The sequence below is a fragment of the Salarias fasciatus genome, chromosome 14 (genome assembly GCF_902148845.1).
Source record: "Salarias fasciatus chromosome 14, fSalaFa1.1, whole genome shotgun sequence".
Classification (NCBI taxonomy): domain Eukaryota; kingdom Metazoa; phylum Chordata; class Actinopteri; order Blenniiformes; family Blenniidae; genus Salarias; species Salarias fasciatus.
Window position 1 is genome coordinate 35,747,741 of NC_043758.1, and position 140,567 is coordinate 35,888,307.

A 140,567-nucleotide genomic window follows, 5' to 3' on the forward strand; every position below is an offset into this window, starting at 1 on the left:
ATTGTGATGCAGCTGCAAACAGAGACTGTAAGCTGGAGGAAGCTCTGGGATCTGATATCTGAGATTGTGCAGCTGGAGCGCGTTGCTTTGGCGTGCCGTGTTTTAGTGAAATCGGGCCTGGAGGACAAACAGTGGGCAAACATGGCTGTTTGCTGGAAGCGTCATGTAAATTCTGGGTTCATGCATAAAAAGTTCACTCTCAAGTCTTTCAAAGCTGGAAGAACGCAACAACGAGCAGGAGTTTTCAAACCCTTCTGCGCACACAGGTATGCAAATACTGACAGTTAAAGTCTAAAACGTGAGTGCAGCTGAAAGGTGGAACAGAAAAATTGTCAATATATTCCATGGTAAATGAAGAAAATCTGTATGCGATCTGTAAAAATATCAGTTTCAACATGAGAATTCAAGTTTATTAACTGGTTAAATGATGATTTCAAAATAAACTGTCATGGTGTATTTTGTGTATTTCACTAAAAGATAACACCCATAACTAAGCAAAAACTTTATATTTTGAACATTTGCCACATAGTGTTACTTTTAAACAAAATTTACGATAAGCCTCCATATTTTGGAGTGTAAACTGCTTCAAAAGAGTGGAAGAAATCCAAAAATGGTTTCAGTTATTTGAAAAATAAAATCATTGCTTTCAAACATAAATTCAAGGCTTTTTCCCACACTGACTTGAGTGTATCAGCTGCTTCAAAAGGAAAATCCGGGATGTGGCTTCAGCCATTCATCTTAGTAAAATAACACATATCAAGGGAGAGTGTGTGGTAACTTGGTAAAATGAGTGTTACCAAACAAAAGGAAGTCAAGGTTTGGCACACACCGAGTAAATAAAATAGCAGCTAATTCAGAATATGGTCTGAGTTTTATTCATGGTCTCAGTAAATAAATGTATGATGAGTTGAAACTCTAAATGATATGCAGCCTTGTTTGGGTTTGCACTCTGGGATTTTCTGAGGAAGGAGTTCACTGTAACTTTAAGACGCTGACATCTCAAAAAGCTTCACACACACACACACACACACACAGACTGTCTCGCATTTATGGTGCAGAACACAAAAAGCCCAGGATGTCGAGAGGAATACTGCAGGAAATTGAACTTGAAAACTTGAAAATAAAATGGAAATGTGTCATATGCAGATGACTAAGCGGCAGCTGGGAGGTGACAGCAAGGCGGCAAACAGCATATTAGACATCTCAACTCTTTCTAAAGTGATCTCACGTTATCGCCACGCCGCCGTGATGCATGTATCCGGAGGAATGAAGGGACCCGGGTGGTTGTAGTCGGGCTCATTGTGTCTGTCGCGTTTTGGCGCCCGGTGGCCGGCCGTGAGTTTGGCCGAGCACGCCGTGTTTCTGCCAAACCGGCTCCGCTCCGTGGCGATTGGCTGTCTGTGCTAGAATGTATGCTAGTTTGTTGGCTCCACTTGTGTGGAAAACACTGAATCAAATGCACCATGTAGACCAGCTACGATGGCCACCGGTTAACAGGGAAGCCAGTTCATCCGTAACACCGGCGCGTCACGATCACCGATCCCTGTGATGTTCAGACAGGATGCGGCCTCTGTTATTTACACACTATGGTTTTATTTCAGATGTTTATTTCTGGTGCTGCGACTGAGTCTTGTTGACCATTGTCAGATTCTGTCACAGCTGTGCTCTTGGATTTTCAATAAAGCCACAGCAGTATTCCATAACTCCAGCTAGTTTTATGTCTTCCCTCAGGGGAGCAGGATATTTGTTGCATAGTGAATGTAGTGTTTTTAGCTGTCCATATTCAGGGAATTATGATAAATGTTGCCATTATTATGAACTATCAGTACTGGCCGATAGTAAAGACTGTGGTTTCAGTATCGGATATGAAAAACAGGTATTGAGCCTCCCTGGTTTTATGCTGAGACATTTTTTATTTCAAGCAGTTCTAAACCAGCGTACAATTCACCATACTGTCCACATTTTTATTCATAACAACATTTTCTGCTGCTGCTGCTGCCACAAGCCTCAAAACACCAGTGTTACTGGGTTCATTACTGCAGACAGCTGTTGCTCTCGACATGAGTTATATAAATAAAAGCACGGATGATCTTCACTCTGCATCAGCATATCTGTGTGTTCAATTATTAAGACTTGCTATAAGTTTCAGAGAATTTCCACATTTTCAGCTTAATTCAGAGCTAATAAGCACAGCGCCAGATCACAAGATAAACTGGGTTTTAAAACTTTGTCAGAGCCGGCTCTGAAGCGCCCGCTGCTGATTTCCATTCCTCTGTTTCTCACGTCTGGAGCGAACCGCCATCCCGACTCCTCGGAACGGCTTTACAAGCTCATACTTCTTATTTCACAAGACAGATTGATTTGTCTGCGGCGTTGCCTTGAAACTGGAGGTCATGTACGTCTGCGCTCGTCTGTGCGCCAGTCAGGATTTAACATAATTTGAGTCAGCGCGTGTCGAGCTGGCTGCTAAAGTCACACTCTCCTCATGCTGCACCCACACAGACCTGAGCAATCACATCTGCTGACTTTTATAAATTCTTATGTATATAAAATACGGGATTTTCTTCTTTACTCTCTGACCAGTTTCAGCCTTGTCGGTCTCGATGTGAATGTTTACTTCAAAGTTTTCTCAGCCTTTTGCTTGGAAACTCGTTCATGTGAATTTGAGACACCCTGGTGGTGATGCTCAGTATTTTTTATGAGGCCATAAAAACTGTAAAACAGTGTCTCAATTTGCTGAATTTAGTGTGATTTATCCCAAACTGCTTACCGGCAGACAGCCACACGGAGCACTGAGCGGAGTTAAAGACAGGGGAGGAGAAACGGCCGAACCAGGATGGTATTATATCTCTGAGCCAGAAAGATTCATTACATTCTACTGTTATCACAGAGAGACTGCAGTGTGATTGATTTCAAGCGATTAAACTTAATTCAGTGAATATGAACTATCAAAATGTGAACATGATAGCTGCTAATATATGCACAATAAAATTGAGATTTCCTGTGCTAGAATCAACAGAAGTTTGACTGAAATCACGCTAGAATTGAGGTAAACAGTGTTTAAATAAGACTTCATCCGATCCAGAACTGATTCCAGTTTCTAAGTAGAGGCAGGGCAAGTCCTGAGGGAGGAAACACGAAAGTCACATGAGCTTGGCGAAAAAATGCTAATTTTACACAGAAAGGTCCCGACCAGACTGCAGATCTTCTCACTGCTGAGTGTCAACCACCGCTGCTTCACACACTCGCACACACAGAGCTGTTCATCAACTCTAAAATAAGCCACACACACTTTAAAATGAAACATTCACTTCTGTTTGTTAGCTGCTTTGTTGACCAAATAAATAAATCCAACAGACTGCAGCTTAGGATATTCAGGTAATACAAACGCCACCCAGAAATGTGATTTTCTGTCTTCATCTAAAAATAGCAGACGTGCTGCAGCCTTTGATGAAACCTGTGCTGTTGGTGCACAGAGAGACTTTTGTTTCCAGACTTCAGCCTTGAAGGCAGCACCTCCTCCCAGGCAGTACAGAGCTCCAGATCCTCACACGCTGCAGAAGCAGGAACCGTATTTTGGGTTTTAACGGAAGCAGCTGTGGCCGGCCGTGTTACAGCTGGTACACTGACAGCTGTGCATCAGTTCAAGCATAGCAGTTTGTGTTTAGAGAGAGATTGTCTGTTAAGTAATTATTGTTTACAGTATTTACATTTGAGATGAAATCTTAAATCTGAATTTGAGATCTTTTTAATGACATTGTGCTTTGTGCGTATCCTCTCTTGTCAGGATGAAGAAGTGGTATTAGGTATTCATAAAGCGCTCTCGCTTCAACGACTTACATAATATGGAAATTAGCCTCAATGTAAACATGTTTACCCTGTTTGCTTATCATAAATGTTCCCATTCGTTTACCTCTCATTATCTCTTACACTCTGTGAACTCCAGACAGGATGGTGTGTACGATTCAGACCTGTCCACCTCCGCCTGCAGCCCACCTCCTCACCACAGCTCCACCCACTCCTTCCTTTATCGGTTCAGCTCCATATGTCTCCCTCCATACAGAGAAATTAGTGAGTTTTCACTGCAGAAATGGAAAGAGGAGCATGGGCGCTCGGCTCCAGCAGCATTATCTGATCAGTGCATCCTGCCATATTGTGATCCTGGAAGAAGTTTCACTTTGCATGCAAGAAAGTGACTTATGTTGATGAAAGATATTAGGAAAATAACAACATCCATAAGTAAAACAAAAGATCCACTGGTTTTATTGATATTTAAAGATCTTTACTCTGACTTCGACACAGAAAGCTCCTTTTGTTTATACACTCGCAGGCTGTTTCCTTGTGACAATAACACCGGATCATAAAATCCATAAAGTAAACCAACGCTGGGTTCTGTTCGGTCTCATCGCCATAATTTCAGGCTCTGATGGAGGCACTCAGCACCAGGCTGATGAATTACTGGAGAACTTTAATTCAATAAACAAATATTGTCCTTTTAAAAGGTGCAGTAATTCCCTGGAAGAGTTTTTGTATTTGACTCCAACTGCAAAGCTCAAAGAAACGACAACACAGAGTTTGCTGGGGACGTTTTTTCAGCTGTGGATTGGAACCAAACCGCCGCTGCAGAGGGTATTGACTGGAAGGTGCTGTTTCCCAGAACGGCCCCGGAATGGAGTGCAGTGCCAATGTTTATGCTAATGAAGCAGCACTGTGCAGGAGTGCTGCAAAATTATGTGATTTTAATAGTGTTTGGACAACAATAGAGGTCACGCCACTGAGGAATAAGCTGCACAAACAATATCCATCCATTGTTGCTTCCTATCTTTTCATGGGTTTTGTTTACGGGGAGGAAAATAAGGGGCGCTGCCAGACTTTCCCTCTTTGTGGACTAAACTTCACTTCAAACCCTCCAAAGTGGCTGATGAGAACTTTATCTTAAAGGACACTCACATTTAAGTTGTTTCACTGAGATTGGAGCTGTGCTGTTATTTTAAAGAAGCCTTGAGTCTCTTTAACTTGTTTACCCATGATTGGATTGGATCGCTGCTGTTGTTTGCTTCTTCTTCTTCTTTCTTTCTTTTTTTTTAAAAGATGACTTGCACCCTTTTTTAAATTCTGGGCGCACGTCAACTTTTGTTATTCTGTCAACAGTGTGAGTTCAACAGAAAGAATCACTTTAGCAAACTTGGTGTGTTTGAGTTTGAGCTTTCGCCAGTTGGGCTTCCCATGGTTGAACGGGGCCGGGTTTAACCCTCCGAAACGGCCCGGCCGGCGCTCACGCCTGAGGGCGGCCGCCGAAGAGCTGGGTGAGCGAGGTGACGTGGTGAGGGGGTAACACGTGCGGTGGTGAAGGCAGAGAGGTGTGAAGATAATAGCCCCAGTGGGGAGATATGCAAGGCAGGGGCGCTTCACGAGGCTTGGTCAGCCTGCTGTGAAGGAGTCCTGCAATGCACACAAAAATATAACGCTCTTGTTGAGTTATTCACTGTTTTCACTCCAGGAGATTCAGGAACTATTTCAATCATTACAGTTTTTTGGGTATTTTTCTATGTCTTTCCTTTCTTATCTTCTCAAACGTGATTTTTTTTTTATGAGTATTGATAAAACATTCATGATTTAAAACAGTAAATTTCACATTGGTGAGGTACCTTATTTTCCCATAATTGTTTTTTTGGTAACACTTTACTTGAAGCCCCCCTGCATAACACATTATAAGTACATTCATAAAGTATTATAATGCCATTATAACATGTGTAGCTATAGTTATAAACATTCATAGATGATCACAATGCCAGGACCAAACCCTAACCCTAACCCTAACCCTAACCTTAATCCTATGCTGTATACTGCTGTATAGTGAGTTATAAAGCATTGTGATCATGTATTAGTGTTTATAACTACTTATAATGTGTTATAAAGAGGGGCTTCAAGTAAAGTGTTACCGTTTTTTTTTTCTGTACCAAAGTCTCTTCGCATTGTTCAGAAACATTGCTTGAAGTGTTGACATTATTTTGCTCATTGGTGTGAGGATGTGGGTGGCTTCCTCCCTGTGGTGGACCGCTGGGATCAGCTCCACAGCACCGAACTGGAATAAGAGAAGTGAAGACAACGGATGAATGGATGAGAAGATATTTCGTTTTCTCCACCTGTTAGATTAAAACAATAAAAACCGTGAGAAATAACTGTATTCCCAGTTGACTGGAGCATTCGGTGCTGCTGCGACAGCCTTTTGGTGTCACTCTGTTGCGGACTTGGTCTTGTTCAGCAGGCTGCTGCTCTTTCTCCGCCTCTCGCTGTTGGCAGGAGGAAGTGTGTGTTTTCTCCGGGTTGCCCACCAGTCTCAACAGCCAGACTCCGGTCACTCCATCAGTGTCTGGCTTCCTCCGTCTCCTGTCGCTCGTGGCAGGGAGATAATGTGCCACTTGGAAATGTCGTTGTTGTGCTAAACAACGCAGCAGACTGGCAGGTCTCCACTGATAAATGTATGTTTTTTTTAGTCTTGCTATTTTTTTCTAATTTGATTGTGGCAGATTGATTTAGAGTTTCCTCTAGCGTTTGTCCTGTTGACGACACTGTGCCTCGTGTCCAGCTGGCTGGTATATATATATATTTTCTTTCTTTTTGGGAACGAGGAGGAGAAGAAAAGAAAAAGTCATTCTCTGTTATGAAACTCAACGTGACCTTAGAAGTTCAGGTCTGGACTTTGTTATTGCCGTCGCCCCGGTTGATTTTCTTTCTCTTTGAAAACTTCAGAAGAGAGAGACCTTTTGACAGAAGGACACTGGAACACCTGGCTCGCATAGAGGAAACACAAAAGCACTCAGGAAAGGACAAAAATCTTCCCATCAGACGTTACACTGTCTCTTCTGTTTGCTATTAAAACAGTATTAAATCAGGGATCACATCCATCTGGCCTCGTCTCAGACCGGACCGGAAAAATGTTGTTATTCAATAACGACGACATTTTCCTCATTTATTAGATTGTCAAAAAAATACAAGTATAGTTATATCAGAAAATGTTCACTTAATATGTCATCAAAAAACAAAAAGACGTGAGCGCAGTCTGAAATACAGTGGAAAATTCTTCACATTAATACTGACAAAAACCACGCTGCTCCCTCGGTTGGACAATGTTTGCAGCTCATCATATGTTAGTGGCGACCCAGAAGTCTCTGATGTGAGCTGCAATCCAGAAATTTACCTGTGAACAAGGTCATTCATGCACCAGGCATCAAACCCGCTTTGGTGAGCCAGAAGAGAGCAGCTGACACCTTCATACTAACGCCGTATCTCTACCTATACCCGTTACCATGTGCATGGCTGTCGTCTGATGTGTTCTGGATGGTTCTGTTGAGACCATGCTACTAAAACAGTGTAAAGAAACATGAGAAACAACGAGTTTCTGTTTTAGAGGGATCAGCATATCCTCTGTGTAAATGTGACATGATGAGAAGTTGTTCTGCAGCCGGATGGACGCCCCCGGGTGATGTTTTGGTCTGTTTGCTGCTTGCTTGAAAACCCTGATTTGATTTACATGAAGCCATGTCGAGCGGGTGCATGTTAGTTTGCTTAATTGATGGTTGTAACTTCCTGATCGGTGTGTGTGGCTGTCCATCGCTGCGTTACCTCGATGGTGACTCTGCCTTTTCTCATTCGTGAGCTGGAATAGACTCCAGTTCAGCAGCAGGTGATGAATGAGTGAACGTAGGCACCTCTATACAGCTGTAACCCTCTGACACCTCAGGCAAGGTTTTTCCAACGAGACTTGAGTGGTTTCACTATTTCTCATGTTTTCTGGTCAAAAGGCGTTTTTGCAAGTCTTTACAGTGCATAAATGTATCCGCTGCTGCCTGTCACGGCAGAAGGGGAATTGCATTTGTGTAGCTTCAGGTCTTATTGGGTGGAAAAGAGCAAACCGATACTGGATTAAAAACAGGAAATTAACAAAGATTAAGCTGCTAGTTTTCTTTCTTATTGGTAAAAAAAGTTGAAATTGGCTGTTTCTTCACTTTCCCCATATGGCTATACAGTGTCAGCACGCCTCTCCCTCCTTCCTCTTCTTCTGTCTTTGAAATACCAAACCCACAGTTTCTTGGGTAAACAAGCCCTTCTCTGGTTCTCTGGTTCTCTCTGTCCTTGGCTGTACTTCTCGTTATCGGTCTTCCAGGGGAGATGTGAGCTGAAGTGACTGGAGGGAGTCATGTTTCATCACCCGGCCAGATGAACCCAGATGGATCCCGACATCCTGCTTTGCAGCTGCTCATCTAAATACGGTTGTTTAGGCGTGCTGCAATAGTCAGTGGACGAATTTCTTTTTGGTCATACGTCGTGAGGAGTTCAGGGGACCAAGTCATTACATCCAAGGAAAATTAGTCTCAGGCCATCACTGTAGAGGGAAAAAAAAAATAAACCACTTATCTGTGGAACGTCTGCAGCGAGGCACTTGGCTTTATGGGGAGAGGGAGGATTGGGAGCACTCACTAGTGAGTGGTAGCTGCATGCAGACAAGCAGCTGAGAGGGAGGGGGAAGCACTCACGGCGCTGAGTAGTTTGTGTGGTTTGCCTCCAGAGGGTTCAGGTTTACAATGGAGAGGAGGAAAGCTAAATAGAAACTTCAAATGGCAGAGTTGTGGCACAAGCGGCGGCTCTCGTGACACGATAAAACACCAGAGTGTCTTGTGAAGCGACTGAGTGATTCTGTTTTTTACTTCTTTTTTTTTTTTTCCTTATTATCCTCAGATTCAACTTCAGAGACATCTGGACAAAGTAGTGAGAGCGGGAAATTCATTATTGGACTCTTTGATTTTCAGGTTTTGGTGGGATACTTTCATGTGAATCTCTGGTTTGGTGTGTTTTTTTTTTTTTTTTTCCAGTTACTTACTGAAATCCCATAAGCTGCTATAGTATCTCTAACAGCCAGACCAGCGTTTCTTCAATCACAACCGGACGGTGACGGCGTTTTATCCTGTTCTGTAATTTTAGGAAAACAACAACCGAATCGCTTGAACAGCGTGGGAAACACGGCACGAGTAAATAGCTTCAGACAGGGTGTGAAGAGGAAATACAACCATTTACAGGAACCCACAGGCTCACGTTCATGAAGCGCCACTGTTTCGGGTTTAAAGTGAAGGGTCTTCACAGTGGTATCCTGGACAAGCAAAGGTGCAGCTGTTTGATAGAATAAAATAAAATATAGATAAGTTGTCATCCAAATCTATGTGAAAATAAAGACAGACTGAGTGAAGACAAAAAAAAAAAAAAAAGACCAAGTTAAAATCCCATCTGGAGCAAAACAGGACTAATTTTGATTTTAATCTGTAAAAATGAACTCACTGTAGTTGTGTTGAAGTCTCATTAATTTAAAAAAATTACAATAAATGCAGAGCATGGAAGGCGTTTGAGACCTTGGGTGTGAGAAGCCCGGCAGAGGCCCAGTACATTAATGAATTGGCATTACACGAGGATCAATGGCGAGGCTCTCAGGGTCTGAAAAAACACTCCTAATGAAAAAGGATTACTCTCTTAAGATCAAGGTCTTACACTTCATGACTCCGCACCTGCTCCTTTTTTGTCTGCTGCTTTGTATTCTGTTGTGTTTTCAGTCCCCGCGTTGCTTTCTGGAGAAAACACACGCACTAATTTTCAATCTGACAAGGTTTCCCTGTCCACTCTGAGAAGCCTGCTCAGAAACCCGCACGTTTCACACCGGCTGCAGTTTTCTAAGGTGAACAGCGACATTTAGTTTTCTTTGAAGGTGAACACTTTATTAGAGGACGATTAAGTCCCTGAAGGAGTTTCCCACCAAAAACATATTCTTGTGCATGAGATCTCAACACTTTCACTTCATCCAGTATCTGCAGTCGGCTGGCTCAGCAAAGCAATGCAAACAAAAAATAAACTCTTACTTGTGCTGATTATGCAAAATTCATTCTCTACATTCCAAAGACCCATTGTTTTATTGTGCTGTATGAGGAGAGAAGACAGAACTCGACTCAGTCCAGAACATTCACATTATAGCAGCTCAAAGTTCAATAAATGAAGAACAGGGATATTAAAATATACAAGATTTTACACAGAATGATTTTGCATTTTTATGCAGTTCTATCAAGGAAGTCATATTCAAGATTCAAGAGTTTTTTGTCACATACACAGTAAAAAACACACAGGCTTAATGCCATGCAGTGAAATTCTTTGATTGCATGCTTCCCGGCAGCATAAAAGAGAAGCAACAACAACTTATAAATAGAGCAATTTATAGTAGAATACAGTCAAAGCTTTTGATATCCACTAATTAAAAGGTCGAAATTGTAGCTTTACTTCCAGTGTGTCCACTGGGTGCGCCCCTGCCCGTGAGGTGTGTGTTTTGCCCTGCTTTGAGGCGGTGTTTCAGCTCTGACACCCGCCCAGCGACTCCCCTTCATCTCCCGGTCATTCTACTGTCTCGTGAACTAATGAGCCACAACGCTTCGCCGTTCCCTCACATGCTTTTCTGCTTGATTTCACATTTCTCCCTTCCTCTTTGAAGCTATTAGTTGAGACTGTTGAAACGCTCAGCGAGTGTGTGTGTGTGTGTGTGTGAGCGTAGATGAGTGTGTGTGCCACAAACTCTCACCTGCTATGAATAATTGATCTGTTGAATCTAGGGCGCGTGAGGTTTGTATGCAAGGAGGCAGCTGCTGCAGCGGGAAGGCACCTTCCAGTTTGTTTTAAAGGAAACGTGTGAGTGGGCAGCGGAGGGCGGAGACCAGTCGGCTGGAAAACGCCGCCTCTCCGCCTCGCTGTGGGTACGGCTCTATACTGACCTGATGGTTCCAGGCAGAGCCGCGCCTCGTCTGAATCTTTAATCCCAGGAAGCTTTTAGGGACGTGTACCATAGCAGGAACGTGGTGTATGGGTGTGTGTACAACGCTAGCGATTGTCATGTCAACAATATGCAATTTTAATGATGAGATTCACACAGTTAGTTCAATGAAACAGTGATTTGTGTAAAACCATCTGAGGGGAAAAGAGGATTAGACGGTGCAGGGAGGTTGTTCCGCACAACATTCATATTTGAAGATCAGCATTTACGTCCCGAAACACGGTTTTCTAAGATTACCCAAGAAATCTTTTAAAAATGTGTCACATTGTGAGTTTATTTCCAGACCACAAGGACCAACAAACCAGATAACAGCAGCGGGAAAGTCCGTCTCTCTGACTTTCAAATGTGAAGAACTGAAACCTAAGAATTAAATGAACTGAAATGAAATACCTGGAAAAATAAACAGCTCGGCACAACGTAATGTTCAAACACACATACTGCAGTTGATCTGGCTTTAACTGCACAGCTAGAGGTCCATAAAGTTACTCTCACAGGAAATGAGGAAATAAATCTTTAGAAAGATAATCAAGAAATGTTAAGGTGTCTGATGCTATCAGCATGTCACAAAAGTTTGATTGAAAATATATGAAAGAGGAAATGTGTTTTTAAAATGATCTTTTTTTTTTTTTACTTCACTTTTCAAAAATCTCTTTGGATTGAGAGTATTTTGTGCAGAAACACCTGCGGCTCCGTCCGTCAGTTTACTGTGTGAACGTGTGAATAGGTGGAAAACAGCTGTAATCTTCCAGGCCTGCTGTATTTACGGGGGGACAAAAAGGAGCAGCACCATGTCAGGTGCTTTTTAAAGTGTTTCTACGGTTTGCAGCAATTAATAAAATCAATCATCTTCACCCTGTCAGGAGAACACGTCTCTTCTGTGGACCGTCCATAGCGAACTGACCGCTGTGGTCAAGGTTCGGACTCGGAGTGCCACTCATTTACATCTTCAAACACATTTTCCAATGAACTCGGACTGTGTTTCCTCTGTCCTCCAGCTTCCATGTGGCTTTTGTTAGCCGACCTGTAATTGGCTGCAAGCAGTCTGTCACCTTGAGGAAGCAGGCCTTGCTTCTGTCTGCTGAAACTCACCTGGTTAGACGTGCAGTGTGTGTTTTCCCTGTGAGAAGAAGCTTGGGGTGTAGCGAACTGTTCGTGCGAGGGAGAACATGAGGAGGATAATTGCACTGCATTCGCTCATGAAGCAGGGCTCGCAGCGCAACGTGAGGCCCTATGCACAGCGTGCGCCCTGCATGTATGGAAAGACGGGACCGCTCGGAATTAACAAGCCCTCAGTAACACAATTTGGCTTTTATTTGTTGATGGAAGCAGCAGGGTAGTAATTCAGTGGCTAAAACAAACAGAACGTTTGTCCAGGTAATAGCGTGAAATTATTCATGTTAGCACACGGACATTGTTAAGTCATGCAGGAAGGAGCGGAGGGGCCATCCGGCGGGGGATTATAGTGTTTCAGCTGACAGGTATGAGGAATGAAGGGCACTGAGATAAAAACGCAGAGCAGAGTGAGACAAATTGCAGGGTACATAAGCATACCATTAGACTGATTAGACTGATATAAATAATAGCACATTATATTTTTATGTTGGTGCATGAATCCCAAAAGGAAAAAAAAAAAATCATTTTTACTTTTGGCTGCCGCTCTGCTCCGGCCATCCAGCCCTGCTTTTCTAAACACTGTTAATTTATTAACTCCGTGGGGAAATTTCGATATTTTTGCTTGGCCCCCTCCACTGAAACATCAAAGCGCAGGGTCAGTTAAAGATCAGCAGCCTTGGAGCTATAACGATTCAGTGCCTTCCTCGGTTTCTTCATCAGGCAGACGCTCGCAGGGCTGGTAAGGAGTTCCTCCGGTTCATGGAGTAACTGCAGTACCAGCCCCGTAGACATCTTATTCCCCTGTGCACAGTTACTCTTCCAGCAACCTCCCAAAATATATTCCTCCTTCTCCTCCTCCCGTCTTCCCCCAACTCCTCGATTAAGTCAGAACATTAACTTATTGTCTGAGGCATTTCTTTGTCATTTGCCGCTTTTCTGTCCCATCTGCTCGCTGTCACACGGCATCGCCCGGTTCAGCCGTCACTCTCGCGGAGACGCGCCATGATTGGTTGTGCTGTCCTCTGTCATTGACGGGCATCCACATGATTGAACAGGACGCGGCGAATGGAGCAGCCAGGCAGGCTGACAGCGATCCATTCAGCTTCTCACAGCCGTATAATCTGCGAAAATTGGGCAAAAGAGATTCTAACTCCGGGATCAAGTGTTAGTATGAGTGACCGAGGTCTTTGGAGACATTGTCCAGGGGTTCATGTTCCTCTTCAGTTAAACATTTGCTTGCATGAGGTGTTTAAATCTGCTCTGGTTCCTCTTTGGATCAAAATGTCAGTAATATTTCATAGAAATCTGTCTGAATGTACATGGGTCATTAATATTAGCCTACAAGTAAAAAAAAAAATCTGAACCACGAGGTGCCTTGGGATTTTAAGAGACGTTGAGTTGATCCTCGGCAGGGTCGACTCAAAGCTGCCGATTCATCCCAGCGGCAGGTTTTGTTTCTCAACATGTTTGCACAAGGACAATCTAGACACAGATATCCTCAATTTGAGGCTCAAGGAGGCTCTGTTAAAGTAGTGTGTGTCCCTCTGTGGCCCCGGTTGAACTTCTCTGTGGCCTGCTGGGTAATTTCCAAAAACTGGAGAAACGGGGAAGAAGTAAAACTGACTTACTGTATATCAGTTATGTAAGTATCTCCAATCATCGTTAAACAGTCTGCTGCAAAGCTTTTATGGATCCTACCATGATAAATGTTGCCATCTCCAGTCTGCATATTAAACTCTGGGTTCGGTTTCCCAGCAGAGAAATCATGAACTTTTCTTTTGTAAAGAGACAAAAACTCCAATGAAGTTGCTGTTAAACAAATGTCCTGGTTGGTGGATTGAGTCATATACACACTTGAAGGTTGCCTGGGAGTTCCTGGAGGCAGTGCTGCTGCTGAATGACTTCTACTCTTGCCATTGAGAACAAATTGCTCTGTAGCAAAACGGAAAAAAAGAGTAAAGGCAAAAGAAAAAAACGGTGATTCACGAGGACTTCTGTTACAGGAATGTTTAACTACAGAGAAAGAACCTGCCTCGCGCTGCAGAGACGTGTCAGGCGCATTTCACCAAAACTGACTCCAAATATCAGTTCAGGCTGTGAAACTTATTGCAAGGATCCCTGTCCTCAGACGGAGTCGGAGCTCTTCAACACCTCTGAGAGCTGCAAAGCATCACTTTGAAAGATAATTATTAGCCACTTCAGCAACGGGAGCTGCATTAGAAATGCTCGGTATCACTGTAACAGAACTACAGTATGGGAACTATGTATGGACGCACTTTGGATGATTCATGTGGGTTTGGCAGAGCCATTAGTTTAGTTTGGCCGCTGCAGTGTAATACCGCCACCGGCTGTGCAGTATATTTCTTGAACCATTGGGCTTTGTGCTGGCTTGATGAATGTGTGCAGTGCGTCGGCTGATGGTGTTGCTCCTAGCAGAGGTGATTTGGCAGGGATGCGTGTGTACATTCGTGCATAGATTGAATCTGTATGATGAGTGTTCACAGTGTCATTTTTCACACGCGCTAAATGACGTCCGTCAGCGGGAAGCTCTGAGGGTTTGAAAACTCAAAACGCCATCGGGTCCAGATGTGCCTCTGATGCAGGAGGAATTAGCGCTGAAGTCTGTTAATTAAAACGTTGGTATTAAACATCTGCTCAGCTCAGTCATCCACCTCCCTGTCAGTCTCCTCAGTATCTTCAAGTTCCATCGCTGAAATAAATTAGCTCTATTCACTTTAAGACTCCACAAATCCCCTTCACTTTCTTTCTTTGGTGCGCGCTCCATATGGTGCCTCTAGTTTGTATTGGAGTTACTTCCAGGCCCCTCTGAATCCCCAACCTGAGAAACACTGCTGTCATTCGCGTCATCTCGGCCGACGTTACGTTTCATCTCCCCCCTCCTGCGTCTGTGTGTTCAGCAGCAGTTTTCTCGCCGAGGCTCTTTAGCAGCGGCCCTGCAGCGTCACGTGAAAACGACCTCCGTCATTGTTTCAAATGTAAACTCATTATTCTGCCATCTGGCTGATCTCATATTTTCCCCTAACCTCCAGTCCAGTCAAAGCAGCTTTGAACAGATCTGATTGTGATTCCTCGGTCTGCCATAACAGCACTCAAACGGTCATCGATATCTATGATACAGGAACGCCTCTTACATAACGCAGCACGCGGTTTGGCCTCCTGCTGTGAGGCTGAGCTCCACATCTTCACTTTTACTGCTCTTCTGCTCTGACAGAACCAGCCTGAAACAAGAGTTATCTTATACTTCATCTGCTTTTAGTAGATTACTGAGATGAGTTTCCTGTTAATTCTATTAAACCTCATTTTCGCCTTCTTAGCACAGTTTATGTTTTATAGTTTGGGCCTAACTTTCTTTGTTTCTGCGGCACACCGGCTGTCCGAGGTATCAAATAATCTTTCTGTGGAGAAGTGTTATGAGGTGATTCAAAGTGGGAGCTGACTGATCTCTCTCATAAAAGCTGCATCAATCACCAGAGACCAGTTACAATACTACTCCGGTACAGAGAGAAGCACAGAGAAACTGTTCAGTTTGCTGCACCAGAAGAATATCACAGATATGCAAAATGTTTCTGAAAGATTTCTCTCCCGCTGCATTTCTAAAAGATCATAGCGTTGGCATTGCCCTCACCCAGTTCTTCTTATATATTCTCTAGAAGAATAGTCAGGCAACCTTATGAGGCAATATTGCCTGCGGAGCTGCCGGGGAGCAGCAAATGATCCAAAATCTACACCATTCTGCAAGTGTGGGGGGAAAAAAAACTTCAAGAAATAGTCTCAAGCAAATGTCTTCAGGCAGATGCTGTTGGTCACAGCAGCTGGCAGGGTGTTCATGTGCGAGTGTGTGGATAAGGCAGGAGAAATGGCAGTAATCAGTACTTTGAACAAGTGAACGGAGATATTCTTTGAAAAAGCTAATGAGAGGCGGCTCCAGTGATATGATTGTTTTTTTCTGCAATAGCTGGTTTTTCTTCAGCGTTTAAGAGCAAAATAGTTGCACTTGTGACTCTGTTCCTGCCTCAGGAGTGACAGTGAAAATGCAATCACTGACCCCTGAGGGAAAACGTCAGCAGCTCGCGCTCTTCTCACGTCGTCATTCAGCTTGAGATGAAATCAGGGTCGATTGTAATGTAATAAATTAAAACTGATTTCATGTAAACCTCATCCTTTTCAGCAGTGTGTCAGTAACTCCTGCCCGTGTGTGTGAGTGTGGCAGTGTGTAATTATCCATCCCTTCATGTGTGCCCTGTGACGGGCTGGCGTCCGGCGGTGTGTGTGTGTGTGTGTGTGTGTGTGTGTGTGTGTGTGTGTGTGTGTGTGTGTGTGTGTGTGTGTGTGTGTGTGTGTGTGTGTGCGTGTGCTCCACAACGATCAATCCCAGCACTCTGAAGCTGCACCCTGTCGCAGTTATAGAAGAAGAACGGCTGTATGTACATTGAATATACCCCCATTCATCGCGGGCCACACACACACACGCACACACACACACACTATAATAGAAACATTCGGAGATTTGTGTAGCAGTCAGTCTTGATCAGATTATTTCATCATTTTGCTGCCGTGAGACTTTTGCGTTCCTTCAGTTGAGGATATTAATAATGAACTGACAAAGACGTAGATGACCAGCTTGTGCAATGAGCGCTTGTTGTGTGATATGTATCCTTTTAAAAACACCTTGAAAAATACAAGCAAACATATTAACTGGAGTCCATACTGTGAGTTGTATGAACGCTGCACGAATCCTGTCATCGTCAGTCCTGAGCAGCTCATCTTAATGCACACATGGAAACAGGTTCAGGGAGGAAACACATAACAGAAGTACCTGAAACGTGCACCATGCTTCTACTTTGAATTTGAGCCGATGAGTTGTTGGGTGTCAGTGTAGTGCTTTACAGTTGGTGGTCCAGTGGTCAGTGCTCTCTCTTCACCGCAGTAGAGTCTAGGTTCAAATCCGGCCTCTGGCTCTTGTGCATGAGCGTCTGCCTCCCAGGTGGTCTGGCTTCTTCATGTGCTCAAAATAAATGTTTGTTGGGTCATTAGAGGTGTATGTGTCATGTTTCTGTGTAAAGTTACCACACGCTCTTGCTACCCACATCATTATTATTATTATTATATTCTCCTGTTGCATGTTCTTAATGTACCAGAGTAAATCATGGCACAATGTAAAGAAATTCAGTTTACTCACAGCATGTTGCACGAACGGCACTGAAACTTCATTTAGCAATACAGTGAATGCACGCTGAATAAAATCAGAGATGTATATTTGTGACTTCCAGTAAAATATACACATTAGTAATGTGGCACGAATCCATAATATGTCCTGAGATTATCAAGAGTAAAAAATATAGTGACCCGCAGCGCCGCAGGGAAATAACACTCCATTAATTTTGTTAGCCAACTTTAAAGCCGTGCTGCTCAGAAAAATGATCGCATTTAATCAATAATCTAATATACCGCTCTGCCACAGCGCTCACGAGCGTGATTGCAAACACCTTTAGAGTGACGAGCCAGTGGAGACATTATTTAGACGCAGCCAATCGGCGGAGTGAAAACACCAGGGTGCTTATCGGAGTCTGCGGAGAGACACAGGAAATTGAGTTTGTCCAGTCTAATGATGGGCAGAGTCAGGCGGCTTCACAGACGTATCGTTTCTCTCCTATTAGCAGAGATGTGTTATTCATGAGGGCAAATCTAGTGTGAACTATGTTTCATTGATATTCTACACTGTCGCTTCTCTTTGTCTGTCAGGGGACCCGTGCCATTCTCTTTTATTCGTCTATTTATCTATTTTCTTTTCAACGCCCCCCGAAAGAAAGAAAGAAGGAAGTAAGCGATGAAAGGGTCACGGGGTCAAACGTCATCCTCCAGCTGAAGAGCTGTCAATACCCCCGGTCATCACTAACCAGCAGCAGGAAACGGGAACATTTGTGATGACAGTGTTAATACGCAGTCCAGATTCCTCCCAGAAATAACATCGCCTTTTTCTCTCCAAAAACACATTATCTGCCTCTTCTTTATTCTGCCAAATTCCAATAGTCACCATTGGCATGTATACGCTCCGTCGTGTCCAAAGCTATTTCTATAATGCGTTTTGAGCTGAATGGCTTATTGTGTGCGTACACAAAGCAGTTATGACACACATTAATTTTTTTGCATTTCCATTTGAGGGCAGCGTTCTCACATAATGCTTGTTTTCTTCCTGCGAGCTGCATGCCTCCTCTGTCTCCTCTGTAAGCAAGACTCATTCAGCTTTTTTATGCCTGTCACACAGACGTGTTCTGCTGAACCTGACGAATGCTTGAAAAGCCGAGCGTCTCATGTGCTCCCACATAAAGCGCCGCATGTATGAGGACGGCGTTAATGCCATCTCGCATTGTTTGATTCCGCGTGTGCGTTCATGTTCGGATCTGCCTTTAATGTTGAGCGCTGCAGGTATGTGAGGAGCTGGGCTCAGTGAGTTGGCAGGTATTAAAGTGTGTGATGAGCCAGCTGCATAAAAGAGCACACATGCCCCGGGTTTGTCTGAGTAAGTGTTGTTTGGTGGTCCACCGATTCTCAGCGTGTCTGAAAAGGAGTGTGTATGAGGTACTTTTATCCTCTGAGAAGCACCGGTATCATCTAAAATGCACATTTAGGATTAAGTTAGTTTACTTTGCCGGGAGGGATCCAAAAGAGAAAGGCATCACGCCTATCATAACATCAAGATTTATCTCCTGGTTTGTTTTTTTCTGCTCCTTCAGGTGCACTTTTGGGACAAATTGGAGAAAACAGTTATTTTAGGAGGACAGATTTAGCAGGATGAAGAATGTATTACTTGTTCCTGACAGGCTGAGGAGAGGAGGCGCATCCTCACGTGTCCAATATGATTAGCAAATCACTGTTTCAAATCGTCTAACTTATCGAGGCGTCATCTACGTTCTCATTTGTTCGCTTTTCCTGTGTATCACGCTTATCACTTTCCCCTGCTCAAATTATTTCCCTGTCAGAAATCTCCCCGCTAATTCTATTGAAGACATGCTTGGAGTGAGGTGTTAATGGAAATACTTTAAAGCCTGAAAAAAATAATCAGTGGAGTGAGGAGATCATTTTCTCTTGGATGAATTCCAGAAAAGACAAGTGATTGAAATATGTACCATCTAATCTCAGAGCAAATGCAAAAAAGCAGAAAGGCGTTTTACAACTCCTTCATATTGCAAGTTATTCTATGAAATGTTTCTTCTGTGAGGGTCAAAAGGATAATGAAATGTGAACCAGTACCAAATTAAATGATTGGAAGCTGCATCTCAAGTAGCCGGCGGACGCTACTTAATGCAAATTTTCCTGAAACAGCGGCTGGAAAATTTTCTGTGTCTTGTTTTATTTGCCTGATAAATAAAGCAAACCCTCAGTTCCCTCGAGTAATGCAGAACATTTTCGCCTATTTGCTCAGTCAGAGGGTGCCACGCTTGATACATCTTCATGGAAATGGCAAGTGAGGAGAAGGATTGAGATAAAAAGGAAAAAGGAAGCACACCTGTGGAGCCACGAAACGGTTTTTACATTTGGTCCTGATCGTGTGACAACCCTGGATACAGCCTCTAATTTACCGCAGGAAGCCCATTCTGATGCAGGTCCTGACTGTAAAATGAAGCATAAATAAAGATAAGGCCCATTGTAGTCTCCCGCTCGACATATCCGCCCGCATACCAACACACATGAACAAACGCTCGTATTCAACTTTTCGACGGTGTTCAACCGTGAAGAATCACCTCATTTAGCGGCACATTTCTACTTTAGGAGGATGCATGTTTTTCCCATTGTTGCCCAGTGGCAGAGCTTAACAAATAGGATTAGATCCGTGCCCGAGAGAGCACACTCCTGTTCAGGTGACACGCGGCGCCACGCTCCAGCTCCGCAGCGAGACACAGAGAATTACTGTTAAAGGTCACTGGAGTCAGACGCTGAATGTCACAGCTTAGCCACACTTTGGCAAGAAAATACATTCAGATAAATAGGCCTATCTCTTGGTGGAAGAGCAATTCTGCTCCTGAATTTCCAGCATAAAAGACCAAGGATTACAGGGTGAGTTAAAAGGCAACAGAGGCGTATCGATTAGAGGCAGTGAATCAGGCCTCCTCGATGCTGTGAATAATAAATTGAGTGGAAGACAGCCAGAGGTTGTCAGATGGAACTTTCATGATTGGCTGAGAGTTGAGCTGATTTTAGATGAGACTGTGGATAAGTCACATCTCCCATCTGAAGGATCTGGGGAATCATGTCAGCGATCAGACAGCGCCTCAGAGCAGCTCACTACAAGTTTTAAATAAGCATTCCACGCCCCATTTAACAACACAAAACGGGCTGATCACAGCCCACACTCCCTGCCAGGAAGCGCCAGTGGACTCGGAGAGAGGATTGGACTCTTAATAGCACGTCTCCCCGAAGGTGCCAGAATATTGGAAAGGGTAATTTCTGAAAAGGCCGCATATGTGTCAGATCTGACAAGAGCGCTGCGACGGGGATTCAGTCAGCTTCGCGGGGACATGTTGTGACTCAGCGGAGCAGGTGTGATTGTTTGCTCTCTGCTAAGAGAGTCTTCGCTGTGGGCTCGGCTCACTCGGTGGATCCTGGTCGTAATCCGTTAGCGAGAAGGTCCATATGTGGAGCGCGCCCCGCATCGTGATGAGAAGTAATCACGGGGACAATGTTTCTGCCTCCTGAAGGCAAAATAGAACGGAGTTGAGCCCGGGCTGCCAGCTCGGAGCCGCGGAGCATCAGACTTCAACATTTGACTGCTGCCACGCCGCACATGCCTCTCGTCACACTAAGCTACAGTCTGAGGCTCGATGCTTCCTGTACACAGGAGATTTTATTCATGGATGTTCAAAAAAAGCATGTTTTTTATCAGAATGAATTAGTTTTACTGTGTGCTTAGAACTTACCATGAAACAAGGCGTGTATGAAAATGCAATCATTTGAGCTGTGGAGAAAACTGAGGAGCCCGGTAATCAGCGGACGTGTCATGCAGACATGTTTGTCTTGATGAGTTTGTATCTGAGATATATACGTTCAGCGTTCACACTTAATGACAATGAATATTCAAACATGTGAAAACTCTCAGGTAGTTAATAACACCGTGAGCAGGACACTGATACATTTGAACAAGCGATGTTATTTATTTCTGTTCATTTCAATTTGCTTCAATGTTCTTGAGAGTTTCTATTGAATGAGGATGTTTCTAAAATTAAGCTGAAAATGACACCTGTTGTCACGCAGTATGATGTAACGGTTCACCTGATCCTTTCTTCAGAGCATGGTTATCCCTGTGCCCTTGCCTGGACATTCAGTCCTCACTGAAGGAAGAAATCAGCGTTTGACAGACTATCGTAAAGGCCTCATGTTCCAAAGGTTGATGTTTGTAGTAAGACTGAAATATCTGGTCCATTAATGAGCTGATTGCCAGTAAATTTTCCAGAGAAATTGAAGAGCTCCAGAGGATAATTTTGTAATGACTGCAGTCAGTGATCACTTGACTTATTCCCTTGGTATTTATTTATTTATTTTCAGCACAAGGTCATTCTGCGCTGTAGAATCAGAATTTCTTCATTATCATTATACAGTAAAGCACAGTGGAATTTAAAGTAGAAGATCTCGCAACAGTGCAACAAGAAAAGTGCAAGTGCATGACTGTTAAGCATGGCCTCTGGGGTCGGGGGGGTGGGGGGGTGGGGGGGGGGGGGGGGGTGGGGGGGGGGGGGTTGATAAGGTCAAAAAAGTATCAAGAATGTTCCGCTGGGTAATTACACTTTTGTACAAAGAATTTAGTGCTCAACAGCAAATTCCGACACATTCATCGTGTTAAAAAATTACATGGTACATGGCTTATATGAGATGTGGATGACTCACAAGAATTTTTTTAAATCTCTAAAAAAATCTGATTTCCACAGCGGTGAATCATTCATGTGTGTCTACATTTAGCCCTTTTTACACAGAAGGACAAACTCTGGATATCAAATGATAATGTATTGCATAAACTCCTTGTGACGCTGCTCTTCGATGTGCCTGTGCTTCCTGCAGGCTGTGGACTGGAGTTCCTGCTGGTCCTCTGCGGGCTGGAGCTGTCCTGGTCCTGCCCCCGTCACTGTATCTGCTACACCGCTCCCACCACCGTCTCCTGCCAAGCCCACAACTTCCTGTCCGTCCCCGAAGGCATTCCCCCTGACAGCGAACGCATCTTCTTACAGAACAATAAGATCCATCGCTTGCTCCGAGGCCACTTCAGCACCAACACCGTCACTCTCTGGATCTACTCCAACAACATCACCTACATCGAGCCCTCCACCTTCCAGGGCTTCTCGCTGCTGGAAGAGCTCGATCTGGGGGACAACCGCCACCTGCGCTCCTTGGCTGAAGACACTTTTCACGGGCTGAGTCGGCTCAACGCGCTTCACCTGTACCGCTGCGGACTCAGCTCACTTCCCAACAACATCTTCCAAGGCCTCCGAAATCTGCAGTACCTCTATTTGCAGGTACGTGCTCATTATGCTCGGCCTCTTTGGGAATATTGTGATTTGTTAGACAAAAAGTATGTTTGAATTTTAAAAACCCTGGTATTATCATCAATCCTGGTACACACAAAATTTGCACACTTCCAAATGCAGCCTTAACAAACTCAAGCACAGTGTCTGCAGCGTTGGCCTAAAACATCCAAACTGCTGTTTGTTGTAATCTGTTACACTTTTGCATGTTTCATACTTTTGCGTCACTGTGAAAGTGCTAAACACTCTTGATGAGCGTTTCTATATTCTCTATTATTTGAGTTGTTGTCTCTAGATTCCCTGGTTGTGTGAACAAGTGTGTACTGTTGGCTGTTTCTCTTTCATTTTCAATCTGTCCACGTTGTACCCGGACTGGGATCAGCTCCAGGCAGAGCGACCATTAGCCTGATTAAGTGGTACAGAAGATGAATGGATAGCTGTTTTGACCTCTTTATTATAATTGTCAGGTTTCAGCTGATAAAAAAGCTACACAGTGTCTACTTTGACCACTGGAAATTGGATCTCCTGACATCCGAGAGACCAACAGCTCAGCCGCTACTGGAAGAATGAGCACATCGACCACAGCACAGCCTTTGTGTAAATGTGAGAAGTTGAAGTTTTTAGATTTGTGAACTGATCAAAATGACAGCTGAGGTTGAGTACTTTACATATAAATCTCGGCGGTCCAGGTTGAAGCGGTTTCTGCCCGTGGAGAGACGGTGGATCGGAAGGGAAGAGCAAGGCCAGAGAGAAAATTTATGGAAGTAGCGAAGGAGGACATGGAGATGTCTGGTGTAACAGTAGGGGAGGCCGGGCTGACCCCTGAAGGGAGCAGCCCAGAGACAACGATTTATTTGCCTATTTTATTACAGGCCACACAACCTAGATCTAAAATCTATTGCAGGGTTGTGGATGTTTATTTGGTCTGACTTTGGGGCCTCACCTAAAACAATTAATCCTGCTAGGAATGCCCCATTGCCATTGCACGTGTCGGTTCACGGTAATATAAAATCTGAAGAAACAATTGCATTATAAAGTAACTATTCTTTTCTATTTTATCCTCACATTTTTCCCTTAATTTGAGCTGGACCTCAGATATCACACAGCGTAGGCAGAAAACCCCATGAAGAAAAACCTTGCATGTTGCTGCTGTTGCTGATTGTAACTGCATATTGCCTGTGTCTTCTCAGGATAACCATCTGAAGTTCCTGCAGGATGACACATTTATGGATCTCCACAACCTGAGCCACCTGTTCCTTCATGGAAACCGCCTGTGGAGCCTAAACCAGAACACCTTCCGGGGTCTTCGGGCCTTGGACCGTTTGCTTCTGCACCAGAACCAGATCGAGTGGGTTGACCAGTTGGCCTTCCACGACCTGAAACGTCTCACCACGCTCTACCTGTTCAACAACTCCCTGATAGAGCTGTCCGGACAGTGTCTGGACACGCTGCCGGCCCTGGAGTACCTCCGACTCAACGACAACCCCTGGTCATGTGACTGTAAGGCTCTGTCGCTGTGGGAGTGGCTGAAACGCTTCCGAGGTTCCACATCCTCGGTGGGCTGCCAGGCGCCGGCTGATCTGGCGGGGAAAGACCTCAAGGAGCTACGCAAAGAGGATTTCCCGAACTGTTCGCCAACTCCAAACTCTGAGTCCAGAGCCCAGACTAATAATTTATCCGGGACCGTGAACCCGTCGATGAACCGCGGCGTGGCGGTGGGCTCCGGCGGACAGACCCACATAGTGCACCCCTCGAGGCCCGGCCGCTCTCGGAACTGCACGAAGCCTCGCAACAGGATGAGCAAGGGAAAGGGTGACAATGAGGTTCACCACTCGAAGGAGGTCATGGCCGACAAGGAGGATTCCTCCCCAGATTTCACAGACGGGGGGAAACACGACCACACGTCTCCAGACGGCACGGTCACACGGAGAAAGCACAAGTGCCCCCGGACCACTGTTCGCCCCCCGAGCGGGGTTCAGCAAGCCAACAACAGGGCAACCTTATCCCATTCCCTACCGTACGTCCACGCCCTCTTTGTGGCCTTGATAGCGGGAAACACTGACTACATTCTCCGCTGACCTTCAGTGGGTTTAACAAATGCTAATCTCACACGAAAACAGTCATCAGACCCTCTCTTGCTCCTGCACTACAAGGCCTGTGTGTCTTTTTATGTGTGTGTGTGGGTGTGATTATATGTGTAAATGTTGTGTAGGGAGTTCACTGTTCAAACCCAAACAGGTGTCAAAGGATCAAAGATCAACAAGACCAGGACTCGCAGCACAAACACCAGAGGGACTCAGAACGGTAAAAGGTGAATGCAGACCAAGCTTGCACTGCCAATGCCTGTATGATTTCATTACCGAACATCTCCGTGTCTTATATACATATATATGTTTTTCAGCCTTTGTTTCTCACTCAAACGGAGCTCAGATAACCAAAATTAGGAGGAAAACAGAGCAGAAAAGTAGAAGATGACAGTACAAGTTGGTGACAATTAAGCTGTTTTTCTCTAAGCAAGATCTTCAAGTGCTCCGAAGAGCTTTAATTTAGAGCAGTTTATAAATTGTTATCAGGATGGCATGAATGGGAGAGTCGATGGGTCTGTGGAGCCTCCAGTGTAAGTCTTATCTTGCTCTCATTCATCCTGCCAAATGTACTTTTCTCCTGCATTCTCTGCGAAAAACAGCGAGAAACAATTGAGTGTGTTTCTCCTAAACAAAGGGACAACACTGTAAGCGCGGCAATAAATTGTCACTCAGTATCAGACACAGGGATTTGCCATTCGTACTACGGAGTGAAAATCTACAGCCACAGATGTTATGAGGCCATACAAAGAACGAGCAGTGAGATTACACACTGCTGCGTGAAGCTGGGACAGAATACGTCACCTGCTCCCGACATGATTATTTCCTTCTGCAGATCCTGTATCTTCTGCCTAACGCTATGTCGACACAACTCATTCCGACATCCTCATTTACACCACTTTGCTCCTTCTGTGCAACTGAAGCTGCTAATTGTTCAAGACGATGAGGACGGCCATCCGCTTTTTTCGTTGCTTGGGAAACGATGTTTGTCTCTGGGAGATCAAGCTGTGAATATCGAGGCGTTTGTCTATATCTTGTGTCAGATGTTGTTTATTTGATTTTTTTTTTTTTTGTAAGACACAAAAACGGACCTTCAATTGGATCCTTGCTGCAGGACCAACAGGAGCCTTAGAGGTCAAGGGTCAGATGGAGTTTTTCTCAGTTTCCCGGTGAGGTTGCTTTGAACTGATCCTTCCTCTGCGAGGACACCCCTTCCTCACCGACGCTGTGAGGAGCACCGTTTTTTTTTTTTTCTTCATCACGTAAAACTTCAGAGACACGAGAAGAAGACCCTAGAAAAAAAACTCTGCGTGTTCCGTAAGTGACTCTTGTGATCAAAACACTATTAAAAGACAACTTTGAATGGAGCATGGCGAAACAAGCATTACGCCTCCTTATTAACTGGTGCGATTGTCCACGGACGCGAGGACGTGGGACCGAGACGATCGCCTGTGCAGTGATAAGGGGAATGCAGACGACGGCGGGACGACTCGCTGTACTCCCGGAGCTTCTGCGCCTCCGATCAGTGTGCTGGTGAGACAGTGTTCGTATCAATGATGTGACCGTACCGGTAATGGTGGAAACCAGAGGACTTCAGTGCTGATATTAATCATTAACTGTATCCATATGAGAAGAAAAAAAAAAAAAAAAAAACAACGTTGATGATAACAGGGTTTTCAGCTCCTCGTGTCCAGAGGAGCGCTCCAACTTTAATTTCTCGGTGACTTGTTTATTCATGTATTTTTCATGCTATATTTTTAGAACGTTTGATTTGTTACTGCACAATTTCTCACCTCCTTCCTTCTCGGTCTGCTGTATACCAATCCATCATGTTTCTTTTGTTTGCCATGATCAAATCGTTCAGTAAGTTATCATCAAAGATATCAGTACAGAAATGTTTATAAAGATAATAAAATCTATATCTTCTTATGTCTAACATTTCTGTCTGTGTCTGTTTATTACAGCATTTAGGCCTGTGGGAGGTGAAAATCCTACTTGATCTGCTTTTTCTTGTCTTTTCTTTTCCTTTTTTTGGGGGATTCGTTTGTGCCAGAAATTGATTCTGTCAGCAAATTGAGCTTTTTTCCTCACCTTGTTTACTCCTCTCTCTTTACTGTACTTTGCAGAATGTCTCCGCTGATCAAATCCTGCCAGACAAACTAAAGCTGCCATGTACAAACAGATCCTATTTTTGTACACATAAGGGATTCACGCGCAGTATGGAGGGTAAATATCAAGCCGTTTCGGCTGTGGCCTGGAACACCTGTGTAATCCAATGAGGGGAGAAAAAAAGTTCCTGCAGTGAGAGAAAACGTAGTTCTGACCTGCAGGCTGTGGAGAGAACACCACCATTCACTAAATCATTTAAAAGCACTGAGGATATTAATGAAAGTGTCAAATGGAATCTGTAGATATTCCAGGCTATTATTATTATTAATGGACCTTTGGAATATAAATCCCATTTCCTCTCTAAATTCGTCTCTCTGTGATAGAAATTGATCCACAAGTAAGTGTTCAATTTAATTTTTTTTTATAATTCTGTTAAATGATAAATGAGCACAGTAGAATTGGTTGTATGCATGGAGGAGAGTGCTGTGTAATTATGTTTAAATTGATAGCAGGTCTGGCATCTGGTGTTTGAAGCTCCTCTGCTCACCCGGAGCATCAGGAATTACCCCGCTCCCGGTTCATTCACACACAGGAAGACTGTGAAGTGAAACACAGTGAGCCTGATTCTCCAGTCGCCGCCCGGCAGTCCAGCGAAACGGCAGTTTTTGGCCATTTAGACAATTCATGATCTACTAAAAACTGAACAATTGAGCGATGGATTCAAACAGCGGTGGGGCAGATTTCATCACACTTGATTTTAACACATTAATGCTTCAGCTGGATCCACCCCCCACCCACCCCTCCGATGGTAATGTAGAGCGTCAGCGGGCTTCTCAGCGTCTCACTGCGATCAGACAGACAGCGTGGATCGAGTGTTTTCTGGACTGTGAGTCAGTTTCGTGCATAACAATCGAGTGCAAAATCAGCAGAGGGTGATTTTCTCTCTCCATGCTGGTGCTTGAAGGACTTGAATGAGATGCTAAATGATAAACAGGGAATCAGACGAGGCATTCCTGCATTCATTTGTAACTGTTTGCTGGAGCTGATGGAGTGTGGATTTTCAAATGAGCTTGTTCACATGGCCACAAACATCAATCAGAGCGGCTCTCAGAAGACGAGTCTCTCATCTGCTGAGGCACCTGAATGGAAAAAAGAAAAAGTTTTAGCTGTTTTTTTATGTGCAGTTTACCTTAAAGTGGAAGTTACTTTTAATAATGTAATAACGTTTCTCTGAAACATAAACCAACACAAGACCAATTCCATCTGAAAGCCAGAATATCTGCTGCTGGCAGGGAGTTTTTTTTTTCCATATTATAAAGAATATTTCACCCCACATGGTCTGAAAAGGTCCAGGAGACCGACTGTTGGAGTTTGGCTGGTCCGATGTGGGATTCCAGCTGCTCCACATCCTGCGTCTTTTTCAACTTTTCTTTTTGTGACTCACCCAGTTTTCCCAACAGGTGAAAGGTGAACGCTGCAGCGAGGCGGACTGAGCCGGAGGAGTCGAGTCCAGACTTTAAAACTTCCACTGGAACAGACGTCGTCTGAATGAGACCAATGATCAGAGACGCAGGCTTTTCAGTTTTCACTGAGGACAAGCCAGCTTCTCTTTAGTCTGGGAACTGATGTCTGTGGTTTCCAACAACATATTTCAAACACAATGGTTTTGTTTTCCTTTTAATGCTTTTCATTTTTATTTTTTCGAGACAAACACAGACGGAGTTGACGGAATGAGCAGAAGGAACAGATGGGGAATCTGCAATCAAATCAAATCAATGACGGAGTGGATAAAAGGGAGTCGTATTCATGTCATTTAGACCAGCATGTGATGAAGACATGTCCTAGAAAACCATAAAAAGGAAGTCGATCTCTCCACAGAACATATAACAGAACTGATCTTTTTCAAACATTAGAATTTCTTCTTTGTGTCACACAGCTCTCAGCTGCTTTTGGACATTTCAGTAAACTGTTCACAGACACTGTGACCCTGAATATTGCAAACAGTCAGTATTGAACTTTGACCTTCCCCTTTGCTCATACATTTCTCCTGATTCTGGGAATCTCGTTGTGGTTTTCTGAAATGCAGATGGAGGGATTGCTCACAATGTCAGTTTCACGCTGAAAAGAATTTTCATTGTTGCACCAAAGTGTGTACCATACAGGACTTTTAGGAGATTGGTGCATGGCGATAAGCTCGTCTTTCCCTTTGAGGGACTCCAACTCTCTACGACCCTGTTTTGTGAAAATTTGTTCTTCAACTACTTCCAGTTTGTAAAATGTGGAATGGAGACTGTAAATGAATTTGTCTTATATAATAACTTTTCCATTGTTTTAAATCACTTCCCGCTTCATGTTCATCCATTCACACACACACACAAACAGAAACAGCTGTCATGTGATGTGCTCAATACGTCCTGAAGGACACTTCAACACGTGGAGACGGGAATCAAACCGGAAACATTCCCAAATGAGAGACAACACACTTCGCCAACCGAGCCACAGGCGACGACAACAAACGTTCAGAACAAACACTCAGGTCTGGAGGGAGACAAAAATAAATCCTCACAGATGCAAATCCTTCTAATCAAAAGTAGATATATAGAATAATAACAGAATCTAGATATTCCTGATGTAAAACCCAAATCGAGCGAATGGAGCGCCACTCGGTCAGCTCTCCGCCGACTGGGTGGTTGGTTCAGTTGGAGACTTTTGACAGCCGGAGAGAGATGAAGGACGACAGCAGAGACAACAGGGACTGTTGTCCCTCCCCGGCCGCAGGCCCCCTCGTTATCACAGTTCATTAAGGCTCCGTCTGTAACGGACACCAGGAGACGAGGAGAACCGAGAGAACTGGGAGAACCGGGAGAACCGAGAGAACCGAGAGAACCGGGAGAACCGAGAGAACCGAGAGAACCGGGAGAACCGAGAGAACTGAGAGAACCGAGAGAACCGAGAGAACCGAGAGAACCGGGAGAACCGGGAGAACCGGGAGAACTGAGAGAACCGGGAGAACCGAGAGAACCGGGAGAACCGAGAGAACCGGGAGAACTGAGAGAACCGAGAGAACCGGGAGAACCAGGAGAACCGAGAGAACCGGGAGAACCGAGAGAACCGGGAGAACCGGGAGAACCGGGAGAACCAACATGTGAAGGAGTTTCAGACCATCCAGCAGCTTCCGGTTGCTGAAAGAACAATTTCTCTTTGCAAATATCAACTTTTTATAACTTTGTCGAAAATGTGGTCAATTCAACCTTAATTAATCATTCTCAAGCTATTTCCTTTATTTTTTGTCTCTCAGGTCTGAATGTTAGTTGCTTGTATTGATTACTTGATGAACACTGAGTGGTATTTAAAACAGTCACCATTATTTTTTTATTCATGTCAGATCTTGAGATTTCAATGCTGCTACATTTGTGATCATAAGCCTGATATCATATGCAATCAGTTCTATTATTTCACTGAATTGCTTCATTCCGATCATTCAAATAATTTTTTTTTGCTTTTATTTTTTCTAGTTGTTTCTCCTAACAAGCTGCATTGTGGTGAAGTGGTTCGCACTCAACACGAATAAACAAGTGTGTTTTCTGTTCTTTCATGTTGTCTTTGTGCGTTCCTGCGCTTTCTGGGCTCCTTGTCCCGTCTCTCAAGGTTCACATCCTGAGTGTTTGAAGCGGTCGCTCTGATTTCTGATACCTTCTTTCTGAGATGGTTGCTCTTGAATCTTGACTTTACAACTGAATTAATTAAAGCTGCCATGTTTTATTTTTATTTTTTGTGGTTTTGCAGAAGCTCCCCCAAAATGTGCCAAAAAATTTGACTTCCTTAAAAAAACTGACCTTGTAATATTTTACTGCGATTACAGGCGATGAGTTCTACAACAAAGAGCTTCAAATATCTCAGTTCTCTTCCCGACTGTCATTAAATTCACCTAAGCTTCAAGCTACAGAAAAATCACTGTGGCTCCAAAACCACACAGGAAATGTGGCAAGCTCCCAACCATTCCGACTGATTTCAAACTGAGGGTGTTTTCAACAGACGAACCATTTCAGAAGTGTAACTTTTACAAAAGAAAAACAGCCGTCATACACAAGGGTACAAGTATCACAAAGGAAACATGTTTCGGATCGTATGTTAGCGGTTCAGTCCCTCATCCAGCTCTGACCTATACAATCTAAAAACAGGTGTGGGAACCTGCCATGTCAGCTGACTCTGCCGGTCTGAGCAGGTGAGTGATCTGGGCCTCACAGGTAGCCTAACGGCGTGATCAGTACTCACCCGGCCCACGGCTGCTGCTGTGTCCACACTGAGTCCTGATCGCTCATGTTTGTACTCCGAATGTGAGAATAAAAGACTGCAAACTGCCGCATTCATGATTGGAAATTGCAGGATTGTCTCTTCATAAAAGAAACTGATTATTTTTCTTCCAAACCGGCGCCGACGCAGCATGGTCGTTGTTGTGGAAATGAACTCGGCGTTCACGGTGAACTCGTTAGGAAGGAAGCGCGCAGCCTCCTTCAGTCAAGAAGTTTTACATAAACTCAGACAAAATACCTCAGCATGACACATGTAATGTGTGCTTTCTTTCTGAAAGCGCCTAATAAACCTGCTTCATTACGCCGTACACACAACGTCTGAAAACAACTGCTGCAGAGAGTCTGGGCTGCGCGCTGCATGCGTCTGCATCCTGACGCTTCTTGTCAGAGTTTTACACAGAATTGTTTGATTCTGCTCAACTTTGAAGTGATTTAGAGTCTGACGCGCACACGCTCTCCTCTGAGCTGACCCACTTCTTTGGAAAGCACATCAAAGGCGGGGACGTAATGGTAATTGTCTCATTGCGGAGGAACTCTAGCAGTCAGGACCCGATTGGGCTGGAAGATGCTCGGCACAAAAACAGGTAGCCCGCTGACATGCCTCGTTTGAAGCCGCGGCCAGAACGCCGCCGCGTAATTAGGAGATGGGATGAGAGAATGGATGCGTTTTAAAATGTGGAATGTGGAGTCATTAAGGAAATGAGAGGAGCTCAGGAAGAGGCAGCAGGAGGCTCCAGCGCTCAGAGAGGATCACGAGGAAGGGACACAACAGAAACTTTTAAAAACCAGGTGGAAACTGCAAGGCATGAATAGAAAAAGTATATCCTGTTTGACAACATTCTATGAATATACTATACATGTGGGTTTAAACATGCGAGCTAGAAATCCCTGAGCCCGGCGGCTCCGCACACCCTGAGCCCGGCTCAGCAGCAGTGTGTGAGATCTCACATCATTTATTCATGCCGCAGAGATGCAGCTTGTTGATTCATCCTGAGGCGTCGCAGCATTGTGGATGCAACATCTGGAGAAAACACGGCGGTGTGCGGCGCTCAGGTCGATCCCTGCAACATCACACACAGCACACAGCAGCAGCCCGAGCCCTCCAAACCCCCACCCACCCACCAAAAAAAAAAAAAAAAAAAATGCAGCTTTGGCCTATCTGTGCCCATTTCTTGGCTTTTAATTGACTCACTGTCACTGCTGTGTGGCTTTAATTAAAACCATGCAATTAGAAAATTGAAAAAGAGATGAGGAAAAGGGGGCGAGCCGGGGAGAGAGACGGCACACTCGGGGACGTGATAATTAAGAGCCGAAACGCCACCAAAACGCCAAAACACCAGCACCCAGCGAGAGTCGCTGCTCTCTCTCTCTCTCTCTCTCTCTCTCCTCCGAGTCCCTCTCTCCCTGCTCAATCACAAAGCTAATATCACCTCTTTCTCAGTAAAAACCCTTTCTTATTCTAGCGCTTTTATTTTGTCTATTTATTTAGCTGAAAATCCCCCTGAGCGGCGGTGCACTCCACTTCTCCACACAGGCAGCCTGCATACTAAAGCGTTTGGACCGGAGCAGCCCGAGGCCACACCACCACCTGCATGGATTAGAGCCTCGCTAATCCTCGCTTGTTTGACCTCAAGTCAGATGAAATATGCAGAAAAAATTGCCGAAAGTCAGCGTGCCATGTTTCTCCATAACAAAACATCTGGGTTAAATGATTTCTGTGAGTGGGTGGAGGGATCCTGTTAGTGGGGCGTTGCTTTTCATGAATCATGTTTTTCTTTCGCTGATTTTCGGTGGCGAATTCTGATATGTTTCTGCGCTCTCCGGCGCCCGTGGCTTAAACTGATTTACAGGAAGACTTGAGCTTTTGGAAGGAGTTTAATAGAAAATTCTGCTTCACACAAGACTCTGTTATCGTGTTTATTGGGTGTGATCACTCCCTCTGAGGACAGGGAGACGGGAAGCGGCAGCACAGCAGCACTCCTTCAACCACAAATCAGACACCCCAGCACTGATGAAGTCTGGATGAATGTAAGATTTCATAATAATTACCCAGAAAATCTTTTAAAAGCCTCTTAAATAAATCTCACTGTTTGTGTTCAAAATAAAACTTTTATCTGTGCTGAAATGAAAAACAAACCAAAGGTTATTTCCCCCGGGGTTTGTTTCTTTCAAATTAAAGAAATTAAACTAAACTCGTGCTTGCGTAGATTATGTCTTTGTGTCAGTGCCTCTTGGCAATAAATCTTTAAACCTGCATTTGTGGGAAGAGCAGTAAACATGCGAGTCGCTTCCATGAAAAATGAGAAAATCTTATTTGCCAGTTCCAAACAGCTTTTTCTTTGCTGTTGACTCCTGTTTGGTGGATTGGATAATTGAAGTCTGAAGAAACAAGACATATTGGCAATTTCACAATTTATTCTTGAATGAGTCCCAGCAGCCTGTGGAAGAAGAATTACACACATCCCGGCCGGCCTGCCACTTCCTGCTCCTGCTGGTCACCGGCGTGGTCAAACATGGCGTCGCATTCTGCTCCCAGCGTTTTGTCGCAAATCAGCCAACGTGGCTGTTTTTTTTCTCTCTCTCTCTTTTCTGCTCTCCCTCGCCGTGAAACCCGCCCTGCGCTACAGTATCTCATTACCTTGAACTCAGCCGGAGAAGACTGGGAAACAAAGGCGTCATTCTGTGAGAGTGGAGCCGTCATGGAGCTAAACACTCCTGGAGGGACCAGCACCGCAGTCAAAACTTGAAACACACACATGCGTACATACACACACACACACACACTAACATGAGGAAATTCCCAGCTGGCAGCAGTGTGACAGTCGGCTCCAGGCTCCTGACGAGGCGTCGTCTGCACTCAGGTGTGCCACGGCTCAATTATGGCTGAAGTTTATATTTCGAGCCGTCACAACGTGACTCAGGAGTGTATCTACAGATTTAGATGAAAGACAGGACCGACGAGTTTCGTCTAATGTACCCCAGAAGAAAAGTCCAAAATTTAAATAATGAGTTGCAAATGATAAATTTACTGTTAACAGCTATATTAGGATTCACCAGCACATCTGGAACCTCTTTTAAAGGTGCTGTAGGCAGGATTTTGCTAGTCAATGCTAATTTTTCTATGTTTTCATTGGATTAAATGTTAGAGTATCCATTGATAATCCTTTAGGAGTGTAGTATAATTGCACTACCGCGAGGGTGCAGTGTTTCCATCTGTCTCTGTTCTGAGCTGAAAAGGAATCTCGACAGCTCCAGGTATCTTTGACCAATCAGAGGAGCCCATGAGGCTCTAACCGTGATTGGTCGAGGGGCGTTCGTCGCACGTTCTTGTGGGAGGGGCTTAACTTGCGTAAGGGCGTGATGTCAGAGAAAACAGGACAGGATTGGCTGTGCTGGGTTTCAAATCGCCATCTTAAATGGGTCAAATCGCCATCTTACTTAGGTAACCCTAAGCAAGATGGCGGAGATGCCGAATCCTGCCTACAGCACCTTTAAGAAACATGTTTGGAAAACTAAATGCTGCAGAGAAATTCTCTATATTTCTTCATTTGTCAGAGAAAGGTGCAGGTACTGGTGATGTTAATCAAATTACAGCGCAATAGACCGGCCAGCCTTGAGAAAGTGGTGTTTTTCCATTTTTATTTGAGTATTTTGAAAACAGCAGTACCATTATTTGTCACTAATTTACCCTTTTCTGTTCATTGTTCTTGGCATAAGTTTTCTTTGGTGGACAATTTCTGTCAATATTCACTCAGAAAATACTGGAAAAAAACTGAATGAATGAATTGATAAACTAATTGTTTATTTCTGGTCATAGTTCAGCAAACACCAACTAATAACTTCTGTTTAAATGAGAGTAAAAGGAAGAGGCTGGAGCCAGCAGTAACGGCAGAACCTGCAGCATGTGGTGCAGAAAGTTCACTGATGAATCAGTTGCATGAAAATGAACTTCTTAGGCTCTAAAATGGGCGAAGTACTACATAAAAAACAAAGACAACGTAATCAATAAACGAGGACATCATTTTCCTGGTGTGTCTTTTAAACCCGCAGCTTAAATAACATTCATGAAGTCTTTTAATTTCTGTTTCATTCCATATCAAAATAACTCTTGTGAAATGCTTTTTTTTTTTTTGCAAGTTTGTATTATAGGAAAATTATCAGCTTTAAATTCAAAACTCTGCTTGATTGTTTTGTGCTTTTTATATTAAAAATTCAATTTGCATGTTTGACTATGAGACATTGAGTAAGAGCAACAAACGCGGTGATGTTATCAAAGCAAAAAAAGATTAAAATAGGGTGAGCTCTGCTCAGCAGTAATGAAATCTGCCTTCCAGCACCTTTAAATGTGACTAATTAGGACATGATGTGGCTGCTGTTTGTTTGTTCTGCACTAAACACTGAAATTAGGAGAAATAACTTCACAAATGTTTAGCTGTCAGCAATTGTTCATGGAAAAAAAATGTGGACAGTTGTTAATAATGTTGTGGTCGTGTATGCTATGAGAGAGGAAGACGATGCTGAGGGGGAGGAGCTACCAGCCAGTGATTAAAGACAACATTCTAACATTTCAAGTCACTCTAGCTACGCTGAACGACATGAATCTGATCAGTTCTGGCCACGAAGTGAAGTCTGGAGAGAGATGAAAACACCGGTTGGATGGCAGGATGAGATGGAGGTGAGTCAGCGTGACGGAGCAAGAACAGCGCGTCACGAGCGAACGGCGTCCATTCAGTGAAAGAAAGGAGCACAGCAGGACCGGAGCCCTGGCCCTCCAGGCGCTCGAGTGTTTGGAGAGAAATCTAAAAAACAGGAGGAGGAGGAGGATGCCTGATGCGGTACGTCTTGATGTCCCTTCGTCATTCCATACTGCCTTTCTATTGGCCGGTGAGCTGACGCCGGCGGCAGCAGCGGTCTGTGGCGAGCTTTAAAAGGAGTTTCGGTGAAGACGTCTCGTGTGAATCCATCCTACAGACAACTTGAAGCAGAGCGGGAGAAGTGAAATCAGCTCTCTTTTTCATCATGCATTTCTGGGGGTCCGTGCCGGGATATCTCCTGACTTTTAATTTGAATAAAACTCTGTTCTGATCCACTGACAAAGCGGCTCTGCGGCTCTCTGACTGCAGGCTACAAAGAGAATGAAATATGCTGATGCTGTAGTGATTTTGTCACTCACCTTGAGGCTCGCCGGCGACAGACCCTCCCAGCCTCGTCAGTCCTCTCTGACTTCTCTAAAATAGCAGGGCCCGAGCAGAGCGGCGGGTGTCAGTCGCAGCTGATCGACGCGCCTGCAGCTCCGTCTAATTATCATGTCATACTCTGCACACGCTGGCAACGCTCCCAAAGCCACAACTTTGAAGCCGTGTACTGATTAGGCACAACAATGAAGCAGAGGTTGATAATCAAAGACGGCTCTGCGTCCTTATCTCCTTCTTTTAAATCCACTTTGCAACTTTCAAGGCTTCAAAAATGACAACCAGACACAACATGCAACACAGATAATGGAGATAATGGATGAAATGGCTTCCGGAGAGCTGCTCCTGGAAGACTGCAGGCAGCAGGAGTGTGTCCCTCACTCTGGAGAAGCTCCTCTCTGCAGGGGGGCGCATCCGACGCCGAGTTCAAGCTCGTCTCCCTCCCTCGCTCGCCGCTCCGGGGCCCGCGACGCAGATAAACACACCCACACTGACACACAGCACAGCACAAACATGCACGGAAGGCACGTTCATGTGATGCTCCTTCGCCCTCTCCTCACACACACACACATCGTACACACACACTCCTATACATGGGTGCAGCAGCGCGCTTGTACGGCTTCCGAGTAGGTTTGTACCACCCACGCGAGGACCAGACCCCAGCTGTGTTTACAGAAAACAAGCCCTGCTGCTGAACTCATGGACTGTGGCCAAGCGCCAAACTTCTGCACTACATTCCGATTCATGCACAATATGTGTTATTTTTCCAAAGCCTACAAAAGTGCTCCGGTTAGTGTGCATGAAATTAGCATTCCTGTGATAACACGCTCCATACTGAACTATGACTTCAAAACAAAACCCAAATAAATATTATTCGTGGGTGAATATTTTCCTGGCTTAATTTCTGTGTGCCAGATTATCATGTTGAACAGTCGGTCTTCATAATGATGTTTATCTTGTATCAGCTGCTCTATAGCCGACATGTTTCATTTGGATTCGGTTGGTTTCCTCAAATCAAACTGACTGACAGCGGAACAGTAAGAAGATAACAACAAAACAATTAAACCACTGCTTCGCAAAATCCATCGCTGCTTTATCAACATGTCCAACAAAGTCCTAGATATGAGAGATTGCACTAATTAACAATTCTCATTGCAAATTAGAAAAGTCCACAATATAATGTGCAAACGCAAAAGTCAATGCAAAAGCTCTGAAGGAGGATCTGATCGATGCATCCACTACTCAAATTCTTCAAAAAGGACATTCTGTATCCAAACAAACAGGGTTACATCTGCTTTACAGTGAAACAGGCAAAACCTTCAGAAAGCCACGTCCTCTTAAAGCATCAGAAATGTTAGTGGTGGAAAATGACAAATGAGCCTTTTTGGTCTGTCCCCCACAGCACTGTGACATTTTTCAGTCTGGGAATCTGCAAGAGCTGCTAAAGAAGAAAAGATTTGACTGCAGTTAACGTCAGTCAGATGTTACAGTCAAAAGTTCAGAATGAAATCAAGCATTCCTCTTAGTTTTGAAATGTGTCAGACTGGAGCAGAGACGGCAGGATGAACAAAGAGTCACCGGTGGATTTTTTTGTTTGGTTTGGGAGTTTTTTTTTATTTATTTATCTGTTACAAAATACACAATTCTACAAAACAAAGAATATGAAAGATAAAATACTTGATGATCCGCGCGTTGCTGGAACAACTCATTTGCTTTTCTCTGACAGAACTTGAATCCTGCCGTATCGCATTCAGGTGGAAACAGGAGAGACGTGGCTTTGTTCCACGGCTGCGTCTTGCATTAGGGGACAGATCTGCACTGAGTGTGTGGCGAGTGAAGCAGGCCGTGTTTTAAACTGAGTGTGTGTGTGTGTGTTTGTGTTTGTAGCACTTGGAGCTAATTGCTCAGAGCGGCGGCGCCGGAGACGAGCTGCTGGAGCTGGACTGGCCTGACGCTCCACAGGCTGTAGCCTCGTCTTCCAGCCGCCGTATGTCTGACCCTTTGTACAAATCAACCAGTTCGGGTCAATCTGTGTGTGTCCTCTGCAATAAACCAGAAAAAACTTGCATGCTAACTCAAAAACACACACACACACAAAAAAAAATAAATAAATAAAGCAGTAGTGCTGATCCTTAAATTAGTGCAGAACCGATTGCTTTAGTGTTGGTCTCAATGAAGCATTTTAATTGGATTTAAAGTGCATGAAGCCTCGACAAATTACCCCAGAAAGGCAATTTAAGGTTCTTATATTGTGAATAGAATTATAAGAAACAAAACAGAGCGTTGTCCTTTGGTTGCTACCTTCAGGACGTCCTCCTCCATCTCCCATCATCCTCTGCTTTGCCTCTACCAGACTCCTCCACGTCTTCCTCCGCTGAGCGCCGTATCTTTATCAAAACTAATAAAAGCTCTTCCAGTTTAATCCCTGAGGATGAGGATCTCCTGAATCTCCTCCATGTGTCTGTAAAATTCACGCTCTCTTCCCTGCAGGCGATGCTCCTCTGATAAGAAGCTGAAGGTGCTAAGCAGTCATTTCACAGAAAATTAGCATATTTCATTAGCATGAAAGATAGAATTAAGACTACAATAATATTAATATGAATGCATTTTCAGTGCAAGAAGGAATCACCTCTTCTGGGTGATAATTAGGGGCAAAAGGTTGGATTCATGTGAAAAATTGGTCATTGATGGCGTCCAGAGAAACAGTCCAACCGACCCTCTGCCAGCCTCACACAAAACGCCCACGGTTCAATTCTCCAGCGTTTATATATGTTCATGCAGCTCCACAGAGAAGAATTTACAGCTTAAACCAAAGTTTTGTTTCCCTTGAGGCACGTTGGCAGCGGTATTTCAAGTTTCACTGAATTAAACTGAGAAACAATAAGGAGTGAGTGGAGTGTTTCCAGCATGTGGCGGATCACAAAATTCACTCAAACCGAGTCCTGAGTGCTCATCACTGCCACAAATCAGCAGCTTCTAACCTCTCTGTGAGTGTCGGCTACCTTTTATGTCTCCTTTCAGAGGCTGGTGGCAATGAAGGTAAATACAAAACCCATCAAAAAATCTCTTTTAAAGCTTTTTTGTTGCTGTTGTCAAACCTCCACAGATATGAGCTTTTTACAGTCCAGCCGAACACAGCCGACCTTGTCCGTCACGTCTGAGCGTCAGGAGAACACAGCTGGTCTGAACAGCTGTAAAGCAAACAAAATGCACCGGGTTGATGTACGTATCAGCCACATCAGCGGGTTTTTGTCAGAACTTCTGCCACCTTGTCTGGATACCGTCAATAAATGCAGCTCAGAAAGCAGAATCTCCTCGGAAATGTGTTTGTATTGTTTTTGTTTTCCTCCTAAATCACAGCACTCGAATGATGTGCTGATGAATTTAAAAACAGCTTGCGTGGCTGAAGCATGAATGGGGCAGTGGGAGCAGAAGTCCTGCTGACAGGTCTAATAAACAGAAAGACTGACGAGCAGATTAAACAAAAAAATGGAAAGTGGCCAGGAAACTCTTTTCATTGCATTTCAGTGGGAAGGAGTGCTATGTTATCTTTTGTAATAATGTCTGTGGAAAGTCCTATAAAAATGTAAAAATGTACCCAGCAGAGTCTTTTGCCGTCTCCCTGGGGTTCTGAGCTGGAGAATCAAGCTCTGGCGTCACTTCCCCGCAGCACTGACAGCGAGCGGCGAGGCGGCGTTGTGAGTGCCACTCCGTCACGGGGGAATCGTGGCTCATGTCAGTGTGCCGTTCTCCCCTCACTGCTAAAAATAAGATGTTAAACCCTCACAGAGAGAGGGGGGGTGGAAAAAGTGCTTCCCGTCTCCGCTTGCTAAGTTATTGCAACGCGGAGATGCTAAGAGATTCTATCTCCCCCATCAGCTTTCGTGCAACCCTTATCTGTCCCACAAACACCAGGGAGGCGACTGTCAGCGTCTGAAAAAGCTGTTCCACACTGAAATTACCACCGTGGTGGAGTCGCGTCAGTCGGCATCTGGGGTGGTATGCAGAAGATGCACCGCTTCAAGGTCTTTTCATGAAGGAGGTCTGATCAAAGAATTCAAACCATTTCAGAACGACTGTGACGCCGCGCATTTGGCAATCAAAACCACCAAAAATGTGAGGATTCCTGTGAAAACATTCTCCAGGTCCACCTCCAGGCTCTGCGTCTGCCGATAAACTTCATTTCAGACGTTTCCAGCCCACTCTGCAGGGCTGGCCGCCGCTGTGGTTCAAAGTGACGAGTGCCAACGCCGCTCGCCGCTGCCGTCTCCGTCAGGGCTGCGGGAGAAGCGAGCGAGAAAATGAAAAGCACCTCTGCTCCGTGTCCGTCCTTCGTCTCTGCTGTCCTCTCCTGCCCCATCACACTCAATTAAATTCAAACATGTCAGATCAAACACACTCTCTCCGCCTCACGCTCGCACAAATAACAGGCGAGGCGCTGCCTTTGCTTCACAGTCAGGAGGAGAACGCTGGCGTTTATGGCAAAGTGTGTGACGCTCAGGAGCTGCGTCCGCTGCTCTCCACCTCTGATGTCGACGCTCCTGCTGTAATCTGCTCTCCCCTCCACTCTGTTGCATCTCACGGTTCTCCTTCATCTTCTCAGCTTCACGCTTTCTTTCAGAGTTGGAGGTTCGATTCCCAGCTGACTTTGTCTCCAAGCTGCAAGTTGTGCTCAAACCAAGGCTAAAATGTCCCAGCGGCCAAGTGACGGCGGCGTAACGGAGAGTTTCCTAACAGCTTTCCAAGCAGGAGTGTCTCCTCGTCCGCTTGACGACTGAGTCGAACCGAACATGAGATATGATGAAATATTGGAAGAAGACAAATGAACTGAAAATGATTCTATTTTCTGTGCTGGTCAGCTCTTTCTTTATTGTACACAATGTCCTTCTTGAATCACTTCTTTCTTTCTACCAGAGAACAGAGTGATCTGTTCTTGGAGGCGGAGGGGACGAGGGACTGATCACTGATGTGTCCGATCTGCCCAGAGCTTCTGTTTCTCTGCAATTCACAGAACTGATCAAATACAAATGACTTCAGTCATGCCTGGTTGCAGCTACTGGTTATTTCTATACAATAAATCAAATATATCCAACAGTTACTTTGAAAAGCTACTTTAAGTGATCTTTTTTGGGCGTCTTGGTGCTGCTGGGACACATTTCCTGAGGCGTCGGTCAGTCTGAAGATCCGGATGCTCACACATTATTTTGGCCTTTTTGAGTTAATAATGCATAATTTAAATCAGTGTTTTCAACCTCAAGTGTTCCGTTTCAAATGCGATTTACTCCCATCTGCAGTTCCACCCCAAAACCAAATATTTCTTGCCTTCTGGCACTAATGTAACCTCACACCATTAGAGGCGCCGACTGGAGATCTGCTCTTCAATACTCTCTTTCCTCTGCAGCCTGCAGGACACTGTGTCCCTGGTATGAGGACTGAGATCAATTTTGATTTCTGAAAAAGATTTTTTTTTGTTTCATTCCTTCTGAAGGAAACTTTGTGACAAAGGAATATCTTTGCATTGCTTTTCTTTTTTCGTGAAATAGCTCAAACTTTAAAGTGACCAGAGTCACAGATGAGTGAAACTGTTCCTGAGAACAGGCAATAGTTTATATACGGTCATGTTAGCGACCTGTTTCCAATCACCATACCCTACAACCTTTTAGTAAAACAATAAAATATCAGTTTGATAGATACGCAGTCTCTTTTACTTACAATTTCCTCTCTGCAATAGTGGTTGTAAATTCTCACTATCCAGCAAAAAAGACTGATGAGTTATCTTGACAAGGCTGGTAAATGAGATTGGTGGTCAGCAAGGAAGTTAATAAAAGGATGATTGCTTAAAGTGTTTCTGCCAAAAATCATCTGATGTCCTCCGCCGTTTTGATCAGTCGGGTTGTTCAGCTCTCACACTCACAGCGCCTCTGCCTGGCTTTATTAAGTCAGAAAATTAAATGTCAGAGCAGGTGGGAGGTAAACAAAGAAATCACAGCTTTTAAAACAGGTATTAGGGATGTGGAAGAAGCAGAGTCAATCCTGTTTTAGCTTCTTGTATTCGAGGATGAAGCGTGCAAAGATGTTGTGTTTAATTGGATTGTTGATTTCACTCAATTGTAAATCAAATGAAAACATGTGAACATTTCCTTCAAATCACTGAAGCTGCCAATAATCATGAGAAATCACCCAATATGAAGCTTTTCTCACACATAAACTTGAATTCTCCCATAATTCTTAAATGACTGTCTTCAGATTACCACAGTAACAAACACTCTTACTGAAAAACACACTCATCATGTCCAGTTCCCCTTTACCTTACGGTCACGTTCAGCACTTTCCTGACAGAGATCGGGTCAAATGTCGCTCTGCATCCCCGCAAAGCACTGAGCTTTTTGTCAGCAGACGTCACAAACACACACATTCAACATGACAGAGGCCTCCGACCGAGGCAGTCCGGGGTCCCTCTGCGCCACTCCGTGACCCAAGTGTCTCCCATTTCAAATGCGCGGGGTCAGGAGGCCAACATATGTGCAAACTTTGATGCAAATTGTGATTACATTCATTACTTTCAAATGATGGCTGAGGAATGCAAAAAAAGAAGAGGTTCCAAACCACCGGGCGGTGCACAAGTAGGTGTAGCTAAAGCATCGTCTCGCTCTCAGTGGGGCAGTAGAATATAAACAGTGAGTGAAGAGCGTCCTGAATTCCCACGGGCCGTTCAGGAAACACTATCAATGTGATGACCGCTTTCAGCAACTTCAGAGGAGAGCGCCCCTCCTCCACACATTTCATGGACTCTTCAAACTCTAAACTCAAGGATTAACTCTCCTCCCTCTCCGCAACGAGGAGCTGAAATGAAAAAAAATCAACAAAAACACATCCTCTGCTCAGTTTCCTGTGACAGAAGACAAAGCGTCTGATGTTTTCCATGGGAGCATCTTTTCATTTAAAGCCCCACCAGCTCGGCGGTCCAGGTTTTTAATGTTGAGAGCTGCGTTCTTTGTGTCTGTGAACGCGACGCCAATGCGGTTTTAAGCACACCAGCAAAGGTTTTTAGTTTTTTGTGCGACTCCATCAGTGCAACACGTTGGCTTCGGGGCTCACAGCACGGTTACTTAGGTCTGTTGACAATAGATGGTGTTTCAGCAGGTGGAGAAAAATGCAGAACTGAGGCAACTTCAAGGGACAAAATCAGCCCTCGTCGTTTGAACGCCGATACTTTTTCTGTTGTTTTTCTGGCTCTGCGCTTCAACGCACCCAATTGGAAACAAAAAGATATCTTAGCTTGATTCAGTTAACATCCACACAGACAACAGTGTGTGGGCGATAAAGCTATTTTATCACACAGTGGTCAGAAGTTCAAGAGTACTTGAGGAGATAACACGAAGCCTTCATATTTTGTATTTTGCATCCATACACACAGCTGCACCTGCAGGATTACACTGCAGAGTATTTAGTATTTTATTTACAAGATGCTAATCCACTCACAGTCTAGACTTTAATGTCTAACTGGAGTCTGTCCTGGGAACTCAAGACGGCCTGGTTTCAATAGCCTAACCTCAGGTGATTGGCTCAGAATCAAAATCTGTCCACTGCACCTTAAAACGCCCCCTTGTTCCTGTTTCCATGTTCTGCACAGTGATTAAAACGCCGTCTCACTGAATCATCTGTGCATCCGCTGCCGTTGCCATCAGCGGTGAAATCATCAATAACGGTGTGCGTGCCAGTTGCACTGGCAGCCGTAACAGAGGCTCCACAATGCCTGACAGATGAGGCAGCGATGCCCTGGGTCATAAGCTGTTCCTTTTTTTCCCTCCACACATTCCTCTTTGCATCATTTCGATAGAGGTTGATTTTCGTTGCGTCAGTTCATAGATCTTTGTTCCAGAAGTCAGACGGATTTTTTTGGTGTGTTTCTGTGGTCCGTCTGTTCCTGAGGCGTACCGGGGGGGTTGTATTTTATGCCGGCTCCTCTGAGGCCGTGCGCCCACGTCCTGGAGAGCGCTGTTGACCCGCTGCACAGTCGTCAGGGATTTCTGTACACCGTCAAAATGAGTTTTTCAAGCAATCCACAGGAGCTGAGTCCATTACAGCCAACACAGAAACTGAGCCGTGGCTCTGATCAGACCCCGTTAACTTCTGAGCATGAAATAATGTTGAAGCGACACACAGACCTGCCCGGGAAAATACTAATCATCCGGTTGAAATTTTGACGCTAATGTAAAGTTGTTTGAAAAGACACTTTGTCACGGCGTGTCAATGTAGCTAATCATCCATCCAGAGCGCTGCTTTACAGCAGCTGATCCCAGCTGACAAGCTGCCTGGAAGGCACCACGCACGCACACACACACACACACACACACACACACACACACACACACACACACACACACACACACACACAGTGCTGAGGCCCAACCCAGACTTTACCCAGGGACCTTCTCAATGGGAGGCGAGATGCCACTGTCCCCTTTGTGTTGTAATAAAAACAGAACGCTGCCAGGATAAATTCTCTCTCCTATGTTCTGTTTCCCACTTTTGGGCACTCCTGTAATACTGGCTCCTCTTCCAAAAGTGTGCACAGACACGTGCACATGAAAGAGCCACTGAAGACCGCCTCAAAGTAATCAATGTCTGTAAACGATGGGACCGCCTTTGGCAGCATTTTGCTAATCCTACGGATAAATGGTTTGGGTTAATGAGGGGAGCGTTTACAGTAACAATACAGCTGCAGCCGACCCGATCCAGGCGCCGGGCGGCTGCCAATACACACAGGCCGGCGCTCGGTCGCTCGCTGATCATCAGAGCTGGTCAGGATCAGTGCGAACGCTTCAGAACGAGAGGCGGCTTCTCATATCGGCTTGTAACCAGAGACGGCGCAGAGAAAGACGGTGGCGTCAGGGGAGTCCCCATGTGTCCGGTCAAATTCCAGGCTCTGACCGTGAGGTGGTGTGAAGAGGATGAAATGTCTAAAAGGTGCCTCGGTGTTTGAAAACAACACTGATCTGTTTCTCTGAGCAGCAATCTGTCAGAGTTTCAGCGCTTGCCTCTTCTCCCGCGATCCAGCCGTTGTCTCAACTGGCTCCTTGTCCCGGCAGGGACGCCACTCCTCTGAAACCTAATGACCCATTACGGAACTTAACCGAATCACTCCACTTCCACTTATCCCAGAGGCTGCTGAAAAACCATTTCAAGTCATAATCAATTTCTGCAAAATCAATAACTTGAGGAGAGGAGGCGGCGGGGATCGGCTCTCGCTGAGATGTCATTCAGACAGTTTGCTGCGCTCCTCAGCACGTCGAGTCAACAGCCCACCATCACAACATGAGAACTGCATTAGTGCGCCGCGTCACACTCCCAGGAAAAAATAGAAAATAAAAAAAACGTCTTTCACAGTCATTTTAATTACATATCACTTCATATGTTAGCTGTATTTTATTAACTCTCCCTCCACAGTTCGGACGAGCACTCGACACACTTTTGTAAAATCGGCAACCCTCGAAAACCGTGAAAAAGTCTGATTGAAACAGATTATTTCATGCCTGCACATGCTGACGCTCGTTACGACTGCATTACTGTGACAGACGCCAAATGAACGTGTCCCATTAGGCGGCGCTTCAGTCTTACAGCGGCAGGTAGAGCTGCTCATTTCATCTGTTCCTCAACGTCAAAGTGGCAGATAGCGAGAGGGAAAAAGGTGAAGGTATCAGATGGAAAGGATCTGTCATTTATATTTGTTCATTGTATTTACTCTCTCTGCACTCGTGTCAGGCTTCGGCCATTATGGAGTAAGATAATGGAGACTGAATATTTTGCTCACAGATGCCTGAAGCTTCAAGTAGAAAAAAATTAATATTAAATGAAGAAACACATAAATAATCACTCACACTCTGTGTTTACAACAAGAGAAACACAGTTTCCATTAACCTGCGATAGGACACTCACTGAAATGATATGTTTAGTATATTTAGGACCTTTGCTCTCTTTTGAGTCATAAGTAGAAGTAAAAGTAAAATCACTCATCAAAAAGTCTGCTTGAGTAAAAGTAAAAAAGTAGTTCATTTAAAAGTTACTTTCAGTCAAAGTTATTGGAGTTATTACAGCTTGACGGAAGCTCGCTCCTCCAGGGGCATCAAGTCCTAAATCCAATCCCAGTGGGTTTAAATCAAGATTTGCTTCACATAATATTTACCATCTTTCAGGAAGTAGAAGATCCTCTGAGGCTGAATTAACAATTCTACAAATGTTTCCTCAGTGGTGTTAAAGACTCGTCGCCACGCTTGTTAAAGCCTGATTGCAGTTGTTGTCATTGAGGATGGAACAACCGGCTATTAGGTTTAGAGGGCAATCACTTTCCCACATCAGCCCAGGAAGGCTCAGGTGTCTTTCTTCCCTTTTTAAATGCAATCATTGAAAAACAACTGCATTTTGAATTTACAGCAGAAAGTCTCTTTTAAAACCTGTAAATAAATTTATTTATCTCGCTGAATCCTTCTGGCTGTTTGAGTTTTGGTGACTTTATATCCTGTTTAAGCTTTTTTTTTTTTCCTTCATGTTAAATCCTTGGTTTTGTGCTTTTGGAGAAGTGCTTCATTCTGAAATGAGTCATTTAAACAGACTGATTGTAATCAGAAGGAATATTTACAGAGATGGAGACTTCCACATTGAGTCTTCCAGCATCCAACATACTCGTTAACGTAAAGCATCAGTCTGACTTGATTCATTTGTTGCACAGTGGCAACAATCAGCAGCGCTTCACCGAACCTGCGGAGATCATAAAATCTGCCGTCAAAGAGACACAACGCTGCGTGTGTTAAGACAACGCTCGGAGTGTACGGATGAGAAAACGCTTCCTTTCTCACCCAGAGGGCCACAATTAAACCCCGGACAAGCTGACATAGAAGTCAATAGTCCTAAAGAGATTCTGGAATGCATGTGTGGTTTCTGTTCGGGTTAACGTGAGCCCCAGAACCAGCTCTGCTCTGACAGCTCTGCATTTATCAAAGTGGGAATTGATCTTGTTTCTTTCTAAAGAAGGTTCCAGGTTTTCCTTTCATGGCTTGCAGCCTTGAAACAAATAGTTTTCCCTGCTCCTGTGCTAAGTATAGTTTCTGAGCCTGTTCTCTGTGCTGCTGTTCAACTGCACTATATTAGAAAATCAAAAGCATTTATTTTATTTATCTGTAACGTGTTATATATTTTGTCCACCTGCTTTTGCATCAATGAAAGATCAGCCAGCACTGCAAGACCTCCATGAAAAAAAAATAAAAAATTACTGGTCTATTTTCATCTTTTCTTGAATAGGTGTGCAGCAGGTCAGTTCATTTCCCAATTACACAACCTGCTGTCTCACCGTGCACACACGGCTCCTTTTATTTCTAGGAATTCCAGATATCTGAGTGACGTCCCTCCTGAACAGCGGGGGTGGATGGTAATTCTGTCTGTGCTGCTTTCAAAAATAATAAAAGGAAAAAGCTGGTAATGAAATCCAAACGCAGCAGCAGTGACTCTGTCCTGAAGACGCCGTCTCACTTCCTGTGGGTAAATCTGCAGACCTCACAGTGAACCACTTTATTCCACACTGTTTTCGTTGGAAATCACTGTCCTCAGTGAACCAGTCACAACACAGAGGAACCGTGACAATAATGCACCGTGCGGCTTCGGATTATCTCAACATGTTTTAATATTGACAGCATTCATCCATAATGCTGTTTGTCTTTTCGGCTGATTTACCGAACGTTGCTGGAGCTGAGCCGGGCTTTGAAAAGTAACATGGACAGTTTGCAAGTTAATCTGAGAGAGAAGGAAAAGTGTATACACTAATTTGGTCCATTTAGACATGCTAATTCACTTTCAATGTTTTTTTTCAGCCATTATTTCTGCCCTTTCAACCCAGAGTGGTAGGTAAGGCTGCTTTACATCAAACTACCTGTCTTTTCCTGTTGCCATCCTTTAAAACCTCTCACGCTGTAAAGCTATTTTGACAGCGATGTGAGACGAGATGGAAGCATTTTATAAGCAATGATGCTGAAGTGCCTTTAAAAACACCCACATGAGTTTAAAGGGAATAATATAAACTGAACTGAATACATTTCCAAGGTTATAGGCTAAAAAAAAAAAAAAAAATCAAGAATTTTAAGTAATCTTTCAAAACACATATTAATCTAGAGCTTCATTTTATGATTGTCAAACTATCATCCCTGCTTTTATTCAATCTTCTTTACATTATCATAACGGTACTCTGACTGGTGGATGTCAGAAGTCCTTAAATCAGGCAAGAAGTCATCTTGAATGCAATATTTTTATCACTTTAAAAAAGGAGAAAATAGATTTTACATTATACTATTTAAGTGCTCATAGGGGGATCTTGTGTGGGACCTGGGTTTGAGTCCCGGTTATAGAAACAGTTAAAAAACAGGTGGTGTAAAAATCACATCTGGAGTCATCACAAGTGACTTGCTGTGGCAAAACCTGAGAAAACAAATGTTGAAAAGATCATTTCTTTTAAATTCTCCAGAATTTTTATTGCAGCCATGCAGTGTGTCTTTGAATGAAAGACTTTAATCAAGGCAGAATCACTCAGAACGATCTCAGAGCTCGAGAGAAGCTACAGATACGCCTCGCCTTTTGAGCCGCTACCTGTCCTAACCCTAACACCGTTTCTTCAAAAGCCATTTTATCATGTGTGAGAGAGATTAAGGAGTGTATTAGAAAGTGAGCGATTCTTTGATTAAAAAAAACATGGCTCAACGACACAAATGTAAAGAGTTTAAAATTCCATTACGTGCACCACCAACAGGCACAAGCTAAACATTAGACTGTTGAGGAAGATGACAATATAATCTGCACTTAAATTAATTCACATATTCCCTAAAGCCCTGATTTGCACATTTAAATTCCTTCTTTTCCATGGCAACAGCAGCCAAGGCCTCGGCGTGTTGTGCTATTTAGAGCCGTCTGCCTCACTCAAATGACCCTCAGAAATAAGCAGATCTGCAGACTATAGGATAAGCTCACACAATCACTTTTTTAGAATATTACTTATAGGTGAAGAATGGATAGTTTTTTAAAAAGCTATAATAATATTAAGAGTTTGCTTCACAGTTTTCACCCTTCAACTCAGTACACTCCACTGAGCAAACCCAGCATCACATCTGAGAATAAACTGAATTTTAGAGAAGAAATAGAAATAGAAATAGAGCTTCTCACTATCAGGTCACTCTGAAACAACATCAAGCTTTTCTGAATTCTCTTTTTAAAGTTAATCATATTCTGTGTGATCTAATATTCTATTCTACCTCCACCGCTGGTTGCTTCATTCAGATTTTTTTTTTAATTCAATATGTGTTTAGTTCAGTTGTTTTGGTTGCGGAGCAGGTTCCACCCATCAGTCATCTCCTCTCGTGCCGGGATTTAGGAGGTAATATCTGAGAGGGAAGCAGAGCAGACGTCCCCGGCGTCCCCCTCCGTGTCCTCCAGCTCCTCTCTGGGGATGTGAAGCTGGTCTCAGCTGGTCTCAGACCGGCCCGCAGGCAGAGCGTCTCCACTGGGACCTGGGACTTGGGTCCTGGGTCCACCTCTTGGCCTTTTCCCAGTTGGGTGCGAAGTCAAATGGAGTCGACCAACTTCACTCTGCTTCCAGCCTCTGCCGGAGGGTTCAGCTCTTCACTAGATCCAGAGGAATTAAACCTGCCTCCCTGCTGGGAAAAGTCGTTTCAGTAACTTGCATCCAGAATGTGGTTCTTTCATTCATGAACCAAGTTCATGAGCAGAGGCCAGAGTGCAGATGATCACCTGGCAATGGAGAATTTTACAGATTCGTTACTAGAAATGGTTGCTTGAAGCTCTGATCCTCTTCCCATCATTTTTGACATTCAACACCATGAGATGCTTGAACGGCTCCACCTGAAGAACGATCTGAGGAGGGCATGCCATCATTTCCCATGAGGGAACCATATAGCTTGTTTTAAAAAGTGTGTTATTAATACAGTAAATCATTGTATTTCTTAGGAAAGTGGTGGTCCAGAGGTTAGACGGTGAGAACCTGAATCCCTCAAATCCCACTGTGTTGTCAGGAAGGCATCCAGCGTAAAACCTCTGCCAAGTCAAATATGTAAATCATGATCGTCACCAAAATGTACGTTGTCTTCTTTTTCCATTTCTAAGATGTGAACTTTCATAAGACGCTGCTTATTTGTTATTGACTTTGCCAGAATCTTAAAAAAAATCCCTAGAGATTGCAGCACCGCTCATGGTGACTCCAAATCCTGGGCTTACGTCTTTATCAGGATAAGTCCGGGTATAGGACATGGCGGGGGACGATGGGCGGCCCTCTGTTTTCACTGGCAGCGTAAAGCCTGGCCTTGAGGGGTTGTTGTTGATTCCAGAAGTGACAGGCATGAAAGAAGGGATTTAGATGTTGACCCAAACATCTCTCCACCTGGTTGTGAAGCTTGTAAGTAAGGCCCAGGATCAAACTGTCCCACGGCTTCACATTCTTCTGCAGAGCCGGCGGCACGGCTCCCAGTCCGTCAGAGTCGCAGCCACAAGTTCAGCTGTGACACTCTTGCTCTTTCTGCGACTCATCCCCTCCCGCTATGCTTCCTGTGTGGTTCAATGGTGCCGCTGCTGATGGGATAAATAGTTCAAATGCTGCACAAACACACAGACACACACACACACACACACACACACACACACACACACCATTAAATCCCCCCCAGCGGCTACCTCAGCAGAAAAACTTCAAACGCCGGTCAAGAGCAAGTGGGTCACTGCTTGGCCAAATCATGGCTGCAATTAGGCAAAAACAATGGCTGCTGGCTGAGGCCACCAGTGGCTTAAGGAGACATTCCCACCCACTCGGCGGCGTTATCTCTCCCACTACAGACATGCGTGCATCGCCTGGAGCCTCGCAGAAGTCACACAGTTGGCATGGACTTTCTGGTTTAATTACAGCTCTTCAGAGTAATGCTGCACATTACCTTAATTTTCCCTCATTATTGGTTGTCATAAAGCATCCCCTGGCTCCCCCCACTTCCCATACTTTCAGTTTGTTGATTTTTACCAGTCAAACGTGTGGCACAATGGCTTGTAAGTAATGACGTGAGATGATAGCCGCAGGCTATCTGCTGAATTAAAGGGAGTTGGCGGGGCCGTGGCTGAGGCACCTTGACAGCCCAGCAGTGTGCATTAGCAAGAATATCTTCTCTCTATTCCCACTTGATGATGGGAAACTCAGTTACAGGAAGGATGGACCCTCTTTTTAAAATCTCATGCCGGAAAAAGTAACAGTTGAGAGTTAACGCAGCTCTGAACGCAGAGTCGAGGAAAGGCAAGTCTCTGACTGGCGTGTTAGGCCTCTGACCGGCGAGCTGACAGCGCTGCATGTGACTCTTCACACTTCTTTTATTGTCTCCTTCAGCCTGGATATGTGAGTGATAGCAGGATCACAAGGAAAAAAAGGTTTTCCACTAAACTCTGGATTTCAGCTGTCTGTCAAGCTCTAATTGATACAATCTGCAATCTGCAGTGAAGAGTTTCCTTCTAGCAGCAATAAGCTGGAAATGTTGCATTTCTCTTGAAATAATTTATATTAGGAAGTGAAGAAAACAACAAAGATTTATATTTTTAAAAATACAACAAAAACTGATTCTTTTTTTTTAGAGGATCTTTATTTTTCATTTAACTCCAGCCTCCATTCTCTATTCTCCCTTCTTCCTCGGCATTCACATGGCTGACTAAAAGGGCTTCTCCAGCTTAAGCTTCGTCTTCAAGGGGTCTGTAAAAAGATGTCAAAATATCATCTGCAGCAGGAAGTGTGTAAAGCTGGCTGTGCAGGCGCTCTGTCAGCTCCTGAGACAGCACAGTCGCTCTGCCGACTCCCCCCTTTTCATCTCATTCCAGGAACAGGCGAAGCCTCCGCTGACAAGTGAGTAAGTAAATAAGCCAATTGCTTTTCAGGTTGGGAGGCGAGGGGCAACTAGCAGAGGGGTTTACGTAAACGGCGCACCGCGAAAGACGCAGGAAAAATATTTACTGTCGCTACGGCGCTGCGGCGAGGAGGACGGAGCACCGAGACGCACTGTAGCAGGGCCTGAGGCAACAGTGTGTCCTCCAGGGATCGGCCGGGCTCGGCCCTGTTGACATGAAGATATAATATGTATCCTGGGGAGGATCAGACGAGCAAGCAAATGTGCTTCCCCCAACAAGGCTTCGGCATAAATTCAAATAAACATGTTTGAATGCATGAATTCCACCCGGACTCCCGTCGCACTGAGGCGATCATGTGCCGGCAGAGCAGAGGAAACAGGATAACAGCGAAAAGATGAAGCAGGGGAAGTGCTAAAAGTGAGTCTCCACCCAGAAGAAATTCAGTAAAAATAGAAGCGGAGTTCAGTCGGTGTGCAGAAGTGAAGACAGAGGCAGAGCAGCCTGGAGTCAGCCAGTCTGAATTACCTGGAGAAGCTGCTTTATCTGCACCTGTGGTGTCCTCCAGGCAGCAGGAGGCAGAGGGACGCCGCCGAGCTGAACGCCACCAGCGCTTCTCAACAATTAAAGACTCAATGCAAGCTGAAGGTGAAGACATGACAGGAGGAAGAGAGGACAGAAGCAGGGCCCGGTTAAACAGCTGACAGGACAGAAAACTCAAGCTAGGTTTACACTTGAATGATTCTGTGGCACGCATTGGCACGAATCCAGTCGCAAACCGCTCGTAAAGTGGCGTGAAGTGTGCGTAAACCCGTCGGGACGAGGATTTTGAAATGTTCAAAATTTTGGGCACAACAAAATATTGTGAGCGGTCCGTGAACTATGCACCAACTGTCCGTGAACGCCTCGTGAACGCGTGGGGACAATGCGGGAGGATGCGTGCCAGTCGTGGCGTGGCACGCACTGCAACGAATAGTTCACCAACAGCCTAAGCCGAACTGCGCAACCACGTCGTGCCAATGCTGGAAGCACGTAAACTATGCGCAAACTATGCGTGAATGCGTCGTGCCAGTCCGTGACACTGACGGGCGCGCATTCGTGCGCATTCGTGAACTATGCGTGAACTGGTCGTGAACGGTGCGGGAGCCTGCCGGTTCGGTGACTCCAGACTGGCACGCCTTCCCACGAAGGACATCGTGGCAAAAAGTCGTGCAAGTGTAAACCCGGCTTCAGAGAGAGGCAGCGAGGACGAGGACTGACCACGAAGAACAATGTGAAAACAAAGGGTTACACTGCCCGCCCCTCCACGCCCCCAACCCTCTCACTCACACACACACAGACACACACACACACTAGCTGTACAGCTGAATTATTCTCACGGCAGGAGGCAGGAAAATCCATATCCCGCTCACAGTGATGAAAGTCACTTCAGCAGCGAACCAGGCGTCAAATAAGGAAGCTTGAAACCCAAGAGCAGCAGAGCCGCCACCCCGATGCTCTGAAAGTTCATAAACTGTTCACACCAACAAACGTTTCGCTCTCGCTCATATTCAAGACCTCTGTGCATAGTTCCATTTGAATCCTGACTTCAGCTTGACTTGTTTGTCTTGGAAAAGGTTTTTCCTCTATTCAAGTGGACTTATCGGTCCATGCTGATCCCCGCCGATGCTCTTTGACGCTATTCGCGGGGACAAAAGCGTCTCCAGAGCTGAGAGATAACGGCTGATATTTTCAATATGGCCCCGGACGGTGATAGCCTCACGCCGTTCCTCCTTGGACTGTCTAATCACTTGTTATCCTGACACTTCAATGAACTCGGAGATGATACCACTCCTCAGTATTCACTGATGATCAGCCCTTATTCAAAGCAACGGGTCGTCCAATTAAAGAGAACCTCGCCAAGGTCACCCACACCTGTACATACAGAATGAGGACCAGCGCGTCTCGAAGCACGCCGTGTCAGTTCCTTTGTGAGATTTACAAAAGAGCAACACAAAACTTCAAAGTTATTTTGATATTGGAAACCCGACTAGAATAGTAATTTCAATGACGCGCAAACCCTTTGATGTTTTGCTTTTTATTTATTTATTTTCCAGTGTAATGAAAGATATTCCACGGGCACCATTCAAGAACGCCCCTGCGGTGCTGATTTCCTTTCCTCAAGAAAAAAAAGAAGAAAAAAAAAATCTGACAGCTACAGGACAAGCCCCAACCGTCATCTTTTCTAATACATATGGAAATCAAGCCCAGAAAGAGAGACGCAAATGGTAGTTAAGGGGTAAGTGCCAATAGCCCCGTGGCGCGTGAAGCAGGCAGCCCCGCTCGGTGAAATATTAATGCTTTTTCAATCCATTAAAACAATGCCAGCTTCAACACACATGCCCGTGGCTTTTTTCATCCTAATTGTATGGAGGAGACATACAGTGCACTATGTTGTAAATTTAACAAGAAAACACTTCGTAAACAGGAAGCTCTTCCTTTGTGAACTCATGAACATCAGCAGTTCGGCCACTACAAAGCAATTCTGTGCCAAAAGAAAAATAAATTTGGATGCCACAGTCAGTGATATCCGGAGAACGTTGTCCGGCATGCCTACTGCAAACAAACAAACAACCAAAAACAATTCTTTTTTTTTTTCAAAACTCTGGTGATTCGTTCAACACAATAATGAAAAGTTCAAGACAGAGGAGGCTGATAAGCAGCCAGACGCTTTACCACACGGATAGAATGTTGGCATGTTCTTGCATGGTTCTCAGGTTTGCTCAACGTTGTCCAAGAACATGAATTTGAATGCAAGTTGCCTCTTTGATCTGAATGTGAGCACGTAAGACTTCCTCCTGTCACTGCTGCAGCGTGACGGACCGGCAGGCCCGACATGGAGTCGCCTTCACCACTGGAGGGACGGAGAGACGGATGGACAGAAGACAGAGCGCCTGACTAAATCTATCCAGGACTTGTTACAGTGTTTCACACTAATGATTCAGCTGTGAACGGCTGTTAGTATTTACCGGCAATGTATTGCATTTACAGGCTTTCAGCTTGAACAGGAATAATTTGATAATACAGCTGATTTTATTAAGCAGGGGTCTTCTTCCAGTCAAATCAAAGTCAAGTCGCAGTTTGTTCAAGAAGAAGGAAACCAAGATGCTCGTCATTGTGTGAAATGCTGAAACTGTGATCGTCAACTGAAACTGCTGTAACATTGATCGATAAACTTGTATTTCAAAATGATGCTTTCAAAACACAGCGTCATGTAGGAGACACAAGGACTTTGGTAAAAGAAGCTTTCCAACAGAACAATGTGAGGAAAAAAACAAACAAACAAGTGGCACAAAGGAATAAGGTGTGAAACATTCCTGCAAGAGCCACTCGCATTGCAGAGCTGCTGTAAAGAGGAAGCACAGCAGCATTATATCGACACAACCGGTGGAAGATGCAGCTGATCTCAAGGTGATCAGGAAAAAAAAAACAACAACAGAGACTGAGAGAGCCAAAAAGGAGGCGCAATCCAAGAGGAACATCGACAACAGGCATTACCTGACAATTCAACCATACTACAATTGTGCAGACAGCGTCCTCCACACAGATGAAATTGCCCAATATAGGCTTTAATATATCAAACCATTGCACTTCCCTCTTTTTGTAAACAGCCACAGAGGGCACAGGACCGGATTGCTGCAGCTAAAACTATACTTTGAACTGGGGATTTCAATTGCACTCATCAGGAGAGTTGTATGAAAGCCGCTCTGGCCTCCGTCTGACATGTTGCTGAGAATAGTTGTGAGGAAGAAACAAAACAAAGAGATGAAAACGATTCATTGAAACAGAATCAAAGTGAAGAGTGTTTTGCAGGACTTGGAGTCCTGACAATGACAAGGAGTCACAACGGAGAAAATAACAAGACAAACTCACTACATGGCCTCATAATCAAGAGCTTGTGAAGACAAAGACAGCATTATTCCTACCCAATCTTATTAAAGAGGGAAGAAGGCAGGGGACCGGGACACATTTGTATCTACAGATTCAATCTGCACTGCTTTTCTGGGGCAACATTGGATTATTACTTTGATTGCAACAATTATCGGTAATGACCGGCCTTCACCTGCCAGGCATTTTGACTGTCGGTGCAATTTTCTGCACCCTATTTGAAGACGGTGCTCAGATGCCGCCAGATTCACTTATTTTCTATCTTTTTCTCCCACCAGCAGTGCTTGGCAAGGTCAGTCCTGAGGGGAAATAAACCATGTTGTATCCACATGACCAATATTAGTTCAACAGGTCTGAGACTAGACTTGTCTGTTATCTGTTCAAATACACGCCTGTCCCTTTCTCATGCACATCAGCAAATACCCCAGGCCCCAGAAGAGCATAAAATCCATGAATCCAGACACGTATATACCCTATTTACTCTCATTCATTACAGAAGCGCCCACAGGGCTTATCCTCCCGCCGATTTGTCTCCTTTGTGTCAGGGCCGCGGGCTTTTTTCCCTCCCGCTCAGCACATGTGCTACCTGCCGAGGTCCACAGGTCCAAACAAGAAGCTCCGGCAATGAAAATAAACAATCAGCAGACTGGGCAAGGCCGCAGCTAAGACTGCACCGACTGCTGATGACCGCAGTAACTCCTCATGATTTGCAGACATGCCTCTTTAAAAAAAAAAAGACCCTGTCGTCTTGTTGTGCATTGTTATTGTGCAAAACACTTCCAGGTTTAAGACTGAACCGGGTCTCGTGGAGGGCACACGCTATTAAATATGCACGAATGCCATTACCGTCAAAGAATATTTATTTGTGCAAGATCAATTTCTTGCACACCCACACAGCAGCTCTAATGGGGCTAAAGATATACAAATATATATATATATATATATATATATATATATATATATATATATATATCTGCCGGCACGTCATGTTACCTGTTGACAGCACCTTGATTTGTCTTTAATAAGTGAATACTGCGCAGGATATTTATGGGCTCATTTCAGAAATCATTCCTCTTGACATCAGGATCTGTATGTGAGTGAATAAACAGCATTCAGGTGCCAGGTGATGTAGAGGTGTACAGGTTCGGCCTCCCTGTGTGGAGATCATGCCATGTCTGTGTGTGTGTGTGTGTGTGTTCTTTATCTCCAGCTGTCTGCAGGTGTCAGCGTGAGCGTCGGTCCTGTGATGGACTGTCAGCTGGGATCGGCTCCAGCGCCCCGTCATCCTCGCTCGGGCGGTGGAGAAGATGGATCTCTCTCAATCCAAAGACATGTATGTTAGGTGATGTTAGCTGTTGTGAAGCGGTGACTCTGAAGTGATTGATGGTCTTCTCTACGTTGACCCTGTGCCGGACTGGCCAGCGCTTCAAGGTGCACTCTACCTTTAGTTCATTTTCAGATGGAATCGGCTCCCAGATGTGACGATAAGGGGACAGAAGACTGATGTGTTGACGGACAGAAGAAGCTGTAATTTGAAAAACATTTCCCTTTTCCCAGACTCTGAAAACATGCCGTGTTTGATAATTCTGGGTCTGCTCTGAAAAAGATTTCCACTCCAGCTGAAGATCAATATGTCTTCAGAGAAATACAAAGTCAAACCCGGAATTACTACATGTCCCAGAGCTCAACGTTATTAAGTGTCACATTCAGAATTTAATTTACGATACCATTCTTTCAGGCCAATGTGGAAACTTTTATTTTCTTGCAGCGAGACAGAAAATGTCAAGACCATAAATACCCCAATAAAACAAATGAGCAAACAGGCGGAGCAATCGGCTCAACGGCAGCGCGTCCTGCCGTTACAGTGCGGAGCGTGCTTCCAGCATCGCTCAGTCACACCGACGTCCTGGACAGTTGCAGGAGATAAAACTCTGCTTTCTGTAGCAGCACAATCTCTGGTGCTCAGGAAAATGAGCACTTAGGCACACCGAGGCAAACAGTCACTGGAAATATTTCATCTCCTCTCAGCACCGAAAATGTCAAAATCTGAATGATTAGATGCAAATAGGTGCATGCATTTTAAAACCTCATTCATTGAGAATAAATAAAGGTGCAATACCAACTGCTATTTAATTCTAATTGAAATTCACCTACATTCCATCCTTAACTGCCACCACTGGATTAACCTTTCGCCGTATCCCCACTCTCTGCAGTTTGTCTCTCCTGGCAGCCAAACGATTAGCCACGAGCTAATCTCGATCTCTGGAATAAAACTAAACTCCACTCTGAAGCGTATGCATTCCATTCAGACTGCAATCAGCAGGTCACGGACCTGCTGAGATAAAGTTTGCATTTTAGGAGTGGAAATGGCCGCGGAGGAGCAGCGGTTCATGCCGGGGCCTCTCTGTGGAGAACTGCATGTTCATTGGCACAGGAACGCATCACCAACGTCTACCTGAACCGAGTCGTTTCCGTGTCACATACATGGAACAGAGTGACCGTGTGTTTCTGCTCCAAACCTGCTGATCCTCGGGGTGTTACTGTGTCAGAGGTTTTTCCTGAAGGAGCTGCAGCTACAGATGTGAAGCCACACCTGTAAGGCCGAGCAGTGATGGTGAAGACTTGACAATCGACTCTCTTTGTTGGACCTTTTGCTGCTTTTTTCCATTGTTACTGCGTCGGGCTTTCAGGTGGGGAATAATGGGTATAGAAGATGGATGAATGGAGCAATAAGTCACAGTGTAACTTCAACAATTGCCATTGTTGACCTGGGAACCGGGGGAACGGCTGTAGACTTGTCTTGGTTGGTGACTAAACCATGGTGGAAATGAGGTTTTTAAAACCTGTTGGAAGGTCGGAGCAGCTTCACGGAGCCGCTGAGCTGCTTTAATCACCGTTTGTCAAATGAGGATCAGTTCACCTTGGAGGCCAGGGACTGCCGATTGAATCTAATTCACACACGTCACAATGGGCAGGATTAAAGCGTCCATCCATCTTTGATATTTGCTTTATTCAAGTGAGAGTCTTGTGGAGCAGACAGCTGATGGGAGCTAAAGGTCATCCCGGTCACTCCATGGTATCTGGAGCAGGACGCGTCTCCTCTGGGATCACATTAGCATATAATCAGCGAGTGCCTTCCAGATAGTGAATATTAATTACTAAAGACAAAGTACTATTTTGATGGGCTCGTTTCATTACTTACAACTGTGTTTTCCACTTTATTTGCATCTGTCTTATATTTACTGACAAGCTCAAGATCCATGTAGATCAAAATCTAACCAGTCAGCATCACATCTTCACTGTTAACCATCTGTCTTTCAATGAAGCGACACACACTGCTGTTGAGCCACAAATCCAATCCAATCATGTCCTCAGCCAGTGCTTCTCTAACGCGTGTGAAATCAATTATAAACGCCTAACTAGGAATGTGAAATCAGATCAATGGAGATTGGAAACATGACTGAGCGCAGACATATCGAGGGACTTTATTTCATTAACAGTTTGAATCACTGAGGATGTGAATAATGGCAACACTGGAGGATTAATGCTGGAAGGCTGGGTCGGTTTGGCGAAAGAGCCTCCGTGTCCTGATCTGTGACGGCAGGAAGGGGCCGAGGCGTTACCGGATCCCTCCACTCCTCCTGCGCTCAGACGCATTTCACACAGATGCAACGCAACGTTCAGAAAGTCCCAGCAGAGCACACGCATACCTGCAGCGACCAAAACACGGAGACACACCAGGGAGATTACAGCAAACCTCAAATCAATGCTGGCAAGCATGTCCTTAGCTTACCGTTTAAAGACGGGTGTAATCCATCCCAGCCCTCCACGGCCAGCAGACGCAGCGCCCGGCAGAAGAGAGATGTTATCTGAAGAGAAATGAGGCTCAGCACCTCCATGAGGTTCTGCTTTAAACGACGCCAAAGTCAGGAAACCTGCTGCAGACGGAGGGCATTGTGAGCCCAAGTAATGCTCAAAGCTGAGGAAAAGTATTCATTTCTGTTCCAGTTGAATCAGATTCTGTTGGTCTAAGAGGATTTTGTGTCTTAAGAACTTCAGTGCATGATGAACATTCAGTCCCGTGATCCTGTGAGGCTGCTCTCATATTTATCCCTCGTGTAAAGTCTGCTCAGTGGCATCTCCACCGAGTTCAGAGGAAAACTCCACACAGCGGTGACTCCCTGGACTCACCTCCTCAGGCATTAAGAACAACCAGCAGTGCTGGAGGTCCACAGAGGCCCCGTAACGAGGTCTGAGTGTCTTCACATGGAGGGACAGAGCCTTCCGAAACAGGCTTCATCTGCTCAGTGTGTGTTTGGCTCTACAGAGTTTTCAATCTGTGTGCAAGTTTACAAAAAAAAAAGAACCAGTGTGATCAAACCAAATATTGAGGTCTCAACGTTTAGCAATCAATATAACGTTTCATAAATCATGGTGTTAAAGCCAATAACTTCTCAATAGTGTAGTAAAATAATCTAGCCAAGCGGCATTTTGATCATTTCAGACATCGCTGCACCGTTAAGCGGTTACTACATTAGAAGAATGAAATAATAACAGGACTGCATTTTGCAGAGGATGAAGTGGTTCTATTCATTCACCGATGATTTTCTCTCTTCCGCTCCACTTTCAGCTGGTTCTGACACTATTGGCCTTATTCCGTCTCAAATGGCTGAAATCACGGCGTCACTGCCCTGGTCACCTGACCGGCTGCAATCCCATCACTTCTGAAATCAGTCCTGCAGCCGTTTCTCAAACGCCAAGCATAAAAAGAATCAAGCTGAAAGACCAGAATAAGATAATGAACACTTTTATTGTCTTGGCCGATCATCACATACACACAAAAACAACAAAAAACAAACCTATGAAACACAATCACCTTAAATCTACTTAAATAGGATTCAGAACGTCTTCCATCAGGTCTGCACCGTGCACGTGACAGAGGGAGGAACCAGGTCTTGTCGGGGACGTGCAGGTCCAGCCCAGCCGTTCTGAGAGCGCGGCAGTCGGCCTCGCGCACGCACACACGCACACACACACTCAAACAGCTGGCCGGCCTCAGACAGGAGAGAGTGGGTCAGTAAGCCACGAAAAGAAAGCGTCTCCGAGCCGGCCTCCTCAGAAGAATCAGATCAGCAAACATTCCTCCGCTCAGCCGGGGTGAGCGTCACTTCATCACACATCCGTCGGGACTGAGTCAGAGGAGAAGAGGAAGGAAAAGAAAGACTACGACGGCTCTGTGTTCCACGTAGAACTGAGTGGTGGCTGGACACACAGGTGGCCCTACTGGGCCGCCAGCTTGCGGATGTTCATGATCAGCCTCTTGATGTAGTCCTTATGGTCCACCGGCTTCACGTCCACCACCGTGGCCTTAATCCTGGACTCGTCCTGCAGGACAGAGGACAACCACGTTTAATCTTTCACGGCATGAACGTGGCTCACAGGAGGTTTTTCTGTTGTTCAGCACTTCTTCCGTGTGTTATTAGCGTTATTAGCCATTCAACTGACAAAATAACTGAAGACGCTTCATGTTAACAAAACCACAAAACCTGCAGATCCCTGTGGACTCATCCTAGGACGTCTAGACGGGGGAAGGTCAGCCCTACCAGGCCCATTAATTCCTGCCTTTAAACAGAGAGAAGGCTCATTCTGTCTCCATTAATCCTCTGCTGCTGGACTGTAAACCATTCTGCTCTGGAGACACGGCCGCCGCTCCCCAGGAAACCCTGTCACATCCCTCACAGCTGGCTTTGTGCAAACTCTTTGGATGTTACTGAGACTGATGGCTGACGTTGTGACCTGCGGAGGACGGATCTCCTGTTTTTGCTCCTCGCTGGTGCAGCGCCACGCCGCACAGACGTTTCCATTTCAGCTCACACTGCGGCACACATTTCACCGGCTCACTGCATTAAGGCTCAATCGGCTCAACGCAGTTTACTCTGCACGACCTTTAAAGTTAAAACGCATCGTTTCAGGAAAGTTTTGCACTTACGCAACATTCCGAAAACTATGTAGTTCGCATTACGGACCACTAGAGGCCGCTGCTGTTTGGAACACGCACTGACAACTAAACTCTGCAAACACACTGATCCAGTTAGACAATCAGTGCACAATGAGAGAGTGTACACACACACACACAGACACACACACAGTGAGAATCCTGGGGGATGGAGAAACAAGCCACACCGTGCAGAACAACACATTTCATCTCCATCCACAAAGAACCGCCGCGACCGCCTGGAGATTCACAAACCAGCAACTCACCAATAAAACCTTAAATCACTTCGTTCCCAGATCTCTAACATCTCACACGCTTCCCTCCTGGTCTGCAGGGTTCAGCTGATTTGTGGTGTAATAAAAATCTAAATCTGGAGGCCTCAGGACACGAACCCTGGACCATAACCCCAGAAGTCTACCATAACTGGAGGTCCGGTCCGTCAGAGGGACGGTGAAGGAGCAGAAGAGGGAGGAGTGAGTCAACCACCGGTTATGGTTACGTTAACAACCAGACGGAGTGTATGGATCTGAAATAATTCATTGTTTTAACAAGCTGCAGATGATTCCAGGAAGAACTGGCAGCGTCGGCAAAATCAGCTGAAAATCAAAAACAAATTCACACCAATAACAAAGCAGAAAACACAGAGTCGCTCTTCAGCAACAGGAGGGTGGACGTTTCAGTGCTGAGCTTTAAAGACGAACACAGGAGAAACATTATGGAAAATAATTCCCCTCAGAAAGATTAAACCTGTAAAATCTTCTGTCTGTCTTCTCTTATGCCTCCCAAACTTAGAGAATCTCGAACACACACTGTCCAAGTGGAACGGTTACGCAATCCCTGCGGAAACGCCGCCCTCGAGCATCTCCGCCCACCAGGCAGGTGAACCTCCGGCGCTCTGAGCTGCGAGTCTACAGCTGAGCGTGTCCCCGTCCCGTTAACGTTATTTAAAGTTAACCATTTCCTGTGCGCAATGTTTTTAAGGTATTCCAGAGGGAGTCGTTCTACATTTAGAACAAATGTAAAACCTGAGCTGAACTTCTTTTATGATTTAAAACGTAACCTGTGATCAGCTGTTCAGCTGAAGAGGATCATTTCCTGGGTTTTGTGTTTCGCCGTCTACTTAAAGTGTGAGTCTCACTCTGAAACGGGAGCCATCAGCTGCTGCGGACCTGCTGTCTGACCGCTCGCACAGCACCGTACGGAGGATGAATGCGTGCGACACGATGGTTGGCTTCTCATCTGTGCTCGGAGACGAGTTTTCTGGATGTTTATCAACGTTTCAGAAGAAACGTCGGAGTTTTCCGTCCTCTCCGGTGTGGCGTAACAATCTGCAGCTCCTTCCAGCCTGGTTGCAGGACTGAGGGGATGAAGCGACGGCTGCAGGTGTGTCTGCTGCAGAGCGCGGAGGCAGAAGCCAGAGCTCGCTGGTGGCGCCGCCGCCGGCAGCCAGGATGCCGAGCTGAATGCGACAGACACACAGGCCTCCTCTGTGCGGGCGAGGCGGATGCCGCCTCTGGCTCGGCGCCACGCTTCCTGCTCGCAGTCCCAGTCCAATCAATGCCTTCGCGCGGCGTCCCTCCAGACAGGCCTCTGTCTGTGTGGTCCGCGGGAAAGACTGACCGCCGCTAATCTGCGAGCGCCTCTGAAATGATCGGCGCTCCACGGCACAGAGTGGGAAAGTCTGTCTTTTTTTTTTGTTTGTTTGTTTGTTTTTCTTTCAGCATCTTCTGTCAGTCAGAACCAAAGTTGGCAGCTTAGTTAATGAACGGGAAAAAGCATCACAGCGACACGCAGCAGAAAGCACCTGCCTCGCCTCCGACACGTTTCTCATTTCACAGGAACGGCAGCAGATCTGGGGCCGCCTCACTCTCGTCCCTAAACCATCTAGGACTTGGACGCGGCGGCAGGCGGGCGGGGCTTCACAGCCGATACTCACGTTGTACATCTCCAGCTTCACTCGGTTGCGGAAGACGAAGGTGTTGAAGTTGGCATTCTGGAAGACCTCGTCGAAGGCGCTCTCGTTCTGAACGTCAGGAGAAGAAGCAGCTTTTTATTGAGCAGACATGAGTAAACATCTGATCACTGCTGGGGTTTCTTCTAACTGCGCGGAGGGAAAAGTGAGAAGAGTGCGTCCGTCTGTGTGTTCGGCCGAAACGAAGCCCGAGGTGCAGCTCTCTCGTCCCGCTCGCTTCCTGAAGCCCAGTCTCACCGAGTCCTTGAGCTGCCCCAGGTACGCGGCGTTCTGCCCCAGGATGGCCTCGGCGCTCTCCTGGAAGCACGTCACCCACTGGTTGTCCCCGCTGTCGGCGATGTTGGCCTGACGGAGGACAGAACACCCGAGGTCACGGCTCCAGACGAGAACCTTGACATTATTGGGTTTTGTTCCCCCCCCCCCCCCCCCCCCGACATGCTTTAAGACGGCGGCGGCCACTCACAGACAGGATGAGGCGGTACTTGAAGTTGGGGAACTCGCGGTCGCACTTCTCGCAGCGGAACATGCCGTTCTGCTGGTCCACCACCTTCTTGTTGCAGTCCTGGCTCGGGCAGGCCTGGTACAGACAGTTCTCCTTGCGCAGGTACACGATGGTGGCGATGCAGCTGTAGTAGTCCGCCTGGAGGACACACAGAGCCCAGCGCGCTCGGTGACGTGCGCTCTGGACCGCATGCAGCTTCCTGCTCTCCCGACCTTTCGGCCGTTTGAGTCGACAACCAAAACAATAACGGTGTGGAATGAACATTAACATGGCATCTTCAGGGGTGTGTGGCGACGCACGCAAACAGTCTGGGAGCAATGAGGAGGCTGCGGACGCACAAACCGGCGAGGTGGACAGGACGGAGACGTCTGCAGCCAGGAGGACGGAGGACAGAAAGACAAGAGACTGGAACCAAACGGGTCCTCCTCCCATCTTAACGTCAACATTTCCCAGCAGACTGTTCTGACTAATATCTGGAGTGCATCATGATAAGACTGGAGTCTTCACATTTTTTGGGATTGTCCGGTGATAACACTTTATTGGACACAGGTATGTGAACATATTAATTATGTATTTGGCAGTAAAATACCCTGTAACTTTGAAAATGTGTATTTTTGTGTACTTTTGGCAGCAAGTAAGAAAAGCTGTAACAAGGAAATGGTTGAAACCAGACCTGCCGACAACTGAAGACTGGATTATCATAATTCAAGAAATCTATACCATGGAGAAGCTTTCTTTTACCCTCAGGACTCAAAGGGACAGATTTTACACTATCTGGTCAAAGTGGACTGAGTATGTGAAGCCCATAAGGTCGGACTTTCAGTAAAGTGATATGTAAAGGTGTGGAAATAATATGTAAATGTGTGATAACCATACTTTTCTAAGGGTAATCCTCCCGTTCTTGTTCCATTCATGTTCAAAAAATGTTAAAAATAAAAATTGCAAAAAAAAAAAAAAAAAAGACTCGAGTCATTTTCTGTAGCGTTTACCTGAAATTAAACCATTTTCATCAAGAACCCTCTGCACCACAACAAATCAAATAACTTACAGAACAGAATTTAAAACCAAAGATTTTTATGGATCTAAAATGTTTGTAACGTCCCTGATCTGAACGTGGGAGAAACATTCAGTCTGACTGAGAAACGTCGCTTTGCACCGAATCCACTGAGACAGAAACTTCAACAATCACGACTATTTTCAAAGAGACACCGATGAAAAATTAATTACAATTAATTACAAAAAGCAGTTTCTGCTGTGTGTCATCTTAATAGGCTGCCGGCCCCATTAATGAGAAATGTGTGAGACGTCAGCGAACGCCGGACGCCTCCTGTCACTGCGGGGACGTGGGGAACTGCGAGGATGTTGGAAATGACAGCGACAGGACCGCCAAACGTCCTCCTGCTTCCACACACTCGGCTGTCAGCCAACCTCTAACGGCTGCTCCGATTCGCCCACAAAACACGCCGGACGTCGCACTTCGCTAATTTTTACCAACAGGTCCAATTAATCAAGGAAGAGCCTCTTTAATTAGCGCCTGAGTGACGCCAGAACCCGGGAGGAGGGTGGCCACTGGCTGTCACGGAGGGCGCCGCCGCCGCCGCCGCCATGTGGGAACCGGCGATTGTGACACAAAGACTCGGTGACAGCGACAATTAATTGCGACAGGCTGTGGCTGGCGGGGGTCCTGAGAGGCCCGACCTCCCGGCGGCCCCCGTGTTCCCGGCGTCTCGGAGGGCTGCGGCTCGGCGCCCGCCGATATCCGCCGACGTCTGGATGGCGGCGGCTGCACGTGACGGACGCCGTCAATAAATCTGGATTTTCCTCCACAGTTTTCTCGAAAAGTTCTGAGGCGAAAACAAAAACCTGCTGGGTTGAAGGTTGAGGTAAAAATCCAGGAAACGTCTGGATTTCTTCACAAGTGGAATGGACTTCACGCCACCGGCGCCGTGTCGTTACTGCCAACTTCACGTCCTCCTCTTAACCAGACGTTGTCATCTCACTGATGATCGCTAATGTGCACAACATGTGGGATTAATGTGCTAAACGGCGGGAATGCAGAGTTCAACCGGCATCATTTATACACGGTTCCCTCCAACAGTACGGAGGAAAGGCTAATGAAAGAGCACGGCGCTGTGTTTAACCGGAGAGGGGGCCAGGAACACAGAGCACGGGCGATAACACATGTGACTTTCGCCATGACCGGGAGAGAACACCCACAATGCAGCTGGATTAATGAGCAGCAGGAGATCAGGAACTGGATCAGGATCCGATTTTCTGCACAAACACCTGGAGCTGCAGCGACTTTATGAGTCACTGATTATAAAGAGTCGTGAGGCGGCCCGTCAGCGAGGAGCGGCGTCTCCCAGGAGAACGCGGCGACAAGGTTACTCCGTGGAAGGCGCTATAGGACCTTTTCATCGCCGGCGCAGGCTGAATGGGAGCGCTTTCATATTTGTTGTTTGGAATTCAGCCGCGGTCTTTCACTGCGTCCTTCAATATCTTCAAAGAGTCATCCTTGAACAACAATCTATCTGGAGTCGCCATCCCTTTCATGTTGTAGTGTGTGTGTGTGTGAGTGTGTACCTTCTCCCCGTGTCCCAGATGCTCCGTCTTGACGTCGGTCAGAGTCTTCCAGTTGGTGTTCCCGCCGCCGCCGCTGCCTCTCAACTCGGTGAGGGACTGGCCGTCCACAGCGTGGCCCTCCTTATCGTACCTGTGGAAAGAAGAGAGAGAGAGAGAGAGAGAGAGAGAGCGCCGCTCCATCAACTCACCTCCAGGACAAAAAACAAGTTCAGGTTCTTGTGTTTAAGCTCTTTGCATTGCTTGGACGCCACAGTAACGCTGCATTTGATCACTGTCATTTCAGTACCGAGCACAGGATCCATGAAACTACACTTCCATTTTAGCTCGATAAAAAAAAAAAAAAAAGAACTTCCTCTTGTCCCGACGGTCCACTTCCAGACTGCAGCACTACTCATTCAGCCACCGCCAAACCAGAGCAGGAGGCGGAAGACACCACTGTTCACACCACTGTGGACAGACTGCAGGACGTCCATTTAGCAGCAGGCTTAAAAAAAAAAAAAAGAAAGAAAGAAAAAAAGGCCCTTTTCCAAGCAGAGAGTCCGTTTGTGTTTGTCCAAGCGAGGATGGCTGATGAGAGAGCGATGCAGGCTGGGAGGCTGGTGAAATGAATCGACGGCAGAAGGCCGGGTCGGAGCTGCTAGAGCGATATGAAAAACCCATCTTCCTCCAGTGTTCCCAGTGATTCAGGGAAGACAACAGCAGAGGGGACGGCGAGGCAGACGAGGAGGGAGGAAACATCCCTTCAGAATGGTCAGAGAGATCAATAGAGCTCACTAATCTGCAGGCCGGGAGGCGGAGCGGCGCAGCGGCGGGGGTCAGGTGGAAATATGAGGAGCGCGCCTTGCTCCTGCAGCCGTGACTAATTGAAAATATCCCCATTAACGGCTCAGACTGCAGCCGCAGCAACACACGGGCGGCCTGCTTCCCACCGCCGCCGCCACACGTGAGCCGTTCGCCGCCGTGCCAATTTCCCGCACAAGCGTACCTGAACAGGTCCGCTTCATGGCGGCTCCGCCCGGCCAGCCGGAAAAATAAAAGATATTCTGACTGATCGAGGCAGACACAATGGAGCTGCGCCGCAGCTGGCCGTCGCACAGATGGACCATGGGAGGAACGTCACGAAAGAAAGATGATCAGACCGAAAACGCGCCGCGATCTGAAGGTGAAGGTGCCGAGACGGCGTCCGAGAGGAGGGCTGGAAACTGACGGAAGAGGAAAACACGGCGACTGATGAAAGGGACAGAAAGAGGACAGACGAGACGTGGCGGGAAACGAGCAACAGGCAGCTGACGTGCGCCCGCCACAAACACGCCGCATGTCTGCACAGAGCGGCGCTGCGGGGGGACATGATGGAACGCTCTCAGCTCGCCGCCCCAGGCCAACGCTCTCATGGCAAAAACACGCCACGGACTCCAAACTCCAGCCGGCGCCGGCAGCCTCAGACTGACAGGCCGTCAGACGGAACGCCGGAGAGCTCTGGAACGCTGCAGCTGGAGGTTTTCTTCACGTCGACGTAGGGCTGCACGATTATGGCCAAAATGATAATCACGATTATTTTTGTCAATATTGTAATCACGATTATTCATTATGTTATGTAAAACATACCCTTTAACTGCACTTTTTTTTTTTTAAACAAACAAGTGTCAAATTGAAGATGTGCGTCTTCAGCACTTCAGCGAAGTCTGGTGTGCATGCGCACATAATTGAAGATGTTTTAATTAGAATCTAAACAACTATTTAGAACCATGTCAATGTTGTGAACGATCGCTTTCCCTTAGAAACGAACATATAGACGCGCCGACTGTGAGTTTTTACAAACGTTTGACCAGACCTCTGTTCTGAAAAGAGCCGGATTATGACTTTGGAACCTGAACGCCTCACAGCTGAGCGACCGTCACCTGCTGCATTCTAACCCCTGAGAGCAACACGATGATCACTGAACAACAAGATGAAGATAAAACAACAAGAGAACAGTAAACAGCCACGCTAAACGCAGAAATGAAACCTACCAGAACAATGATTCCCTCTTTCTCTCCAAGCCGCTGCTACGCCGCTCACATCCTGAACTGTCCGTCAATAACAGCTTTTCCCGTTCTGTCCGAGACGCTCAGCGTTTACATCTTCTTTCCACCGGTACAGAAGTTGAGATGCGTTCCATCGACTGATGTTTGAGCATGAAGGAATCGTTCAAAGCCAGCTCGTTCATCGGTGGCTAACAGCTAAGCTAACAGCTGACTGAGACACCGCAGTGGCGTCCATCAGCAGCTACTTTTACGGAGTGTCCCTGAAGGCAGCAGGAGCTACACGGCTCAGGTCGCCCCCTGGTGGTTGGCTGATTGTTGGATTAAAAAAGTGCTTGATTTGACACGCAACAGAGCCCGTTTTTTTCCAATTTAAAAATCGCGACGATCATCTAAATTTAATCGCAGCAGCCAAAATCGTGATCATGATCAAAATTCGATTAATTGTGCAGCCCTACGTCGACGTTACGACTGCATCCGGAGTTTTATCTTTATAGCTGCACTCGGTCGAGTCCCACACCGCTGGGACGTTTCTATTAGCTTCAGCGGACTCTCAGTACCGAATCACAACAGCTGATTTTCAATGGGTTTGTCCGACAAAATGTACACACACACACACGCACACGCACACACACGGTAGAGCAGACAAACGTGTTGATGCTGTCAGGATTAATCACGTTTAATGTAATCCATAATGATGAAAAAGATGTAGCTGCATGTTAACCTCGAGCCTTTCCAGCAGTGGTCGGCTCCTCTGACTGTAGCGTTTTATTTTGAAGGAGCTCCCTGCAGTAACCTTCTGGTGATGAAGGAAAGAAAGCGCTGACGGAGCTAGCCAGGGAAGAGGCTGCTGAGATCGATTCGGTTCTTTCAGGAGAACCGGCATCGCCGCTGAATGAGCCTCAGGAACATCGTTTCACCACTTCTACATCTCAAATGACTCAAAAAGCAGTTGCTGCGGTCCACTCCTTTCAAACTAGGAACGTCTTCCAGTTCTCTTGCTAGAGATAATGAATTAGTTGCATTTTAGTTCATGACTTTCACTAAACACATAAAGAACTCAGATTTTCCTTTTTCAGCGCAAAAGCTCGAAAAGAAAAGTCTTTGTCTTTGCTTGATTCCCAGTTAAGACGCTGTGGTCAGAAATGATTTACATCATGGTTTTAAGCTGCATTAAAATGCAAAATAACTGAATTTTAAACATGCAATTCAAAATGTGATTCATCGCGATGATCTACATGTAATTTGTAATTAAAATTAAAATGATCTTTTGACAGCCTTAAGCCTTAAAACCTGGTTGCAGAGGAACAACAGGATTGTAAGTTTCCAGTATTGTGATCAATACGTTTCCTGGGCCTGGTGGCACAGGTGTGGCGCCGGGCCACGCTGGGAGGCGACACTGAAAGACGTCCTGTTGTTTAAAACCTTGGAAAGTGTCTTTACCGACTCAACCTGTTTGTTTACACCTGAAAGATCAGCGGGCGTTTACTTGACCCGATTCCTAATCGATACTGTGAAAGATGCGGGTGAAACACCAGCGGATTCCGTAACGAGGCATCAGGTCCTGTCCTCTGCGTCTGGACTAACGCCGTGATTTCCCCGACGAGGCGCCGATGCTCGAGCCGAAAGCGCCGGCGTCCCCACAACAAAGACAGGACTGTCAGCCTGGACTGCACGACGACGACATGCGATCATGGCGTGAATGTCAGCAGCGGCAACCGCCGGGGATTGTTCAGGCCGAGCGGAGCCGACGGGGACGGCGGGGGACAGACGAGCGTCTCCGTACAGCTGGACGTCCTCCAGCCGGGACACAGCGTTCATAGAGGACGTCCCAGGTGAAGAATTAAGGCGCCTCTGCAGGAGTAAAGCGACGTTTCAGCAGCGGCGGATCAACACCGGGGGGCGAGGGGGGGGGGGCCGGGGGCAAAAACATAAATAAATCCAAAGATTCATTTACAGTTTAATTGATTTGGTTGCTTTTCTGTTTTTCATAACTCACATCGCAGCTGACAGGACAATTACCGAGGGACAGCAGCAGGAGGCAAACAAAACACACAAAAACAGCTACACAGCGTGAAAGGCAGAGGAAAAACGCCGACTTCGGCGCTTTCTGAACCTGTCTGGCTTTCAGAACACACACACACACACACACAAACACACACACACACACGCCGACTTCAGTCGATGTGCTGAAATGAGTCGACTAGTCGGGTTCCAGCTGGTCGCTCTCCACGGTAACCACTGGTCAACACTCTGGAGACGCTTCAGGTCCAGACAGACGGTCAGACGCTGTGGGAGGAGTCTATAATAGTACCAGAAACATTTATTGGTCGTCTTTTTTTTCCCCCACGAGGGGATTTCTCTCCTTCTCAGCCACATTTTTCCCTTTTTTTTCCCCCTCTTTAACAGAATGTGTTGTCAGACTGCTGAGTGTGCTGCACACTGTTAAAAATTACAAGCCACTGTTGGTTCCAGCCACTAAAACAGCAACTAACTGATAGTTTCGTGTGAGTGTGTGAGTGTGTGTGTGTGTGTGTAACATCCAGTGTGCTAATTTTTCAGCTAATTCTGTCTCGTGATCAAACAAGGCTCCTGTATTTCACAGACTGCTGTGGCTGCTCCAGAAGGGGATTTGTCCCTGGACCCTTCCTCTGGCGGAGGCCTGAATCAGGCCTAAATAACTCGGAGGCTCCTCTCCATCCCGCTCACAGCATGAGGCCGCCGCGCCGCTCTCACACACGCCACATAATGACCGTTGTCTTCGCCAAAACGTCTGCCTCGGACTGACTGAGATCAAGAGTAATCATTTATTTCTGGCCTCCTTCCCGCTGTGGCTTTTAAAGCGTTGATCGGCGGCTGCGGTCCCGCCGTCCAGAGAGGACCCGCACGGACAGGCTCCTCGTCTGCAGGCCGGCGCCGGCGTTAAGGATCATTATCTCTGGGTGTCCGAGTGAGAAGTGACTTAACGAGTGAAACAAGCCTCCATCATTAAACAGGAGGGCGAACCGGAGTCCGGTCTCTCCTGCAGGGCTGTGCAGAGGCGATGAGGGACAGGTGGAGGGAGGCAGCAGGCCACAGAACAACAAAAGAAAGGAAGCCCTTATTACGACGACAATTAGACGAAAGCACAGTCAAGTTAGGAATGAAAATATATCTGATGCTGTTCAACGTGCCTAAAAAAAAAAAAAAATCTACACTTTAAGATATAGTATGATGCGAAGTGAGAACTACAGCAAAACAGAGACTTATGGGAGTGTAGAAGTGGAGTGTAGTTCACATCTGACCTTCAGAAACTCTTGAAACATAAGATTCTAAGCGATTGTTTAAGAAAACGCTCCATGTGCAGAAGAAGCAGCAGGAATGAGAGTTAAACCCAGACTTCAGGGTCATCTGCTCCTAATGGAAGCTTCCGAGGACTTTCTGAAGACGCCTCTTTGAATTTTAATATCAAACTTATGTCTCAAGTAAAAGCTACTGCAGCAGTTTATAACAAAGGGCGTGTGTGTGTGTGTGTGTGTGTGTGGTGGCTGCATGGTGCTGAAGTGGTTTAACTCTCTCCTCTAAGTGAGGATGACCCTGATTCAAATCCAGGTCGCTCTTTCCTCCACGTGCCACAAAAACGTGTATTTAAGGCTGATTTTGTGTGTGTGTGTGTGTGTGTGTGTGTGTGTGTGTGTGTGTGTGTGTGTGTGTGTGTGTGTGTGTGCTATGCCTTCATGTGGACTCGGGTTCGGGGCCTCGTGACCTTGAACTGGTTAATAAAGGAAATCCTGATTGAAAAGTCTCAAAAGGTGAAATCTGGAGGCAAATCGATGAAAATGAAACTCGCTGAATCCTTCTGCCTCGCTTCCTTCTCCCCTGCAGACTGGACTGAGCAGATCCAGCTGCATTCTGCTGGCTTTGCCACCAAACTACCAGAGACCCGGCAGTCCTGCCTGCCTCGTCGTGATGTGCCGGCGGCCCGCTGGCAGAGGGTAAATAAATGGAATCGATCGGATCGCCGCTCGTAAACGCAGACGTTTGCCTTCATGTCGGGGGGGGGGGCGGGGCCACGGGCGGCCTGCTTAAGTAGGATCTATAAAAAGGACGGATCAATCAGGGAGCCATAGCGCCGGAGCGAGGTTAAGCAGCAGCCCCCCCCCCCCGCCTGCTCGCCGATCTATGAGCCCTGCTTCATCCATCAATCGCGTGCCAACATGTCCCCCTTTATTCAGGACTCTTAACAAGCTCAGAGAGAAGGGACAGAGACAAACGAACATGCCGGAGCGCCCGGACTCACCAGCCTCGCAGCTTGTAGGCCTCGGGGATGTCCGGGTTGATCATCAAGGTGCTGCTGAAGGACGCCGACAGCGAGCGGCCCCCGAAGTCCGACAGCTTGGCCGCCTTGATGGCCACGATGGGCTGCCCGGAGCCGTCGAACTTCTCCGCCTGCAGAGACACCGGCCGGTTCAGCTCCGCTCGCCGCTCCACGACGGGAAAAACACCTCATCGAGCCAACGGTCTCGGCCCATCCCAGCATCACCGGCTCTTTGATAAACTCAAACAACCGTATAAAACTGTGGAAAACAAGGCTTTCTGCAACGTGAGAGCCTTGAGGTGAACTACAGATTTATTACACCAAATATGAAAATAAAAACCTGGTGAAATCTAGAAAACTTCATTTTAAACAGAAGGCCTAATTATCAGTTAACACTGAAGAGATGCCTCAGATTAGTTTTTTTTTGCTCATAAGTGAAAAATTGTCGTATCATCCGATGTCGTGTGTGTGTGTGTGTGTGTGTGTGTGTGTGTGTGTGTGTGTGTGCGTGCGTGCGTGCGTCAACTCAGTGATCATATACGACTGTTGGAAACTGGCTCAGGATCTGGGGAACAGACTGTTTCTGCATGCAGCCCATTAATAAATAACGTCTCCAGACTGCTCGGCTTTTTAACTTCTTCATTATTTAACTGTTAAAGTCACACGTTGCTCTGAAACTTTCCTACAACTGGGTTGAAGCTGCTCTAAAGCTTAAATCTGATCTGAAACGATGAGCGGCGGAGCGGCCGCCAATAGTCGACATGAGCAATGGTGAAACGTCATCGGTGACTTGTTTGGACGCACCGGATCAATTTCACACATCCTCTTCATTATCTGTGTGAAACGCAGCGCAGTGCATGCTGGGTGAAATGCATCGGCTCGTTTGCATAAAGTCGGATCCAGTCAGATTTATGCTAACGAGGCAGATGAGCGTGTCGGTCTAAAGGTATTGAAGTGAGAACCAAACACAGCGTGAACTCTTGACCTTGAGCGCAGTTTTAAATCCATTCACAAACGTGAACGCCGGGGCCTCGCTTCCTGTCAGCCCCTCCGAAAAGTTTCAGAGAAGAGAATCGGTCGGCTCCGGACGGAAACACCGAGCGGCGCGCAGCTCCGCCCCCAGCAGCACTCACCTCCTCCCCCCACAGCGTGACGGTCACCACCTTCCCCGACATGTCCATCAGGTTCAGCGTCCTCTTGGACACCTCGCGGTTGGCCTTGGTGGTCAGCCGGGTCACCTCGTCCACGCTCTTGCACACTCCGATCACATCTGGAACGAGAGCGATGGCGTTGAAGGAGGAGAACCACGCCAAGCTGAGACTAGTGGTTCTTTATCAACACTCAAGAAGGTTTCTTATTTCTTTGTCGCTGCTGCATTCATCTGTTTGGGTCTGATGTCCACCCAGGACTCGAACAGTCTTTAGTTATTTACCTTCCCAAACAATTTACCTTTAATTATCCAGGTTTTTTGGGGTTGTGTGTGATCGTACCTCATTTATTATTCCAATGAAACCTGGGTTGAATAGAGATATGATCTCTTCTTCGTGTGATTTATAGTTAAATTTAGAGCCTCTAAAACCTGAAAGCGCCTCAAATCTGCACATAAAAGTTCCCGTATCTCAGGGTTTACAGCAGAAACGGAGACTTGTGGAAAGGGCCTGACGGTTTTCTAATTTTTAATGTGAGAAACAGGCGACGGTTACATCAGCAACATTAGAGAAAATCGCCGTGAAATGGGCTTTTCATTGTTTGTATCGGCGCAGTTCAACTGTTGACTAATGCAATCAGGAACAATAGACTCCCGTCCATTATTACTGGAGACGCAACAGTGGCGTCAGCCTTATTGCTCGCCGCCTTTAAACTCCAACCCCGAGCCAGAGAGGAACTTTCACAAGAACTTAACCGTTTCAGGTCGACGCTCGCGCTCGCTCTTACGCAAGAGATTATTTAGTCCGACAGCGGCGGCGGCGGCCTCGGTCAGAAGAATTAACTGATGATGACTCCATTTCAGAAGTGACAGCAGGTAGTCGTTTCCTCCTCGGCTCTGCTACGGGCCCCAAAGTCAATCTGCTCTTCCAGGCTATTACTGTCACCGCCGTTATTAATGCAACTTTTATCTCCCGGCTCGTACGCTGTAATTACCTCCAGCTCGCAGCACATCCGGATCCACTTTCCCGCCACAAACTGCGTCCGCAGCTTAACGCTGGCTTATTATTGGGAGCACCTTGGTAGGCGAAGGCTTTGGCTGATTTGGGTTTTTTTTTTTTTTTTTTTTTGCACAGTGCTTAGGAGAATTGCAACGCGCTCCGACGCCACCGAGCCAGAGGAAGAAGGACTGACGGGAACTTTCACACCAGGTATTACAGGAGACGCACCACGAGCCACCTGTTGTTTAGACCACGGCGTTATTCATCGATTATAAAACACACGGCGTCCCGTTATGCAACCCTTCGCTCCCGACGGAAGCAGAGGACACACATGAGACGGCATCAAAATTAATATCTGAGAAAAATGGATTGGCAAGACATAATCTGGGCTTTTAAAGAAAAATATAGTTTTAATTAGACATCGTGCATCATCCTGCCGCGGCGACGCGGAGCGGGAACAAACTGAGCCTTAAGCTCTGCCTTGAAAGGCTTTTCATGGCCCGATTCTGAGTAATGAGACATCGCGGGGCTCGCTGGGTTCTTCCCATTTCAGAATCCCACTCAGTCAGCAGCAGGATGCTTCCTCCTGATTTAGAGGGAGAAGAGGTAATCCGTTATTTATGTATTATTTTCCCCACTTCTGAAGCGCAGGGGCTGATGGGATCCAGCTTCCTGGACAGGGCGCGCGGTGACGGTGGCCTCTGAGCTTCAGCAGCTGGGCTCCGAGGCCGCGGCCCTGATCAGACCCGGGCTGGACTCGCCTCCATGATACGTGTGATTAGAAGTGAGTGCTGCGGCGCTGAAAGACGAAGGCTGTGTGTTTTACAGTCTCCATGTTGGTTTTACTCCAGCGCTGATCAGGACGGTTCTCTTTACAGGTCTGACTGAAGCCTAGGTCCTTCTGGAAGGAGCGGTACTAATGAGCAACAGGCAGAAAGCGCTGTTTGGAGGAGCGACTGTCAGAAGACTAATTTAGCGGTGAGGGCATCAGATGTGAGCTGACTCACGTCTTCCTGCTGATTGAATCTCCCGGTGGAGGAGTTCATCTTTTATCCCTGACAGTGTGTCATATTGTTGTATCTGCAGTTGGGCTGCGGGCTGTTTACCGCTTTTCTCCCCTCAAAGTCTGAGCTGGAGCAGCGGCGCCTGTCTGGGACCTTAACGGCTCCTTACCCACGATGGCGTCCTTGTCTCTGCTCTCCAGGTCGGCGATGGTGACGAACTCGCACTGCACCATGGGAACGTCGCCGCCGTCGTCGCAGGGGATGATGGTGGACTCCCCGTTGAGCGTCATCTCGTAGTCGTTCTTGACGGAGGTGTACTGCTTGTTGGCGATCTTCAGGGAGGCTTTGGACACGTAGTAGACCTGCGGCGTGCAGACGGACGCCGCTCATCACACATCTGCCCCAACGGTGCAAATAAGATAGGACGCTCCACGCCGGGGGGGGGCGGGGAATCAACAAAGGCTGGCAGATGATCATAAGCTGCTTATTGTAGGAGTACAGTGGCGCCAGATTGACTCATTCAGACTCTCTGTGGCTTTAACTCACGAAGTCCTGGCAGCGGTTGATAGAAGAGCCGCCGCCAAATCTGCCTTCAACAGCACGGCGAGAGGCGGCGCTGGCAGGCGGCTCGCTCTGACTCACTATCTGGAGGAACGGCTCACCTTGCCAACCTCCACCAGGCTGTAGAACTTGTCCACCTCCTGGTTGAATCCCGTCACTCGGATTTCCCCCTGCGGGGGAAAAAATACAAAAAACACACCATCGATGCTGAACACACATCAGGAGGCGGGACGGCGGCGGCGGCGTTCACACGCTGGGAAGACTCACGCTCTCGTCCACCATCTCCATGGAGAAGAGCTTGCCGTCGCCTCGGGTATTGCTCCAGGTGCGGATGCTGCTCTTGTTGATGATGCGGGCTCGAACCGTCCACCTTCCGGAACAGACAGGTTAGCTCGGCCGCCGCTGTTCAACAGAACAGCTGCCCATTTTATTTCAAGCTTTCATTCATCGTGAATTCGCTGTCTGGAGGCCGGGGTGGGGGCGAGGGGGTTCGTGAAGTGATCAGCGACGTCTGTGTGAACCGAGTTGATTCAGCACACAATCTCGATCAGATCCGCTCCTCTGGAGGAGACCTCAGGTGTTCATAAGCCTTACGGATTTCATGAAGCTAATTCTGAAGACGCTTGTGACTTTTTCTAGAAGCCTCTCAGCTGTGCCGAGTTTGCACAGTCCTCCTGCTGCCCGGGATCTCCCAGGTCAGGGCGGGGCACTCACTTGGACTGGTACGGGTTGAGGCTGGCGATGGGCACCACTTTGGAGCCTCCCCCCGGGGTGCTGGGCATGGCGGACGGCGCCTTCTTCCCAAAGTCTCTGTTGAAGCCTCTGTTCACTGTAGGAGCAAAAAAATAAATGATCCATGAAGAGCAGTGACGGAGAGAGCTGCATGCATTATTCATCAGAGACAAATTACAAAAATCCAATTTCTTTGGCTTGCGACTGCTTGATCACCGTAATTATCTCGCTTCATGAGGGAAGTCTCATCAAAGAGCGACTTAAAGTGAATTCGGCGGCGTTCGCTCCCGAGTCTCGCGAGGAGGACAGACCCAACCAGGAAACAAAAATCTTGTCGAGCCGAGTCGTTGGAGGAGCGTGATCCAGCATTTTGGTGAGAGGGATGATTCACATTTCACAGAAGCGGGGCAGAGTGTGAAACGCTGGAACAAACCGCAGCCGCTCTTCCCCCGGAGAGCAACGCCGCCGCCGCCGCCTGACTTTGAGATTTTCCATTTGAACAAGCGCTGCACATTTGATTTGTGTGCGTCTCACGCGGAGGATTAGAGTTCAAAGTGTCCACTTAAGTCCTCCCCACTTTGCCAACCACTGCACTTCTGGTAATTAAGCCCCCAGATCAAGAAGCACATAGAGAGAAGTGAACAATGACTGTGCTGATGAGGAGGGGCGGCTGCCACAACCTCAATCCCCCCACGGCAGATTAGAGGGATGAATACCTGCCATGACACACGGAGAAAACCCTCCTCACAGCTGGACTGCTCAAACTCCCCCCCCCCCCCCCCCGACGACCCGAAGCGCTGCCTTCCCCTGACACCGACGACCCAGTGCTTCAGATAAACCGATCGATCTGCTCACTGAGCCGCTCCGCTCAGTTCAGGCTCGACCGTCGACGCAGTGCGTTCAGGAGAAAAGTGAAAGCATAATTACTGACATACATCAGCAGAGACAATTCTCCACCGACCGACTGAGAGCTATTTAAGATCATCGTATGGAGCGTTACGGTGAAGCGGTACGTTATGGGAGAACCGTGATTTTCAATAACACTGCGGAAAAAAAAAAAAAAACTCTTGAGTAAGCTTAAAATGAGAATGTTTCTCAGTGGGGCTGTCAGAATTACTGAGCCTAGTGGATCTCTGGGTCCCTCAGAGGACGAGCAGCAGCAGAGGAATGCTGCCATCTGGTGGTCGTCCACATGTGCGCAGACTGACCACGTCTTCCTTCTGGAAAAAGAGGATTTTGTGCACGGCTCACACTCACCCTCGTTTCTGTTCTGCGGCTGCAGTGGAGCTCGGACTTCAGGGGCCGGAGCTGCTGTCTGAGGGCCTTTACTCTGACCTGAAAGGAAGAGCAAACGTCAGCGACGCTCCCATCAGGCCAAACAACGTCCCTCTCAGCAAGGTGTCCGCTCCCAATAACAGCCCAGGGTAATGTTGAGCGGGCCGGACTGGGAAATCAGTGCTACAGTAACCTTTGGCCTTTTGTTTGGCATCCCTGCTCTACGGCGTTTCATCGAAACATAAAACATTTTAATGTTTTACCTTCAGTGTAAGGTGTGGGATCGCCTATTTTACCAGCAACCTCTTCAGCGTGCTTCAGAACATCCAGCTCCAAAATGATCACCACTCGTCTGGAAACACAGAAACAGAGCTGCATGCCTTTCTCTCCGTTTTTCGGCTAAAGGTGAAGCTGCAGAGACGCCTCACGTACCGTCCATCCTTCAGGATGTTGGTCACGTGCCTCCTCAGGACGCACACGCAGTTTGGCGACAGCCTGTTGTCCTCCGCCATGCAGTTCAGCTGCGTGGAGAGCATGAAGGCTGCAGAGACCAGAGAACAAATCAGGCACGAGCAGCTCAAGGTCCTTCAACAAAGTGACTCTCCGGAACAGCGGCGCCCATAAAAAGTTACAAAGTCTTGAAATCCTTCATTCAATGTCAAGTAAAACAAAAGATAAACGTCAGCAATAAAAACAAAACCTGCGCTCATTCTCCAATGAGCACTTTAATCAGCCTGAGCGGTCGTACTGTCTGCACATCGCAACCTGCTCCTGTCTGAGACATGCTGATGAGGAAGACAACGCTCACATGACATGGTGTGTCGTCCATCGCTCATCAGCACCCGATAGCGAGCCGGACCGTTTCCTCCATCAATCTTGCGAATGTGCTGAAAGACAAAAATTATCATCCTGAAATTATGAACAACTACTGAAGAGATAATTCTGCATTCTCAGTCAGAGTTAGTCCCTATGGTGTCGTCAGGGATTCTGCTAACTGGATATTAAGAAATTACCACCATGAACCGCGGCGAGACGTGATGCTTGGTGTCTTAAAGGGGGAGCAGGTGCATTAAAATCCTGGGAAATGTATTGTGAACAGCTAACATCTTGAGTAGGGTTTACCATAAAAGTAAACTTAGAAATATTCTGGAGAAATGTGTAAAAAACCGACATCAATATTGTATTTGTTTTGATTTGGCCTGTCCACTTGGGCGTAGAAAGCCCACAGACACATCTACAGCGTAAATGTTTGTTTTCATGACTGACTTACTTTGATTAGAACACTTTCTTAGTGAAATCTGCCCACAGGCAAACTTTGGCTTTAATCCCTGTACCACTGAGACCCTGACCACTCACACACAAAATCCAGTCTCATTTTAAAATTATTTTGTAAAACAAAAACAGTATCTATTAATTCAGCTGACATGGTTCATCAGTATCAGGATCTTTATTCCCCTTAAAGTGAGAATACAGATCTACTTTAACTGTTCATTTTTTTTGTTTGTTATGCAAGTGAAAAGTAGTGTCTGTAAATTAAGGACGACAACCTGAATCCTGCATGAAGCCACAGATATCTGATGAGTCTTTAGTCTGGATTAATGATCTTACCACCAGCTGGAGCACAGGCTCGTTGCAGGTGACGCCATTAGACAGGGCCTGCAAACACACACAAGTCAGGGCAGAGGCTTGGCGTGGAGAAATATAAACTTATATGGATAATTTTCATGCTGAGAAGCTCTTAATCTCCGACACACACACACGCACACGCACACGCACAGTCAGAGAGAGAGAAAGAGAGAGAGCTTGGGCTCAAGTCCATTCAAGCTGATTCAGGCAGTCAGCTAAAACATAACTGTTCACGATAAACAACACGGTGTGAATTTCGGTAAACATTTTGTATTTTAATTCCGTTCGAGCTGAAGCAAATAAGAGAAAACCGCCAGTAAACAGCGGATCTACCAGGACAAAGACACAAGTGCTTCAGTTAAAGTTTAAAATGTTCTCTTTTTCCATAAGTCACACGCCTTACCTCAATGGCGCCTTCTGACAGTTTTGTCATGGCTGCGAAGAAGTGATTTAGCGACAAAAAGACAACTTTACAGAATTGCTCGCCGCACTAACTCAGCCTGCTGCTCTGACAGAAGTCTTGCAGATTGTGTTCGAGGCGCCAACTGTGTCAAGAAACGCGCCAAAGAGCCGCTGCAGTTTCCGTTTCCGTGCACCGATCTGAGATCAGTACGTAATTTGGCCGCAGGAATGAACAGCCTCGAGTCCCCTGAATAACTGACGTGAGACCAGCCAGACAAAGTGACGTCAGGCGCGCGTTGTGGTGCGTTCATGGGCACACAAAAAAATCCTACATGTAGAGTTTGTTTTGTTAGCCAAGCTTGTTTTTAATAACGATAAATTAACGACTGACTCCGTGTTCTGGATTTTCAGGGTATGATATTGATTATTTTTTCAACAAACAAAAAATCGTTCTGCATTAGTCCTCTCTCGATATTTTGCACGAACATATCAGTTAATTTGCAAAGTCGACAATTTTCCTGGGGACCTGAAAGCAGCCACAGCGAAAACCCTTATTAACCATTATTCATGATTTGCTTGGATGTTGTTTTTACCCATGTACTACAGACTTTGATACATGATTTTGCTGTAAATTTTAATCTACGAAATTCATGTAGAAACACTTTTATAAAACGATTTGGAGTTCGTCACATCCTTTTTGTTGTTGTTAAAGGAAATGTCGAAAATGCTATAACCTCCACCATCAGTGGGAGTGGATGCAGTTGCATTGCTCTGCTTCCAGAAAGCAAACTTCTCTGTCCTCTACCATAATTAATTAATTTAATAATTGGTAATAAGTATACTTTGACAACCTCTAACATACTTGTCTCTTGAAAGGTATTTTGTAAGATATAATGCCCATTCAGAGTATATTGCACTAGATACTGTACATTTCGGGGGATATTGTATTATGGTTTGCCTTTTGAGACATATGTATTACACGTCAGTGGCTTATCGTATTACACACATTTTTTTAAGCTTGTATTTTTAAAATCTTGTTGCTCTGTTTTTCTTGCCTACATTCTCTTTTTTTATCGCTTTTATTATATTTTGTTGTATGAGTATAATCTCTATTTTTTTATTCTGGGTGATATATTTCTACACTGAAGGAGGAGTAGGAGGGCATGTGAAATGAAATTTCGATTCCACTGTGTGTCTTGTACGCGCAGAAGAACTGACATTAAGACTCACATTGACTTTTTCTTGATATTTAATAGTGGCAATACCCAAGTCAACACTTCCAGCATCTGCAGTGTCTGGAAATGACTATTCAGGAGCACGCCAATTTCTGTCTGTTATCATTCACATAAATATGCAACAAGTCCACCAAAGTTACTTGGAAATGTCTCCTAAAATCAGCCCAGTATCCACAGGCTCATTCAGTGGGGGTCATAAAGGGACAGGAGGAGTTACTTACTAAAAAATTTAAGATTTTAGTCTTTGTAGTTTATCACAACTAGAATCAAACAAACCATTATGTGAGATTTGGGATCTTGGACAGTGTAGTGTTCTATCATCAAAACAACAAAGCTGAGTTGTAGAGTCATTGTGCTTGTTCTCTCAGCGGAGCCTCAGGGAGCTGCAGATTCAATGCTGAATCACACTGTGCCTGTTCTGGTTGGGACACTTTACAGAGATACTTTATGCTCGTTTGTCCTTTCATTGGTCACCATCTGCGTGGCGCAATTTTAAAATGCCACCTGTTCTCCACAGCTGTCTTCCATTTCTCTGTTTCTTTTTTAAAAGCATCAACTCAGACTCATCTGCAGAGGATTTTTTTCTGTTTGTCAAGATGTGTCACAAACAAAACTCGTCATCACAACATGGGATTTAGATCAGTTTAATTTATTGACCCATCACATGACCAATTTTACCATCTGGTAGCGTTTGCACAGAGGCCATACTGTTCTTAGACTGTAACAAATTACTTGGGTCTAACTTTCAACATGTATGCAAATCAAACATTAACTATCACAAATATACTTCAGTTATGTTTTTAACTCTGATGGATTCCTTGACCTTGAGTAAATGTCTAATGCTGCAAAATAATCATAGTTCTGCATAGTTTATCAAGGTTATCAGACTTTTTTTACGGGGTTGTATTAAATGAAGCAAACAAACAAACCAAAAGAAAGAAAAGAAAGAAAGAAATATCTTTTTTAAACATTTATCCAGCGAGCACACTTGGTCGCAGCTTCCCCGGGCCAGTTGGACAGGATCTTAATCCCTACTTAGGCGGACCTCCATATGAGCCCGTTTGATGCTTATCAATTGGGAATCCCACTTTATCCACATTTCCAGAATCTCCTTTCTGCAAAATAGGAGCGCCAGGATTTGGGTTGTTAATGACCCCCATGAAGATCGGTACTTGTGACTTATCATCCATAAGTGCAAAGAAAAAGGGTTGAGTGAGGTGGAAAACTGGATTGGACGCCCGTGAGATGACCACAGTCGTGGCTGCCGCCGCCTCCGCACCCTCCTCGTTTATCTCCATGCTGGATTTATGCATCACGCTGGAGACCAGCAGGGGGCCATCTGCCATGTCAGCCAGGTTCGGGCTGGAAAACACGTCTCCCAGGCCTAATCCGGAGCAGAGAGCACCGTGTCAGTTCAGGAGGTTAACAGCCATACGCAGTAAAAATAACACTACACTATTAGTTCTTACCCAGTTTTGTGAAAACCTCCTTTAACTCTTGAGCGTACTCCAGTTTGAATTTGGGGACTTTCACCTGCACAGCTCTCTCTTTAGGCAGACGATTATACAAGTGAGAAATATTGAGATTCGCAGAAAGCGAGGATACATTCACCTGACCAGACAGAGGCATGACCACCAGCAAACTCATGGAGTTGAGGAACGGGAAGCTTGCTACCTGCACAAGAATTCCACATGACGCTTCAGCAAAACTTAAGCCATACTGATGATAAGCTGCGTGTGTGTGTGTGTGTGTGTGTGTGTGTCGCGCTTCCAAAGAGCACTTTACCTGAGCTTCCAGCTCTTGATCAATAAATAAACTCAGGGGATGTTTTGCATCTTCCATCATTTCAACATCAACCACGTGCTTTTCATCGAGGTGAAACACACCTCTGGAGGTATGACTTGAGTCAAACCGAGCTTTCCACTCTCCTGTGGGGAGAAAGGGTGAACACGTCACACATAAATTAGTGACAAATGATGAGAAGCATTCATATCATCGTGTTTTTACACAACTAGAAGAGTGAGACCGGAATTAAAACACATGTTATGAGCACAGCAAAATAAGGTGCACATGTTGGCCTCTCATTTCTCTTTCACCTTTAAAATGGACAGCATTGATGAGCAGCAGGAGCAAGTTGGGCGGGAGAGCGGGAAGAAAGTCAGTCATCCGTCCTTTCGTTGCATTCTCTACCCAGCCATTTATCTGCTGCAGGCTCTCCAAGATCGCCGGCTCCGAGTCATACAGCCGCAGGGATTCATTGAGAAATGCTTGTTTTGGCTTGAACCCTGGAATCAAGAAACACAAAGGATTTCAAGTGCAGCTCAGTAGGGGAGAATTTATAATGTCACAAATCAAAAAAAATAAGTCTGCTTCAGGTTGGGGGTGTGCCGTCTTTCAACTTTTAGCTTTTGGACACAGGAGAAGTCACCTTGACGCAGGAAGAGCCGCGTGGCAATTTGTACTTCATTGTTTCTCAGATGTACTAAGAGGTTGTGTAGAGACTGGTGGTAGCAGGGGAGGGTGTTTTCATGGAGGTGGCGCATCAGCAGCTCCTCCGTCTCATTTACTGCACCTGTGAAGTAGACACCAGCAATAATTAGACAGGAGCAGGACGTGTCTCCAGACAGCCATCAACGAGGACAAGATGCTGACACAATTCATCAAATGCGGTAATTGCATACGTGCTTCGGCGCCATGTGACTCGTAAAAGCCCTAGAAAGACACGCTTACCTAGAGCCAGCTGGGAGAGGGCGAGTGCTATGCTCAAAGGAGATATAATGACGTTTGGCTGCTCTGGCGAGGTCTCCAGGTTCCGCAGCAGCTGGACGCCCAGCTTCTGAATGCTGGCCGCGACGGCCTCCCGGGACTGGGAGCCGCGGCTGACCGACACACAGCCTTCACCCGCCTCCTCGTCTGACGAGGTCCTGTTGGGCCCGCCGCTTTCTGTCACGTCTGCTTTTTCTGGCGGCGCTGTGCTGTTGCTGTCGTCTTTCTGCCGGCGGGAAAGGCGGCGACAGTTAAACTGGTCCACGGGACACAGACAGTTTCAGACGGTTCTCGGCTGGCTCTAACCTCTATGGGTTGACTGGGCAGCAGAGGAATGAGGGGGACCAACGGGATCGACTGATTTTCTGCCCCCTCAGCATTCTGTTCAGCAAAGTAATCCACATCCATATTATACACAGCGTCATCAACACAGACTGAAACGATAATGCGCTAACAGACGAGTAGCTTACAGTGGCTCCGAGGCTGCAGAGACAGAGCAGCAGGAGTGTCAAGCAGAGGTCCATGTCCTCACAATGTAACTGCAAAAGATCGATGAGATTTGCTTGGAAATCGTGCTTCCTGTTCACTTTTTTGAGGAAAGACAAAAAACAAGCATAAACTATGTGTTCAAAGCACTTCAGTGTATTTTACAATAAATCAATATCTTTCTGAAGTCCCAGGACTCTTTAACAGCCCGTTGCTGTCACACATGAAATAAGAGAAGTTTCTCACCTTTTGTTTGAATTTATGTCTGACGGTCTTGAACAGTTTCACTCTACCTAGTCGCCCTCTCTTTTAAAACAGCCTAAATCATCTGAAACATGCATAAAACATGAGCCACCCATAAAACACTGTGGATCGCACTCAAAGGTTTCTCTTGAACTGCAGTCATTCAGCCACATTTCAATGTATTATTCATCTATCATTCAATAAAATGATGCTGCAGGCAATTCACTTAATGGTGTACGGAAGAAATAAAACAATTGTTTTTTGAGAGGTAATTCTCAAACAGTCTACTGTGAATGTTTATAGACATCTGCATTCAGATCAACATCCAATCTCAAAAGCTATAAACAAAAAACAAACCAAAAGTGGATTTATCTGTTATCGCACCACTGCCTGTTTGCAGATCGTATGGCAGAATCATTATCAACCATCACTCATTCGACATATTGGATGAAATTAGAACGATCAGAGTAAGGAGCAGCGTTTCAGTGGAAGCTTACCTTTTTATTGAAGTTACAAAAATACTTGCTGTCTCGTCCAAAAAAGGAGCGACCAAGTATTGTGGATGGCAGTATTCCTGAGAGTGAAAGATTGGCATTTGCTCAGCAAACAGTTGAATATTAACTTAAATCGACCGGGGCCTCATTTAAGCCACTATTTGTTTGTAAATGCAGCTGCAGAGCCTCTTCCTGGGTTAAATATTGAAGCCTGACACACGTAACTATTTTGCATATCAACAGGAATGTGATTAATGTCATGACACAACTACATCTTCGGCAAGGAACACGACAGTTTGTTTGCAAAGGTGTGATTCATTCAGCTGTGTGGGGACAAACACAACTTGATCTCTACAGAGAACAAGCTCACATTTCCCAGAAACCCCTAGGAAGTGTGTACACCCCCAGGTATACCAATTTACCAGATGCGCTACAATTGATCGCTCAATAGACAAATCATGGCCAAACTCTCTAAAGGATTATCATTCCGATGAGAAAGAAAACCAAAATGTGGATTGTATTAAGTTCATTTGATCACTTTTTAGGATTGGACCAAAAGGAAGCCTTTAAGGTCACATGACTGCCATTTGCAAACATACAGAGGACTTTGTCCAATCTGAGCTCGACCGATTTAGCTCCGCTTGTAGGAGAAGATGAACTGAGAAGAACTGGAGCAAAACATGACACACAGATTCTTATTAATAAACCTAATGAACAGGGTTTTCTTCTTTCGGCTTTTGAAAAGATTAAACATCAAGTGGAACCAATTATCTGTGTGCAACTACAAAATCTATCTTTAAGAAATACGATTGATCTGTAATCCCAGATTTGCTATAAAGACGTCTCAAAAAGTGTGGATTTGTTATTAGAGTGTTCTAGGGCTTCGACAAATAAACAGGTAAGTGGGAAATACAAGTTGCACAAGTGATTGTTAAATACTACCCAGCTGTGAAAGCCTTTCAGGCTGAGTGAGTTTAGGTGGAGACGGGAGTTTGAGTCTACTATGAAGTGATTACCGTACACAAGGAGCAGCAGTTGAAACCACGTTTATTGAGTCAGAAATTCTGTTTGTATGTAGTTACATAGAAAGATTAAAAGAAACTTCATCTTGGCATCGACTGTTTCTATGTTTGTATGTTAGCTTTCTTACACAGAGTCAGGATTGAGCTTGAGCAGCAACACACCCAGCCAGGGCCGGTCCAGACCCACTCCCAGGGTAACGCTGCTACGGGTTCTGAGTGCTAAATCAAGAGTACCTAAACACAGTTTAGAAAGTCCTGAAGCAAATTCAAGTAATTTATTAGTGGATAAAAACATTCAGTCTTTTTAAAATCCGAGTGACAAATCTAAAGGTTACAATTCAGGCCATACTTGTGCAGTAGATTAAAGGCTGTGCATCGACAACTAACCTTGTAGGCGTGACAACAACCGAAGGGTCTCCTGTCCGAGAAGCTACACCGAGACCGTCGCCACGGCAGCCGGTGTCCGTTTATTGTTCACGGAGTAGAAACAGAGTACTGTGACACGACTCGCACATGATTAACGCAAACAGGAAAATTCATCTACAAATACTGCATAGTTTGATCAGTGCACTTGGATAAGCATGTTTTCTACTGAGGAAAATGGAAGGTGAGGTCGATGTATTTTTGGTTTTGTTATGCATCTATTTGGAAAAGTGTAAACACTACATAAGACCTTCCTGAGCGTGTCTTCCAATTCATATGTTTGAAAGGACGGACTGACCTAGTCAAAAGAAGAAATGACCTTGTCAAAATGAGACTTTGCCATTATATACTATACAGCTATATTCTTTTTTCTTTTCTTTTCTTTTTGATTCTTTCTGATTGAGCTTCAATGTACATGATAAAAAGTCAGTGGAGTGTCACACTCAGATCCAGATCCAGCAGCCAGACTGCTGAGACTGGACAACTTGTGCCTGCCTCACTCAGAGAGCAGTTTAAAGGAATGGCCAACCTGCCCAGCCAGCACGACTGACCCGGAGCTCAGAGGAGGCAGGGAGCTCACACTCCTGCGCGCTTCACAAATAAGACACTTGAAAGGTTGGTGGAACGGGTGCTCAGTGCAGCTGAGAGCTATTGATCTAAGCTAATAACCTAATGGCACCGTTCTCGGAGCCCAGCAGCAGCAGCCTTTTGGTGGGCAGAACCGCCAGGCTGGTCAGAGTGCCGCGGAAGTTCTCCGAGCTCAGCTTGGTGCTGCTGATCGGGCTCATGGAGATGTCGGCCATGGAGTACACCCCGATTTTATTGGCCACGGTTCCAGTGACGATCTCCGAACCGTAAAGGTCAAAGGCATGGATGGGGTCAGACTGGGACTTGTACTGGCGAAGCGGCTTGTGTTCAAGGTCTTTCCACACAGTCAGAGAGTAGTCGGTGGAGGAACTGATGACCAGGTTTCCTTCTGCCGCCTGGAACGGAAAACAAGAAGCAGAATCAATCATGACAGTTCTCAGAAGTCTGCCAGCAGTATGTTTCCAGTCGAGTAACCTGACACATTCCCGACACACAACGGGAAAACAGCTTGATTAAAATGTAGTTTCATGTCATTTCATTAACTTTAAGTGGCAGTCCTGCTATCAAAGTTCAAAAGTCAAACATTAGAAGTTAGTGAATCAATTAGAAAAACATAACATAGAAAACCTGTACCCAACAATGTTCCTGCATCCACAAACGAACATTTAATTGCGATGAAGTGTTTATTTTAGAATAACAGCAGCAGCTCTCAGTAAGGATTCAAGGGGTGACCCAGTGATACAAACGTGCCAATGAGAATCACAGCAGTCTTTCTAATGAGTAACCTGTGTCCATATTTGCCTAAACCTACAATCCTTGACCTAATTTGGGGTTAAATAAAGTTTGCGCAGTGTTGACAGCACATCTGCTCGGTACAACTTTCACCATCTCTGCATCAACAGTTTTGAAGAATGTCAAAATAAAAACCAGAAGAAGAGAAGCAACTTCCGGTAAATATTTTCTAGGATGTTTTTGAGACTGTATTTTAATAACACGGGTTTTTCTACCACGGTAATAATTTAAGATCTAGTTAATCCAACATCTAACGAAAGGTTGAATGGATATTAAAGAACGTCATCGGCATTATGTAATTAAAGGGCTTGTGCTTTACGTCAGGAAAAACAAAGTCTGTGATCCTTGATACACCAAGCTCTCAAAAAACAGAATCACAGTAAAACTGTCCAGTAAGTCACGAATATCCATCCAGCAGCGGCCTCAGTCAGACATGTGATGAACATTCTGTGACGTCTGCTTGTAATGCGGGTCATTCTGAGACAAAGAGTCAGTAAGTTAAAGTGCCAAAGTGGTGGACACACAGTTCACACTGAGGACCAGAAGCCCTGATTCCAATTCTACACAACAGAGGACACACAATGTCTCACTTCGCTTCTGTTTCACTGCACTCAAAACACAAGATTCTTAACACAAATGCATCTTGACATGTACTGGGGGAAAAAAAAAAAATCAAACTTCAATACAGGCTCGTGGGCGTGTTGCATTTAATGACAAACAAATGACTTGACCCCATGCAGGCGCTTGTCATGTTAGGAATTACACAATGAGAAGAGAAGCTCTCCCCGTGGCCCCCGGAGGTTAAATAACACATGACAAAGTCTGACCACAGCTTAGGGGACAACAGCCGCCTCATTCATCTCACTCACGGCATCACCCACGTTTCTGTAAACAACCTGATCGCCATCGACACCCACACACCTTTACCAAGAATACGCCTGGTCTACCTAAAGGTCAAAGTTAGTCTGTTCTTCATAGAACCCATAAAAGTAAACCTCTGTGTGCAAATTACCTTTATCGTTTGATTCAGTTGACCTCAGAGGGCTCAAGATGTGTGAAAAACTGATTATATTTTACTGCTGCATGACTGATCTGACTGCTCACCTCTGAGGAAAAACACCAGAATCTCTAACATGAAAATTAGCAACAGCAGTTCTTTTCATTTAGAATAACAGTCCTTGCTCGTCACTGTTTTGGTGATTAACCAATTGAAACTGTATTTATCAAAAAAAAAGAAAAATTACAAAAATAATTTGAAATTAATGTTTTTTTTGAAAGATTTAGAGATAGTTAAAAGGTCCGAGTTTTTTTTCTGATTCATCTCTTTTCTTATTCACTTCAATGTATTCAGTAACAGCAGCCACATTCATTAGAATGAGGTGAGAAAGAAGAAGTCAGACATCGAAACCACATAACTGAATTAATTTAAAACTCACATCGCAGAATAAGAAAATGTCAAACACATTCCACAAGTGTACCTTCATTTGGAGGATATCGCCCTCATGTGCCGGCCAGCCCCTCAATATGAGCCCCGTGCGAGCATCCAGCAGAACAATGAAGCCCGAGGAGAAACCTGCGGCCACGGTGCGTCCGGATGGGCTCACGGCCAAATACCGGATGAGTCCGGCGCTCACATTGTTGTACGCCAGACGAAACTCGTGCTGGGAACAAAAGAGAAGATGGATCACGGTCCAGTCTGGAATAACTCCACAGGGAAGACGTGTAAAAAGAGACATCGTCCCAGAAACACAGCATTGATTAATAATCATTGCTCGTATTCACCCCTGACAGAATGGATTTTGCTAAGTGACATTTCTACCTGCAGTCCAGGTTTGCGGGGATCAATGAAGCGGAGAACAGAATCTGCACTGCCAAAAACAACACTGCTGTGTGGGGCTGGCATCGTGGTGACAGCCGTGATGGGATTCTTCCCATCTACAGCTTCATACGAGCGAATGTGCTTTCCTAAGAGGAACCAATAACATGTTGTTACCAAACAGCGTTTAGGCAGTTACAATCATAGAGAACAATGTGTTGAATGCGATCAGCTGTACCTGTGTACTGGTCCCACAGGTGCACGGTGCCGTCACAGCTGACCACCTCCTGAGAAGCCTCCAGCTGTCCCACGTAGAACACCGACTTTCGATGCTCAGCGTACGTGAGCCTGGGCTCCACCTCTTGAGTCCCATCGCCATGATTATAAAGAGGCCACAGCTTCACCGTCTTGTCTTTACTTCCAGACAGGAAGTAATCCTCTCCAGCCAGAGGCGCCAAGCACTTGGTTGTGCTGGAGTGACCCGGGAAGCTCTGCAGTCTGATCTGATGGAAGTGGAAGTGAGGATCTTGCTGGTTGAGTCCGATCTCGTACTGCCAGTATGCCAGCCAGTTTCCCTGCAGGGAGCGGCTGCTTCGAGGGAGCTCCTGCTTCAGGGCGCTGTCCTCGGGGGCGGGGCCCGTCACCCAGGACGAAGCAAACGACGGCGTGCCACTGGATGGAGTGGTGAAGGTGGACGAAGCGGTGATGTTAGGGGTGGTGTGGCTGGAGCGCCCCCACGAGCTGGCCAAGCCAACGCTGGAGCTTCCACCATAGTCAGCGTCTTGAGACACCTGGATGCGATTTCCTACAAGGTGACTCCCAAATGTTCCCGACTCAGGAAGGGAGTCTCCCACAGAGGTGGAGCTTGTCGAGGGCGCGGGGAACGGGCTGTAACCTGCTCGTCTCGAGGACGGATGAGCGTCCGATCTGGATGTAGAAGTGGGGTTGGTCTCTGCACCCCTGTGACTCACGCTCTGATGATAGGACTGGGCCAACTGCCAGACCAGCTCGTGATTGGGGACCAGCTTTCGAATTGCTGCGTCACCTGCAAACGTCACATCGATCACAAATCGTATCAATGCTGCTGCTTCACTCAGTATGACAAAAGATGTGCGCCTCCTACCTATGAGGCAGTAGAAAGGAATATAGGAGGCATGGGCCATCTCGGGGTTGAAAACAGTCTGCAACTCCTCCAAAACCCCCAACTCATACGTCACATTGGGCTCCTTGGGTGTACAGACATCCACCACTGTCACTTCTCCCACAATTCTGCGAGGAGCAGCTTCCAGCTGCAGCATGAGAGAAACAACCTTACTTCTGCTCCACTTCAGTCTAAAGATGTCATTTCAATAAGTGGCCTTTCATCAAAAAAGTGGTGTGTGTGTGTGTGTATTATATATATATATATATATATATATATATATATATACACACACACACACACACACACACACACACACAGACACATGCACGCAAAACACAGTCTTCTCCTATTCATAGTCATAATATTCAAAATTAGACATGAAGCTTTAAAATTAAGTTCATTAATTCATTAATTAATTCAGTTTAGTTTTGAGTCACATTGAGCTGTGATTGGCCGAGTTTTTGAGGAGCACAAACAAAAATCTATGTTCACCTGAGGCTGCAGGCAATGCAGCAGAGAAAAAATGGCGAAGAAGCGACTCAGCGTGTCAGCCATATGCTGTTGCACCATCTCCCTCCCGATGCGCAGACAGATGAGAGCCATTAGGCTGAGAGTCTTCAGACAGACGGCAGTGCGTGTTTGTACTCCGCTGGGAAACCTACGCAGCATAAGGGATTGAAGAGAACAAAGCAGTCGATGAAGGACACTTCTATCATAGCATACTTTGTCAAACAATATGCCGTATTAGTCCAGATCAATGTGCTCAAAATGCCACAAAAAGGAAAAGAGAAAAAGAACATCAGCCTGATTTTATTGCTTCACATGTTATGATTGATAATTAGCCCACGAGAAGGCGTTTGCATATTTCCACCATGTGCACTGAGAGAATGTTTGCATGTTATTTACCCCATACAGGGAGTGGTAAGCAGGTCCAGCAGAGGCAGAAGAACATCCTGATTGATCTTCATAAGCATGTCCATTAGAGTGGTGTCCGACAGAAAGACGATGATCTTCTGTGTAAGTGCGACAGCTCCGAGCAGACTTGCTTCTTTTCGTGTGTTAAGACGCTGTGATGACGGTGGAGACACCTGGAACACACGGACGAATTGTTTTAAGAATTTAGTGCAAAATAATGCTAGAGAGAGCAGAAATACGAATCATCCATCTATTTTTCCTGGCCTACCAGATATCCGATGTAAGGCAGATACTGGTAGGTGAGCACGGGCTCGCCATACAGCTGAGCGATGTAGATGAGACAGTCCAGCACAGGTCCAGCTGTGTGGTCACCAACCACAGGTTTCTTCTCATAAACACTGCCCATTCCTACACCCTCCAAGCTGCTCTCCTCAGTAACAGGTGCCACAAACTGGTGGTTTTCAAGTCCTGCAGAGATATAAAATTACGTTGAAAATGGCAAAGAAAACAAACACAAGCAATAAAATGCAAGATAACAACGAGATCTGGCTAATTTTCATACAACTTAACACACCAATGTAACAATTTGTGAGCAGTCGGAGCAAGTTTCTGGCTACGTATCGTGCCGTCACTGTTGGTCCAAGTTTTGCTGAAAGCCATCGGACTGTTTTGCAGACTGTATCTGTGTATAGAAAGACAATTTGACATCAAACATTGACAATCATCATACAAATGACTTGAAAGAACGGACATTCTTTAACTGACCTAAAAGAATCTTATGCTCTTTCTCCTCAGACTCTGATGGATCGTGGTCATCCTCTTCCTGTCCACCAACAATCCCTTTCTCGGTCTCCTCCAGTGTCAGCCCATTCACAAATTCACCCTCCAGAGTTGCAACCGTGCCCACTGATGTTTCAGTGCAACCCGAAAGCGAGAGCTCAAGGTTGAGAGCAGCTGGGTCACCCATCCTCTCTTTGTCCTCATTAGTTTCGGTCACCTCCTCTTCCTCCAGCTCTGCTCCCTCCTCTCCTTCACTGGCGTGTTTCAGGTCCTGGCTGCTGTCGGCTGATTTCAGACTGGCTCGATCCCGCATTGAATCGTCACCTAGAGACAGTTCACTTGTGCTGCTTTTGTCACTTAGCTTCCCGACACTTAAAGACTCCTGGTCTTGATCCTTGGCTGCAGAGTTTTGGCTGGACTGCTTCCCAGCAGTCACTCCTGCTCCATTGTTGACACAGAACCCGTTCTGAAAGTCCTCGGTCTCGGACAGGAACACTTGATCGTTCAGACTGATGCCAGAAGAGTAGTTAATCAGCCCACTGTCTCCTACCACCCCGACTCCTCCACTGGCTCCGCCACTACTCCCACCAACTGACCCAGATGACGCCCGCACCTCGCCACACTGAAAGTCCTCTTCCTCCTCCTCCCCCAGATTACACATGCCAGACCGAATACCTTTCAAAGATTCGCCCGCAGAATCTGTGACACTGCGTTCAAAGCCTGTGATGACCTGCAGCACATGGGGGAGGAGGTTGGAGAGGAAGGCCTGCAGGCCGAGCCTCACAATCAGCTGCAGGATGAAACAGTCCGTATAAAGATAGAAGCGACCCCGAAGGCAGTGAGGGTTTTCATACACGTTGATTAATGGCTTCAGTAAGTACTTATTGGCATTTCTGGGGCCAAGTACTTTGGAAATGGGCTCAAAAAGGTACCAGGCTGCATAAACAGCTGTTGACTCCTCAAGCATGAGTGCGAGAATGAAGGGCAAGAGAATTTCAAGGCCCTCTGCAGTTATGTCACTCTGCAGCAGTGCTTCCAGCTGCTGCCACAGGTGAAAGACAACGTCCCTTCCTTGAAGACAACCCATCGTTCCCATCTTGGTATGGTAGGAAAAGATAAAGCGATGGAGAGCCGCAAAAAAAGGAGGAAAAGGGAAGGGGGTGATGAAGGAGTTCAACAGCTGGTGGGGGTTTGGGGGAGGGAGACCATCACAGATGGGATCATATTTAAAAAGAAGGGGACTGGGGCAATCTGGAAATTCTGTTTGCGCTACTTCAGAGTTCTTCTCTATGAACAGAAGCGTCTCGAGAGCATGGTGCAAAGACAGTGGCACATCACGGAGACTGGCAGAGCATAGCTTCATGACAGCTTGGAAACGCTGTCGGAGTGGGGCGCTTGGCTTCAATCCTCTCAGTTTAGCAGAGTAAAATATCTCAGCGATGAGAACGCCAAAGGCCTGCATGTCTCTTTGGTAGAGTTGTGTGAGAGAGGGTAAAGACTCATTTATCAGGCCCCCTCTTGTACTGCCAGTAGAAACTACAGAATGCCCAACTTCAGCATGAAGACATTTCACCAAGAAATTGTTCAGCTTCTCCAGCTCCTCCAAAGGCTGCAGCGGGTTGAAACCTTCAGGGAGAGTGATCTTAATTTCCTCTGCATTGGTGGCAGTCACATGGCCTTCCACATGCTTTTTGTTCACTGGTCCACTTCTTTGTAACATGGCACTTCGTAAACTAGGTCCCACGCCACTTGTGAAGTCACCAGGAAATGAACTTGGAGACTGTGATACAATAAGTGCCGTGTGCTCGCCTCCTGCTTTTCCTTCCATGGTACTGATGCTGGGAAGTGGTACAGAGCAAGATGCAGTAGTGGATGAGCCAGTGGTCGCTAATGAGTCCAGGGCTTCAGTTCCTTGCTCAAGTTCTTCATCTCTGTCCACCATAGTCCAGCTGCTGGACTCGCAGCCTGTGGACTCTGGCACCATTCCATCCACAGTGTCAGTCACGGTGTCGATTGGAGGGATTTGGAGAGAAGGCACATTAACAGCAGCAAGACCAAGGAAAGGAGGTTCTGCTGGGGCATACTGGGTCGGTGACAGGCGGGGTGGGTGAGGCTGGTCAAACAGCTGAACTACACCATAGCTAGTGAGATTGGTGTGGTTGTCCACAAGATGCAGGCACACATTCTTGGCCTTGACAGCTTCTTTCCCAGACAGCTTATAGCCAAATGTGAGGTCTATCCATTGATGCAAATGCTGGGATACCTCTCTGCTCTCCAGAAGGCGGCGATGCACCTCAATAAACTCTTCACAAGACTTGCACCAAGAAGGCACATCCAGGTCTGGCATGTCAGGGTGGATGGAGCGAAAAATGGAGGGATCTGTGTAGAACTCTGGAATGCACTCGTCAGGGGTCCAGCTCTGCATGCGCTCCATACTGGCTGGGTATTCATTGGGCTCCCACTGGGATCTTACATGGCTGCACAGAACTGATTTGGGCGTCTGTCTGGCTTTGTAGACATAGTAGGTGATGTCTGAAAGCACGTCAGATATGTGATGAGGTACGTGAAGGTGGTCAGACTGCCCTGAACTGCCAGAACCTCCACAGCCACCAAGGTCTCCACTTACACCACCTCCACCAACGCCGTTTCCCGCTGCTGCTGCCAAAGCCTCTTTGGTCATCTCGTATGTAAAGTCCAACTGCTTGTCTCCCTTGTTGAGCCTAAACTTTGACCTCCTGAGGTCCCGAAACTTTCCAAATGGCACAGTAAAATCCACCACCCACGGCAGCACCGGGTGATAATTCGGGTCACCTTCTCTCCGTCCTGCTAACCTGTTCAGTTCCATCAAGTAGCGAAAGTTGCTGACACGCCCATGGACCCAATCCAGAACGAGTGTCTTCAGCTCGCCGAAGCAGTCGTTGCACAGTCTCTTGTTCTCTTGGCTTACACAGGCCTTTTCACTCGGCAACATTCTTTTTGGCTCTTGTCTGCCACTTGCTGCATTACTGTCCATCCCGAGTTCCTCATAATGTGTAAGATTGATCTTAAGACGGCTGCAGAGTTGTTCGTCAACTGCTATGTCCTGAAGAGACAGCTCTCCACATGACAGGCCAGCTGCATGACATGCCTGCAGAGCTGTTAGGAGCTGGTAAAGAATGAACAACACTTTGGCATGGCTGTTAGCAAGCTTGGCTGGGCTGAAAGAAACAATGTCGTGTAGGGAATACTGAGTGTAAGGAAGAATCACATACAGCATTTCTGCTGTCTCCAGCAGACACTCTGCAGGCAGAACATTAGGACATAGCTGGTCAGACTGTGACTTGGAGAAGCATGACGAACCAGACGGCAGGTAGCTTTCCTTCTCTTTCTCTCTGGCTGGAGAGAGAGATGGTGACGCTCTGTCGGATGAGATGAACGTAGAATTAAAGAGTTTCTGTAACGCATGACGCACTGCATCGACAGCAGCGACGTGCATCTGCTCACTGGCTCCTGCATATGTCTGCACAAGTTTTTGGTGCATTTCACGCCATAGATTCCTGAAAAAGGATAAAAACACAGAACACCAATTACTATAGCATACATGACTGAGTTATCAAATTTTTAACACCAATTTATCACACAAGACAAGACTCAAAAATAAACATGAAGTAACATAAAACATAAAGTCTTTTGTCTAATTTTCAAATAATCTCAATCTACATTTCCAATTTTCACATTTTTTTTCATGGAAGACTACAAAGAATTAGATGTACCTGACATTATGCTGTGACACACACTGCATGGTTTTCACATAGGAACCCTGTGACAGCAATTCCATCTGCTGGTGGAACGGGTCCCTGCCGAGTCTGTAGCTCAGCTTGCTCTTCCTCACACCCTGGATACACACTCGAGTCCATCCTTGGGGCAACTTTGCTTGGGAGGACTGAAGGTATGTGCGAATTTCTGCCTCACTGACGCTGTCAAAGCGAGCACAGCGCATTAACCTCCTCTCCCTCAGGCCCGTCACCCAGCGCACAGGAACAAGGGCTACAAGTTCCTGAGGACGGGGTCCGGGGCCCTGCTGCCGCTTGTCAACACCCAAGTCTTTCTCAACTGTGTGTATCAACCAATCCATGGTGAACGTCCAGGTGCTTGTTCAGCGTTGCACAGTTTTCTGCTACACTCAACTCGCTGGTTCCCACTGGAAATGGGTTTCAAAAACCCATGGATGAAGCAATAAAGGTCATCAAGGCCAGAGCTAGCCTCCTCTTCTGACTGCCCCTGTAAGCAAAGGAATGAGAAACATGAAATGAAAATGAGATGAACGGTAATATTGAACAATGGACGTATGTCACAAAGAGAAATCTAAGTCCCTGCCATGTGAAGAATGTAATGCTGCTGAATGAATGTGCCTATTTATACTTATCCATAATAGCTTCCTGGAAAAAGAGTTGGCATTGTGCATTTCTGCAAGTGTTAGTCACATTACAGCGTGTTTCCATTTTAGAAACAAAGACACCCTGCACATCTACATTACAGCACTAACTTAGACTGGCATGAGTTTTATCAGATAAGACACAAAAACACCATGGATGGGTTTGTGAAAGACAATGCTTGGAAATAGAACAATATCATTCAAAAAGGGCTGGACTTCAGTCCCCTGAAGTAATTAGTTACATTTAGCTGTATATTTCACAGTATTTGTGTAACTGAAGTTTATAAAGATTGCTTTGAGCCTCAAGCTTCTTTTTAAAAAAAAATTCAAAAATGTGGAAAAGTTTGTTTTTTTTCAAAGTAGATCACAGCCCTTCCAATGGCAGATTGAGTGTGTCTGTACATAGATGAATCTAACAGTACAAACTATTCAGAGACTGCACAGAGCTGAAAATGCAGGTAAAGAAGACCATCAATCTGGTGCAACCTGAGGAGTAAAGATGTTTAGCTGGAGCAATAAATCACAACACTGTGAACTTGCTGTCAGAATTTTAAAGGTACTTTTGGCTCATTAAGAAGCTACACAGCATCACTACCTTCTCTGTGAATAATGAGTAACAAACACTCTTCAGGAAAAAACAACACTTGGGAGGAAAACTGTGCAAGTCGAATACTAAATGAGTGTTCATAAAATGCTTTTTCTTGGAGGGGATAGATCTGCTAATTCATCAAGGGGAAAGCAGTGGAGACATGAAATATATAGTTATATAAAGCTTGACCTCTCGTGACATTCTTTGATAAAAGCATGGATCTATGTACCAAAAAACAGGCATCATGAAAGTAAGATGTTACATCACTTTATTGAAATAAAAAATGGAATCAGATCCCCGAAGAACTCATGTATATTCAATCACCTGTTTTACTTATATTATTCTACTGCTGTTTCTACACGGCACCGTCTTCTCTCCAGTGAAGTCAAAGAATTCTAAGCATCATATTGGTTCTATGACCAGTTTTATTCTTGGAGAGCATGTTCTCCAGATTTGTGAAAAACTTGAGGTCAGCTGACACACATTTAGAGCTTCTGCCTTATCAACACAGCCGAGACATTCAGACCAAACTTCACGTTCAGTCCTCTGATCAGTACTTTGAAGAAAGTGAAAGTCAGTGGCTGCTGTGCAGGACTGGCTTCCAGCTGAAAAATAACATTCACGAAACCAAAATACCAGTAAATGTTAGAAACAATACATATACTGTACAGATGTATTTCGACAATATCCGCAGCTCTGAGTGATTGAGTAACGAAAGCGGGTGTAGACTTTATAGAGCAGAACATTTAGGGAAGTAACTTCGAAACTTGACGAAGCTAGCAGTTAGCTTGCCCGAGAGGCTAGCGATCATATGCATTTACTTACACGAGCACAACAACACGGCCGCGCATTTGCTAAATTCACTGACAGCAGGCCAACCCGTGGCAGCCGGTTCGCTGTAACTCCGCTGTAATTACAGAATAACAGCAGAATGTTTATCCGGGTCGCTCACCTCACCACTTGTAGCATTTGACAGCTAGCTAGTTAGCGCGGAGCTAACGATGCATTCCGCCCCGACGCATGATAAACTGCGTCAACGTTCATCAATCAGCGACATACGGCGAGGTCGCGTGCGTGTGCATGTCCATCCTCCGATGTTTGCAGACGAGTGTCAGCGTTCAGACGACAGGAAGTCAGCCGGCTGTGTTTTGTTCGGAGCTAGTTGGAGCCATGTTTTAGAGAGGGATGCCTCACGTGACACAACAGCAGACCGCTCTCATGTGACTCTCGCGCTGGATCCAAGGACAGGAGAGTGTCCGCGGCGCGTGCGCCCAGCCTCACCACACAAACAGAGATTCTTTTCTAAACAGCATGTTTCTCTTTAATCCTTTTCCTGTTTTTAATTGTTTAAATATCAAGCTTGAATACACATATTGTTGTGCCCAGCACAGATTTGTTCAGACTTGTCAGAGACACGTTTGAAGGCCTTTCTAATTGCCGTGAGACTGGGTTGCGACACACTCACCCCAGTTTAGAGAGAACCCAGCAGAATACAATAAAAAATACTTTATTTAATCCCAGTGGGAAATTATTGAAAGGAAATCAAGAAACCCACACATGCATAGTGAGGAAAGGCATCAACACAGACAGGCTCCTATCCATCCATAACATGTGAAACATTGAGATGTGAAGGCTCCGGGTTTTTTGTGATCTCCTACTTTACATATAATTTGTATGATTTCCATCCATCACCCATCCATCAATCTTCTTTACCCACTTCCTCTTGTCCTCGCCTAGTCCTGCCCTAGCGCAGGGTCAGAGGGCACAAGGGCAGTTGTGGCTTAAAGGATTGGGAGTTCACACTGTGGCTCCCTGAGCATGACCCTTCACCCCATACAGTGCTGTAGTATTCCAAAACTAAGGATTAGGATGGGTCAATGTCAAGGGGAATAATAAAATATTAAGTTAGTTAAGTCAAGTAAATACGAGTACAAGTATAAAGGACTGGATACATGCTGGATAAGTCACCAGAGTAAACACAGAGAGACAGATAGCCAACCACATCTTGAGGTCATTTAGGGTTGTAAGTCACATGCATGTTTTTGGACGGTGGGAGTGAACCCATGTGCACACAAACAGAACATGCAAACTCCACACAAAAACCCCCTCAAGCTCGAGTCAGACTTGCTTTTGAAATCCCCAGTCCATCACAGGACAAATACAGATATGGATTAAGTTACTATTGAAATTCTGTTTAGTTGACAGAGTCTGAGTTCTTGTGATTTTATGCTTCACATTAAGTCCAATGATTTCCTCATGAGTACAAAGTTTAAAATGAAGGGACATTAAAAAAAAATAATAATGCATATGTGAAAAGTGGATTAAATTTAGCTTCAACACATTTTGACCTGTCTCGCTTTGTGGTGCTGTTAAGGATGTCTCCACAAGGTGGCAGTACATCTGCACTTTCACCAACAGATCCTGAGCAGTTTTTTTTCCTCCCTCAGCACCAGCACTGTGCAACCAGACTCGTTTTTAAACACGGTGTACTTTGGGGTCATGTTTTGCTTGGTTCTGCAGCCTGTCATAAAGTTCAAAATATATAAGGTGCACCGGTAATCCCATGCAAACAGCTGCGGTATGAATTCACCCCAGCATTCGAGTCTTGGTCCGTTCCACTCACAATCCAACATATTAATGAAGGAGGAGTTATCATTAAACAACATTCAATATCTGTCACTCTTCTTCTATAGGAAATGCATTTGAAAGAACCTTTTCTTGTGATATTTTTAAAAATTCTTGATTCATAAAGGTCAGAGGTTTTTTTTTTTTTTTGGGGGGGGGGATCAGAAAGGTATCTGAACTGATATTACTGGACTCCTGTGAGACTGAACAGATGAGGCCTTGTGAATCATTCATTGTTTTGGAAATGTCAGAATGGCGATGGAACGCTGATCCACTGTTTGTGGGAATGTCCAGTTATCAAACGTTTTTGGATACTTGTTGTTTGCATGCTGGAGGCCTGGTAGGGTAGAAATGTGCCTCTCAGCCCAAGACTGTGTTTATTGGGTGATCAAGGACAGGTCGTGTCATGGATTTTATTCAAAAAAAAAGTATCCTAGGCCAGATGTGATGCAAACAACCCACAGACATTTTTACAAACAAATCTTCACCTATATCCACTCTTGGTTCTCCTTGAAAAAACAGACACAGAGTCGGAGTCAGAATGCAAGTGGAGAACTTCATTTCTAAAGCTCCCGGCAGCGAGCTTGACCATCTGAGACTGACGCAAAGACACATTTCATCCCTCCCCCTTTTATACCGTTTCTGGAGGCACAGCTGCATCTCAGTTTTTTATTTGACGGTGTGAAACTCCGTAATGACTGTATACTTGTTGGCACAGCTGCGAACCTGTTGGTTCTCTTTTTTCTTTTTCTTTTTTCCTTAATGGTGCTCGGTCCTTGACCCCATCCCGGTCCCCCTTATCAGGACCTTCAAACTCTCCATACATCTCACACGCGTGCCAGGTACTTTCCAACATTACATATGTCTACACTGCTTGCCCAACGGGTTCCGTTTGTGAAAAAAGAAGGAGGCAGAGATGCAGGCAGGTGGCTCTTGATTTTGATAAAAAGGAAAAGAGGCAGGCAGACTAATACTTGGATTTTTTTGTCACACATAATACGTCTTTTTCCACACCTGTTTACACAAACACACAGAGACAAAGCGTAATATGAAAAATACTAAATAACATATTACAATGAATACTAGATAAACATGATATGAAGAATACTATATAATTATTCAATAATAGCTAACATATCAAAAACAAAATTCTCTGTTGATATGGTTGTGATTTCAGTGGCTGTTAGAGTTATCCTCAGACACTGGAAAACTCCCGAAGCCCCGCAGTTTAAAGAATGGCTCAACATGACTGTAAAGACTGCTTCATGCTGCACAAGTTGAGTGGCAGGGGTCAGGGGTCGGGGGGGGCACAGCAGCTGACTGGGAACATTTCTGGTCTTATATTACTGTTAATACCGCCCAATGGGATGATACCTAATTATGAGCTTGTTTTTTTCTTTTCTTTTTTTCCTCCCTCTTTCTTCTGATGTATTAAATATTTTGTCTAACTTGTGAATTTTTTCTCTTTCTTTCTCTCTCTTTGAAGCAATGTTCAAAAGTTGTAGGGTTATTGTTGGTCTTTATTTCCATGTAAAGGTCCTACTGGTCAGCACTGAGGATGTGTGATTGTCATGTACCAAGTAAAAATTAAAATAAAATTTTGATATAAAAAAAAAAGAAAGGTATCTGAACTCACTCAAGCATTGAAGCTCCTTCAGTCCTGATGTGAAAGTTCTCTTCTAAACAGATTCATCAGCACTGATAAAGTTTCTCACAAAAGACTTGTTCACTTGCTCCGTGTTTCGTTGCTGCACGAGTCCAGGTGTTGTCAGGAGCTTCCAACTTTTCTCAACTGTTTTCACACAAATTGCATGTGATTTGAGAGGATAAATGTAGAAGTATGGTTATTCTGAGAATCCTCAGAATATAATGATGTCAATTACCTGGAGAAATATTGTGTGATTAATGCTAAAGGTAAACAAAGTGACTAACAAAGAAGCAATCAAACAGACGAACGATCGAGCTGAACTCTACATGCATGACCACACGGTGTTGGAAACACAATTACAGGCACGCAAATGAAAGCCTCTCTAATCCGAGCAGGCCACAAATGCAGAGTAATTGCTTTGGATGCATCAACAGAAAAGATATGGACGAGAACATGACGTTCCTCAGATGAGCATAGCACGTTCCTTGAACGTTTACAGGATTTGTCAAAAACAGTGTGCTTAGTTGTTTTTATTCGCGAGCAGGTTTTAAAGCACAGTGTTGGCTGGAGTTCAAGGATTCCTGATGGACCCTAAACTGAGAGATGGATGGAGTCAAATGAAGAATGATACAGAGCATCAGGACAGTGCTGTGCAATAGGATTTAAACTTCAGTTATCGAAGCTGAATACCATCATAAAAATTCACTGGATTCACTGAGATAATGAGGCCTGTCACATTCTCCAGAAAACCACTGCAAGCAGACACTATGGCTGCCAAATATTTATTTTTAAATGGCTTCGATCCAGGGGTATAAGACTCTTTTTTAGTATCTTTTCTTGAGTTTTATTTTCTGTCTGCCCTGTAATGTAAAGTTTGGCTGTCAGCTCCATGGGCCCTCAGGATCAGGCAGAGCTGTTATGTTGGCATTTTAAAAGCCCTTACTCGTCTTCAAATAAAGTTTTATTTCTCCTTTGCCCGAGCAGGAGCATTACTCAGCAGTTGGGAGTCTAAGATTTCACACAAACAGCTGATCTGGACCTGGGAGCTAAATGCAAAATTTTCCCCGAGCTTAAAGGTTTAATTAGGAAAACTAGTGTTGCAAAAAATAAATTTTATGCATGCCCACAAAACCAAGTCAACCAGATGTTACAGGGCTGCACACTTGGGTTACTTACAGAGTACAGTCAGGAAAAAGTCCTTCGCTATATTGTTAAATTGAAAACTTTGGGAAGATACATGTATGAACATGATTCAACCGCACTTAAAAAAAAAACACTCCAACTTAAAGCTGCAGCATTTTTTTAAAGACATGTAATAAGGCAACATGCTTCCTGAGAGAAGAGACAGGCCCACACTCAGATTTTCTCCCTGCTCTTCTCCCATCGACTCAAACTGGAAGCTTTCAACTCTCTTCTTTGATATAGAACTTATGCTGTGATTACTGGTGCCCTGAATCTTAAAATCTGATCTAGTTTAGACACACTTGGTCCCCAAAAGTTTAATCTTTTATCATAACAACACTTATTTTATGGTCTCTGTGCCCGATTTATGGAGGCAGCAGCCTTTAGCCGGCATTTGATAAGAAAGATCGTATTGAATGACTTCCTGTACAATTTCACTCCATCACCATACAGCTTATTTTAAAGTCGACAGGAGAATCGGATGCAGTGTCCCTTCCGGGTTATCCAGGGACCTGACTACTCCTCAAGACATGATATAAAAATAGTGGTCAATGCAAACGACATGATTTGAAATGAGAGTTTTTTAACAACTGTCACTAAATGTGGATAATTTGAACAAAATATAATGAATGAGATTCAAAGAAGAAGAAAAACTAGAGAAAGATATTTACACAACGATCATTGACTTTCAAGTGTTGAACAAAAACAGTATTTTAAATATGTTTTGATTTGGAAAGCCATTGTTCTAAATGTAAATGTAACATAAAATTAAAACAGTGTTCCTGTTTGGCACCATTCAATCTGCTGAGGATTAAGTTGCACTGAAGAACCAATAGACTTTGCAATTTCAAAATGTATTTCCACTTCTTGGTGTAAATTTTAAAAACAGACATCAATGGCAGCTCACCAGAGTGTCTTTTGGCCTCTTTTCTGGTGCTGCCAAAACAAAAGAGGTGACAATGAGGAAAATAGCAGCTCTGGCCAAGCTCTATCAGCTCTATCAAGTTCTTTTTTCAGATTAAATTTTATGTCTATCAGTTGCTCACTTGTATCCCTCCATAACATAATAAAAAAGGATGAATGAAATACCACTAATAGTGAAAAAAAAGTGCTAAAGTAACAATAAGAGTGAAATAGTTTGAATAAAGTCGCAATAAAAGTGGATATACACGTGTATAAGAAGAAGGCAGATCCTGACATGCTTGTGAGACAGACTGATCTGTACCAGTCTCTTATGTAACAGCCCTAAATGTTCAACTTGACATGAGTTAAATGGGGATAGAAGCAGGAATAAACCCGTTCTTTAAGGGACACGCCTGGAACAAAAACAAAACAAGAAAGAAGAGAAGAAAACCTATAGGAAATTCTGGGTCTGACAGTGACACTGACAATCTTGGGTCAGCAGGGAGGCTGCAGAGCTGCAGCTTCTTCAAGTTTCAGGCTTTTCTTTTTTTTTTTTTTAGTTTGTTGAGTTGTGCAGCTCAGGCTGTGCCTGTAATCAGCTGTCGGGATGGGAATGCTGTAAAGAGCTGTGCTGCTCATGATCACATGGAAGGATATGCTGATCATATGTTAATCAGGCTGTCCTTTTGTTTTGGTGCTCATCCCTCTCTCCCTCCCTCCCTCCCTCCCTCCCTCCCTCTCTCTCTCTCTCTCTCTCTCTCCTCATTGTGATTCGCCTCTCTCCTTTATTTGCTGCAGGACTCCCCCTCCTCCTCCCATGTGCGCCTCAAAAGCGCGTCCCCTGGTGCGGAGCCTCTTTTTTTCATACATTTTGCCGCAAGATGAGAGTCCTCAGATATCTGCTCTCAGCAAAGAATGAGATTATTCTCTTCTTAACTCCGCTTCTTCTTCTTCCGCTGCCTTTGGTGATCGGCTCGTCGGTATGTAATGAGATCTGAATTAACCAAGTGATTATCTCAGATTAAACTTTGCCACACTCATTAAAGTTAAGAAAAAAATAAACGGAGAAAGTTTTGCGTCAAAACTTAACTCGATAATTTGACAGCATGAATTGCTTATAATTGGAGCAGTGCTTGTATTTAATTGGAGAAGCGCACAGTGGGACTGAGTGATGTAAATGAATTTGAAGTTGAACATTGTGCCAGCCTGTCAAAGCGTGAGATGTTGTCCGTCCTGCACCTGTTGATGCGGCTCGGAGGCGCGCGGCGCACTTTGCGCTGAATGTGCGCTGTGGCCCGAGGCTTGCAAGTCCTGTTATTTTAACCGGTCGCTGTTAACATGAGGGGTCATATGCAGCGTGGGAACACGGCTCGGTCCACATTGTTACCTACGTGTGACGCGGAGACGTGGGCGCGCAGGCTGCAGGCATGTTATGATAGAAGAGCGCAGAACGGAGGCGCATCTCGTGCGGGGACAACCAACCAAGTCCTGAAGAGGAAACCTTTTTTCAATTACACCATTAAAATAACATTACTCTGTGATAGTGACAGTGAGATAGGCAGTGTTTTAGATCGGGGGAAGTGAAAGGACAGTAACGCTTATCTTCACCCTTTGAACTACCTTAACAGCCTATTAAAATTACACAACTAAAAGAAATCTGCTGTTATTTAACTTTATGCTGCAGTTTATCAAAGAGAGTATAAAACAAGGCGCTTATTGTCCTGTGTAATTGTCTCCTTGTTGTGCTCTTCAATGTTTTTCGTGCAGCAAGCAGAATGTGCCTATGTGATCATCCTGATGGCGGTGTACTGGTGCACGGAGGTGATCCCTCTGGCCGTGACAGCCCTGCTCCCCGCGCTCCTCTTCCCCCTCTTCGGCGTCATGGAGTCCAAAGATGTGAGTAACATCGCTCACGGCGTGCGTCGCTGGTCGGGCAGGAGCCGCCCTGTCTCAGTTTGGCCCTGCTGTCTCAGGTGTGCATGCAGTACCTGAAGGACACAAACATGCTGTTTGTGGGAGGGCTGATGGTCGCCGTGGCTGTGGAGCACTGGAATCTCCACAAACGCATCGCCTTGAGGGTGCTGCTCTTCGTGGGTGTGCGTCCAGCGCTGTGAGTGCCCCAGCATCACATGACCAGAGTGTTTGTATCAACACTTAACCATCACCTCACCTTATCTTATCTTCAGCGACATAAACAACACCGACTGTGTTTGAGATTATAGATAAGATGATATAAACAAGGGCTTCCTTGCTGTCATAAAGCACTCTCTCTCTTTCTCTTCTTGACATTAACTGATTCTATTCTCTCTCCTCCAACGGACAGCCATTAACAGTCCTATCTGTCCTGCTCTTTTTTTTATTTATCTCCAATAGCTTGATGTTGGGTTTCATGGGTGTGACAGCCTTCCTGTCCATGTGGATCAGTAACACCGCCACCACCGCCATGATGGTGCCCATCGTCCAGGCGGTGCTGGAACAGCTCAATAACACTGAAGCTGAAATTCCCCAGATCCTCAGCTCAGATGAGCACGTCCCGACATCAGACATCGACAGCAAACCTCCTCTGCAGTCCGACAAGCACACCGAGGCCCAAGGTGAAGACGTCACGGAGAACTTTCATTTAGGCCGAAAAGGAAGCTTCTGAGAAAATGAACAGCATCAATAGCATTACAGTGTTGCTCAGAGGGCTTTTCTTCCTGTTTGCTCTTGGTTCTCAGGTCCAGTCGTGGTGACTTTCTTAGACGCCAATGTGGAGATAGAGAAACAAAAAGAGGCGGCTGAAAGACGGAAAATGTGTAAAGGGATGACCCTGTGTGTGTGTTACGCTGCCAGCATCGGGGGCACAGCCACACTGACCGGAACTGGCCCAAATCTGGTGCTCAAGGGTCAGATGAACCAGTGAGTGCATTTTTATAAAAACATCACTTTTCACTGTCACTTCTCTCATTTTAACAACTGTGCTCAATCATAATTTTCTCTCTGTTCTGCTCTTTCCTCCAGACTGTTTCCAGAAAACGGGGATGTGATTAACTTTGCGTCCTGGTTCGGCTTTGCCTTCCCGAACATGATCCTCATGCTCACACTGGCCTGGCTTTGGCTGCAGTTTGTCTTCATGGGATTCAAGTGAGTTTGATGATGGTTAAAGCCTAATTATAGTGACACAGACTTGAATCAACTTCAAGAAGCCTTTTACCGCACAGCAGTGTGATTGAGCGCAGAGGTGACACAAAGATGTTTTTTTTCCCTCATGTGATCGCTCAAGCTTTAAGAAGACGTGGGGCTGCGGGGCTGTGAAGACAGAGAAAGACATCGCTGCCTATAATGTGATCCGCGAGCAGCATCGCCTGCTGGGGCCCATGTCCTTCGGAGAGATAAACGTCCTGGGGGTCTTCATCTTGCTGGTGGTCCTGTGGTTCACCAGAGATCCCGGCTTTGTCCAGGGTTGGGCAACATATGTCTTTAATTCTGAAGCAGAGTGTGTATCTACTTTTTATGTATTAATTTCTTCGCTAAATCATCACTTGGATGTTATTGTAGCTCAGATGAAAGTTTGACATTAAACTCCACTTGCAGGTTTGTGACGGACGCTACAGTGGCCATCTTTGTTGGCATTCTTCTCTTTGTTCTGCCCTCTAAACCTCCACGTTTCTGCTCACGGAGGAATCACAGTTTTGACACAGGTGAGACACCCGTCTGGAAAAACTGCGTCTGCATGAGGCCATGCGGTGATTCAACTCTAATGTTTGATGTCCTGGACCTGCAGTGCCCCGTCAAACTGGCCCCACGCCTGCTCTCCTCACCTGGAAAATCGTCCAAAAGAAGCTGCCATGGGGCATCGTGCTGCTTCTCGGAGGAGGCTTTGCTCTGGCTAAAGGCAGTGAAGTGAGTAGTGAAGACAGCTGTAATGCTGGATAATCTGCTTGCAGGCAATTAAAATAAAAATTCTGTAGAGGAGCACTCATTAGTGATAGTCATTTTCAGGACTTTGATTACATCTCATAATGTCAAATTCTTATTTTTGGGTTTCATTTAAGATGTCCTGGTGACACTTCAGTCAGAGGAATTGTGTGTTCGCAGTTTGCGAAAACACACATTTTCAGGGATAATTTCTATTATGAAGCACAAACCTGATTAGAATGCACTTAAAGTAAGTGAAACATTTTGAATAGTCTCCGCTAACCTCCAAGTGTGTTGAATGTATGTCTCGCCAGGATTCAGGACTCTCCAAGTGGATGGGAGATCAGATGACACCACTGCAAAACATCCCTCCCTGGGCAATTGCTATCATCTTGTGCCTACTGATTGCCACTTTCACAGAATGCACCAGTAATGTGGCCACAGCAACACTCTTCCTACCTGTCTTAGCTTCAATGGTAAGATTTGTCAGCGAAGAAGCTAAATGGGTCCAGAATGCCAGACTGCAGGAGACAGGCAGCCCTGTTTGGCAGAAGAGATCCATTTTGGTGAAGCGTTTCCTCGTGTACTTTCCTTTCAAACGGACTTCCCCAATTGGAATGCAGCATTGAAGCTACTCCCAGCGAGAGCCGGCCTATTTTCCCATGTTTGGTTGCCCATCCAGTTGGTCATTCAGGCTGAATATGTTTGGTTTGGTCCCCCTACTATGGGCCCCTCCTCCCATTAATGAAGAGCCAAACAGACCAGTTCAGCCCAGTGCATGTAACTCTGCCGTCCCCACTGCTGCTGAAGAATAGCAGTACTGTGCCCTGTGTTTCACCACTAGTGAGGCAGAGATGGGTTGTGAAAGACACTGCCAAGTGGAGGGTATTCAGACCGACAGTGATTGAGAGCAGAGCCAAGTAAATGCACGGAGGTGTCCAAGCCTTGTTTCACTGGAAATGCAACGGAATGATCAGGTTCATGCAGCTTTATGAATGGGACACTTGAAATCGCGGCCCGAGGCACGTTGTGTCATCCTATCAAGTGAATCTTTATTGATTGATTTAGTACGCCGTCGTCATGGTGACATGAAATGCAGCCAACAGTTTAAAGAAGAGCGTCCATAAAGTTTGGTTTCGTCCGCTCATTGTTTATTTTGAAAAGTAGACATGACTGTGCTTTTTGTAAGCTGCTGCTCTGCAGGACATGTAATTGAGAAGCAAATCATGTTGTCCGTGTCTTAGTAGTCTGCCATTACCGCTACACGTGTACTTCTTTTCTATTTCGAAAATCATGACTCAGCACCAAGCTTGCAGGAAGTACATGTCAACTACACCCACCTAATGAGAGTTTTCCCTTCTCTCAGAATTGCACTGATTTTACTCCGAGTAATGAGTCAGTCATTACCGCTGCAGAAAAATAGCCAGATGGACGAGTGAAGGATTTTGTGATCATCCCTGCTCCAGACTGCTGAAAGTGTCTGTGTGATTATTGCAGTCTCAGTCCATCAAGATGAACCCGCTGTACGTCATGGTGCCTTGTACTCTGAGTGCCTCCTTTGCCTTCATGCTGCCTGTTGCAACGCCTCCCAACGCCATCGTCTTCTCTTATGGCTACCTCAAAGTTGCTGACATGGTGAGTGTGTCAGTGGCTTGTTCACTTTTAGTGGTAATTATATGTTGAACAAGCAGCCTTGAGACTTTAATGCCACAGTTTAACTTTTTTCTGATTGCAGAATGTGTATTGATTATGACTTGCAGCTGTGACTTGAAACCACCACAGTGATTCTTGCTGTTGAATAAATGAGAACACAGAGTACATTCTTAAATTCTGTTCAGAAAGAGAGTGCCTTCTTCTCCCTTGCTGGAAAAAAAAAGTGACTGTTGATGCACCGTGCACTTTCAAAATATATGCTGAAACAATATGATTGCGTTGTTTTCCTCTACCAGGCCAAAACAGGAATCGTTATGAACATCATTGGGATCCTGTGCATCACTCTGGCCATTAACAGCTGGGGCAGGGCCATGTTCCAGCTGGACACGTTCCCCACGTGGGCCAACTACACTGGGGCGTGAGCCTCGTTCCGCCACCGGAGGTGATCCGTGCGCAGGTGCCAGACGGAGACCCGAGGCGGAGGAGCTGCAGCAGCACGCTGACCGCATGTGTCTGTCTGCTGTACGGACTCGAGCGTCACCGGCCTGGTTTTCTCTCATCGGAAAGAAAATAGTGATAAATCTGCATAGGAAGGGTGACTGAAATGAAATTATTTACTGCTGGGGCATAAGGAAGTCATAATGAAACGTAAAAAAGTGTGACTGAAATAATGTGCGACTATTTATAATTCTAAATATATTGTGGCTGTGTCAGACTTTTCCACAGCCAGTTTCAAGGAACGCTTTCTATTTTTATATTGAATCAAAGGTGTGATTAATGTGGTAAACCTGGTCAGTCCAAAAAGCCATACTTTGTAGGATGAGGGTGAAAATGTTGAGGTACTTTCATGCAAACTTTTATATTGTTTACTTTCTTTGCTCCATTTTATAAGAACATGATGCCGTTTTCTCTTTGTCTTCCTGCTGGACCATTTATCACTGAAAGAACATCCCCCTTCTGTAAAACACCATTCATCTGTACAGTGTCTATATGATATATATAGTTGTTAAAATAATCACTGACTTGGTCAGGTTTGCAACTGTAACATTCCACTTAGATAATAACTTGTCTGTAATAATAAAGATCTAATGAAACTACAAAGAACCGAATGACGACATGAGCAAATCAGCAGCTTTATGAGTATTTTTATAATGTTTACGACTGATACAATTTTGTGTCAAGTTTCGTACTTTGCTGATTTAAGCGTTTAGCAAACAAATGCTATGATCTTTGTAATTCAAACCAAAATCTAAATACTTTTTCCACCTCTGCTGAAATGATTTAGATAAGGTTTAGCACCTGACTCTAGAAAAATATGTATTTTTTTCACACAGTTGTGCACAAGTGTGAAATCACATATGAGATGTGATGCATAAAAAGCCTGTATGTGCCTTGTACATATATTCCAGTTTATGAAAAGTCTCTGCAATACTGACTTTTGAATTATCTGAAATAAAGTAGTATTTAATAAAGGATTTATATCACTGAGCATATGAGTTTGTTTGGGTTTCAAAACACGTGGAATGATTAAAATAAAAAGATTAACTCTGATTCTTTGGAGTTTTTTTAAAAACCTTTTCACATAAAATGATTCAATAACACGACATATTTTCTTTCCAACACTCAATAGTGTTTAACGGTGACTTTCATCATTTCAGCTCCTCAGTTTTTACTCGTGAGCATGAATTATCCGTGGAGTGATGAACGAGAAGGCGTTTATTTCAACACATGTTAAAAAGAGTTGGTTTCAGCTGTAAAAACAGCATCATCACGACCGTCACCAAAACAAAATTACCTCACTTTCCTCACCGGTCGGCTCTTTCTCAACTACCCATGACTACAACCCTCTTCAAAGTGCGCACGTGTTTCACTCCCGCTTGCTTATTGACCTCTTGTCTCATGCGTAAAGCTGCCAGAATCCGGTAAACACAGTGTGGAGAGCCGCTGTAATCCAGACCTGAAAGGCCACACCTCACAGGAGCAGGAAGGCGCTCCGAGTCATTGTCCTCGTGTGAGACACTGCGTGAGACAAGGGTCAAGGCAGCAGTATTGCCGAGCGTCGTCCTGCGTCATAAACATTATGAGCTCAGCGAAGACGTCCCGCACGTCTCCATTCAAAGACCCCTGAGCGCTTTATTACAAGCCTACGAGGAACTGAATGAGAGTCTGTCACTGCCACGCGGTTCACGTTTTACAGGTTCGACAAAAGATCATCATCAGCAGTAAGGCTTCACATGCATGACAGTAACATCACCAAACCACGCTGGTGGCATTGTGTGACAGTAAAAGACTGCGCTCGCAAAGGTGGAGAGAGAAAGAGATGAAAGGATCACATCAAAGATCTGACCTCAATTCTGTTGGACAATTAAAACGTTAGATGGCTGGTTGGTTAACAAGCGGTTGGGTGCATGGAGCAGCTCAAATCACTATGATCCCGGGTCCAACTGGGGAAAGAAAGATTATGTAATTACAGTGCCTTTCTCTCTCTCTCTGCGGCATCTGAGCCACCCACTCATTATCCAATTGAAACACATCCTCGTGCATGGCAGTCTGTGTTATTGGCTATATATACATGTACAGAAAGTGGGCCTGTTGGCTGCTGGGAATTCTGCAGACTCACTGTGCATAACACAGCCTCCGATGAACTCAAAAACACATCGCTATTAATTGTTTATCCACCGGGGCCGTTGGCTGCCGAGTAAGCAAGAAGCTTAATGATTGACATCCAAGGAAATATAGAAGGCCCGAGAAGTCTGGGAAATCTTCAGCACATGAAGCAGGTCAAAAAGCACATTTTCTGATTCATCCACCCGTTGCTTCCAAGAGCAATTTGTAGGTAGGAGGTCTTTTTTAAAACCAGGCTGGCCTGTATCAGTTACACGTGAGCACAATATACTGCCTGTCTGATACAATCGAGCCTCCCTGCTGCATCGGGACGTGTGTATATGAGGTTTCACTTAACAATTCAAGAAGCTCCGAGGCCAAAAGTGAAGGCATCCCAAAAGAGGACAGAAGGTCTTTCTTTGCACTCATGCAGATCCAGTTCAAAGTACCTCTGAGATTGTTATAAATTTACCAAGCCAAAGTCCCCATGTCGTGCACGTGTTCACGCGTGCACTAATAATGGTCAGCACAACAACAGATCCGAGGCGCAGGCTGTGCCAAGATGGTCCGGAGATGGTCCAGAGATGGTCTGGAGATGGTCTGGAGATGGTCCGGAGATGGTCCGGAGATGGTCCGGAGATGGTCCAGAGATGGTCCGGAGATGGTCTGGAGATGGTCCGGAGATGGTCCGGAGATGGTCCGGAGATGGTCCGGAGATGGTCCGGAGATGGTCCGGAGATGGTCTGGAGATGGTCCGGAGACTGGGCCAGTGTGCAGAAACATCTGCGTCCAGCATGGACTCCAGGAACCCAAATCCCACTGAGACGTTCCCCCGAAGGTGGCTGAGAACAACAACTGTTCCAGGATCCGGCAGGACTTCAGCTTCCAGACTGTCAAACAGCAGCCGGCTGATCTACTGAACATTGCGGTGGTTGACGAACGGCTGAGGAAGGCAATGCTGACAGACGTGGAAACACCGGCCGACAGCGCCATCAGAGAGGAAGACTATGAAAAGGTTGAGGGAACAGCTGGGACAGATGTGGAAACACCAGATCCCAGGAACAACATCTGAAGCCTCCAGTCCAGAAATGCAGCTTATGATTGCCAAATCCATAAGACGCTAATCTCCTCTGGATTTAAACTCGGACTTGACCTGAGTGGAAAACAGCAAGCAGGCAGGGAGCTGCCTCTGATCCAGTGATGATCAATGACAGAATGAAATTAGTTCCAAAGATTCATGTGGTCAAGATTATAAATCTAATGATCATTTCCATTTTTAAGTATGAATCCTGAATTAATTTTCTTGTGTTTTTTACTTGCCTGCATTACTACACCACTTTTAAAGTGAGAATGTCTCCGGTTGGAACACCGGTTGCTGTTTTGGCGGCTCGTCATTGATTAGAGCATGTGAGGTGGAGACTTCACCAAACAATGGAGCTCCCCTGTCCTCGACCGTCTGCGAGACCCGTCGACCCGTCGGGAAACATTTGCTCCCCCACAACCACTTCTGAGAGGTGTGACTTCCAGCCTCAGCGGGGCAGCGGAATGCAGGCACCGTTCATTTACATTAACACTTCCCACCTTGATCAGAAAATGATACGCGAACCTGGATAAAGCTCACTTCAAACAGCATCATTTGCATTAGCTACAGCTATTTAAAGTTTGAAAAGGCTGTCACTGAGAAAAAGGAAACAAACCAGGAAAATGGTTGAAGTATGAACTTTAGCTAAAGTGATTTTAATGGTAAAAATGGCTGTAGTATCAAAGAAGTTAAAGTTAATAAAAATCAATCAATCAATCTTTTTATTTCGAACTCGGTTGTCAATTGAAATTCCACAGGAAACAAGTAACTTAAAGTACAATTTTGCATACAAAAACAATAATAATAATAATAATGATAATAATAATAATAAAAATAAACGTAGTACATATGTACACAGTAGGGACAATCAGATTCTTATCACAGATGTGGATTCATTCCACTCATTAATTAGTCTTTAAATCATCATTCTGCTAAACTGAAAGACTGTCATTCATTTGGTGAAATTTCAGCGCTGCTAGTGTTTTACCATCTGACTCCTTCAACCTGTACCTTCAGGAAAATTCTCTTTTTTGACACGTGCCTCGCATGCAGTGAAAAAGCAGGGGGAGGGATATGACTCACGAGACTCTATGACCACGGTTCATGTGTTCTCTGTACCGTTTTACTCACAAAAAGGGCATTTTTAGGTGTAATAAGAGGGTTGAGGCTCTGCAACCCTACCATTCTGTTCCCTCTCTCTCTGTAGTTCTCAATAGACTGTTATGATGAAACTGCAGGGACAATTGAGCCCCGGACTGACATTCACAGTTCGCTGATTCAAACTCACCAACCCAGGTTTTTAGGTTTGTATGTCAAGAACAAAAAAAAAAAAACAAAAAAAACACAGAGACACTGGTGAAGTTCACATCCACACACTGATGACGTGAGAAGATCATCTGAGATTTTACTTTTCAGATGTGACAAACCGCTGGGAGATCAGCCGTTTTGGAGCCCATTATAGAGGAGATCCCAGCAATTGTTCTAACATACTGGTTACCGGTGACCATAAATGCAAGTTTAGCCTGCAGATGACACGCTGTTAGTCAGAGGGATCAAACGTGTGAAATCCACTTTCTGTCGTCTTTGTTTTTCCATTCCCTCCGCTGTTCCTCTGGAGTGGAAATTGTAGGCCTCGCTCAGACATCTCCACAAAACAATGTCATCTAGTGCGTCTTTAACGGGATAATGTCACACCCTCCTTAAACGCCTTCAAGGGTCATACTTACGGCCTTTGATTGAAGACACACTCAACTCTAATTCACAAGACCTCTTTAATCGGTCCTCATTTTCATTTCTGCTGAAATTAAAACAAGACAGCAGACCCATCCTACTTAAAAGTCCTTTATTACCTTAAATAATCAAAATAAGGATGACTGCATTTGAAGCAGGAAACAAACTCTGTTTGGAGAAATGTCGCATTTATGATGGAAATAAGAACAAGTTTGTCACAATTTTATGAGTGGATGATTGACTGTGCTGTGTAAATGTTTTTACTGATGACTGCAGAGGCGTGGCTGTTTAAATTTGAAGTCACTATACCTAAATAATCTAGATTTATTGGCATGATTAAATATAGTTTCTTTTTTTAATTCTCAGTGAGAATCATTTGAATAATGTGTCTTTGATTAATGAATCGTTTCGATTTTGCTGTTGTGCACTCTTGAGTTCAATCTGAGTCAGTGCATTTGGACAGCTCTTCTGAGGGAATGCAGCAGCGTTGTTGGAAAATGATGAAATGGCTCCATCTGTTGGTACAGAAAGAGGGAGCTCACATCAACACTGCCTGTCGAAATTCAAAGGAAGAAAGAAGAAACAATTAAATGATGAATTTATCTATTTTTTTTAATGAATGAATGTACGAGCAAGCCTTATTAAAGAAAGATTGTGAGACTGGTGCAAGAATACACCAAGCAAGAGCATCAGGACAAGCAGCACAGTGGAGTAGTGGTCGGCTCTCTTACCTCACAGTGGATTTCCCTCAGTTCAGATCCAGGATCCCTTCACTGTCATTCACACCACGTGACATTATGTGAAAGGAGCAGTTTCCCAGGTCTCCATGCTGCTCTGAGTGCTGCTGAATCATGACTTCTCAGCAGGCAGAGTGTGTTTTACTTGAGTTGTTGCCCAGCATTTGTTTCTCTGTGTTATCATTGTGATTGACCTCTGACCTGTCCGGGGGCCTTCCTTCCTTCAGCCATGTTGAGCTGGGATCTGCTACAGCACCATCCAGAACACACAACACTTGTGAAACTGAGTCAGGTCCTGTCGTTCAGTATGAGCAAAAACCAGGCCCCACAGGCGAACGGAGTCCAAGACAGGAGCCGTTCAGAGCTGCAGCTTGTAAAGTTTCATCAGCAGAAAGCTGCAGACAGCAGGCAGAGACAGAGACCAAATGACGTTCCTCATCCAGCACATTCCAGGCTTCACGGGAAGGTGGGTACGGAAAATGTGCCAGAAATGACATCTATTGTAGGTCACTGTAAGATGTGTGCGCTTCAAGGCTCACCTCCTCTGAGCAGCACACGTTTACGGTCATTTTATTGTGTTTTAGAGTGAAGAAGAAAAATTTTCAGCTGCTCATATCAAGATCCACACTGCTCCCCCTTTATGGGAGGCAGGCCGGAGAGTGTTTCGGAGAATAGTGTTCTGACAGAGAATCTGAATAAAAAATCTGATCTTGATCTGCTTAAATTATACATTTGGAAGTTTTTACATTAACCCTTTCACGCAGGCAGCAGTTGTAATGGCTGCTACGGAAGGTGCACACATGATTGAGAGTCAGCTGGATTTCAATGTTTTAAACCACAAAGACAAACTGAAATGGAGAATCATCACTTTGTCACGCCCCTTCTGTTATTGATAAGCCATCTGACTCACATCCTATTTCTCCTCTACTTGTTTTCCCACTCTCTTCTGCTTCATTCTTCTTAATCCCTGCTTTCACTTCTGCTTCTTAATAACAAAACTGTCTCTGTTCTTTGCATGTGTTTTCCCTGTGTGTGTGTTTACTCAGCATTTATTAATGTTTGAAAAAGAACTGATAAAAAGTAATAATTGAAAACAAATATATTTAATTATAAGCAATCAAATCAAATCAAAATGGTAAAATAAGCTATCCTAAGCAAACAAGCTGCCTAGGCTTATTCATTTTAACTGTGTTACACAAGCTATATAAAAAAGAACATGATAACGATTCTATGGAGTTCCCAGTTAAGAAATAATATAATTTTGAATTCATGGACTATTTTTTCTTAATCCTTATTTAAAAAAGTAAAAAAAAAAAAAAAAAATAGTTTAGACTTCTTTTGGAATTAAACGTGTTTATTCTCGTGTGACCAGGAAGCTGCTTTTCTCCCACATTTGTCTCCAGGACTCACTGACTTTGACAGCAAATCAGATAAAAACATGAAAGCATGTGGATCTGAACACACACCTGCTCTCAGGTTGTGAGGACGTGACCCACTGTGTGCGTGTGTGTGTGTGTGTGTGTGTGTGTGTGTGTGTGTGTGTGTGTGTGTGTGTGTGTGTGTGTGTGTGTGTGTGTGTGTGGAGGTGTAATCCGTTCCTGACCAGCTGACGCACACAGGAAGTGAGTGACTGACCACGTGGCTCCTGTCGAAGCGGGGTAACATTCGCTCCACAGTCAGAGATCCGGACCGGCCCGAGCTGCGTCCTCACAGCCCTCCAGGGAGAACCAAACACTCACACGCCGTCTGAAGGATGGAGGCAGGAGGCCAGAGCCCCGCTCAGTGCTGCCGGACGGAGGCGCCTGTGTTCAGGAGGATCCGCGCTTTGCTCCCCGTCGGCTCTAAAGCTGAACTCACGGAGCTGTCCAAACTGTCCGGACCACTGGTGAGGAACCTCTTCTCAGCATACACACAATTATTCAGTCATCCTAATAATATTTAATATAAGTTCAGCACTGTTTCCTGACTGTCACGTGGTTTGAATCAAATACACTTAACAGTCATTTATTTAAACTGCAGTCTTTGAGTTTTTTTTAATGATTAATTTTTGATTTTCTCCTAAGATTTTAGCCCAGCTCATGATTTACGGTGTGAGTCTGTTCAGCACTATTTTCTGTGGCCACCTGGGAAAGGAGGAGCTGGCAGGAGTCTCTATAGCCATTTCTGTAAGTCCGGTGTTGTGATGTTCTCCCCGCCAGCCTGTCAAGCCGGTCTCACCGTGTGTCCTGCTTTATCTCCAGGTCATCAATGTGACAGGCATCTCCATCGGAATAGGCCTGGCTTCAGCGTGTGACACTCTGATTTCACAGGTATGGATCGTACTGATGATCTGTGGAATGAATTGTTGTGTTCTTTATAGAGATCTAACAGGAGAAACCTTTCCGCCCTGCAGACCTACGGAAGTGGAAACCTTCTGAGAGTTGGAGTTATCATTCAGCGAGCCGTCCTCATTTTGCTTCTGGCATGTTTTCCCTGCTGGGCAATCCTCATCAACACCGAGTCAATCCTGCTCATAGTCAGACAGGACCCCAAAGTGGCGAGGTTGGCCCCCTAAATATATCTCAGATATGGTACTGCTCTCTGCACGTTCAGACTCTAGTTCTTGTTCATTTTGACGTGAATCTGTCTTGCAGGATTTCTCAGCTGTACGTGAAGATCTTTATGCCGGCTCTTCCTGTGAGTATGAGCAGCTTAAACTGTTTTTGGTGATTAGATAATAAAAGGATCTTAATGGAGTGATGGTAACCGTAAGAAAAGATGAGATCTGACTCCAGGAGTGATGGAAATATAGGAGAGGCCTCCAATCCAAGTCAAAGGACAGACAGGATGAATAACAGAGGCTCTAAAAGGCCGAGTGACACTTTAATCTCATATATGAAGAGTCGGACGTGGAGAATTAATGGTTCTGGACAAGTCCAACAAAAAGACTAATGCACAGAAGTACTGACATAAAAATTAATTCCCAGCTGATTTTTTTTATAGCCTGGGAAAGACGTGGAGCATTATAGATAGACATAGCTGGAACTTTCCAGCACACTTCAGTTTTATCTCTCTAAATTCACTGAGGGGTGAAGAACAGACATTTCAGACAAGTTTTGAAATCAGATTGAAAAGGTAGACATGCTGGTAATCAGACCTGCTGTAAAATCTCAGATTAAATGATCTAAAACATGAAGAGTATTTTGTGATGTTCCCCCTCCAGCCTGGACTACTGTACCTGATAACTGTGTGTCGTGTCAGGGTAGCGTGTCGGGCCCTGGTCAATACAGGTCACATAGGAAATGAACAAAACTACTGAAATCAGATTGCATAAACTAGGGCAGGTTGGCAGTCCAAAATGTGACAGCTGCTCCATAAAGAAGGTTTTATTTCCAATATTTATCAGATGTTCAGAAACTTTGTCTTCTTCTGTTCTTGTTGTTGCAGGCTTCATTTATGTATTCACTGGAATCCAGATATTTGCAAAACCAGGTGAGTTCATTCATTTCAGATCGTTATTCCATCATTGGGTAGCTCTTATTTTTTGCTTTTGTTCATTGAAATGACGAGAGACTGTTTGATTTGTTTACATTTTAGCTGGAATTCATACTGTTCTCTGTAGTTCTATAGCCATAGGTCTATGAACAGCTCCAGCTCTGTGCTCATGAATCAGTAGAGTGCCACCTAACTCTATTCAGGAAACATTTCACTGACATTCGGGTGTCTGAAAACCGTCTGAACGTTGCATCTACCACTGTGTTTGTGTTCCTTTCTCCCCCTCAGGGTGTCGTTTATCCACTAGTAATCACGGGCTTTCTGGTCAACCTGCTTAACGTGCTCATCAACTACATTCTTCTCTTCGTTTTTGATCTGGGAGTAGCGTGAGTATGTTTTTTGTTCATTTTCAGATTCCTCATCATCTTCACCCGTGAAAGAAATCTCATTCAGTAAAATGGTGATTTCAGAGGCTCGGCTATCGCCAACGCCGTGTCACAGTTCTCCATGGCTGGGAGCCTCCACGCTTACGTCATGTGGAAAGGTCTCTATAAAACCACCTGGGGAGGTGAGCACCGAGTTTGCGCTGTATAGGACTGATATCCAGCATAGTCAGAGGCATTATACAATATCATCTGGAGTCCAAAGAGTAAAACTGTGTAGCGAGTCAGAGGTGAAACGACAAGACAGACAGATTAATTATGCGACAGCACTTATTTCTCTTTAAATACTTGCAGAGAAATTCCTCATCATCTCGCATGTCATTACTTAAGATTGCTCAGCCAAACACCGCCGTAACGTCCTCCAACGTGAGGAGACGGTCTGAATCAAAGCGCCCGTCTTGCTCGTCCTGTCCAGGCTGGTCCCAGCAGTGTCTGCAGGACTGGGGCTCGTACGCCCGGCTGGCCATCCCCGGGATGGTCATGCTGTGTGCCGAGTGGTGGTCGTATGAGATCGGGAGCTTCCTAGCAGGTACCGTTCTGGGTGGTTTGGAAGCGTCTCCGTCCTTCACACACACCACCGTGTCTAACAGCTGTGTGTGATTCGAAGGGATCATCAGTGAGGTGGAGCTCGGGGCTCAGTCTGTCGTATTTCAGCTCGCCAACATTGCATACATGGTGAGTTTTTTTTAAATATACAGTATGCTCTTATATATGCTTATATTGGCAGTAATGAGTAGCTTCATCCCTCAAACAAAACTTCAGTTCACGCTGTGTCCTTGTCGGTAGTGTCCGATGGGTTTTGGCATCGCTGGCTGTGTGAGAGTGGGGAACGCTTTGGGCGCCGGACAGACTGAACAGGCCAAACTCTCCGCCAAGATGACGCTGCTCAGTGCAGGTCAGTGGACACTGGAAGTAATCTTCTATATCTGTGGCTCCTGACGACACAGCAGAGGTCAAGATGGGACTTTCTCTGAGCCAATAAGAATCCTTTATTGTTAAACCCAAATGGTTTTTATTAAGTAATCTGGAGATTTCCAAACTGTGTTCAGAGGTGAGTGTGTTTAACTCTCTTCTCTTATTTCGCTTGTTCCTCTTTCCCACAGGCTCAATCGCTGTCTGTTTCGCAATACTCTTTGGAAGCCTGAAAGAGCACATCTCCTACATCTTCACATACGATGAGTGAGTGTCAGTACATGAGTCTTCGGTGTTTTTCTTCCTGTGGCTCATTACTCTGAGCTCAGCGGCCTCGATGCCCTTTTACCTTTTCATTGCTGGTAATCGTTTACATATTAACTTTATGGCTGCGCAGCGCAGCAGCTGTAACTGTGTGGCTTCACTGTGAATAGCTTCAAGTCAGTCATTCCATTTTTAATTTCTACTCTTTCAGACAAATTCGGAAAAGAGTTGCTGAGGTGATGTCCTTCTATGCTGTCTTCCTCTTCGTCGATGGGTTATCTGTAGGTGACTTCCACTGTGTCAGAGCCTCTGTACTCATCCATACGTGGCTTTGAAGCACATTATCATGCCTCAGGACATCTTTCTCTCCCCTGCATGACTAGGCGGCCTCTAGTGGTGTTATAAGAGGAGCTGGTAAACAGAAAGTTGGAGCTTTTTGCATCGTTGTGGGGTATTACGCCTTGGGTCTTCCCACCGGGATCATACTGATGTTTGTGGCCAAATTAGGAATCTTAGGTGAGACATACAGCACAGACATTTTTCACCTTTGACGTTTGCCAAACGGTTCATTTCGTAGATCTTCAGAATTCCACTGTAAACCGTGCCCTCCTCAGGTCTGTGGATCGGGATGCTGATCTGCGCCTCCCTTCAGTGCTCGTTTCTGATCACCTATCTGATGAGAATGAACTGGAATAACGCCACAGTCGAGGTTAGTATTCTCGGGTAAATCGTCCCAGTCAAGGCCTCCAGCTGCTTGGTTGTAGATGTAGAATAATCTTTAAACGTGTGTTTTCCTCCAGGCTAAGATCAGAGCAGGAGTGAGTGTGAGCGCCACAGACTCGGGTAAGACTCGGTGTGCTTCACAATGCTCCACTTTAACATGCTTTTCTTTTGTTTAGCATGAAAAATGTAAAATTATTTCACTACTCAGGCAGAGAAACTTTGATAACTTGTTTTAATTTAAAGAGTAACTGAAGAACGATAAGTCTGACCACGTCCCAATAAAGTTCCTTTTAGAATTCAAGTTAATATGATTGAAGACTAACCTGGTACCTTTTAACCTGGTCATCGTGGCTTTTATGGTCTCGATCGTCCACATAGGAGGGAAGGAGTTCTTCATAAAGTTCATAAAGTTATACTGACTCACTTTTATGAGCTCTTTAATCCTGTATGACCTTTGTTATGGACGTCTTCTGCTCTTATCACTACATTAAAACAAACTGACATCAGATTATCAGACTTTTCATCTTTTTAAATGTTCTCAAACCTGTGATTTCACTTGTGCTCCAAAATTCAACTTTTTTTCCTTTTTTTTTTTTAATATAGTCAGTACGTAGTTTAATAAGTTGTAACTTAAACATACAGAATCCCTGTCTGAGCAATTAGTTATGAAGTTAAAATGAATACTTTGGGGAAAGAAAAGAAGTTGAGAGTCGGTGATAAAATATGACAGAAGTGCACAACGCTCATGGTGTGAGGTGTTGTATGAGCTTGTCATTGTCAGTTACAGCTCGGAGAATTAATCAGAAACAAACTCAACAAAACATCTTTATTCAAGCAAACGTTCACATATGAACAATATGAATAACACTGATGGGACGAATCCATCATTTGAACTCTGACACTGACGTTTATTGTTGTTTGACTAATTATTAGATATATTTAAGTCAAAAGTTAGTAAGTAAATATAAAAACTCAGATTCTGTGTTTGACTTCATGATTAAAGAAAAGGCTTTTAATAATAATGATAATAATTAGGATGCATGTTTAAGAGTAAAACGAGCCAAAATCTTAAAAGACTAGTTTTGTCTGATTGGTTTTCTTGTTTTGCTCCATATCGATTCACATATTGTACCTTTTTGAGGTAACAGGCATTTTCATTCCTAAATCCAGGTCCAGAACCAGAAGATCAAGACGATCTGCAGAACCAGACCGACGTCAGTGAGCTGATCGACATGGAGGAAACCGCCATGAAATCAGCGGCGCACCCGCTCGCTTTCAGGATGGTGGTTCTGCGCCGGAGCCTCACTCTGGCCGCCATGCTGTCTTTCTTGCTTTCTGGTATCATTTTGAGCTTGATAATTCCAAACTTAATTACATGACAGTGAGTGCAGTTTTTAGCGGGGTAACTTTTCGGCGGTACGATTCCTTGCGGGTGTTTGCTTTGCAGCAGCCCGAGCAGGACAGCAGGCATGCAAACATGCAAAGGAGCAAAAGATGAGGGGCACCAAGTCAGCGAAGCAGTTTAGGATCAACTGAATAATCTCTGAACGCAATCATAAGATACCCAAACAAAGCATTCAGTGGTAAACTGAAGGAAACACAAGCATGTGGGAAGTCGTGGCGAAGGCTCTGTTTCCTGACCACAGTAGTGTTTGACCTATTTATCAATCAGCTGCACTAACTGGGAATGGGAGAGGTTTATGTTAAGAATATGAATGTGAAACACTGTACACGTCAGTAATGTGAAGGAAAACTCCTGCAGATGGGAAGAGTGACTCTTATTTAATACACTTTTTTGGCAAATAACATGATTTGAATCCACAGTCAATGAAGTGAAGGCACTCTTTTAAGTGTGAGCATTTAGTCCATGTATAATTTATTAAAAAAAAAAAAGGAGATAGTTAATTGTCAAATTGTTACCACAGTGCAGTGCAAAATATAATTCACAATACTTTTGAATTAAAATGTTCAAATTTGTAATTTTTTTTTTAAAGTGTCCTGTAAAGAATTAAAATGTTCATCTATAAGTAATCTGTCTTCAAGCACATTTTATCAGTGTGTTGAAAACATTAACCAGTCACATTGTGAATGTCTTTCACACACTATGATTCTTCATTTGGAAGCAGCACAGTGGAGAGCGTTTGGCCGGGTGTGTATGTAGTGTTGATCTGGTCCAGGGTGAAGTTACTGGAGGATGGAGTCTCTGGCAGAGGCACGAGGAAGTGCACAGCAGCTCCGACGGCTAGGAGGAGGACGGCTGCACACATGGTGAGCCCCCGTCTGACGATCAGCTGGGTGGTGGACAGACGTCTCCCCTTCGGCTGCTGGGCTGCAGGTTCACCCTCCCTCTCCGTCACGCCATCGGGACACTCGGTCCTCACAGACGTGTAGCCGTCGACCTGCTGGGAGAAAGCGCCATACTGACCATGGAGCGAATCTGTTGATTTAGAAGGGTTCGAAAACCACCAGCAGCACTTACATTCCTGGTATTTACTGTCTGGTCTGTTGTGCTTTCACCTGATGTCGACACGTTAGTGTTTTTTTGAGCTCGTTTCACAGCCTGCAAGCAAGCAGAGTGTAAAAAAACTCCATTTGTTTTTATTCCAGTGCCTCAAGATGAGTTATTTGTCTCTGTAACTCCTGATGTGCAGAGTAGAGCCCTGCAGGAGTGTGTCGGATGCTCCTGGGTCGTACCTCCTCAGCCATCCTCTCCCAGTTCATCTTGAAGATGACAGTGATGTAGAAGGTGGACTGTAAGATGACACAAACGAGCAGCCCCAGCCAGAACCCTGCAGAGAGGACGGCAAATTAGGCAGCGAAGCGCCCAGCAGGCTTCACTCACTGTGCAGCTTCTGGCAGATAACTGAAGAGTTATTTTGGGAATTCACCTAAGACTCGCAGTTTTGCCACAAACATCAAAGTAATGCTCAGTGTGAGCCCGATGCAGTAGTATCCGATGAAGTTAGCCACCGCTGGTATCTTCTGTTTGCCCGTGCCCAGGAAGATGCCTGTGCACACAGACTGGAATGTGAAGAGATGTGGATGCATTATGCCGTCACTGTTACAGTTCCCATGTGATAATAACCTCTAAATAAAAACACTTCAATTTCACATTTATCCAGTTTGTTATTGCAGTTTGATTGTGTACTACCAAGAATGTTAAACTCACCACAAGACCATCGAAGAACTGAAGGAAGCAGTAAGCAGTCATCAAATGTGAAACCAAACCAATAATTTTCCTGCAAATACAGATTTTTGAGAATTATACTGTTGCACATCCTTGTAAACAGCAATTTTAGATTTGTATTTCATGTAATAATAGATTATCGCTGTTCTTAAAATGTGTGTGCAGCTATTTACACTCACTCATCAGAGGTGAAGATGCAGCCAATAACTGTTTTAGTGCAGCCGAGCACAGTGCCTTCAACCACTGCAATGCTTCCTGGGAAAGAGAAGCTTTTCAAATGGCAGTAAAACAGTGAAGGGTTAAATTACAGAGAGACAATTAACATTTATGACTGACCTGCCAGAGCGAGAGCCACTTTGCTGCTGAGGACGGCCCTGGCGCTGTCCCCTGCCCCGAGAGCATTGCCCACCCGAGCACAGGCTGCAGCTTGAATACCAAAAGGGAACTATGGAGTCAACATTTAGGAAAAGTTAAGGATGGCATTGGCTTGTGAACTGGAAAATAATTTGATTAAACATACAGTACCATGTAGGTTATGACTGACACCATCATCATAGCATGTTGGGCTGCCAGTTCATTTTCACTCAGCATTCCTAGTCAGAGACCAAGGAAAACAAGCGAACTGTATAAACTGACACCTGGTTTTAAATCTAAAGTTACGAAGGTAACTACGGTTCCATGAATCCCGGCTGACCGCCAGAAGTCACTGAATAATCCCTTGGTGCATGCGCAGTTGAAGTATGTATACTAACAACATCACTGGTGACCCCTGGGTGATCCGAGGAAGGTAACAAGTTTGTAAAGACCGGGTAGATCCCTACATGTTTCACCTAGCAGGGGTGATTAAAAAGTTGCCCTGCGCTGTCATTTTATATGCCAAACTTGGGTCACTGGAGTAGAATAATTTTATGTCATGCTTTTTTGTACTGAAAAAAATGAAAAAAAAAAACAACAACAACCAATTTTTGGACATTTGCATTCGGTGCAGGGATATTATTTAAGGGGGTGCAGCGCATGCTCCAGGTGATGGAGAGGAGTGACGTGACACGCCAACCTGAGGACTCCTGCCAGAACAGCAAAGCTGTGGAATGCTTGCCAATGGGATCTGTGCTGAAGGGATTATAACTTTGTTGCCCATTAGGAATCACTGGATTGTTCTTCCATGGAGCTGCTGGGGACACATTCGGGGACCAGAGGACTGGGGGATTGATCGGGCTGTGAGTAAAGATCTACTGCTGACCCACTCAGTCAGTCTCCTGTGGGGACGTGTGCCTCTGACTCAGGGAAACCTCGTGGGGGGTAGTTTGGACATTAAGCTGCCTTTTCTGTTTATTTCTTGGCATACCGTGTTGTGCAGCGTTTTCTGTTGCGTTTATTAGGAGGTGTGCTTGAGCGACGAGTTGCTGGTTTTCTGTTGGGGGAGTGGGATTTCCTGTTAGAATAAATGCCGTGTTTGGGCTCAATTGTATGTTCTGGTCTGTCTGTTAATCACCTCTGCTAATAGGTGTTTATCCGCCCGTGACCTTATAGAGCTCAGTGACAATATCGCTTTGGAAAAAACAGGTGGCTTGTTATAAGTTCTGGTGTCCGACACAGGTGCGGTTCCCACAGAATCATCTCGCGTAATCATGAGGATTCTGAGTGGTGGTCATTTGGGATTCATAGAACCGAAGTTACATTCATAACTTTCATTCTATTTCATCCCTACTGACCAACAGAAGGTGTTGCTGAAAGCACGGAATGACTAGTACCTGCTAGGGTGGAGGGGGTGGAGGGAGGAGGGTGGGGGATGGGAGAGTTTTGGGGGGTTGTGATGCCCTAGGTCTCGGGGTATGCGGCTCTGGAGCACTGAGGGGGGGCTGCTGCCCTGCTGACCCAGCGGTTCTCTTGCGATTTGGGCCTTCCAGTAGACAATGTGTAAGCAGAGTCGGTGAGGACTGGAGTGCCAAACCTGGTCTCTGTGCTGGGACAACAGATCTCTCCTTTTGGGGGAAGGAACAGGACCATGGTTCACTGCGAGAGAGTGTGCTGCAGCAAGGGAACCATGCCCAAGCTGGACAGAAGGGGGCCTCCAGCAACAGCATGTGGCCTTCCTGAAGAATTGTCTGGGGTGTCCGTCAGATCAGAAAGGTATCGCGAAAGCCCTCTGGACAAGGGTGTTTTTAGGCCAAGCGCGTCTTGGAGGCAAAATTCACCCGGTGGAGAGCTCTGACGTGGAAGGGAGCCCGCTTATGGGTTCAGGATCCTGGAAGATACATGACCCACACGCTGGCCAGACAGGATGCAGCCCACTTGAGAAGTCATTGGAAGGCCTCCAACAACTGGGACGACCTGTTGCTACCCTGGTGGTTGATGTGGGAGATGGTCGAGGTGTTGTCTGACTGTACGTGTATGTGCATTCCCTGTGCTCTGTGCTGCACCAAACACGCCACTGTCCCTGAACTTCTCTGTGACGCTAGATGGCACCCCACCTCAAGAGACTGGCATCCGTGGTGGGCCGGAGCCACACTCGATGGAGCACCCTCAATGGGAAGTCCGATTCTTCCAAGGGGCAGGGCCAGGAGGCGCAGCTGCAACACCCTGGGTCTCAGGCAAAGGTGCCAACCACCTCCTCAAGAGTATAATGACGGCACAGCCACGAGGCAGCTCCCCCATCTCCCCCATCTTTCTGCCCTCTGGCTAGAGATGCCATCCGCTGGGAGCAGGGGGGCACAAACACCGCCTTCACCAGTCATGGGCTCCAGGCTGACGATAACAACATTGCTCAGTAGCTTAACAGACAAGGTTGGGCAGTAAGCTGAGGGGAGGGAGCACAAATGCCTCCTGCACAGCAGACGGTTTGCCCCCACGTCGCAGGAAGAGCACAGCATGGTCGTCAATGGCAACGGTTACAAACCAGCACTAGTTGTGTCGTTAACAGCCAGGATTGGCACCAATAATAAACCATGTTGGCTAACGGTCGGGCTCAGTACCAATAAGCCAGGACAAGAGAGCATGAATTGCGCCTCCTTTGCCAGTCGCTAAAGTTAACACTAGTCAAGTCACTAACCAGCCAAACTAAGCACCAATAAGCTGGGAAGAGAATGCAGGAACAACGCCTCCACTGGCAGTGGTCAAGCTAACACAGTGGATGAAAGCGCAGTGGGTCCCAATAAGCTGGAGAAAATAGCACAATACATCCTACAAGCAGTGGCAAAGCTAACACCAGCTACGTCACTAAGAGCCACAGCTGGCACATCAACAAGCCGGGAGAAGGGAGCACGCGGACGTGGTCCCCCGTCATGAGTAGATCTAGCTCGCTATCCAAGTGCCGAGCAGCCCGGCTAACATTTGGATACCAGGCTATCAGTACAAGACAGGAGCAACACTCCTGTACGGCATGCTAGTGACCTCTGGTGCCCAAACGATTCTCGGGGGAGGAGAACAAGGCCACTGACCCTCTGACACTCTCAAAACAAGAGATTCAACAACCTTACCGTTTGCCGGAAGGTTAAGAGTGAATCCCTCTACCAGAGCAGACGCCACAGCGGCACCACCCATCCTTGGGACAAAGGTGAAAAAAGGAGGTAACTGCCATCGCAACCTTTGGAGGGGGAACTTCACTGCTCCGACCAACATGGTTTCAAGGTTACCAGCAATGCAGTATGTCATATAGGCTAGTCCCGTAATCTACTCAGTTGTATGTAAATTACATGAAAAGAAAAGAGGAACCGAACCTGGGACTGACACTGGAACTTATGACCTTACAGGGTCTCCCAAGGGTCACAAGTGACGTTGTTGAACATACTGGAATTGTGCATCCATGAAGGAAACATTCAGTGCTTTCAGCCCCACCTTCTCGCGGTCGGAAGGGATGAAATAGAATTCCTTTAACATGTATGCTACTTAAATTACCTGCAAAGAATCCCCCAAACTCAAACACCCACCACTCAAAGCATTTCATCAGTGCACTGGGAATGGCCAGCTTCATGTAGGAGCCCCATTCCTGCAGTGATTCCACAGACCAGCCTGCAGAGGGAGCGAGACTGCTGTTTATAGAGAAATGAAGCTGTACAGCCTCCACTCTGCTCTGCAGACTGTCCCTCACCTCCCCATGTTGATACGTGGAGCTTCTTCCACCGGATGTAAGCAAACAGAAACGCACAGATGTAAATCTGAGACAGAGTATTGGCTGCTGCGGAACCACTGCAACACACAAAACATCTTGAGTTTCCTATTTTTTTTCTTTTGACAATATCCATGGATTTAAAGTGTCACAGCTGAGCACACGCACCTCACACCCAGATCCAGCCAGTAGAGAAAGATGTAGTTGGTCACCACGTTTGCAACGTTTGCCATCGCTGCAGTGTACATTTGTGGCAGAATTATTCCCTGAGAACAAATTAATTAGTCACACATCTTTTAATGCAGGAATTAATTTGATCTCTCTCTCTCTCTCTCTCTCTCTCTCTCTCTCTCACCCAACTTCAATGCACATTTTTCTACTCAAATGAGGCATAAAAAGCACAAGCTGCAATAATGAAAGACATCCTCCTGACTCCCAGACTCGTCTTGCTGCTGCAGCATCCCACAGGAGTCCAACCCACACTTCAAAACCCACTGATGTAGAGATCTGTAGCATCAGAGCACCTGGTTCTGCAGGTAGGACACCTGAAGATGGTGTAGGAACATTGCCTGCAGAGAAAAAGATCCTTCATGAGGTTTCTACAGTGAACGTTTTACATTTTGAGACATTGGTGAGAGAAGAGTACTGACTCACTGGTACAGCAGGGAGGAAGACTGTGATATACAGCTGAGCTATTCTGAAAACAAGAAGCTCCAGTAAGAACCAACTGATAAAGCAGTGGTCACATCAATCAGCTCAATCTCTTTCACCTGTGCAGACAATCAAAACACACACAGAAAACCCCTATTAACTGAAAACTAAAATTTTGCTTGCTCCTGTGAGTAATATGCGTCGGCCATATTGAAGGGTTGAACATTGAGGGTGCGAGTTTCCTGCTCAGCTGCTCGTCAGAGTTTCTGTAGCATTGCTCAGCCTTACTGCCTTTGTCAATCAAGTGCTCTTGGCAGCAGACAGCTGAATTTACTTTCAAACTGAGCGTGCTTTGCTCCCTCAAAATACCAACAGAACCAGTGATGGAGGCAAGTCATTGAAAAAGCTAGTTTTTAAATGGGTGCAACCCTTAAAATGCCACCTTGGGAGGATGTTTCTGAGAATTTATTAACACTGTAGTCTATATAAAGGTACGTGGAGAAAGATTGTGCTTGAAGGCAAATTTTGTGCCATTTAAAACACATTTTGGGTGAATCCTTTAAAGTGCTGGTGATGCACAGTGTGCTCAATCTTATTTATGAAATGAAATGAGATTATATTGAAGACAAAACTAGATCAGAATTGATAGAATAAAGTTGTAGTGTTGACTTTCTCCAGCTATAGCAGAGGTCATTTGGTCTCCCTGTGGAATACTGAGTTTCTGTTTATGCATTTCAGCCTGGTTCATGAATCCGCTCTGCTCTGTGGGGACCTGAGCTGATTTTAATGTGGAGCTGCTCACTGAGAAATTGCAGCCCTCTTGCTGATTCACATTTGCCAACATTGCTTGTAGTCAAGGTCCGCCAGTGGGCGGGGCAGACGTGGAGGCCTCACTAGCCTCCTGCACCTCAACGAGCAGGAGGCTCCTGTTGATTTCAGTCAGGACGAGGCAGCAGCTGTGATTAACTTCAACATTTGCATGTCGCAGGCTCATGCTGTAAGGTCGTCCCCTGACAGCAACAATGGTCACTGCTTGTGTGTATTTGTTGCAGTTGGTTACCTGGCCACCTTGGGGTCCTGGCCCAGGTATAACAGGATGGGCTGGGCGTTGATGAGGAGACCCCAGCAGGGCAGACAGAACAGCAGCAGGATGGCGATGCCCCGCTGGAGGATCACCCCCACCCGCAGGAGGTTCCTTCCACCAAATGTCTGCACAGCACAGTGACGTTGTTAGAGAGGAGGACAGTCAGGAAAGGAGCAAACCGTCGAAACATTCCAGTGTGTTATGTGTTCATATCAAAGGAGGTTCCAGACCTGAGACACCAAAGTGTCACATGCCAGTCCCAGACCGTACCCTGTTGCTGCCGTTGTAACATTAATGGTCTGAAATGAAGGCACAGATTTACAAGCAATATGACTTACAAGGGAAAAATGTGCAATTAAATGTAAAAAAAAAACCCTTTTTAATTAAAATGAAAGCTCTAAGTCAGGGTTCATTCCCAGCTGACTGCAGGAGGTTTATCTCGGGGAGGATGGTGTCCTGTTGATTTTCACTCCCTCCGCTGCCATGTAATTAAATCCCCTCTTGTTATTCTCTTCATGTCAGCCAACTCACGTCCAGGGAGCACACGGTTCACCACTTACAGCAGAAGCTAATCCATAACCGGCCATCACTTCATTTCCCAGACGTCCACAGAACATCGTGACCACAAATGGAAGCAGATAGTTGAGGATTCTCGAGAGCAGCTAGAAAAACAAACAGTTACGTTCTGGTGGGTCAAACAGCCACCAAATAACACCTGGAATCACAGTGAGCTTTAAGCAAAAAACAACAATTCATTCAATCAGCAGTCAGGCCGAGTCTTGACAAAGGAGCTTCGACACTTTGCTTTCTATTTTTGGCAGGATGCAGGCACTGCTGACACCTGCCAAACACAGTTTAAGGTTCATCGATTTCTGCCTCCAAGTCTCAGATGAAAAAGTCGCTTTTCCTAACATCGTAACCTTTCCTTTGGCAGAAGAACAGCTGCCATCAATCTCCTCCTTTATACACGAGCTTTACGGCAAGGGCACCCTCAATCCACACATGGTCTCGCAGACGCGACAGGAAGTGTGAGCAGTGCCAGTCCTTACCAGAGGCCCTGTCATTCTCAGGATGTGGTACAGCTCGTCTCTGTGGGTCGCGGGAACCCTGCGGCGCGCCCACCTGCAGCAGAAGAGCTTGTCACTGGACCTCTTCATGTCCTCAAATGGGATGCTAACACGGGTCCTTCCACCAGAGCCTTGCTCTTTCCTCTCACGTACTTATCTTCGCCGCTCCCCAGGAAGCCGAGGAGGATGGAAATCTCTCTGCGGTCCCAGCTGCCCCGGATCCTCGCCGAGGCCGGCTGAAACAACACAGATTGGGAGCGAAAGACAAGAAAAAAGCCCAACAAAACAAACACTGGGATGGAGGACTTGAAAGCAAGAATGTTATTTATCTGAGTGATTAAACTTGTGTCGAACACAATTATGGGCCTCCGGTTGTGGTCATTTGAGGAAGTCCTGCAACAACAAGACTGGCTTGGTTTTCATCACTAAAATAATAAAACCTGTTAAATGAGTGAACAAAACAAAATGATGGAACTGTTTAGGAAACTGTGTTGAGTGGAGCTGGAAGCTTTTCGGAGACTTAACACCCGATAAACACTGAGCAGCTTCGGCTGAAATGACGAAATTCAACACTGAAAACAATGAGATTTGTTTATTTAGATACAACAGAGTGACAAACCAACTGAAGGCGCCTTCACAGCAAAGTGGCTATAAAAACAAGCACAGAAGAGTTTCGGTCTCGTCGATTATTTTATTAAAACAACATCAAGTCACATTTTGTTTTTTGCATGTTTCAAACTGTTCATAATCAGATTAAATTAAATGTTTGAATACCTCCAGAAGTACAGTAGTACAAACGTTTCCGAATAGATTTTCAAGTAAAGTTTCACTTACAATCTGAAAGCAACCGGAGGAGACAATTTAATCTGTATTTAATAGCTTCAACTGAGAAATTAATGAAAACATGCTTTCTGCATTGATGACAGCGTCTTAGACCAGCGCTTGGCAGCGTGGCTTTGAGCCGCTCAAACATGACGTCCATGAGTAGAAGCATCGATTCCCCTCCACGGCTCTGCCTTTATGCTGCTGCGTTTACAGGGACCAGCACAGTGGAGAGGATCTGCTCAGCATGGCTTTGGTTCACAGTAATATTAGCGCTTGGATGTGTGGGTAAAGGCACGGCCACGTGCACGCATATTCCCACAGCCAGAAGGGCGACGGCCGCGCACACAGTGAGGCCTCGCCTGACCAGCAGCTGCATGGTGGAGAGGCTCCTCTTCTTCGGCTGTGGCGCCGCGGCGCCTTCCTGCGCCTCAGCCGACCCGTCGCCGCCCTCAGTGCTCACAGACACGTAGCCGTCCGCCGACTGGACGGGGAGAAGACAAGCTTCAGCTGGAGCAGGTGAATCTTATTCTCGGTAGGTAAAAATTAGACACAAAATATTCGCCACTTTAATCTGATCAATCTCTGACAATTTGCAAAAAGGGAAGCAAATTGTAATACTTCTTGTCTGTTGATGGTGAGATTACGTCCACTTACATTCCCATTACTTGCAGTCAGGTCAGTTGAGGCATCGGTCGGGGAATCTGAGCCGAACAGAGTCAAATGGGTCTTTTTCTGAGCTCGTTTCACCGCCTGAACGGTGAAAAAAAAAGAGAAAAGTTTGACTTTAGTTTTCCTTCTTGTCCCAGGAATGAATCCTGCGAACAGCTGACAGATCATCTAAAACCTTCACCTCCTCAGTCATTCTCTTCCAGTCCAGCTTGAAGATGATGAGCGCAGAGTAGAAGGAGGACTGTATGAAGGTGGCAGTGAGCAGGCCCAGCCAAAAACCTGCAAACACCGACGCCAAACTCTAACACGCTCTTCCTGTCAAACAGCTGACCCATCCTGAATGTTCACTGTGATCAGAAATTCCACATAATTACCCAAAATTCTCATTTTTGCAACAAACATCAGGACGACAGCAAGAGAGAGGCCGATGCCGTAGTATCCCACGAAGTTAGCTACCGCTGGTATCTTCTGCTTTCCGGTGCCCAGGAAGATGCCTGTACACACACACTGAAGGAGCACGTACACTTCACACACCTTCCCACTTTCTGCAGGGATACTTATTTTGAGAGTTCACACACTCACCACAAGACCATCGAACAGCTGCAGGGCGCAGTAAGCATTCATCAGGTGCGAGACCAGGCCTACGATCTCCCTGAAATGAAACGATCATGCTGTTCAGGCTGTGCAGATGCGGTGAGATGACGCTCTGCTGCGGGACACACTCACTCATCAGACGTGAAGAGGTAGCCGATCACTGTTTTAGTGGAGCCGAGCACGAGACCCTCGACAGCTGCAAAGCCACCTGGAAGAGAGGAGCCGTGACGTCTGTCCAACAGCAGAGAGCACGGAACAGACAGAACAGCAGAAACGAAATGACTGATGCAGTGTTGGTGGTTACTGACAGGCCAGACCGAGCGACAGCTTGGTGGTGAGCAGCGCTCTGGCGGTGTCTCCTGCGCCGAGGGCGTTGCCCACCCGAGCACAGGCTGCAGCTTGAATGCCAAGAGGAAACTTCATTGGTTTGGAAGAAATGAAATAATCATGTTAAACATGAACAGTCATGAAGGTTTGAGGTTCAGTAAATTCCACCTGTGTTTTCATGAAAGTTGCGTGTTGACCTGAAGTCTAAACTCGGTACCATGTAAGTAATGAAGGCAATCATTATCACAGCGTGTTGGGCGGCGAGCTCAGCTTCACTCATCATTCCTGATGATCAGACACAGAGGGGAAATTACAGCCACGGCAGGCCGCGGCACAGCCCGTCATATTAAACTCTGCAACGTGATGCGTGTTAATCATGTTTAGGAATCTGGATCACCTGCGAAGAATCCCCCAAACTCGTACACCCACCACTCAAAGCAGGTCATCATGGTGCTGGGGATGGCCAGCTTCATGTAGGAGCCCCACTCCTGCAGCGACTCCGCAGACCAGCCTGCAGGGGGAGAGAGACACTCATTGCTGCAGCCAGACGGAGGAGGAGGACGCAGGCAGGCCGTGGAAATTAAATCCCTCACCCCCCCACGTTGTCACATGGAGCTTCTTCCACCAAATGTATGCAAACAGGAAAGCACAGATGTAAATCCAAGACAGAGTGTTGGCTGCTGCGGACCCGCTGTGAGACATGTGCACAGACATGCTGATGGCGGTCTGTCCTGCATCATCTCATCTTCACACTGACGAGTGTGAGCACACCCACCTCACACCCAGATCCAGCCAGTACAGAAAGACGTAGTTTGTCACCACATTTGCGATATTTGCCAGAACAGCAGTGTACATTTGTGGCAGAATTATTCCCTGAGAAGACAAACAGCACATGATGAGCCCCTCCCTCAACCAAGCCCTCCGTATTTAATGGACAAACATTTAATTAAACTAATGTTAAATGTGCACAGGATGTTCAAGCACCTGGTTTTGGAGATAGGACACCTGCAGACCGTGTAAGAACATCGCCTGAAAGAAACAGACAGGAACAAGATCTGAAACCACGCCGCCATGAAGCGTTGGAGACGAATGAAGAGCTCCTAAAGTCTGCAGGATCTGATGTGACGGAAGTGACGACTCACGGGCACTGCAGGGAGGAAGGCTGTGATGTACAGCTGGGCTATTCTGAAATAAAAGAGCGACATTCAGTCGTTATTGATTTTTTTTTTTAAAAAATGATTTTTATTTGAAGAGCTGAATGAAGTGAAATGTCAGCAGTTCATCCATTTCCCCTTCACTCAGAGCAATCACTGGCAGAAATGAGTTATTGTCAGACTCTGTGGTGAGCAGATGGGATTAGGACGTGGAATTAGTATCTGTAGGAGGTCAGAGAATCTGGTCTCAGCTCTGATTGATTAGAGAGATACTGTCTTCTCCAGGGGGGATTACCTGGCCACCTCGGGGTCCTGGCCCAGGTATAACAGGATGGGCTGGGCGTTGATGAGGAGACCCCAGCAGGGCAGACAGAACAGCAGCAGGATGATGATTCCCCGCTGGAGGATCACCCCCACCCGCAGCAGGTTCTTCCCACCGAACGTCTGCACGGCAGCACGCCGGCAGCGTTAATCATTTCAGGGAGCGGAACCGACAAGAGCTGAGTGAACGTGGGAGGAAGGCGTGATGAAGGTAAAAGATTTCCAAACCTGAGACACCAGAGTGTCGCATGCCAGTCCCAAACCGGTGCCCGTCGCTGCCGTGGAGACATTGATCGCCTGAAACGAACGAAAAGAGACACAGTTACACTGAGATGGAGAGTCAAGCCTGAAGTGTCAAGCCTCAACATTCCAGAACGTGTGGGAGTAAATAGAACTGTTATTGATCAAACCACCAGGCCTGTGATGAGGCCAGCCAGAGGCGTTCCCAGTAGCTTTATGAAGCTCCTGCTGTTGGCCTTCACATGTCCATGGCGCACGAGTCGGACACTTACCGCGGAAGCTAATCCATAGCCGGCCATCACGTCGTTTCCCAGACGTCCGCAGAACATCGTGACCACAAATGGCAGCAGGTAATTGAAGATTCGAGAGAGCAGCTGCAAAGCCAAACATCCTCAGTGACGCAGGTCATTCAGAAAGCGGCGTTGGGCCGACGTCTCGCCGTACACTATAAACTATCTGGTTGTCCTGCTTTCCTTACAAATAAGCTCCCGTTTTTCACATACACTGTTTAAAATAGCCCAACGATTCTTCATTTTGATTGATTGCTTCTTCTGAAATTCAGACATAAAGTCTATTTTATGTGACACATTAGAGAAAACACTCATCAATCTCCCGGTGTGAGACGGGGCTCATACGAAGGTGACCTTGAGCCGCACTGAGCGGGACTCACCAGAGGCCCGGTCATCCTCAGGATGTGGAAGAGTTCCTCCCGGTGGGTGTCGGGGACCCTCTTGCGGACCCACCGGCAGCAGAAGACCTTGTCGCTGGGTCTGGCCATGTCTGCGGCCGTCACACCGAACTGAGCCGACAGAGTGGGTCCTGGATGCGCTCGCCGCCGTCCGGCGGCGCCTTCCCCTGCTGGAAGTTACTAATTGATTCAGTTTGGGTCTGTTGTGCTGCCAGTTTGATGTTTCACTGTGGGACAAGGTAAAATATTTCCATGATGTCAAACAGGGATATTGAGGAGACAGACTTTTTTTTTTCATATTTAGAGTATTGATTCGTTTATCTGGCTTTGGCTGACTGAGTTTTTCTCTTTGTAAAGACGACGAGTCTGACTTTTTCCACTGTCAACACTTTTATCAGGTTTGACATGCTTCCTTAGTTACGATGTTTTATTCAACATCTGGTTCTTCGGAGCAGTTAGCGAGCCATTCAGCAGAATCCTCAGCAGCCTTGGTGGCACAAAATAAGAATAGCACGAGTCAAGCATTGTCAGTTATCACACTATTTTTATTCTTTATTGTTCAGTGAAAGACTTGCAGACATGAAGGACGAAATAAGTTTTCCTGCTCCGGCTAACATCGCTTAAAGCTCTGGCTCTGAATATATATCAGGCAGGAATGTTAAATTCATGACGTGTGTTCCAGGTAAAGGACAAGAAAGTTACATGAATGACATTGAAAAAGTTGGTTCTCTTTCTGAATCAGAATGAATTTCACACAGGGAATGATTAGACGGCCAGTAGTTTCCATTCATCCTGAACCGGCGTCTCAGATGTAACGTGTGAACAGGCAGCAGGAGTGACTCCTGATTATTCAGGAGCAGATTCAGCAGCTTCACGGGTTTCCTTTGAAGAGGTGGAAGCAGTCCAACGTGCCTTCATTGGTTTTGGCACGCCGCTGAGAACCCAGTCTTTCATTTCTGAGTTGGGTGATATCAAACATTGAGTTGTCACATGTTTTCAGCTCCCGCTGAGAACACCGAGGTTAACCAGTGAGCTCCCCCGCAGCATCCAAAATGAGATGCAAACAAACCTCTGCTGCCAGAGAGCCGATGCAGAGTGGCAGCGGCAGCCAGGCAGCGCAGGCACGCGTCCCGTTCCAGGGAAAACATGACTTCACATCACGCCTCTGCTGACCAAACAGAAACACTTTGCACTTTTACACAAGAAAATCTGCTGCACACAGAGAATGAAAAGGCAATTTCAAGTGTTTTTATTTTAGTTCTCTGGAAGATGATCACCTGGTGAGTTCATTTGGTGCATCAGGGATTTAAACTGAAAGGCAAAGATGAAAAAAACGTACCTTTAAAACGTGGTTTTCACGAACACTGCCAAGTCAGCAACACTCAGAGCTATGAGCAACTTCATCAATAATGATGCTGATTGAAATGTGGCAAAATAACTTATTAGTTCGTGCTGGTAAAAAGTAAGAAATGGCTTTCTTTTGAAAGAGTGGACTTTTCTTTACACTGTGCTTGTGGCTCTGTTAATGCAGCGTTGAGCTGACAGATCTGTGAGGATCGGGCTGATGGATGATTCACTCATTACGCTCAGCTGAAGTTACTCCAGTTAGCTGAAGACAGATACTCAGAAAAGGGAAGTTAGCAGTTCCTGCAAGAAAAACTGATTTATGAACTCATGCAGCGACAAAAGTGCCGACATGCAGACAGATCTGGCGACGGCGAGCAGACACTGATTCCAAGCTGAAATGCATCACAGCTACTCTGGACTCAGACACAGGTTCCTTCAGAGCGACGGTCCAAAGCCCTGGTTGGCTTTATGTTCGCTAAATCAATCAGGCTGCAGCACTGAGAGCCATGAATACCACGTGCCGCCGTGCCAGTCATTTGTATCTGTCACTTATTATTTTCTCTTACATTGTTCTTGTCTCAGAGAGTCCATCATATCTGGAGTTTCCTGCCTGGAACAACCTTCCACACTGTCTCTTCTCAGCGCCTCCTTTGTCTCCGTGTCCATCCAGGCCTCTGCTGAATCAGACACAGTTTAATCTTGATATCATTTTTTTTTTTCTTTCATCCTCTCAGGATTACAGAAAACTCTAACAGCCACACAAAATGTCTTGGAGACGCTCTCTGTAAATGTTAGCCGTGCAAAATGAGCGAGGGAAGAAAAAGGAAAGGCAAAATGAGTTAAACACTGGCAGGATTACTTCAGCTGACTGACAAACCTTTGGTGAGTAATAACTGATGAATGCTGTATTCTGCGCTTCTATTACTACATAAGACACATTAATTAGGTCCCATTGAACTGATCCTGCATCTTTTCAGCGTTTTCTTTGCACTTATGAATAAAATAGAAAAGAAAGATCAAGCATCTGACGTGCCGCCATGACCACTTTATTGAAAACCAGATGTGTTAACACAACCAGCTGCTGCAGAAATCCTGCCGTGAATCCAGTAATAATAATAACACGGTAATTCAGTCCAGAGTTAGATATGAAATAATCCTTGTATCGTCCTTCATTTGCTATTCACTTCTGTCTGTTTTGACTGCATGAAATTTTATCACCAAAATCATTTAATTTTCCATTTTTTGTAATCCTAATTGTGGGAGAGACCTTATTTAAATGAAATTCTTTCGATCTTTTAAAAGAAATTTCATGTTATTTTGATTATGATTAGAATATCAGAAAAATGTCAAAGTTTAGCAAATACATTTGTTACATCAAATTCATGTTCATGTTTAATCCTTTCATTTTTCCTTATTTTAGCATTTAAAACAACTTAATCACATTATGCTCATATATCTTCATACAAATGTTTCCTAACAGAGGAAAAAACTTGATCAGATGAAATGTCAGAGTTAAGCATTATCTGAGCTAAACATTATTTAAGCTTCTGTA

General features: G+C 45.5%; 8 protein-coding genes across 10 annotated transcripts; 3 read left to right on the plus strand and 5 right to left on the minus strand.

Moving 5' to 3' along the window:
* Positions 1-21,664: 21,664 nt before the first annotated feature.
* On the plus strand, positions 21,665-24,618 carry rtn4rl1b (reticulon 4 receptor-like 1b). The gene is made up of 3 exons (XM_030107709.1): positions 21,665-21,676; positions 21,961-22,497; positions 23,697-24,618. The coding sequence occupies exons 1-3, from the start codon at positions 21,665-21,667 to the stop codon at positions 24,582-24,584; spliced, it is 1,437 nt and encodes a 478-aa protein (XP_029963569.1). The 3' UTR covers positions 24,585-24,618.
* A 36,242-nt stretch (positions 24,619-60,860) lies between these two features.
* Positions 60,861-81,308, minus strand: rpa1 (replication protein A1). Its single transcript, XM_030108537.1, has 17 exons — positions 81,174-81,308; positions 80,753-80,800; positions 79,953-80,031; positions 79,577-79,685; positions 79,408-79,496; positions 79,127-79,204; positions 77,852-77,966; positions 77,405-77,507; positions 77,239-77,307; positions 76,746-76,938; positions 74,559-74,695; positions 73,408-73,556; positions 67,108-67,237; positions 64,486-64,662; positions 64,260-64,367; positions 63,987-64,073; positions 60,861-61,440 (listed from the first exon to the last, which is right to left on the minus strand). Exons 1-17 carry the CDS (start codon positions 81,201-81,203, stop codon positions 61,336-61,338), a joined length of 1,806 nt encoding a protein of 601 aa, XP_029964397.1. The 5' UTR covers positions 81,204-81,308; the 3' UTR covers positions 60,861-61,335.
* A 1,734-nt stretch (positions 81,309-83,042) lies between these two features.
* Positions 83,043-85,788, minus strand: serpinf2b (serpin peptidase inhibitor, clade F (alpha-2 antiplasmin, pigment epithelium derived factor), member 2b). Its single transcript, XM_030108900.1, has 8 exons — positions 85,644-85,788; positions 85,480-85,554; positions 85,138-85,399; positions 84,836-84,979; positions 84,504-84,692; positions 84,193-84,335; positions 83,877-84,081; positions 83,043-83,791 (listed from the first exon to the last, which is right to left on the minus strand). The coding sequence occupies exons 1-8, from the start codon at positions 85,695-85,697 to the stop codon at positions 83,439-83,441; spliced, it is 1,425 nt and encodes a 474-aa protein (XP_029964760.1). The 5' UTR covers positions 85,698-85,788; the 3' UTR covers positions 83,043-83,438.
* A 1,639-nt stretch (positions 85,789-87,427) lies between these two features.
* Positions 87,428-100,067, minus strand: wdr81 (WD repeat domain 81). 2 transcript variants are annotated; one of them, XM_030108330.1, is made up of 12 exons: positions 99,832-100,067; positions 97,629-98,136; positions 93,862-97,412; positions 93,671-93,778; positions 93,365-93,564; positions 93,088-93,269; positions 92,674-92,839; positions 92,161-92,326; positions 91,276-92,082; positions 91,041-91,186; positions 90,700-90,882; positions 87,428-88,824 (listed from the first exon to the last, which is right to left on the minus strand). In XM_030108330.1, the coding sequence occupies exons 2-12, from the start codon at positions 97,988-97,990 to the stop codon at positions 88,498-88,500; spliced, it is 6,198 nt and encodes a 2,065-aa protein (XP_029964190.1). In that variant the 5' UTR covers positions 97,991-98,136; positions 99,832-100,067; the 3' UTR covers positions 87,428-88,497. The 2 variants fall into 2 exon arrangements, with proteins under 2 accessions (XP_029964190.1, XP_029964191.1); XM_030108331.1 differs by lacking the exon at positions 99,832-100,067 and adding an exon at positions 99,705-99,798.
* Positions 100,068-106,049: 5,982 nt separating this feature from the next.
* Positions 106,050-111,238, plus strand: slc13a5b (solute carrier family 13 member 5b). Its single transcript, XM_030108370.1, has 12 exons — positions 106,050-106,217; positions 107,005-107,133; positions 107,211-107,347; positions 107,611-107,831; positions 107,955-108,135; positions 108,238-108,360; positions 108,500-108,712; positions 108,811-108,917; positions 109,001-109,119; positions 109,449-109,610; positions 110,632-110,769; positions 111,084-111,238. Exons 1-12 carry the CDS (start codon positions 106,119-106,121, stop codon positions 111,207-111,209), a joined length of 1,755 nt encoding a protein of 584 aa, XP_029964230.1. The 5' UTR covers positions 106,050-106,118; the 3' UTR covers positions 111,210-111,238.
* A 7,219-nt stretch (positions 111,239-118,457) lies between these two features.
* Positions 118,458-124,787, plus strand: slc47a3 (solute carrier family 47 member 3). The gene is made up of 17 exons (XM_030108933.1): positions 118,458-118,825; positions 119,004-119,105; positions 119,181-119,249; positions 119,333-119,481; positions 119,574-119,616; positions 120,367-120,411; positions 120,703-120,800; positions 120,885-120,982; positions 121,273-121,386; positions 121,465-121,532; positions 121,644-121,752; positions 121,961-122,036; positions 122,245-122,314; positions 122,417-122,549; positions 122,648-122,742; positions 122,834-122,876; positions 123,927-124,787. Exons 1-17 carry the CDS (start codon positions 118,694-118,696, stop codon positions 124,133-124,135), a joined length of 1,653 nt encoding a protein of 550 aa, XP_029964793.1. The 5' UTR covers positions 118,458-118,693; the 3' UTR covers positions 124,136-124,787.
* LOC115400875 (multidrug and toxin extrusion protein 1-like) lies at positions 124,563-133,008 on the minus strand. Of its 2 annotated transcripts, none has more exons than XM_030108932.1 (17): positions 132,833-133,008; positions 132,344-132,445; positions 132,014-132,082; positions 131,760-131,908; positions 130,703-130,745; positions 130,573-130,617; positions 130,217-130,314; positions 130,031-130,128; positions 129,838-129,951; positions 126,469-126,536; positions 126,280-126,388; positions 126,123-126,198; positions 125,926-125,995; positions 125,645-125,777; positions 125,451-125,545; positions 125,236-125,316; positions 124,563-125,155 (listed from the first exon to the last, which is right to left on the minus strand). In XM_030108932.1, exons 1-17 carry the CDS (start codon positions 132,938-132,940, stop codon positions 124,859-124,861), a joined length of 1,755 nt encoding a protein of 584 aa, XP_029964792.1. In that variant the 5' UTR covers positions 132,941-133,008; the 3' UTR covers positions 124,563-124,858. The 2 variants fall into 2 exon arrangements, with proteins under 2 accessions (XP_029964792.1, XP_029964791.1); XM_030108931.1 differs by having other exon boundaries at positions 124,563-125,158.
* An 860-nt stretch (positions 133,009-133,868) lies between these two features.
* Positions 133,869-137,761, minus strand: LOC115400059 (multidrug and toxin extrusion protein 1-like). Its single transcript, XM_030107710.1, has 17 exons — positions 137,651-137,761; positions 137,253-137,354; positions 136,969-137,037; positions 136,715-136,863; positions 136,408-136,450; positions 136,250-136,294; positions 136,041-136,138; positions 135,859-135,956; positions 135,663-135,776; positions 135,483-135,550; positions 135,247-135,355; positions 135,071-135,146; positions 134,927-134,996; positions 134,719-134,851; positions 134,526-134,623; positions 134,330-134,425; positions 133,869-134,156 (listed from the first exon to the last, which is right to left on the minus strand). The coding sequence occupies exons 1-17, from the start codon at positions 137,756-137,758 to the stop codon at positions 133,869-133,871; spliced, it is 1,764 nt and encodes a 587-aa protein (XP_029963570.1). The 5' UTR covers positions 137,759-137,761.
* Positions 137,762-140,567: the final 2,806 nt, after the last annotated feature.

What these genes read in the sequence shown, in the direction of transcription:
- rtn4rl1b (XM_030107709.1), top strand. An exon ending in TGCAGTACCTCTATTTGCAG is followed by an intron (nt 22,498 to 23,696) that starts GTACGTGCTCAT and finishes GTGTCTTCTCAG; the next exon opens with GATAACCATCTGAAGTTCCT.
- rpa1 (XM_030108537.1), bottom strand. Translation starts at nt 81,203, where the DNA reads ATGACAAAACTGTCAGAAGGCGCCATTGAG. An exon ending in GCCGCAGAACAGAAACGAGG is followed by an intron (nt 77,967 to 79,126) that starts GTGAGTGTGAGC and finishes TTGCTCCTACAG; the next exon opens with TGAACAGAGGCTTCAACAGA. An exon ending in TGAAGCTGGAGATGTACAAC is followed by an intron (nt 61,441 to 63,986) that starts GTGAGTATCGGC and finishes TCTGTCCTGCAG; the next exon opens with GACGAGTCCAGGATTAAGGC.
- serpinf2b (XM_030108900.1), bottom strand. Translation starts at nt 85,697, where the DNA reads ATGGACCTCTGCTTGACACTCCTGCTGCTCTGTCTCTGCAGCCTCGGA. An exon ending in ATCAAGAGCTGGAAGCTCAG is followed by an intron (nt 84,082 to 84,192) that starts GTAAAGTGCTCT and finishes ATTCTTGTGCAG; the next exon opens with GTAGCAAGCTTCCCGTTCCT. An exon ending in GGAGGTTTTCACAAAACTGG is followed by an intron (nt 83,792 to 83,876) that starts GTAAGAACTAAT and finishes GCTCCGGATTAG; the next exon opens with GCCTGGGAGACGTGTTTTCC.
- wdr81 (XM_030108330.1), bottom strand. Translation starts at nt 97,990, where the DNA reads ATGGATTGGTTGATACACACAGTTGAGAAAGACTTGGGTGTTGACAAG. An exon ending in TGCATTGCCTGCAGCCTCAG is followed by an intron (nt 92,327 to 92,673) that starts GTGAACATAGAT and finishes CTCATGCTGCAG; the next exon opens with CTGGAAGCTGCTCCTCGCAG. An exon ending in CCTGTGGGACCAGTACACAG is followed by an intron (nt 91,187 to 91,275) that starts GTACAGCTGATC and finishes GGTTCCTCTTAG; the next exon opens with GAAAGCACATTCGCTCGTAT.
- slc13a5b (XM_030108370.1), top strand. Translation starts at nt 106,119, where the DNA reads ATGAGAGTCCTCAGATATCTGCTCTCAGCAAAGAATGAGATTATTCTC. An exon ending in CAAGCACACCGAGGCCCAAG is followed by an intron (nt 107,832 to 107,954) that starts GTGAAGACGTCA and finishes CTTGGTTCTCAG; the next exon opens with GTCCAGTCGTGGTGACTTTC. An exon ending in TTTGTCTTCATGGGATTCAA is followed by an intron (nt 108,361 to 108,499) that starts GTGAGTTTGATG and finishes TGATCGCTCAAG; the next exon opens with CTTTAAGAAGACGTGGGGCT.
- slc47a3 (XM_030108933.1), top strand. Translation starts at nt 118,694, where the DNA reads ATGGAGGCAGGAGGCCAGAGCCCCGCTCAGTGCTGCCGGACGGAGGCG. An exon ending in TCGCCAACATTGCATACATG is followed by an intron (nt 121,533 to 121,643) that starts GTGAGTTTTTTT and finishes CCTTGTCGGTAG; the next exon opens with TGTCCGATGGGTTTTGGCAT. An exon ending in TGTGAGCGCCACAGACTCGG is followed by an intron (nt 122,877 to 123,926) that starts GTAAGACTCGGT and finishes TCCTAAATCCAG; the next exon opens with GTCCAGAACCAGAAGATCAA.
- LOC115400875 (XM_030108931.1), bottom strand. Translation starts at nt 132,940, where the DNA reads ATGAAGAGGTCCAGTGACAAGCTCTTCTGCTGCAGGTGGGCGCGCCGC. An exon ending in TGAGAATGACAGGGCCTCTG is followed by an intron (nt 132,446 to 132,832) that starts GTAAGGACTGGC and finishes TTGTTTTTCTAG; the next exon opens with CTGCTCTCGAGAATCCTCAA. An exon ending in GTGACACTTTGGTGTCTCAG is followed by an intron (nt 131,909 to 132,013) that starts GTCTGGAACCTC and finishes TGTGCTGTGCAG; the next exon opens with ACATTTGGTGGAAGGAACCT.
- LOC115400059 (XM_030107710.1), bottom strand. Translation starts at nt 137,758, where the DNA reads ATGGCCAGACCCAGCGACAAGGTCTTCTGCTGCCGGTGGGTCCGCAAG. An exon ending in TGCAAAAATGAGAATTTTGG is followed by an intron (nt 134,624 to 134,718) that starts GTAATTATGTGG and finishes CGGTGTTTGCAG; the next exon opens with GTTTTTGGCTGGGCCTGCTC. An exon ending in GGAAGAGAATGACTGAGGAG is followed by an intron (nt 134,426 to 134,525) that starts GTGAAGGTTTTA and finishes TTCACCGTTCAG; the next exon opens with GCGGTGAAACGAGCTCAGAA.